The sequence below is a fragment of the Eleutherodactylus coqui genome, chromosome 11 (genome assembly GCF_035609145.1).
Source record: "Eleutherodactylus coqui strain aEleCoq1 chromosome 11, aEleCoq1.hap1, whole genome shotgun sequence".
Taxonomy (NCBI): Eukaryota; Metazoa; Chordata; class Amphibia; order Anura; family Eleutherodactylidae; genus Eleutherodactylus; species Eleutherodactylus coqui.
The window spans coordinates 141,744,183-141,888,361 of NC_089847.1; the positions used below are offsets into that span (position 1 = coordinate 141,744,183).

At 50.6% G+C, this 144,179-nt stretch overlaps 2 protein-coding genes across 6 annotated transcripts; both read left to right on the forward strand.

The window, feature by feature from the left end:
* The first annotated feature begins 6,851 nt into the window (after positions 1-6,851).
* NUCB2 (nucleobindin 2) lies at positions 6,852-26,661 on the forward strand. 4 transcript variants are annotated; one of them, XM_066583712.1, is made up of 13 exons: positions 6,852-6,978; positions 10,122-10,238; positions 10,310-10,420; positions 10,497-10,623; positions 10,700-10,803; positions 21,243-21,428; positions 21,611-21,701; positions 21,857-21,915; positions 24,526-24,618; positions 24,775-24,864; positions 25,567-25,737; positions 25,810-25,888; positions 26,426-26,661. In XM_066583712.1, the coding sequence occupies exons 1-13, from the start codon at positions 6,940-6,942 to the stop codon at positions 26,533-26,535; spliced, it is 1,377 nt and encodes a 458-aa protein (XP_066439809.1). In that variant the 5' UTR covers positions 6,852-6,939; the 3' UTR covers positions 26,536-26,661. The 4 variants fall into 4 exon arrangements, with proteins under 4 accessions (XP_066439809.1, XP_066439810.1, XP_066439806.1 ...); XM_066583713.1 differs by having other exon boundaries at positions 10,313-10,420; XM_066583709.1 differs by having other exon boundaries at positions 6,925-6,978; positions 10,068-10,238.
* An 11,266-nt stretch (positions 26,662-37,927) lies between these two features.
* NCR3LG1 (natural killer cell cytotoxicity receptor 3 ligand 1) lies at positions 37,928-105,714 on the forward strand. 2 transcript variants are annotated; one of them, XM_066583714.1, is made up of 12 exons: positions 37,928-38,062; positions 51,773-52,108; positions 67,259-67,588; positions 67,823-67,930; positions 68,645-69,151; positions 72,014-72,370; positions 91,229-91,558; positions 95,323-95,634; positions 95,861-96,166; positions 97,666-97,980; positions 103,248-103,295; positions 104,082-105,714. In XM_066583714.1, exons 1-12 carry the CDS (start codon positions 38,020-38,022, stop codon positions 104,387-104,389), a joined length of 3,300 nt encoding a protein of 1,099 aa, XP_066439811.1. In that variant the 5' UTR covers positions 37,928-38,019; the 3' UTR covers positions 104,390-105,714. The 2 variants fall into 2 exon arrangements, with proteins under 2 accessions (XP_066439811.1, XP_066439812.1); XM_066583715.1 differs by lacking the exon at positions 72,014-72,370.
* Positions 105,715-144,179: the final 38,465 nt, after the last annotated feature.

Genomic DNA, 144,179 nt, shown 5'->3' on the forward strand with positions numbered 1-144,179 from the left:
ATCAGCACTTTAATGATATTTTGCCCCCTTAGTACTCCAGGATGTACAGCGTCGCCATGCAAATTGGACATTGGGGGTCGGTGGCGCTCCATACAACGTGGTGCCGGCTCCACCACCAGGCTTTACTGTAGGGATGGTATTGGGCTGGTGATGAGCGGCGGCTGGTTTCCATCAGCCCTGACCGGTCTCCCCTTCCCCCCATGATGTTCCACCACCAGGCTTCACTGTAGGGCTGGTATTAGGCAGGTGATAAGAGACACCTGGTTTCCTCCTGACAGAACACTTCGAGGCCAGAAAGTTCCATATTTCTGTGTCATCAGAGCAGAGAATCTTCGTAACTCCAGAGGGCTTTCATGTGTCTTACTGAGGAGGCTTATTTCTGTCCTCTCCGTCATAAAGCCCAAATTGGTGGAGGCTGCAGTGATGGTTGACCTTCTAGAAGTTTCTCACTGGGTTCTTGGTAACCTCTCTTACCAAGACTCTTCTACCCCTTAGTCTGGTGGGTCAGCGGCTCTAGGAAGAGTCCTGGTTGTCCTTCCATGTAAGTATTATGGAGGCCACTGGGTTCTTGGTCACCTCTCTACCAAGACCATTCTCCTCCTTAGTTTGGGGTGGGGGTGGTGGCCCTAGGAAGAGTCCTGGTTGTTCTTCCATGTAAGTATTATGGGGGCCACTTCGTTCTTGGTCACCTCTCTTACCAAGACCCTTCTCCTCCTTTGTTTGGGGGGGGGGGGTCAGTGGCTCTAGGAAGAGTCCTGGTTGTTCTCCCATGTAAATATTATGGGGGCCGCTGGGTTCTTGGTCACCTCTCTTACAAAACCCTTCTCTCCCTTAGTTTGGGGGGTCTACCTAGAGCCATCGACCCACCAAACTAAGAGGGAGAAGGGTCTTATAAGAATGGAGACCAAGAGCCCAGTGTCCACCAAAATAGTTATATGGAGGAACAACCAGGACTCTTCCTAGAGCCGCCACCCCTATAACTAAGGGGAAGAATGGACTTGTAAAAGAGGTGACCAAGAATCCAGCGGCCCCCATAATACTTACATGGAAGACCAACAACCAGGACTCCTCCTAGAGCTACTGACCCACCAAACTAAGGAGAAGGGTCTTGTAAGCGAAGAGACCAAGAGCCCAGCATCCCCCATAATAGTTACATGAAAGAACAACTAGGACTCTTCCTAGATCCGCCGACCCACCAAACTAAGGGGGAAAAGGGTCTTGTAAGAGAGGTGACCAAGGGCCCAGCAGCCTCCATAATACTTATATGGAAGAACCACCAAGACATTTCCTAGAGCCGCCAACCCCCCCCCCCCCCAAACTAAGGGGGGGAGAAGGGTCTGGTAAGAGAGGTGACCAAGAGCCCAGTGACCCCTATAATACTTATATGGATGAGGAACAAAAGGGACCCTTCCTAGAGCCGCCGCCCCCCCCCCCCTCCTTATCCCAAACTAAGAGGGAGAACGGTCTTGGTAAGAGAGGTGACCAAGTGCCCAGCGGCACCATAATACTAACATGGAAGAACAACCCGGATTCTTCCTAGAGCCACTGACCCCCAAACTAAGGGGGAGAAGGGTCTTGTAAGAGAGGTGACCAAGAACCCAACGGCCCCCATAATACTTACATGGAAAAGGAACCAAAACTCTTCCCAGATCCGCCCACCCCTCAAGCTAAAGGGGAGAAGGGTCGTGTAGGAGAGGAGACCAAGACCCCAGTGGCACCCATAATACTTACATGGAAGAGCTCTGGTTCCTCTTCCATGTTAGTATTTTGAGGGCCGCTGAGTTCTTGGTCACCTCTCTTACAAGGCTTCCCCCTTCTCCTTAGTTTGGGGGTGGGCGGCACTAGGAGGAGTCCTGGTTGTTGGTCTTCCATGTAAGTATTATGGGGGCCGCTGGGCTCGTGGGAACTTTCAGTGCAGTAGAAATGTTTTGTAGCTTCTCCAGATCTGCGCCTCCACACAATCCAGTCTCTGAGCTCTGCAGGCAGTTCTGTCCTCCTCATGGCACGGTTTTGGCTCTGATCTGTATTGTGAGTGGTGAGCCGCGGTGGTGTTGTTCTGCGGGACAGTAGGATTATGCTGACACCACAATTTATAGGGTCACAATTCTAATTGCCAAAGGCAGAACTCCCCACAGGTCCTGCCCCCTGAAATATCAGCCAAATACTTGATTGTTCAAAAGGGACAAAGACAACATATGATGATATTTAAATAAAGGGGCGAATGGTGGTTGTTGCTCCCCTGAGGACGCCGCGAGGTGAAACATGTCGGGGGGCTACAGGTTAGAGGTAATAGGGTCTTCGTGGTGCCGATTTACTAATCTCTACATACTGTAGGGTCTTGGAAGTGGCCATCCAGGCGTTCTAGTGGATCTGCACGATTACACACATGATACTGACTGATGACTGCCGCCCACATCCCTCCGCCATCCACATCCCTCCGCCATCCACGCCACTCCATCACCCACATCCCTCCGCCGCCCACGTCCCTCCGCTGCCCACATCTTGCCGCCACCCATATCCCGCTGCCACTCACATCCCTCCGCCGCCCATGTCCTGCTGCCGCTCACATCCTTCCACCGCTCACGTCCCTCCACCGCCCATGTCCCTCCGTCGCCCACATCTCGCCGCCACCCATTTCCTGCTGCCGATCACATCCCTCCGCCGCCCACATCTCGCTGCCACCCATGTCCTGCTGCCCTCAGCTCGCTGTCTGATGTTCGCCTTATTGGGTGGGTCAAGAGATCCTTAAAGGGGCAGATAGGGTTAAACCCTTTATAAGGGGGTCTGTGGCCACATGGGACCTTAATATCGGACTGTCTGTGTGATTCACCTTTTGAGCCGATTCAGGATCTCTCATTATAGAACGCCTTGGTAATAGCGCTAACATCTAGAAGAGCGGGGGTGCAGGCGCGTCCTGGGAGGAGCCTGGCCGCAGAATACGAGAAGATCGGGTAGGATTTAACACAAGCCCGGGATGTTTCCGGAGGCGCTTCTTCCTTCCATAGAGGACAGGAGGTCATTTTGCCCTCTTTTTGCCAGAATTTTTAAAACAAAAAGAGCAGCCCTCCCCCCACCTGGGAGTCGTCGGCGCCGTACGCTACCTGCGGGGCGCAACAAAAGCAGATCAGTATCAAAGGACACCAAAGCAAGCTGGATGAAGTGAGCGACCAAGAGGGCGATAGAAGCAAGGATCTGGCAGGGCCAGAAGGAATGGCAGCCGCTCCGCCAGGGCTCTTGCTTCTTCTTGGGCCGAATGTGGGGAGCGGCAGTGGCGGCACAAATCTGCAGCGTGGCAACTTGGTCAAATACCCAAAGCATTATAGGTTAGCCCTCCATGTGGGCAGCGATCTGGCCTTGGGGCGGAGGGTCCTCCAGGCAGTAGCCCCCCCTTGTGGTGATTTGGTATCCCTCCAAGTCTGCCGTTGGGATGGACTCATCGAAAAGGAATTAACACCAAACAGAATTCTACTCCTTTTCCATTAATTTCCTTCTTTTTGTACCATTTTTTGGTGCAGATCAGTTTTTTGTTGCTTTTTATCGTGTTTTTAGGACTTTAGCTATAAAGCGACTCTGCTGGGTTTTCCTTCCCCGTTCGCCGTGCGGTGGAAATGTTTGGTCGGCGCGGCCGCAGCAGCACTACATGTACAAGAAAATATTGCTTCTTTTGCATTTGCGCAGCAAGCTGCTTTGTCATGACATCAGCAGACTTCCCTTTGTGTTCCTCCGTCGCGCAGCTGTGGGTGGGGCCTGCTGCTGTGGGCGGGGCCTGCTGCCGTGAGTTCGCGTCTTTTTGATCTTTTCTTGTTGCTCTCGGGCGCGGAGGGATCAAACACGACAATTCTGGCATTTTTAATTCTCCTGCGGCGTACAAGCGGCGGCTGCGTTCCCTCTGGATGGCGTTACGGTAAAACCTCGCTTACGTTTTACTCCCTTTGTGTCTCCCTATTCCGGAGCGCCGCGGCTTGTTTTGTGGGGTGCCAGCAGCATTTTGGGGTACAGATAACTTTTCGAGTGCTTCCTGTAATTGCGTGTTTTGAGGGTCCACCATTGCTGTTAGCCGGTTGTACACCGATTCTGGGGTCAATAACACCAAATTGATGGTTTTGTAGATTTTACAGCTTTCACACAATACAAGCAGTCTCTTTGCATCGCCGTAACTTTTACACTGCGGGCGGCTTTTATTGGGGGCGCGGGACGCCTTCCACTATTATCGGGGGCGCGGGACGCCTTCCACTATTATCGGGGGCGCGGGACGCCTTCCACTATTATCGGGGACGCCTTCCACTATTATCGGGGACGCCTTCCACTATTATCGGGGGCGCGGGACGCCTTCCACTATTATCGGGGGTGCAGGACGCCTTCCGCTTTTGTCGGGGGGCGCGGGACATCTGTTACGATCGTGTGGGCAAACAAAGCACAGGGCCCACACGATTATGCCCAAAGGAGTACTGGAAGGGAGTGGTATGGGATGAACGCACACAGGTTTCACGCGGGTTTCAGGCAACTGACGCTGTTCTATATGGGAGGATGGCATGGCCCTACCTAAGCGAAGGATTCGCCCCAATAAAGGGCAGCCCAGCAGTTTTCGGATCTGGGCCCGAGCTGATCCTAGGAGCCACGCACCAGAACAGGACGCATTCACATGCCACATGACAGGGACAGAACCACAGGACACACAGAGCCAGAATACACAGCATACAGCATATAAAATACAACCACTAATAGTAGGTGATGAGCTGAATATAATTACCAGGTATTAGTTGACATGTTGTACAAAACATGGAAGCTAGCGGGCCACTTCACGGCTCCTGGTTATACCGCTAGTCCCTACACTAACCAGGAGTCCAGCAGAACCGGACAGAGTTCACACAGAACGCTGCAACAGGACAGGACACAGATAGCAGGTCATACAGCAAGCTGACACCAAGCTGACAGGAAATAAACATACAAACGGACATGAACCAGCAAGACACAGATCACACAGCAAGCTGCAACAGGACAGACAACCAGGGCACAGACTCTACCGGCACGGACTCTACCCAGAGCTCACATGAACACAGATGAAACTCACAGCAAGTCTATGTGTCCTCATTCCAGGGGGGATAGACAGTCAGCCACAGAGCTGACATAGGGAGCTGTGTCAGGGATCCACCAACTGACACACTGGAAGCAGAGAGACACAACAGACCTACTTACAAACACAGATCAGAGTGGGAACAAGCTGAACATGACTGATAAGTTACAGAAGTAACATGACTACTCACCCTGGGACCCAGCCAGAGACTGACCAGGAGCTGGCTTTATATGTGAGCACAGACCCAGGAGATTGGCTAGCAGGAAGTACCACACCCAGCCAGGTCAATTAACCCTCAACCACCTGTAGCTGTGCTGCTAGGAGTACATAGTACAACAGAACCCAGCAGCACATGTAACACCTGTCTTCAGCTTTTATCGGGGGCACATGACGTCTTCATCTTTTATCAGCAGCCGTGGGACGTCTTTCACTTTTATTGGACAGAAAGATCAGATCTGGGATGATTTAGTGATCCTGCACTGAGCAGGGGGTTGGACCCAATGCCCCGGGAGGTCCCGATGACCCCGAAGGAGCCGATGACCCCAGGGCACCCGATGACCCTGGAGGACCCGATGACCCTGAAGGACCTGATGACCCCGAAGGAGCCAATGACCCTGGATGTCCCAATGACCCCAGGGGATCCGATGACCCTGAAGGAGCCAATGACCCTGGAGGACCTGATGACTCCGAAGGAGCCGATGACCCCAGGGGAAACGATGACCATGGAGGACCCGAGGACCCCAAAGGAACCGATGACCCCATGGGAACTGATGACCCTGGAGGACCTGATGACCCCGGAGAAGCCGATGACCCTGAAGGACCTGATGACTCCGAAGGAGCCGATGACCCCAGGGGAACCGATGACCCTGGAGGTCCCGATGACCCTAAAGGAGCCGATGACCCTGGAGGTCCCTTCCAACTCTACCAGTCTAGGATTCTATGACCCTCATGAGACGGACGATGGAACCCTCCGGTTCTTCTGCGCTACGAATCTGTTGACCACAAACTGCTGCAGGTTTTTTTATTTGTATTTTTCGAATAATAAATGGAGTTTTATCGGAAAAATTGGGATTTTGGGGGCTTTTTTTAGGCACATTAGTCCCACAAAGACGTGGCGGTCCGACGGCGGAGATGTCGCTCCTCTGTAATCGCCCCCTCTTAATGATGAACTGACCCCCGCAGGCCCCGGCGATCATGGGCGCGCTGCGGTTGTGGACCAGGGGCCCCCAACGTCCACAGACCCGTCTGCATTGACATCTATGGGCTCCAGATGTCCGTCCCACTGCGGAGCCCCCGCGCCGTACGTGTCAGGGATAGTCGCTGGCCGGGCGGATACAGACCGCATTCACATCCGCGTTATAGTCGGGGGTCCGTGCGCTGGAGCGTTCGGCTGCGGGATTCCTCCAACGCAAGCCTCAGCGCAAAGGTAGCAAAACAGGGGAATCCCTGCGGCGGACGGAGCGGTATAACGGAATATAATAAACAGAGACCTGAAGGAAACAAACTGAAGGCCAGCGCCGAAAACGGATGCGTTTTATTTCAGTTTCTCTTTTCTAAACCCGCAGCGCTCTGTTGCCAGGTGACTGCTCGTTGCTAGGTAACGGCGCTCTGTTGCCGGGTGACATGGAGGCTGCTGGTTGCTAGGTAACCGCAGTCTCCTTCTCGCAGCGCCACGTTCTCCGAGCTCTCACATAAACTTGGCTCGGCTTCCAGTGTGAGCCAATCAAATTTCACCGCATCCATTAACATTCGGCAATAAGAACCAATCAGAATGCGGCTGGCGGAGCTTGTTTCCACAGCAACTCGGCTTGTTCCTGTAGAGGGCGTGTCAGTGGGGCGAGCGGTGAGTCGGCCGCGCGTCCAGGATGTGGGAGAAGAGCAGAGGAGTCCGGAGGATGGACGAGGTGAGAGCGGCGGCTGGAGGACTACAAGTATCAGCAGAGGGGCGCTGCTTCCGGTGATGAGAGACCCGGAGCAGAGGCTTCTCTCTCCGCCATGCTTTACCCTGCAGCTGTGCTCGGTCTTCGTCCCTCCTGCTTTACCCTGCAGCTGTGCTCGGTCCCTCCTGCTTTACCCTGCAGCTGTGCTGGTGGCCCCCGGCCCTCCTGCTTTACCCTGCAGCTGTGCTCTGTCTTCGGCCCCCGCCCCCCCCTCCCCCCTCCCCCCTCCCCCCTGCAGCTGTGCTGGTGGCCCCCGTCCCTCCTGCTTTACCCTGCAGCTGTGCTCGGTCCCTCCTGCTTTACCCTGCAGCTGTGCTGGTGGCCCCCGGCCCTCCTGCTTTACCCTGCAACTGTGCTCTGTCTTCGGCCCCCCCCCCTCCCCCCTGCAGCTGTGCTGGTGGCCCCCGGCCCTCCTGCTTTACCCTGCAGCTGTGCTCGGTCCCTCCTGCTTTACCCTGCAGCTGTGCTGGTGGCCCCCGGCCCTCCTGCTTTACCCTGCAGCTGTGCTCGGTCCCTCCTGCTTTACCCTGCTTTGTGCTGGTGGCCCCCGTGTCGGCCGTTGCTCACCCCCCTGCAGCTGTGCTGGTGGCCCCCGGCCCCCCCCCCCCCCCGCTGCTTTGTGCTGGTGGCCCCCGGCCCCCCGGCTCTGTGCTGGTGGCCCCCGTGTCGGCCGTTGCTCACCCCCCTGCTGCTGCTAGAACCGGTTTTGCTGCCTGCAGGTGATGAAAGCGACTGAGAAGTGCTGACTGTCCTTGTGACTCACAGAGCACCGCCGGGGGCAGGAGAGGGCCGGACCACCCCTGCGAGGGCGCCTGCCAGCCGGCCTGCCCTCCTCTTTGTTGCCCCTTCTCTTCGGCTCGCCTCCTTTGGTGGCCCTCCTGTCTCTCTGGTGCCCCTGTTGGTGGCATCCTTTGGTCTCTGGTGCCCCTGCTGGTGGCCCCCTCTGGCCTCTCTGGTGGCCCCCTCTGGCCTCTCTGGTGGCCCCCTGTTGGTGGCCCCCTCTGGCCTCTCTGGTGGCCCCCTGTTGGTGGGCCTCTCTGGTGGCCCCCTCTGGCCGGGCCTCTCTGGTGGCCCCCTCTGGCCTCTCTGGTGGCCCCCTCTGGCCTCTCTGGTGGCCCCCTGTTGGTGGCCCCCTCTGGCCTCTCTGGTGGCCCCCTCTGGCCTCTCTGGTGGCCCCCTGTTGGTGGCCCCCTCTGGCCTCTCTGGTGGCCCCCTGTTGGTGGGCCTCTCTGGTGGCCCCCTCTGGCCTCTCTGGTGGCCCCCTGTTGGTGGCCCCCTCTGGCCTCTCTGGTGGCCCCCTGTTGGTGGCCCCCTCTGGCCTCTCTGGTGGCCCCCTCTGGCCTCTCTGGTGGCCCCCTGTTGGTGGCCCCCTCTGGCCTCTCTGGTGGCCCCCTGTTGGTGGCCCCCTCTGGCCTCTCTGGTGGCCCCCTGTTGGTGGCCCCCTCTGGCCTCTCTGGTGGCCCCCTCTGGCCTCTCTGGTGGCCCCCTCTGGCCTCTCTGGTGGCCCCCTGTTGGTGGCCCCCTCTGGCCTCTCTGGTGGCCCCCTGTTGGTGGCCCCCTCTGGCCTCTCTGGTGGCCCCCTGTTGGTGGCCCCCTCTGGCCTCTCTGGTGGCCCCCTGTTGGTGGCCCCCTCTGGCCTCTCTGGTGGCCCCCTGTTGGTGGGCCTCTCTGGTGGCCCCCTGTTGGTGGCCCCCTCTGGCCTCTCTGGTGGCCCCCTCTGGCCTCTCTGGTGGCCCCCTGTTGGTGGCCCCCTCTGGCCTCTCTGGTGGCCCCCTCTGGCCTCTCTGGTGGCCCCCTGTTGGTGGCCCCCTCTGGCCTCTCTGGTGGCCCCCTGTTGGTGGCCCCCTCTGGCCTCTCTGGTGGCCCCCTCTGGCCTCTCTGGTGGCCCCCTGTTGGTGGCCCCCTCTGGCCTCTCTGGTGGCCCCCTGTTGGTGGCCCCCTCTGGCCTCTCTGGTGGCCCCCTCTGGCCTCTCTGGTGGCCCCCTGTTGGTGGCCCCCTCTGGTCTCTCTGGTGGCCCCTCTGGTGCCCCTCCGCTGCCGGCTGTTATGTTTACAAGGTTTGGCCGTCCCCTGGCGAGGGTCTGCCCCGGCCGCTGTCGCATGTTCTGTCGCGCAGCAGATTTCGGCCGCCCTTTTCACGCACGGATACGGCCGCAGCTTCTCAGACCTCGCTGACCGCGCCGCCCCGGCCTGTGGGTGTGGCCAGCGTCTGTGGGTGTGGCCAGCGTCTGCGGGAGACTGAACATGTCTAATAAGGCGTCTATTAGAGGGCGGGGCTGCAGGTGGCGCTCACACCCCGACGGGGGCCACGCTGCTGGCTGATGCCAGGTCTCAGAGAAGGATTTAAAGGGCCGCCGACTGCTGAGGTCTTCATGATCTCTGCTGGTTGAGCCCCTCCTGACTGACTTCTGCACTCACAGCTGAGGGTTTGTTGCAGTGTGTCGGTGCAGGGACCAGAGAGGGGCGGACCCGGTCCCTGCTGGAGTACACAAGGTTTCCATTCACTGGCAGCAAGCAGAGATCTTCAGACGGTGAGGACGCTGCATCTCCTGCGCTCTGCTAGAAGTCCCCCCCTCCCTCCGGCCGGGGTGACCGGGGGTCCTGGATCTGGCGGCGGGGGGGCTTTGTGCACCCTTTTGTAAATGCACCAAAAATGTGTGAAAGCGTTTGTCAGTGCAGCCCGTATGGTGCCCCCTGCGGTCCGCCCTCAGCGCTGCCATCTCCTTGCAGATACGATGGTGGTGCCCCCTGCGGTCTGCACCAGCGCTGCCATCTCCTTGCAGATAGGATGGTGGCGCCCCCTGCGGTCCGCCCACAGCGCTGCCATCTCCTTGCAGATAGGATGGTGGCGCCCCCTGCGGTCCGCCTACAGCGCTGCCATCTCCTTGCAGATAGGATGGTGGCGCCCCATGCGGTCCGCCCTTAGCGCTGCCATCTCCTTGCAGATAGGATGGTGGCGCCCCATGCGGTCCGCCCTTAGCGCTGCCATCTCCTTGCAGATACGATGGTGGCGCCCCCTGCGGTCCGCCCTTAGCGCTGCCATCTCCTTGCAGATACGATGGTGGAGCCCCCTGCGGTCCGCCCTCAGCGCTGCCATCTCCTTGCAGATACGATGGTGGAGCCTCATGCTGGTCTGCACCCTGGTGGCAGCCGTGCCCATCGACACAGATAAAACCAAGGCGACCGTGGAGGCGGCAGACGACGGGCAGAAGCCTCAGTCCACTGTGAGTATTGGTTGGCACCGTTGGGGCGCGGGGTGTGGGTGGTTGACACGTGGGTGACTTGTTTGTGGCAGCAGGACACCGGGCTCTACTACGACCGCTATCTGCGCGAGGTGGTGGAAGTCCTGGAGACCGACCCGCACTTCCGAGAGAAGATCCAGGCCGCCGACACCGAGGACATCAAGGTAAGCCGGGGGGTCACATACTTGGCAGCCGTGCAGCGGCGGTGGTGTCATACATGTAACGTGTCGCCCTCCTCAGAGCGGCAGGATCAGTCAGGAGCTGGACTTCGTCAGCCATCACATCCGGACCCGGCTGGACGAGCTGAAGCGGCAGGAGGTGGCACGGCTGCGGGTGTTGATCAAGGCCAAGCTCAGCGCCCCGGAGAGTGAGGGTCTTCTGTAATGTGGCGCCCTCCGCTGGTAGGAGAGGGCGCTCACCTCATTCTGCTGCTTGTCCCGCAGGTGCCGGCATCGACCGCCGTCTGTTCCTCCAGAAGTTCAACCACCTCAATCACATGAACCCCGACTCGTTCGAACCCCGAGACCTGGACATGCTGATCAAAGCGGTGAGTGCGGCGGACCTCAAACCTCCCACCCCTTCCCCGTACGTGTGATCCATTGACAACATGGCAAGCAGTTTGCTGCTCACCGAGCCCTCGCTGGGGTAGAGGCGGGGGCAGATGGTTGTACGGAAGAGCAGGGGGAGCAGGCAGTAAGCTGGGTGACAGGAGGAGGGATAGAGGGAAGAGAACCAGGGAGGCTAGCCCTGAACTGGCACAACCCAACAAGTCTGTACAGTTGGCAGATGAGGGCGATGCCATTACAGAGCCAGCACCGCTGCAGCACGACATGCCCTCTGACCACCAGGGGGATGACTGCTCCAGTGAGACGGGGACGGGGAGCGCAGGGCAGGCTAGACAGGTCCTAGTGGTGGGGGACTCAATTATTAGAGGGACAGATAGGGCAATCTGCCATAAAGACCGGGATCGTTGAACCGTGTGTTGTCTTCCTGACTCTTCAGTTTAACACGTCGCTGCGGATTGACAGATTACTGGCAGGGGCTGGTGAGGATCCAGCAGGCATGGTGCACATTGGCACCAATGGCAGAGTTAGAGGTAGGTGGAAGGTCCTTAAAGATGATTTCAGGGGCCGAGGATGAGACTAATGCTAGAAGTCTGACCCATATACTAAATGAACTGGAAGTAAGAATGTCTGAGGAAAACTGCAACATAGTGGGAATGACTGAGACCTGGCCGGTGAACCTAAAGGGTTACAGTCTGTTCAGAAGGGATCGTAAAAATGGAAAAGGAGGAAACCTAGAATGGTAGAGTTGGAAGGGTCCTCCGGGGTCATCGGGTCCAACCCCCTGCTCAGTGCAGGATCATTAAATCATCCCAGACAGATGTCTGTCCAGCCTCTGAAGACTTCCATTGAAGGAGAACTCCCCACCTCTTGTGGCAACCTGTTCCACTCATTGATCCCCCTCACTGTCTAATATCTAATCTGTGTCTCCTCCCTTTCAGTTTCATCCCATCCCTTCTAGTCTTTCCTTGTACAGATGAGAATAGGGCTGATCCCTCTGCACTGTGACAGCCCTTCAGGTATTTGTAGACCGCTATTAAAGGGGTTGTCCCGTGGCAGCAAGTGGGGTTATACACTTCTGTATGGCCATATTAATGCACTTTGTAATGTACATCGTGCATTAATTATGAGCCATACAGAAGTTATTCACTTACCTGTTCCGTTGCTGGCGTCCCCGTCTCCATGGTTCCGTCTAATTTGGGTGTCTTCTTGCTTTTTTAGACGCGCTTGCGCAGGTGGATCTTCTCCCTTCGGCTGGTCTCGGAAGCATCGGCGTTTTGGCTCCGCCCCCTTGTACGCGTCATCGCGTAGCTCCGCCCCCGTCACGTGCCGATTCCAGCCAATCAGGAGGCTGGAACCGGCACACGTCACGGGGCGGAGCTACGCGATGACGCTACAAGGGGGCGGAGCCAAAACGCCGATGCTGCCGAGCGGAGCCGAAGGGAGAAGACCGCACAGCGCAAGCGCGTCTAAAAAAGCAAGAAGACACCCAAATTAGACGGAACCATGGCAACGGGGACGCCAGCAACGGAACAGGTAAGTGAATAACTTCTGTATGGCTCATAATTAATGCACGATGTACATTACAAAGTGCATTAATATGGCCATACAGAAGTGTATAGACCCACTTGCTCCCGCGGGACAACCCCTTTAATATGGCCATACAGAAGTGTATAGACCCACTTGCTGCCGCGAGACAACTCCTTTAAGTCTCCTCTCAGCCTTCTCTTCTGCTAAACATTCCCCGATCCTTTAACTGTTCCTCATAGGACATGATTTGCAGACCGCTCACCATCTTGGTAACTCTTCTCTGAACTTGCTCCAGTTTGTCTATGTCTTGTATAAAGTGGGGTGCCCAGAACTGGACCCAGTATTCCAGATGAGGTCTGACTAAGGAAGAGTAGAGGGGATAATGACCTCACATGATCTAGACTCTATGCTTCTCTTAATACATCCCCGAATTGTGTTTGCCTTTTTGGCTGCTGCATCACATTGTTGACTCATGTTCAGTGTATGATCTATTAGTATACCCAAGTCTTTCTCACATGTGCTGCTGCTTAGCCCAATTCCTCCCATTCTGTATATGCTTTCTTCATTTTTCTTGCCCAGATGTAGGACTTGCATTTCTCCTTGTTAAGCACTAGGGGGGGCTTGTGTTAATGTAACATGCTGTATAAAGCCTGCATTACGGGGGATATATGGGAGGGAGATGAACATGTGGAGAGTGTATGGGCGGAAACACATGGAGGGAAAACAATGAGATCCTCCTAGGGGTTCTCCATAGGCACCAAATACAACAGCAAATCACAATGAGGTAATTATTATGGGGGACTTTACCCATCCGGATATAAAGTGGGGAGCCCAACCCTAACGATCTCATGAAGGTAACGACTTTCTAACAATTAGTCGCGGACAGACAATAAATGGGAAATGCTTAAAAACCTCCTCATTACTTGCTGCAAGCGGCTCCTACCTTACAGGGATAAAAGGGTTAATGATGGGGGCAGCAATGGGGCAAGAAACGGAACAAAGAAAGCGTTTAAACTAACAGCAAGAAGCGGGGAGGGGGGGGGGGGGGTCCGTGAGAAGACACGCAAACATGAACCCCGTTCTTCTGAATGTCAAACAAACATACGTGGTGCAGGAAGCAGCCGCAGCGCGGTCTAGCGTTCTGCGGGATCTCGCAGCGGAGCCTCACTGTTCTCACTGGGGCCGCCGGATGGGCGCGCACAGGGGGTCTCCAACTGCGAAGGGAGAAGCTTCACAGTCAACAGCCGCGCCCGGAGGATCCCTGGGGCATGCACATGGTGGGGGCGACATTCACGGTTCCATATCGCACTCACTCATGTGAAGTTAGCCCAACTAAATAACCTATGTAACAGTCAGATAAAAGCCGCAAAAATGGAGACTTATTGCCAAAAAGAGTGAAACGAACCCGAAACTGTTCAACTATATAAATAGTAAGATTAATACTGACAGTGCCGGCCCTTTAATAAATAATGTAGGAGGAACTGCAGAGGCTGATGAGGAGAAAGCAAACCCACTAAATATCCTCCTCCCCAGTCCCTCCACAGTCAGATGAGATGCAGAGTGAGGAAGTAAACTCTCCACAATGTCACCAGTCTAACCCAGGAAGAGGCGCAGAGCAGCCTTAAAAAGATAGACAAATGGGCGGGTCCCGATGGCATACACCCCCGGGATCTAGGGGAATTGGGTAATGTGACAGGCCAACCCTTCCTTCTTATATGTAAGGACTCTATAGTGACGGGTCTGTTCCACTGGATTGGCACATAGCCATTGTGGTGCCAATTTTCAAAAAGTTGTCCAATAGTGAACCTAGAAAATACAAGCCAGTAAGTCTGACTTCTACTGTGGGTAAAATGTTTGAAGGGTCTCTAAGAGACGCCATCCTGGAGGACCGCAAGGAAAACAGCTGTGCAACCCCGTATCAGCGGGTTTATGAGAGATCGCTGCTGTCACACCAACCTGATCAGCTGCTACCAGGAGGTAAGTACTAGACTGGAGCGGGAGTCACCGCATCTTGTGGATCTCTTCCAAAGCGTTTGATACTGCGCCACATAATGGGTTGGTATAGCAGATGGGAATGCTCGGTCCGGGCGTGTCTCAGTGTGACATGTTATACGGGGGGTCTGATGAGTCTTCGGCTTTACCCAGATAGAAGATGACACTTTCCATTTCTCCCACATCCTCTCCACTGAGGCCAACACACTTCTTACATCGGGGTTCCAAGTTCTGTAAGCCTTGCAAAAAGAAGGATTTGGGTTGTGCCTCAAACCAGTCATCCGTAGCAGCCATGGCATCAGGAATGGGGGGACATGCCATCCCCTTGGGGTGTTTCTTCTGGAAACAGATGATAGTCGGAGGGAGCTAGATCTGGTGAATACGGTGGGTGGTCAACCAGCGGGAAGCCGAGCTCCACCAGTTTTGCCGCGGTCTCTTGTGCCGTGTGAGCGGAGGCGTCGTCTTGCAGGAACAAGATTCCTTTGGACAGCTTGCTGCACCTTTTAGCCTTCAGAGCTGCCTTTAATTGGTCCAAAAGTTCAATGTAATCCCTTGCATGGATGGTGGAACCATTGTGAAGGTCGTCCACTAGCAGCAGGCCCTCCTCATCCCAGAACACAGACGCCATCACCTTAGTGGCTGAGAACCACTGGGCCTTCACTTTCTGACTGCTCCCCCTAGTGGTGGCTGTATATATCTGTATGTAGTGAGCTCCCCCTAGTGGTGGTTGTACATATCTGCATGTAGTGAGCTCCCCCTAGTGGTGGCTGTATATATCTGTATGTAGTGAGCTCCCCCTAGTGGTGGCTGTATATATCTGTATGTAGTGAGCTCCCCCTAGTGGTGGCTGTATATATCTGTACACAGACGCCATCACCTTAGTGGCTGAGGACCACTGGGCCTCCACTCTGACTGCTCCCCCTAGTGGTGGCTGTATATATCTGTATGTAGTGAGCTCCCCCTAGTGGTGGCTGTATATATCTGTATGTAGTGAGCTCCCCCTAGTGGTGGCTGTGTATATCTGTATGTAGTGAGCTCCCCCTAGTGGTGGCTGTGTATATCTGTATGTAGTGAGCTCCCCCTAGTGGTGGCTGTATATATCTGTACACAGACGCCATCACCTTATTGGCTGAGAACCACTGGGCCTCCACTCTGACTGCTCCCCCTAGTGGTGGCTGTATATATCTGTCTGTAGTGAGCTCCCCCTAGTGGTGGCTGTATATATCTGTCTGTAGTGAGCTCCCCCTAGTGGTGGCTGTATATATCTGTCTGTAGTGAGCTCCCCCTAGTGGTGGCTGTATATATCTGTATGTAGTGAGCTCCCCCTAGTGGTGGCTGTATATATCTGTATGTAGTGAGCTCCCCCTAGTGGTGGCTGTATATATCTGTATGTAGTGAGCTCCCCCTAGTGGTGGCTGTATATATCTGTATGTAGTGAGCTCCCCCTAGTGGTGGCTGTATATATCTTTATGTAGTGAGCTCTCCCTACTGGTGGCTGTATATATCTATACACAGACGTCATCACCTTAGTGGCTGAGGATCACTGGGCCTCCACTCTTCTGACTGCTTCCCCTAGTGGTGGCTGTATATATCTGTATGTAGTGAGCTCCCCCTAGTGGTGGCTGTATATATCTGTATGCAGTGAGCTCCCCCTAGTGGTGGCTGTATATATCTGTATGTAGTGAGCTCCCCCTGGTGCTGGCTGTATGTCTGTATGTATGTAGTGAGCTCCCCCTAGTGGTGACTGTACATATCTGTATGTAGTGAGCTCCCCTGGTGCTGGCTGTTTATATCTGTATGTAGTGAGCTCCCCCTGGTGCTGGCTGTATATGTCTGTATGTATGTAGTGAGCTCCCCTAGTGGTGGCTGTATGTCTGTATGTAGTGAGCTCCCCCTAGTGGTGGCTGTATATGTCTGTATGTAGTGAGCTCCCCCTAGTGGTGGCTGTATATGTCTGTATGTAGTGAGCTCCCCCTGGTGGTGGCTGTATATGTCTGTATGTAGTGAGCTCCCCCTGGTGGTGGCTGTATATGTCTGTATGTAGTGAGCTCCCCCTGGTGGTGGCTGTATATATCTGTATGTAGTGAGCTCCCCCTGGTGGTGGCTGTATATATCTGTATGTAGTGAGCTCCCCCTGGTGGTGGCTGTATATATCTGTATGTAGTGAGCTCCCCCTGGTGGTGGCTGTATATATCTGTATGTAGTGAGCTCCCCTTGGTGGTGGCTGTATATATCTGTATGTAGTGAGCTCCCCTTGGTGGTGGCTGTATATGTCTGTATGTAGTGAGCTCCCCTTGGTGGTGGCTGTATATGTCTGTATGTAGTGAGCTCCCCCTGGTGGTGGCTGTATATATCTGTATGTAGTGAGCTCCCCCTGGTGGTGGCTGTATATATCTGTATGTAGTGAGCTCCCCCTGGTGGTGGCTGTATATATCTGTATGTAGTGAGCTCCCCCTGGTGGTGGCTGTATATATCTGTATGTAGTGAGCTCCCCCTGGTGGTGGCTGTATATATCTGTATGTAGTGAGCTCCCCCTAGTGGTGGCTCTATATATCTGTATGTAGTGAGCGCCCCCTAGTGGTGGCTCTATATATCTGTATGTAGTGAGCGCCCCCTAGTGGTGGCTCTATATATCTGTATGTAGTGAGCGCCCCCTAGTGGTGGCTCTATATATCTGTATGTAGTGAGCGCCCCCTAGTGGTGGCTCTATATATCTGTATGTAGTGAGCGCCCCCTAGTGGTGGCTCTATATATCTGTATGTAGTGAGCGCCCCCTAGTGGTGGCTCTATATATCTGTATGTAGTGAGCGCCCCCTAGTGGTGGCTCTATATATCTGTATGTAGTGAGCGCCCCCTAGTGGTGGCTCTATATATCTGTATGTAGTGAGCGCCCCCTAGTGGTGGCTCTATATATCTGTATGTAGTGAGCGCCCCCTAGTGGTGGCTCTATATATCTGTATGTAGTGAGCGCCCCCTAGTGGTGGCTCTATATATCTGTATGTAGTGAGCGCCCCCTAGTGGTGGCTCTATATATCTGTATGTAGTGAGCTCCCCCTAGTGGTGGCTCTATATATCTGTATGTAGTGAGCTCCCCCTAGTGGTGGCTCTATATATCTGTATGTAGTGAGCTCCCCCTAGTGGTGGCTCTATATATCTGTATGTAGTGAGCTCCCCCTAGTGGTGGCTCTATATATCTGTATGTAGTGAGCTCCCCCTAGTGGTGGCTCTATATATCTGTATGTAGTGAGCTCCCCCTAGTGGTGGCTCTATATATCTGTATGTAGTGAGCTCCCCCTAGTGGTGGCTCTATATATCTGTATGTAGTGAGCTCCCCCTAGTGGTGGCTCTATATATCTGTATGTAGTGAGCTCCCCCTAGTGGTGGCTCTATATATCTGTATGTAGTGAGCTCCCCCTAGTGGTGGCTCTATATATCTGTATGTAGTGAGCTCCCCCTAGTGGTGGCTCTATATATCTGTATGTAGTGAGCTCCCCCTAGTGGTGGCTCTATATATCTGTATGTAGTGAGCTCCCCCTAGTGGTGGCTCTATATATCTGTATGTAGTGAGCTCCCCCTAGTGGTGGCTCTATATATCTGTATGTAGTGAGCTCTCCCTACTGGTGGCTGTATATATCTATACACAGACGTCATCACCTTAGTGGCTGAGGATCACTGGGCCTCCACTCTTCTGACTGCTTCCCCTAGTGGTGGCTGTATATATCTGTATGCAGTGAGCTCCCCCTAGTGGTGGCTGTATATATCTGTATGTAGTGAGCTCCCCCTGGTGCTGGCTGTATGTCTGTATGTATGTAGTGAGCTCCCCCTAGTGGTGACTGTACATATCTGTATGTAGTGAGCTCCCCTGGTGCTGGCTGTTTATATCTGTATGTAGTGAGCTCCCCCTGGTGCTGGCTGTATATGTCTGTATGTATGTAGTGAGCTCCCCTAGTGGTGGCTGTATGTCTGTATGTAGTGAGCTCCCCCTAGTGGTGGCTGTATATGTCTGTATGTAGTGAGCTCCCCCTAGTGGTGGCTGTATATGTCTGTATGTAGTGAGCTCCCCCTAGTGGTGGCTGTATATGTCTGTATGTAGTGAGCTCCCCCTGGTGGTGGCTGTACATATCTGTATGTAGTGAGCTCCCCTGGTGCTGGCTGTTTATATCTGTATGTAGTGAGCTCCCCCTAGTGGTGACTGTACATATCTGTATGTAGTGAGCTCCCCTGGTGCTGGCTGTTTATATCTGTATGTAGTGAGCTCCCCTTGGTGCTGGCTGTATATGTCTGTATGTATGTAGTGAGCTCCCCTAGTGGTGGCTGTATATATCTGTATGTAGTGAGCTCCCCGTAGTGGTGGCTGTATATGTCTGTATGTAGTGAGCTCCCCCTGGTGGTGGCTGTATATGTCTGTATGTAGTGAGCTCCCCCTGGTGGTGGCTGTATATGTCTGTATGTAGTGAGCTCCCCCTGGTGGTGGCTGTATATATCTGTATGTAGTGAGCTCCCCCTGGTGGTGGCTGTATATATCTGTATGTAGTGAGCTCCCCCTGGTGGTGGCTGTATATATCTGTATGTAGTGAGCTCCCCCTGGTGGTGGCTGTATATATCTGTATGTAGTGAGCTCCCCCTGGTGGTGGCTGTATATATCTGTATGTAGTGAGCTCCCCCTGGTGGTGGCTGTATATATCTGTATGTAGTGAGCTCCCCCTGGTGGTGGCTCTATATATCTGTATGTAGTGAGCTCCCCCTAGTGGTGGCTCTATATATCTGTATGTAGTGAGCTCCCCCTAGTGGTGGCTCTATATATCTGTATGTAGTGAGCTCCCCCTAGTGGTGGCTCTATATATCTGTATGTAGTGAGCTCCCCCTAGTGGTGGCTGTATATATCTGTATGCAGTGAGCTCCCCCTAGTGGTGGTTGTATATATCTGTATGCAGTGAGCTCCTCCTAGTGGTGGCTGTATATATCTGTATGTAGTGAGCTCCCCCTAGTGGTGGCTGTATATATCTGTATGTAGTGAGCTCCCCCTAGGTGTGGCTGTATATATCTGTATGTAGTGAGCTCCCCCTTGTGGTGGCTGTATATATCTGTATGTAGTGAGCTCCCCCTAGTGGTGGCTGTATATATCTGTATGTAGTGAGCTCCCCCTAGTGGTGGCTGTATATATCTGTATGTAGTGAGCTCCCCCTAGTGGTGGCTGTATATATCTGTATGTAGTGAGCTCCCCCTAGTGGTGGCTGTATATATCTGTACACAGACGCCATCACCTTAGTGGCTGAGGACCACTGGGCCTCCACTCTCTGACCGCTCCCCCTAGTGGTGGCTGTATATATCTGTATGTAGTGAGCTCCCCCTAGTGGTGGCTGTATATATCTGTATGTAGTGAGCTCCCCCTAGTGGTGGCTGTATATATCTGTATGTAGTGAGCTCCCCCTAGTGGTGGCTGTATATATCTGTATGTAGTGAGCTCCCCCTAGTGTTGGCTGTATATATCTGTATGTAGTGAGCTCCCCCTAGTGGTGGCTGTATATATCTGTACACAGACGCCATCACCTTAGTGGCTGAGGACCACTGGGCCTCCACTCTCTGACCGCTCCTTGGGTTCAGGGTCATACACATAAATCCAGGTCTCATCCATGGTGACCGGTCGGTCCAGGAAGTTCTTATCAGTCCGTAAACGCTGACAGATGGACCGGGGAGGTTGTCACTCGATGCTTTTCTGATCTGTTGTCAGACATTTGGGGACCCGCTGTGCAGATAGCTTCTCCATGGATGATGACACAAACCCGTTCACCAGAAACCCCCATGATGGCGGCTATTCCTGCCGCCGGCCGATTCTCCAGTATGAGGTTGTGCGCAGCATCGGCGATCTCCGGAACAACAACCCCTCTCGGTCGTCCGGGATGTTCCCCATCATTGGGGCTGAAGTGGCCCCCAGTCCATAACTATAGAGTATGAAGGGCATTGATCCCCCGATGTCTGCCACAGATCACCAGGAGTATCCTCCCCCGACTTCATCACTCCTCTGCTCTCATTGGCTGTGAATATCGCCTTAGACTCCACCATGTTGTTTTTCCCGCGTGCCGAGATCACTGTGGCCATAAGCTACAAACACATATTAGACACAGAAGGCTTCATGGGATATAACATCCGTTACCATAGAAACAAGAACACAAAGCCTTCTCGGCCCCTCGTATCATCAGCAGCCCCCCGTATCATCAGCAGCCCCCCGTATCATCAGCAGCCCCCCGTATCATCAGCAGCCCCCCGTATCATCAGCATTACTCCGGAGGGCCGGCGATCCGGGATTATTGCGATCGGCAGATCGGAGGCAGGAGGAATGTGTCCCCTTGCGGTCGCTCTGACGTGTCTTCGGGCCGTTGGGTCTGGCGTGACATGAAGCGGCCTCCTGCATGCAGTCATGTAATGAGTTGTCCTATAGTTCGCCTTCCTCGGGTGCCGCGGGTACGATGCCGATCCTCTGACGTGCCGGAGGCCGCGCCTGCACAGCAGTTACGGGGGGCGGTCCGCGTTTCTACCCTCCATATGACGTTCGCCCGTGTAGGAAGCCTGAATGGAGAAATGATCTACCACATTGGGGTTTTGCCTTCCTCTGGATGAACACTGGGGGGCAGCAGCGCCTTGGATGGGGGGGGGGGGGGCGGCGGCTGCGCTGTCAGTGTATGATGCGGTGACCTCTCTGTATACACGCGTGTATTACGTATCCGTGTTTTGGCGCCCGCTGTCTTATATCAGAAGGTGCCGTGTGTGACTAACAGGAGCCACGACGTGTCGCTGCGCGATGACCGCCGCCGGTGGAGCGTGGCCCATGTGGCCCCAGCATGATGGTGAGGACGTTGCCATCTGCTGGCCGCTCTGCTGAGTTACACTTTGCTGTTTTCAGGCCACCAAGGACTTGGAGAACTACGACAAGGAGCATCACGAGGAGTTCAAACGCTACGAGATGATGAAGGAACATGAACGGCGGGAATATCTGAAGGGTCTGGATGAGGAGACGCGGCAGCGGGAGGAGGCGCGCTACGAGGAGATGAAGAGGAAGCACAAAGAGCACCCCAAGATTAACCACCCTGTGAGTAGCGCTGCTTCTTGGGGTCACGTGACCATGGTAGAGGCGCGCCCGTCCCTCCATGGGTCATTACTCGTGTCTCCGCCGCTGATGCCGCCCCATAATCCTCCACTGCTGAGCCGGGCGGCCATTCCGTCATGTCCAGTCATGTGACCCATCACTAATGCTGCCGTTGGCCTCCGCAGGGCAGCAAGGACCAGCTCAGGGAGGTCTGGCAGGAGACCGACGGCCTGGATCCCGCAGATTTTGACCCCAGGACTTTCTTTATGCTGCACGGTAAGTGAAGAGCCCCTGGGGGGCTGCGGCACGGCTGACCGCTACGGAGCAGACTGGGGACTCACTGATTGCTGGGTCATGTGACTGGTCTGTGTGCGGCACGCCATGGCGGGCGGGAGCGTCACGGTCCCTCACTGGTCTGTCTCTTCTTGCAGATACCAACAGCGACGGTTTCATTGATGAGCAGGAGATGGAGGCGCTCTTCACGAAGGAGGTAAGGGGGCGCCGCAGTGCGTCTGTTGTATGTCTCCCCCCACCCCCCGCAGCGGCGGTGTAACACTCTTCACGAAGGAGGTAAGGGGGCGCCGCAGTGCGTCCGTTGTCTGTCTCACCCCCCGCAGCAGCGGTGTAACACTCTTCATTAAGAGGGTAAGGGGGCGCCGCAGCGTGTCCGTCGTTCTGTCTCGGAGCGCTCTTCATTAAGGAGGTACGGGGGCGCCGCAGCGTGTCCGTCGTTCTGTCTCGGAGCGCTCTTCATTCAGAGGGTACGGGGGCGCCGCAGCGTGTCCGTCGGTCTGTCTCGGAGCGCTCTTCATTAAGGAGGTACGGGGGCGCCGCAGCGTGTCCGTCGTTCTGTCTCGGAGCGCTTTTCATTCAGAGGGTACGGGGGCGCCGCAGTGTGTCCGTCGTTCTGTCTCGGAGCGCTCTTCATTAAGGAGGTACGGGGGCGCCGCAGCGTGTCCGTCGGTCTGTCTCGGAGCGCTCTTCATTAAGGAGGTACGGGGGGCGCCGCAGCGTGTCCGTCGTTCTGTCTCGGAGCGCTCTTCATTAAGGAGGTACGGGGGCGCCGCAGCGTGTCCGTCGTTCTGTCTCGGAGCGCTCTTCATTAAGAGGGTACGGGGGCGCCGCAGCGTGTCCGTCGGTCTGTCTCGGAGCGCTCTTCATTAAGGAGGTACGGGGGGCGCCGCAGCGTGTCCGTCGTTCTGTCTCGGAGCGCTCTCCATTAGGGAGGTACGGGGGCGCCGCAGCGTGTCCGTCGTTCTGTCTCGGAGCGCTCTTCATTCAGAGGGTACGGGGGCGCCGCAGCGTGTCCGTCGTTCTGTCTCGGAGCGCTCTCCATTAAGGAGGTACGGGGGCGCCGCAGCGTGTCCGTCGTTCTGTCTCGGAGCGCTCTTCATTCAGAGGGTACGGGGGCGCCGCAGCGTGTCCGTCGGTCTGTCTCGGAGCGCTCTTCATTAAGGAGGTACGGGGGCGCTGCAGCGTGTCCGTCGGTCTGTCTCGGAGCGCTCTTCATTCAGAGGGTACGGGGGCGCCGCAGCGTGTCCGTCGTTCTGTCTCGGAGCGCTCTTCGTTCAGAGGGTACGGGGGCGCCGCAGCGTGTCCGTCCTGTCTCGGAGCGCTCTTCATTCAGAGGGTACCGGGGCGCCGCAGCGTGTCCGTCGTTCTGTCTCGGAGCGCTCTTCATTAAGGAGGTACGGGGGCGCCGCAGCGTGTCCGTCGGTCTGTCTCGGAGCGCTCTTCATTAAGGAGGTACGGGGGGCGCCGCAGCGTGTCCGTCGTTCTGTCTCGGAGCGCTCTTCATTAAGGAGGTACAGGGGGCGCCGCAGCGTGTCCGTCGTTCGTCTCGGAGCGCTCTCCATTAAGAGGGTACGGGGGTGCCGCAGCGTGTCCGTCCTGTCTCGGAGCGCTCTTCATTCAGAGGGTACGGGGGCGCCGCAGCGTGTCCGTCGGTCTGTCTCGGAGCGCTCTTCATTAAGGAGGTACGGGGGGCGCCGCAGCGTGTCCGTCGTTCTGTCTCGGAGCGCTCTTCATTAAGGAGGTACGGGGGCGCCGCAGCGTGTCCGTCGTTCTGTCTCGGAGCGCTCTTCATTAAGAGGGTACGGGGGCGCCGCAGCGTGTCCGTCGGTCTGTCTCGGAGCGCTCTTCATTAAGGAGGTACGGGGGGCGCCGCAGCGTGTCCGTCGTTCTGTCTCGGAGCGCTCTCCATTAGGGAGGTACGGGGGCGCCGCAGCGTGTCCGTCGTTCTGTCTCGGAGCGCTCTCCATTAAGGAGGAACGGGGGCGCCGCAGCGTGTCCGTCGTTTGTCTCGGAGCGCTCTTCATTAAGGAGGTACGGGGGCGCCGCAGCGTGTCCGTCGTTCTGTCTCGGAGCGCTCTCCATTAAGGAGGTAAGGGGGCGCCGCAGCGTGTCCGTCGGTCTGTCTCGGAGCGCTCTTCATTAAGGAGGTACGGGGGCGCCGCAGCGTGTCCGTCGGTCTGTCTCGGAGCGCTCTTCATTCAGAGGGTACGGGGGCGCCGCAGCGTGTCCGTCGTTCTGTCTCGGAGCGCTCTTCATTCAGAGGGTACGGGGGCGCCGCAGCGTGTCCGTCGGTCTGTCTCGGAGCGCTCTTCATTAAGGAGGTAAGGGGGCGCCGCAGCGTGTCCGTCGGTCTGTCTCGGAGCGCTCTTCATTAAGGAGGTACGGGGGCGCCGCAGCGTGTCCGTCGGTCTGTCTCGGAGCGCTCTTCATTCAGAGGGTACGGGGGTGCCGCAGCGTGTCCGTCGTTCTGTCTCGGAGCGCTCTTCATTCAGAGGGTACGGGGGCGCCGCAGCGTGTCCGTCGGTCTGTCTCGGAGCGCTCTTCATTCAGAGGGTACGGGGGCGCCGCAGCGTGTCCGTCGGTCTGTCTCGGAGCGCTCTTCATTAAGGAGGTACGGGGGCGCCGCAGCGTTTCCGTCGTTTGTCTCGGAGCGCTCTTCATTAAGAGGGTACGGGGGCGCCGCAGCGTGTCCGTCGGTCTGTCTCGGAGCGCTCTTCATTAAGGAGGTACGGGGGCGCCGCAGCGTGTCCGTCGGTCTGTCTCGGAGCGCTCTTCCGTTACGGCGCTGTCTGCTCTCTACTTGTAGCTGGAGAAGGCTTACAGCCCCCAGAACGAGGAGGACGACATGGTGGAGATGGAGGAGGAGCGGCTGCGGATGAGGGAGCACGTGATGAATGAGGTGAGGGGTCCCAGTGCATGGTGATGGGGGCGGGGATTAGTAATGTGACATCCGAGCCCCCCGGACTTGTCGCTCGGCGCGGGGGTCGGGGATTCCTGCCGCCTGCACTATTGGTGTCGCCGCTGTTAATCGTCCGTCTGTCCTTCCGTCCTGCAGGTAGACGTCAACCAAGATCGGCTGATAAATCTAGCGGAGTTCCTGCGAGCGACGGAGAAGCAGGAGTTCCTGGAGCCGGACGGCTGGGAGGTAATGGCGCGGCGTGAAGCCCCTCCCCCGGCCCTGATGTCCTAGGCTAATTCCCACGGACGGATTCTGCCGCGTTTCGCTGCAGCTATTGGGTTCTATGTCCACACGGCAGGATGCCATCGCATGCCCTCTTTGCCCGCCGGTATACTCGCGGACAGCTCCCATTGTAGTCAATGGAAGCCGTCCGTCACGCTATACTTCTGCGAAGTATAGCGTGAATACGCGCCCCGCCCACCGCCTCATATGACACTGCCGGAGCTCCGCCCCCTGCGCCGATGGTTTTCTAGAAGTCTATTAATCCTTCTGTATTCCGGTGACCTCTGTCCTGTAATGTCCGCGTGGCCGAGTGCCTGAAGCACAGAGTCCGTCCATCTAGGGGGCGCCCTCCTCTGTCAGCCTCGGACCTCTGAGCTCCGCCAACAGGAGCCTTCCTCCTCCTCCTCCTCCAGGCCGGTGGTCCCGCATTAATGAGCTGCTCTGCAGCCCCCTGAGGGCCACCTCTGGTATTACACTTCTACATCACGAAGGGCTGGTGGGAAGGGCAGTAGAAGGTGAGCGCCATCTCCAGGCCCCTCCCACCAGTGGTCACATGTTCTGGTATATGGGGGGGGTCGCTGACCCTGAATCCCTTGAGTCAGCCGGGGGCCCCCGGGAGCCCGCAGCACCGGTACCCTCTGACGGTCTCCCGTTTGTGGTGGGCAGACGGTGGACGAGCAGCTGATCTACACGGAGGAGGAGCTGCAGGAATTTGAGAACCACATCTCTAAGACGGAAGAGGATCTGCAAAGGAAGAAGGAGGAGCTGCAGCGGCAGGAGGAGGAGCTAAACAAGCAGCAGCAGCACATCCAGGCGCAGCGGCAGGAGCTGCAGCAGGTGGGCGCCGGCGCACTGGAGGGGTCCGGGGGCTGGCAGTGGCTGCTACTAACACCGCTTGTGCTTCTCCAGGTCGTCCAGCAGATGGAGCAGAAGAAGCTGCCGCCACCACCGCCGGCCCTCCCCGATCCTGCGGCTCACTTCCAACCAGGTATATTCTGCTTGCAGCGCCCCCTCCTCTATTTGGCCCCGTGGTAGAATCTGCCCCAAACGCTACACATACTGTATATTATATACCAGGCAGCACAAGGACACTTCTAGCGTGACGGCTCTAGTCAGCACATAATAGAGGCCACCCAGTGATAGTGATTACAGTGCAGTTACCTCCACTCCATGTGAACACACATGGGGCCTCATGCCCTAGTTGTTGCCCCTTGTGTGCCCCTACACCCCGATAGTGCCCCCATATCTACCTGTTACTACTAACACCCCCCCCCATTTTTAGTTTCTTCCCCACACTTCGGTGGACGCAGTGCGTCTCACGGTATAACAGCGGCTTGGCTCCTCCTCCAGCACTTACTGTACCGAGGCAGGAGGGGAGGAGCTAAGCCGCTGTTCTCTGGTGTCTGCCCATGTGAGTGGAAGAGTACAGCATAGCTGAACGGCGCCCCTGTACGTGCGCTGAGGAGGATGAGGGTGGTAGTAGAGGTCATCGCACCGGTTGACGTCTCCTCTTCTCCTCTTACAGTTGGCGAACAGATCAGCCACTTGGCATCTCCACAAGTTGGGAATTCCCAGCCGCTGCCGCCTGGACACCTGCCAGATGCCGCCGTTGTACGCAGCCAGCAGACGCCATAAGTGCCGGCCGCCCACGACTGACAGTACCTGAACACTACTGACCAAGCTGCCCACAAACTGCTCTCGGCCCCCTTAGACCCCGTGTCCACCGCACCGTCCAGGAGAATAAAGTGTCACTATTTTGTGTGTCGTGTGCAGAGAGGGGTTATTACATCAGGCTGCGCCGCCACTATGGCTCCTCCTCCCTGTAGAAGGTCCCGCACGGAGGGGCTTCACTTGTCTCATGCTGCTCAATGCTGATGAGCGTTTGGTACTGCAGCACCTGCTGTGGGGAGGGAGCACCCCCCCCCCCCTTCCCGGAGGACGGCCCCCGCGATCCGTTGCAGCTTCTCTAGTTGTCATATTCGTTCTTATATAATGTTGTGGAAAATGCTGCAGCGTCTCTTCCTCGGCAGCAGGACCCCCTGCGGCGGCTGCATCTCATTATTGTACCGCTCTCCACCGTGCTTCACTGCTGCCTGCAGACACTCATCATTGTACCGCTCTCCACCGTGCTTCACTGCTGCCTGCAGACACTCATCATTGTACCGCTCTCTACCATGCTACACTGCTGCCTGCAGACACTCATCATTGTACCGCTCTCTACCATGCTTCACTGCTGCCTGCAGACACTCATTATTGTACCGCTCTCCACCATGCTACACTGCTGCCTGCAGACACTCATTATTGTACTGCTCTTCCCCATGCTTCACTGCAGCCTTCAGACACTCATTATTGTACCGCTCTCCACCATGCTACACTGCTGCCTGCAGACACTCATTATTGTACCGCTCTCCATCATGCTTCACTGCGGCCTGCAGACACTCATTATTGTACCTCTCTCCACCATGCTTCACTGCGGCCTGCAGACACTCATTATTGTACCTCTCTCCACCATGCTTCACTGCTGCCTGGAGACACTCATTATTGTACCGCTCTCCACCATGCTTCACTGCTGCCTGCAGACACTCATTATTGTACCGCTCTCCATGCTTCACTGCTGCCTGCAGACACTCATTATTGTACCGCTCTCCATGCTTCACTGCTGCCTGGAGACACTCATTATTGTACCACTCTCCACCATGCTTCACTGCTGCCTGCAGACACTCATTATTGTACCGCTCTCCATGCTTCACTGCTGCCTGGAGACACTCATTATTGTACCACTCTCCACCATGCTTCACTGCTTCCTGCAGACACTCATTATTGTACAGCTCTCCACCATGCTTCACTGCTGCCTGCAGACACTCATTATTGTACCGCTCTCCATGCTTCACTGCTGCCTGGAGACACTCATTATTGTACCGCTCTCCACTATGCTTCACTGCTGCCTGCAGACAACCCTCTACCTCTTTAAACTGCCCTCTGTCACAGGCATCTATTTCACATTGTGACTTCTCAGTCCGGAGCGCCTGGTTCCATTTTTCTGCACCCTAACTCCTAGGTTTTCCTGCACAGTTGAGTCACTTTGCCTTGTTTGTCCATTGGCTTTTGGGCCACAGTTCTTTCATAAAGGTGACTTCTGGCCGGACCTCTCTGAACAGTAGATGGGTGTACCTGGGTCCCACTGGTTCCTGCCAGTCCTTAGCTGATGCCACTGCAGGACAACTTACAATTCGAAGAGAAATCGGCCCGGTTTATCTTTCATCGGCTGCATCTACGGTCCTCGTCTCTTTGTGCTCCTTCAGAAGACCTTGAACAGCACATCTTGAAACCGCAGTCGTTGTGAAATGTTCGCCTCGGAGAAGCCTTGCTGATTCAGTATAACTACCTTGTTGCTTCGCTCCGTCTTGCCATGGTGTACGGCTTGTGACATGACACTGTCTTCCACAACCTCTCCTTTGCAGCAGGGTTTGGCTGTTCCTCCTACACAGCTGTTTCAGGTACAGACTGTATTTCAACCCACATATGAAAATGATGTTCTTATCAGCGGTCCGATATAATTGTTACTCACACACCTGACTATAATCCTACAACATCCCTGACTCTGTGTATCAAGAACGGATGATGGGGTTACATAACCAAATACTATTAACCCTTCTACTTCTGGAAGCCTTCCTACTCTGCAGCATTTCTGCCACTCCTGACTGGATCTAGCAATCACTTTACATATCCGACAGAGCGGGTACGGCTAAAATCAGACATTACAGGAACAAGGTTATTAGCAATGGGTTTGAGGGACCTGTGGTATATACAGGGTGTGCAGTGTTAGGATATAGTATATACAGGGTGTGCAGTGTTAGGATATAGTATAGTATATAGAGGGTGTGCAGTGTTAGTATATAGTGGGGTGTGGTAGATGTGGGGTGTGTAGTGTCAGCATGGAGTACGGTGTGGTATATAGTATACGGGGTGGTATATACAGGTGCAGTAGATTATATACATGGTGGTATATTTTGGGTATGCAGGGTATAGTTTATGGGGTGAGGTATACAATATATAGTAGACGTGGTGTTATACGGGTTGTAGTGTACAGGGGTGTGGTATACAGGTGAAGGCAGCTAATAATATTGTGAAGTTTTGGCTGCCTTCACCTGGTCGTGCCCACCTGGTGCCCATTTACCTTCTGCCCCTCCTACTGGACCATATGAGTGGTATCCTACCTCCCTGGTTTATTTGTAGGCTTAGTCCCGAGAGAGGAGCATTCTGAGAGGTAGGAACTCAGCTTTCCCAGGGTGAGATTTACCACCTGGTATCAGCGTTAGGACCCATCTGGGCTCGGTCACCTGGACGTTGGCAGATGGGCCGATGTGATGCGATCGAATTATATACCAAGAAGCTTGCATTATTAATGTGGTTAGAGGATTGATTATAGGCATGTAGACCTCTGATAGTACATGTGGTGGTATATATGGGTTGGAGTGTGGTATATGGGGTGGTATAAACCGGGCGTGGTATATGCGGGCTGTAGTATATAGTATACTGGGTGATATGTGTTATAGTATTTAGTATCCTGTGTGGTAAATAGGCTATACAGTATACGGGGTGGTGTATATGGGGTGAGGTATATAATATACAGGGCGTGTAGTATATATTATAAGGTGTGGCATATACAGGGTTTAGTTTACAGTCTATAATATACTGGGTGGTATACAGTATATGGGGTGTAGTATATAGTATACAGGGTGTAATAAACAGTACATTGTATATGGTGGTATAAAATACATAGTATACAGGGTGGTATATACGAGGTATAGAGTATATGGGGTGACATATACAGGGTGTGGTGTATATAGAGTATATACGGGAAGTAGTATACAGGGTAGAGTATTTGGGGTGGTATATACAGGATGTTTACAGCCGATAGAATACAGGGTGGCATGTACGGGCAGTATAGTCTCAGTATATAGTATATGGGGTGGTGTGTGTGTATATATACGGGGTCTAGTATATACAGGGTGTAGTATATATGTGTTTATAGTATTTTTAGTATCCTGTGTGGTATATAGTATTTGGGGTGGTATATACAGGATGTTTACAGCCGATAGAATACAGGGTGGCATGTACGGGCAGTATAGTCTCAGTATATAGTATATGGGGTGGTGTGTGTGTATATATACGGGGTCTAGTATATACAGGGTGTAGTATATATGTGTTTATAGTATTTTTAGTATCCTGTGTGGTATATAGTATTTGGGGTGGTATATACAGGATGTTTACAGCCGATAGAATACAGGGTGGCATGTACGGGCAGTATAGTCTCAGTATATAGTATATGGGGTGGTGTGTGTGTATATATACGGGGTCTAGTATATACAGGGTGTAGTATATATGTGTTTATAGTATTTTTAGTATCCTGTGTGGTATATAGTATATGGGGTGGTATATATGTGTGGTGGTATACAGTATACCACGGGGTGTGTAGTCTTGGTATATAATATACAAGGTGATATATAAACTGGGTATAGTAGATGTGGTGGTATATGCAGACTCTTGTATATGGGGTGGTATAAAGTATATAGTTTATAGGGTGGTATATACAGGCTGTTTTATATAATATAAAGCATATCAGGTGGCATATACGGAATGTAGTATATAGTATAAAGAGTATGGTATATGGACTGGAATATACAGAGTGGTATACCATATATATTGTACGGAGTGTAGGGTACAAGGTGTAGTATACAAAATATAGTATATAGAGCAGGATATATGCTTTATTGGGTGTAGTATGCAGATGATATATATGGGTTGTGGTATGCAGTATATTGTATACAGTTGTAAACTGAGTGGGGTATACTGTACTTAGTGTATGGGGTAGTATATAGTATACGGAGTAGTGTATATGGGTTGTAATATATAGTATATGGGGTGTATAGTCTCAGTATATAGTATATGAGGTGGTATAAACTGGATGTGGTATATAGTATTCAGGATGGTATATATGGGGTGTGGTATATAGTATACAGGGTTGTACATTCAGGGTGTGGTATATACCAGGTGTGGTCTGTAGTATATGACTGGGTATGGTATATATGGGGCGGTATGTATGGCTATTGGTATATAGTATATGGGGGTTCTGGTATATAGGGTATGGTTTAAAGTTTATGGGGTGGTTTATGCAGGGTGTGGTCTATAGAATATGGTGGTACATACAAAGTATATTAGTGGTGTATATAGTATACAGGGTGGTATATACTGGGTGTGGTATATAGAATATGGAGAGGTAAATACTGGGTGGGGTATATAGTATTATGAGGTGTGGTGTATTTAGTGTGTGGTATATTGGTATAACATACAGATATTGTATATAGGGTTGTATATTTGGGGTGGGGTATATACTGGGTGTGTAGTATATGGGGTGGTATGTAATATACGGGGTTGTATATATGGGGTGTGGTCTACAGTATACAACGTGGCATATACTGGGTGTGTGATATATAGCTTATAGTATACAGGTTGCATATACTGGGTGTGGTATATAGTAGTATATGTGGGTGGTATATAATGGGCGTAGTATATACAGGGTATGGTGTATATACTATACAGGTGGTATATACAGGATGCTGTATATATGTGAAGTTCTATACAGGGTTCTTGTGTAGCAGGGGTGTATATACAGGGCGTAGTATATAGTATACAGGGTTTGGTATATAGTATATGGGGTTGCGTATTTGGGATGCAGTATATGGTATACATGGCAGTATATTGAGGGTGTGGTATGTAGTATATGGGGTAGTATATACGGGGCATAGTATACAGGATGTTATATTCGAGGTATGGTATATAGTATATAAAATTGTATAATCGGGTGCGGTATATACTGGGTCGGGTATATACGGTTGTGGTGGTATATAATATATGGGGGTGCTATATTCAGGTTGTTGTATATAAGGTGTGTGGTTTATAGTATACAGGGTGTGATATATGCGATGTGGTATATAGTATATTTGGTTGTATATTCGGGGGTGTGGTATATAGTATATGGGGTGGTATATACAGGGCTTAGCATATAGCATACCGGGTGCTATATATGAGGTATACTAATATATATAAAATTAGTATAAGGGAAGGTATATACAGGATGTCATTTAGAATATATGGGTTGGTATACACAAGGTGAAGTTTATAGTATACAGGGTGATATGTGCAGGGGCATAATCTGTAGTACACTGTTATATACAGGGTGTTGTATATAGGGTGTGTAGTATATAATTATCGTGGTGGGGTATGAAGTATATGAGGTGGCATACATGTTATATATTGGGTGGTATATGCAGGGCAGAGAATATAATATACAGGATGTTATATTTGGTGTGTTATTCACAGTATAGTAACTGTATAATTGTGGTGTATATACAGGTTGTGGTGGTATAAAGGGTGCTAGTTTCAGATTATACGGGGTGGTATATAGTATATGGGGTGGTATATTCGGTGTGTGGCATATAGTATACGGGTTGGTGTATAGACTGGTATATTCAGGATGTGATGTATAGTATACAGGGTGGTATATACTGGGTGGTATATAGTACACGGGGTGTTGTATACTCCGTGTTGTATGCTGGGTGGTATATATGGCATACTCGGGGTGTGGTATATAGTACACGGGGTGCGGTATATAGTACACGGGGTGTTGTATACTCGGTGTGGTATATAGTACACGGGGTGTTGTATACTTGGGGTGTGGTATATAGTACACGGGGTGCTGTATACTCGGGGTGTGGTATATAGTACACGGGGTGCTGTATACTCGGGGTGTGGTATATAGTATACGGGGTGCTGTATACGCGGGGTGTGGTATATAGTACTCGGGGTGTGGTATATAGTACACGGGGTGCTGTATACTCGGGGTGTGGTATATAGTACACGGGGTGCTGTATACTCGGGGTGTGGTGTGTATAGTACACGGGGTGCTGTATACTCGGGGTGTGGTGTGTATAGTACACGGGGTGCTGTATACTCGGGGTGTGGTATATAGTATACGGGGTGCTGTATACTCGGGGTGTGGTATATAGTATACGGGGTGCTGTATACTCAGGGTGTGGTATATAGTACACGGGGTGCTGTATACGCGGGGTGTGGTATATAGTACACGGGGTGCTGTATACGCGGGGTGTGGTATATAGTACACGGGGTGCTGTATTCTCGGGGTGTGGTATATAGTACACGGGGTGTTGTATACTCGGGGTGTGGTATATAGTACACGGGGTGCTGTATACTCGGGGTGTGGTATATAGTACACGGGGTGCTGTATACTCGGGGTGTGGTATATAGTACACGGGGTGCTGTATACGCGGAGTGTGGTATATAGTACACGGGGTGCTGTATACGCGGAGTGTGGTATATAGTACACGGGGTGCTGTATACTCGGGGTGTGGTGTATAGTACACGGGGTGCTGTATACTCGGGGTGTGGTATATAGTATACGGGGTGCTGTATACTCGGGGTGTGGTATATAGTATACGGGGTGCTGTATACTCGGGGTGTGGTATATAGTACACGGGGTGCTGTATACTCGGGGTGTGGTGTATATAGTACACGGGGTGCTGTATACTCGGGGTGTGGTGTATAGTATACGGGGTGCTGTATACTCGGGGTGTGGTGTATAGTATACGGGGTGCTGTATACTCGGGGTGTGGTGTATAGTACACGGGGTGCTGTATACTCGGGGTGTGGTGTATATAGTACACGGGGTGCTGTATACTCGGGGTGTGGTGTATATAGTACACGGGGTGCTGTATACTCGGGGTGTGGTGTATATAGTACACGGGGTGCTGTATACTCGGGGTGTGGTGTATATAGTACACGGGGTGCTGTATACTCGGGGTGTGGTGTATATAGTACACGGGGTGCTGTATACTCGGGGTGTGGTGTATATAGTACACGGGGTGCTGTATACTCGGGGTGTGGTATATAGTACACGGGGTGCTGTATACTCGGGGTGTGGTATATAGTACACGGGGTGCTGTATACTCGGGGTGTGGTATATAGTATATATCCGCACTGCTCTGAGTTATTTCCTCCTCTGAAGTGAAAGTGATACGGCGTGTTGCTCGGGGAGGAGCCGTGGCCATTACTGCGGGGTGTGGTATATAGTATACGGGGTGCTGTATACGCGGGGTGTGGTGTATATAGTATACGGGGTGCTGTATACGCGGGGTGTGGTATATAGTACACGGGGTGCTGTATACGCGGGGTGTGGTATATAGTACACGGGGTGCTGTATTCTCGGGGTGTGGTATATAGTACACGGGGTGCTGTATACTCGGGGTGTGGTATATAGTATACGGGGTGCTGTATACGCGGGGTGTGGTATATAGTACACGGGGTGCTGTATACTCGGGGTGTGGTATATAGTACACGGGGTGTTGTATACTCGGGGTGTGGTATATAGTACACGGGGTGTTGTATACTCGGGGTGTGGTATATAGTACACGGGGTGCTGTATACTCGGGGTGTGGTATATAGTACACGGGGTGCTGTATACTCGGGGTGTGGTATATAGTACACGGGGTGCTGTATACTCGGGGTGTGGTGTATATAGTACACGGGGTGCTGTATACTCGGGGTGTGGTGTATATAGTACACGGGGTGCTGTATACTCGGGGTGTGGTGTATATAGTACACGGGGTGCTGTATACTCGGGGTGTGGTGTATATAGTACACGGGGTGCTGTATACTCGGGGTGTGGTGTATATAGTACACGGGGTGCTGTATACTCGGGGTGTGGTGTATATAGTACACGGGGTGCTGTATACTCGGGGTGTGGTATATAGTATACGGGGTGCTGTATACTCGGGGTGTGGTATATAGTATACGGGGTGCTGTATACTCGGGGTGTGGTGTATATAGTACACGGGGTGCTGTATTCTCGGGGTGTGGTATATAGTACACGGGGTGCTGTATACGCGGGGTGTGGTATATAGTACACGGGGTGCTGTATACGCGGGGTGTGGTGTATATAGTACACGGGGTGCTGTATACTCGGGGTGTGGTATATAGTACACGGGGTGTTGTATACTCGGGGTGTGGTATATAGTACACGGGGTGTTGTATACTCGGGGTGTGGTATATAGTACACGGGGTGTTGTATACTCGGGGTGTGGTATATAGTACACGGGGTGCTGTATACTCGGGGTGTGGTATATAGTACACGGGGTGCTGTATACTCGGGGTGTGGTGTATATAGTACACGGGGTGCTGTATACTCGGGGTGTGGTGTATATAGTACACGGGGTGCTGTATACTCGGGGTGTGGTATATAGTACACGGGGTGCTGTATACTCGGGGTGTGGTGTATATAGTACACGGGGTGCTGTATACTCGGGGTGTGGTATATAGTATACGGGGTGCTGTATACTCGGGGTGTGGTGTATATAGTACACGGGGTGCTGTATTCTCGGGGTGTGGTATATAGTACACAGGGTGCTGTATTCTCGGGGTGTGGTATATAGTACACGGGGTGCTGTATACTCGGGGTGTGGTATATAGTACACGGGGTGCTGTATACTCGGGGTGTGGTATATAGTACACGGGGTGCTGTATACTCGGGGTGTGGTATATAGTATACGGGGTGCTGTATACTCGGGGTGTGGTGTATATAGTACACGGGGTGCTGTATTCTCGGGGTGTGGTGTATATAGTACACGGGGTGCTGTATACTCGGGGTGTGTATATAGTATCCGCACTGCTCTGAGTTATTTCCTCCTCTGAAGTGAAAGTGATACGGCGTGTTGCTCGGGGAGGAGCCGTGGCCATTACTGCGGGGTGTGGTATATAGTATACGGGGTGCTGTATACGCGGGGTGTGGTATATAGTATACGGGGTGCTGTATACGCGGGGTGTGGTATATAGTACACGGGGTGTTGTATACTCGGGGTGTGGTATATAGTACACGGGGTGCTGTATACTCGGGGTGTGTATATAGTATACGGGGTGCTGTATACTCGGGGTGTGGTGTATATAGTACACGGGGTGCTGTATTCTCGGGGTGTGGTATATAGTACACGGGGTGCTGTATACTCGGGGTGTGGTGTATATAGTACACGGGGTGCTGTATACGCGGGGTGTGGTATATAGTATACGGGGTGCTGTATACGCGGGGTGTGGTATATAGTACACGGGGTGCTGTATACTCGGGGTGTGGTGTATATAGTACACGGGGTGCTGTATTCTCGGGGTGTGGTATATAGTACACGGGGTGCTGTATACTCGGGGTGTGGTGTATATAGTACACGGGGTGCTGTATACTCGGGGTGTGGTATATAGTACACGGGGTGCTGTATACTCGGGGTGTGGTGTATATAGTACACGGGGTGCTGTATACGCGGGGTGTGGTATATAGTACACGGGGTGCTGTATTCTCGGGGTGTGGTATATAGTACACGGGGTGCTGTATACTCGGGGTGTGGTGTATATAGTACACGGGGTGCTGTATACTCGGGGTGTGGTATATAGTATACGGGGTGCTGTATACGCGGGGTGTGGTATATAGTACACGGGGTGCTGTATACTCGGGGTGTGGTGTATATAGTACACGGGGTGCTGTATTCTCGGGGTGTGGTATATAGTACACGGGGTGCTGTATACTCGGGGTGTGGTGTATATAGTACACGGGGTGCTGTATACGCGGGGTGTGGTGTATATAGTACACGGGGTGCTGTATACGCGGGGTGTGGTATATAGTACACGGGGTGCTGTATACTCGGGGTGTGGTGTATATAGTACACGGGGTGCTGTATACTCGGGGTGTGGTATATAGTACACGGGGTGCTGTATACGCGGGGTGTGGTATATAGTACACGGGGTGCTGTATACGCGGGGTGTGGTGTATATAGTACACGGGGTGCTGTATTCTCGGGGTGTGGTATATAGTACACGGGGTGCTGTATACTCGGGGTGTGGTGTATATAGTACACGGGGTGCTGTATACTCGGGGTGTGGTATATAGTACACGGGGTGCTGTATACTCGGGGTGTGGTGTATATAGTACACGGGGTGCTGTATACTCGGGGTGTGGTATATAGTACACGGGGTGCTGTATACTCGGGGTGTGGTGTATATAGTACACGGGGTGCTGTATACGCGGGGTGTGGTATATAGTACACGCACTGCTCTGAGTTATTTCCTCCTCTGAAGTGAAAGTGATAGCGCCGTGTTGCTCGGGGAGGAGCCGTGGCCATTACTGCGGGGTGTGGTATATAGTACACGGGGTGCTGTATACTCGGGGTGTGGTGTATATAGTACACGGGGTGCTGTATACTCGGGGTGTGGTATATAGTATACGGGGTGCTGTATACTCGGGGTGTGGTATATAGTATACGGGGTGCTGTATACTCGGGGTGTGGTATATAGTATACGGGGTGCTGTATACTCGGGGTGTGGTGTATATAGTACACGGGGTGCTGTATACTCGGGGTGTGGTATATAGTACACGGGGTGCTGTATACTCGGGGTGTGGTATATAGTACACGGGGTGCTGTATACTCGGGGTGTGGTATATAGTATATATCAGCACTGGTCGGAGTTATTTCCTCCTCTGAAGTGAAAGTGATAGCGCCGTGTTGCTCGGGGAGGAGCCGTGGCCATTACTGCGGGGTGTGGTATATAGTATACGGGGTGCTGTATACGCGGGGTGTGGTGTATAGTACACGGGGTGCTGTATACTCGGGGTGTGGTATATAGTATCCGCACTGCTCTGCGTTATTTCCTCCTCTGAAGTGAAAGTGATAGTGCCGTGTTGCTCGGGGAGGAGCCGTGGCCATTACTGCGGGGTGTGGTGTATAGTACACGGGGTGCTGTATACTCGGGGTGTGGTGTATATAGTACACGGGGTGCTGTATACTCGGGGTGTGGTATATAGTATATATCCGCACTGCTCGGAGTTATTTCCTCCTCTGAAGTGAAAGTGATAGTGCCGCCGTGTTGCTCGGGGAGGAGCCGTGGCCATTACTGCGGGGTGTGGTGTATATAGTACACGGGGTGCTGTATACTCGGGGAGGAGCCGTGGCCATTACTGCGGGGGGGTGAAGGTCTCCTGGATCTGACAGGCAGAGAACAGAAGCCATGGAGGCCGTCTACTTACTGCTGGTGTGTCTGGTGACTGCAGGTAAGTGTCAGTGTGCGGGGAAGGCGGCTGGGGTGTCAGCGTGTGGGGGATGGGTGTCAGCGACCGCAGTTAACCCTTAGTGCTCTGACTGGAGATGATTCCTGCTGCTGATGCAGCAGAGCTGAGCTAGTGTCTGGTGATGTAGCAGAGCTGAGCAGGTTGTGGCCATGCGGCGCTGGACATCACATGGCGGCTTGCTTTGGCGGTTACAGCGATTCTCCAGCTGGACGTTCTGCGTTAAAAGCGGAGACCTAGGGGCTCATCCACCGTGGCAAGGGGTACTGGTGGGCCGACAGAGCGCCGCTGCAGTTCCTGGTGGGCTTCCCCGGTACTACCTGTAAACCGCGACCTGTGAGGTTCTCTTCACACCTGCGGCACCTTCATCACTGATGCCTCACCGGATAATGTCGTCGTCGTCGGATCTCTGCGCAGGAAACGGTCTTATGCTGAACGTTCGACAAAGCGGCGGCAGAGCCACGCAGACGTCTTCTCAGCTGCAGAGGCGCAGCCGGGGCGTCCCTCGGTAAGACGGCGCCCCCCATGCAGCGAACGAGTGTTGGGTGTCAGCTGACATCGTGACTTCCACCCGCTACAAGGGAAAGCGGGGAAAATAGGGGATGATGGTGGTTGTAGTTCGTGTTGTCAGTCCGCAGCAAGCCAGAGGGGGGGCCGCTGCGTAGTTGAATTCCCCCTCGGTCCTACGACCGCTATGCGGGGGTGGGGCTTGTCTGTGTGTCGGCAGCCTCACCGTGTCCTTCCACCTTAAACTATTCAGAAATGCGACACCAGAACAACCATAAGGCCGTAGATACAGCGGCTCACCTCCAAGCAGAGATAGTGATTACAGTGCAGTTACCTCCAGTCATCACACCTGATCTCTCTGGGTCCAGATCCACCATTGAGTACTTCCAGCCACAACTCGCCTCTCCCCCTGCGGCTGCTCAGCCTGTAATAAAAGTTTCAGTGCCCCATAATAATAATGTGCCCGCTTCAGTCCCACTTATTAATAATGCAGCGTCCGAGGAGCGGGCCATGGCCTAGAAGACAGTGGGTAGAGTTTGGGGCCTTGTCACGGGGCTCTACCGTCTCCCACCCTGAGTGTAGCTCGGGACCTGGCCAAGGAACAGAGGACGAGCTATTAAATAGGGGGGTAACCCAACTGCGGTTTACCTTCAGCCCTTGTCACGGGTGACGCCACTGCTCCGTCCTCTGCGGTGGATGCAGCAGCTGTAATGAAGAGGCGGCGTTACAAGGCTGAACCGGGACAGGCCGTAAAGCCGTTCACTTGAAGAATGACCTTGAACTAGAATACAGTCTGATACAATTGACATCCCCCATCAGGACTGGTGTCGGAGGACTGGTGGTTTGCAGGGTGGACAGAGGAGTCCACAGTCCCAGTTATCTGCGGGGTTCTACTCCCGGACGCTCTTCTTTCTTGCGCTCCAGGATAGGCCCTCAGTGGTGCACAGTGGCTCTCGCAGTTCTCCAGGTCTTTAGCATAGAGGTTGGGGTAGATGGGGCAATCTCCCTGCCTCTTCCATCTTCACTATACACAGAGTGAAGGTGTCCGTATGCAGGGAGGCTCTCCTACAAATGCAAAAAGCCCTCTCATGCACCATGCAACCACACATATATATATATATATATATATATATATATATATAACAAGGTCACATGACCTACAAGAAGACACATTTTCCAACCATAACCCAGAGAGTAACCCATTCACTGCTGCAGAGGTTCAATACACATCAAATGCACTCACATAGACACTGATAATACAAAGCTCATCCAGAAACTTATGTACACTACAATAGGACCCCCTCTGTGATCCCAAATAGCAATAATTACCCCCTCTGTGCCACCACTTAATAGTTAATCCTGTGGCGCCCCCTTCCAGCCTAGAGCTGCGAGCGGGGGATGCAGAAGACAAACGGGGCCCCTTGTCTTCTGCATCCAGCTGTTCTCTGCTTGGAGCGACTGTCTGTTATACAGCCGAGCGCTTGGAGCGGGGTATGGAGAATGCAGCTGGACCGCTCTGTTCTTCATACCCGCCTGTGATCAGGGAGCTGGATACAGCTGATACCATAGTATGAGCTGTACCCCGCTGTGACGTCCTGATAACTGCCCGCAGGATGTCCGCGCAGGTACACACGATTGTCGCCCGAAAGATGGCTTTGAGCGATAATCGTTGGGTCTATAAGAGCCTTTACTAAGAACCCCTCTTGGCGGCTCGGCTACTCTGGGACGGTTTTAGACAAAGTGGAGCCCCAAGTTCTGGAATCATGACTTCTCCAAAGCCCGCACTGTGCATGTCTGGAAGGTGGTATGAGCCTGGGTGAGGCTGGCATCCTGGATGAGCACTGCTCTACTGTGCCCTGTTGCTGCTCGGCGTCAGGACCTAGAGGCACATTGCTGACCCTTGATGGGGCTCGTCGAGAGGAGCGGCCCCCACAGACCAACAGATTTATGTCTAATATACCCCAGCCACGGGCGTAAACCATACCAGGAATGTAACGCGGGTCGGACGTGGCGCACAGTTCTGTCTAGTCGCATGCAGTTGGCGGTGGAGGAGCTGCATTCAGTGCATCGTACTGAGCTCGGCGCAGGCAATGCCAGACTTAGTAAATCTCCACCATTGTGTGCGCCACAGCTCCCAGGACCACGGCCAGAGCTTCCTGCTGCGCCACGGGGTCTCTTAAAGGGGCACACCGAGACTGAAAATCCCCTTATAGACAAGGGTGTAAAATAAAATCTTAGCTGTACTCTCTTAATTCCCCCAGTCTAATGCAAGCGCCCGATTCCCAAAGCACCAGTATTAGAAGCCGCTGTAGAGGTCACATGACTGCTCCAACCAATGACAGGCTTCAGTGATCATATGGCATTAATAGCATTATCACTGTGGAAGCCTGTGATTGGCTGCAGCAGTCACATAAACAACCAGTGAGACAGCACCCTGTGTGCCAGGTGACCTGCAGTGATCACTGGGGAAGTCTTCTCTGATTGGTGTTTTTCTTCTCTATCTTGGCCCAGAGCACCATGAAGACTTCTTCCAGCCACGCTTTGTCTTTGCCCAATCTCTCAGTCCTGCCGTTACTCTCTGCCCCTCGTAGTGCCTCACAAAGTAAGAATTCCCAACGATAATCACAAGAGCAATAGTGCCCCCAGACAGTAATATTACCCTCTGTGCCCCCGCAAAGTAAAAACACCCCATCTGTGTCCCCACAAACGGACAATGCCCCCCTGTAGACCCTTCCCTGCTGCAGCTCTTGCCCCTGGCCCTTACCACAGGCCTGCCGTTTCTAACCCCATCCAGCCCGCATCCTGACAGTGCAACAGTAAAGCGGAGATGGAGAGGCGGCATGGGTTGTGCGGACCCCGCTGCGTGGTGGCAGTAGATGACCGGCTCCATCCATCAGTCAGCTGTTCACCTGCTAGTTTCCATAAAGAGGCAGCTGAATGGCAGCACTGAGGCAGGGGCCACCATTGGGGATGGGGGCCCTGGGCAACTGCTCATTTTCACCCCCATCTCCTATGCCGGTCCTGCAGATACCTTTTAATAACAGTAAGGTTCTACCCAGTAGGAGTAGTTCGGGCTCCGTAATTTAGTGCACCCGGTCATGTGACCACAGGTCCTCCGACTCATCCGCAATGTGGGAAGTATAAATGTACGACTACAACACACAAAGCAGACCCAAGACAGGGCACGTATACAGGGATGTGCCAAAAGTCATGGGACGGGAGCCAATATCCTGTATGAACCGTCTGTATAGGGACCGGCATATTGGGGACACATCCTTCCTGTAGAGTCTATATAAGGGCGGCGTATAACTAAATTTCACCCCACCTCCACACCATTAGCAACCTGATTGGTTGTTTGGATTAACTTATTCACGGTGATTGGTTGGTTATTTAGGTTTGCTCCTGCAGTAGTGGTGTGGAATAGGGATATATGCATAAGGGCGGCCATATAGGGGACACCTCCTTCCTGTAGTGTCTGCATAGGGACGGCCATATGGGACACACCTCCTTCCTGTAGTGTCTGTATAGGGGTGGCCATATTGGACACACCTCCTTCCTGTAGTGTCTGTATAGGGGCGGCCATATTGGGGACACATCCTTCCTGTAGTGTCTGTATAGGGGTGGCCATATTGGACACACCTCCTTCCTGTAGTGTCTGTATAGGGGCGGCCATATTGGGGACACATCCTTCCTGTAGTGTCTGTATAGGGGTGGCCATATTGGACACACCTCCTTCCTGTAGTGTCTGTATAGGGGCGGCCATATTGGGGACACATCCTTCCTGTAGTGTCTGTATAGGGGTGGCCATATTGGACACACCTCCTTCCTGTAGTGTCTGTATAGGGGCGGCCATATTGGGGACACATCCTTCCTGTAGTGTCTGTATAGGGACGGCCGTATTGGACACACCTCCTTCCTGTAGTGTCTGTATAGGGGCGGCCATATTGGGGACACATCCTTCCTGTAGTGTCTGTATAGGGGTGGCCATATTGGACACACCTCCTTCCTGTAGTGTCTGTATAGGGGCGGCCATATTGGGGACACATCCTTCCTGTAGTGTCTGTATAGGGGTGGCCATATTGGGGACACCTCCTTCCTGTAGTGTCTGTATAGGGGCGGCCATATTGGGGACACCTCCTTCCTGTAGTGTCTGTATAGGGGTGGCCATATTGGACACACCTCCTTCCTGTAGTGTCTGTATAGGGGCGGCCATATTGGGGACACATCCTTCCTGTAGTGTCTGTATAGGGGCGGCCGTATAGGGAACACCTCCTTCCTGTAGTGTCTGTATAGGGGTGGCCATATTGGACACACCTCCTTCCTGTAGTGTCTGTATAGGGGCGGCCATATTGGGGACACATCCTTCCTGTAGTGTCTGTATAGGGGCGGCCGTATTGGGGACACCTCCTTCCTGTAGTGTCTGTATAGGGACGGCCATATTGGACACACCTCCTTCCTGTAGTGTCTGGATAGGGACGGCCATATGGGACACACCTCCTTCCTGTAGTGTCTGGATAGGGACGGCTATATGGGACACACCTCCTTCCTGTAGTGTCTGGATAGGGACGGACATATTGGAGACACCTCCTTCCTGTAGTGTCTGTATAGGGGTGGCCATGTTGGACACACCTCCTTTCTGTAGTGTCTGTATAGGGACGGCCATGTTGGACACACCTCCTTCCTTTAGTGTCTGTATAGGGGTGGCCATGTTGGACACACCTCCTTCCTGTAGTGTCTGTATAGGGGTGGCCATGTTGGACACACCTCCTTTCTGTAGTGTCTGTATAGGGGTGGCCATGTTGGACACACCTCCTTCCTGTAGTGTCTGTATTGGGACGGCCATATTGGGCACACATCCTTCCTGTAGTGTCTGTATAGGGGCGGCCATATTGGACACACCTCCTTCCTGTAGTGTTTGTATAGGGACGGCCATATGGGACACACCTCCTTCCTGTAGTGTCTGTATAGGGGCGGCCGTATGGAGGACACATCCATCCTGTAGTGTCGGTATAGGGGCGGCCGTATGGAGGACACCTCCTTCCTGTAGTGTCTGGATAGGGACGGCCATATGGGACACACCTCCTTCCTGTAGTGTCTGGATAGGGACGGCTATATGGGACACACCTCCTTCCTGTAGTGTCTGGATAGGGACGGCCATATTGGACACACCTCCTTCCTGTAGTGTCTGTATAGGGGCGGCCATATTGGACACACCTCCTTCCTGTAGTGTTTGTATAGGGGTGGCCATGTTGGACACACCTCCTTCCTGTAGTGTCTGTATAGGGGTGGCCATGTTGGACACACCTCCTTGCTGTAGTGTCTGTATAGGGACGGCCATGTTGGACACACCTCCTTTCTGTAGTGTCTGTATAGGGACGGCCATGTTGGACACACCTCCTTCCTGTAGTGCCTGTATAGGGACGGCCATATGGGACACACCTCCTTCCTGTAGTGTCTGTATAGGGGTGGCCATATGGGACACACCTCCTTCCTGTAGTGTCTGTATTGGGACGGCCATATTGGGGACACATCCTTCCTGTAGTGTCTGTATAGGGGCGGCCATATTGGACACACCTCCTTCCTGTAGTGTTTGTATAGGGACGGCCATATGGGACACACCTCTTTCCTGTAGTGTCGGTATAGGGACGGCCGTATTGGGGACACCTCCTTCCTGTAGTGTCTGTATAGGGACGGCCATATTGGACACACCTCCTTCCTATAGTGTCTGTATAGGGACGGCCGTATTGGGGACACCTCCTTCCTGTAGTGTCTGTATAGGGACGGCCGTATTGGGGACACCTCCTTCCTGTAGTGTCTGTATAGGGGCGGCCGTATGGAGGACACCTCCTTCCTGTAGTGTCGGTATAGGGACGGCCATATTGGAGACACCTCCTTCCTGTAGTGTCTGTATAGGAGTGGCCATGTAGGACACACCTCCTTCCTGTAGTGTCTGTATAGGGGTGGCCATGTTGGACACACCTCCTTTCTGTAGTGTCTGTATAGGGGTGGCCATGTTGGACACACCTCCTTCCTGTAGTGTCTGTATAGGGGTGGCCATGTTGGACACACCTCCTTCCTGTAGTGCCTGTATAGGGACGGCCATATGGGACACACCTCCTTCCTGTAGTGTCTGTATAGGGGTGGCCATATGGGACACACCTCCTTCCTGTAGTGTCTGTATTGGGACGGCCATATTGGGGACACATCCTTCCTGTAGTGTCTGTATAGGGGCGGCCATATTGGACACACCTCCTTCCTGTAGTGTTTGTATAGGGACGGCCATATGGGACACACCTCCTTCCTGTAGTGTCTGTATAGGGGCGGCCATATTGGGGACACCTCCTTCCTGTAGTGTCTGTATAGGGGCGGCCGTATGGAGGACACATCCTTCCTGTAGTGTCTGTATAGGGACGGCCGTATTGGGGACACCTCCTTCCTGTAGTGTCTGTATAGGGACGGCCGTATTGGACACACCTCCTTCCTATAGTGTCTGTATAGGGACGGCCGTATTGGGGACACATCCTTCCTGTAGTGTCTGTATAGGGGCAGCCGTATTGGGGACACCTCCTTCCTGTAGTGTCTGTATAGGGGCGGCCCTATTGGGGACACCTTCTTCCTGTAGTGTCTGTATAGGGACGGCCGTATTGGGGACACCTCCTTCCTGTAGTGTCTGTATAGGGACGGCCGTATTGGGGACACCTCCTTCCTGTAGTGTCTGTATAGGGACGGCCGTATGGGGGACACCTCCTTCCTGTAGTGTCTGTATAGGGACGGCCGTATGGGGGACACCTCCTTCCTGTAGTGTCTGTATAGGGACGGCCGTATGGGGGACACCTCCTTCCTGTAGTGTCTGTATAGGGACGGCCGTATGGGGGACACCTCCTTCCTGTATTGTCTGTATAGGGGTGGCCATATTGGACACACCTCCTTCCTGTAGTGTCTGGATAGGGACGGCCATATTGGGGTCACCTCCTTCCTGTAGTGTCTGTATAGGGACGGCCATATTGGGGACACCTCCTTCCTGTAGTGTCTGTATAGGGACGGCCATATTGGGGACACCTTCTTCCTGTAGTGTCTGTATGGGGGCGGCCGTATTGGGGACACCTTCTTCCTCTAGTGTCTGTATGGGGGCGGCCGTATTGGGGACACATCCTTCCTGTAGTGTCTGTATAGGGGTGGCTATATTGGACACACCTCCTTCCTGTAGTGTCTGTATAGGGGTGGCCATATTGGACACACCTCCTTCCTGTAGTGTCTGGATAGGGACGGCCATATTAGACACACCTCTTTCCTGTAGTGTCTGTATAGGGGCGGCCCTATTGGGGACACCTTCTTCCTGTAGTGTCTGTATAGGGGCAGCCATATTGGGGACACCTTCTTCCTGTAGTGTCTGTATGGGGGTGGCCATATTGGACACACCTCCTTCCTGTAGTGTCTGTATGGGGACGGCCATATGGGACACACCTCTTTCCTGTAGTGTCTGTATAGGGGCGGCCCTATTGGGGACTCCTTCTTCCTGTAGTGTCTGTATAGGGACAGCCATATTGGGGACACCTTCTTCCTGTAGTGTCTGTATAGGGGTGGCTATATTGGACACACCTCCTTCCTGTAGTGTCTGTATAGGGGCGGCCATATTGGACACACCTCTTTCCTGTAGTGTCTGTATAGGGGCGGCCCTATTGGGGACTCCTTCTTCCTGTAGTGTCTGTATAGGGGCGGCCATATTGGGGACACCTCCTTCCTGTATTGTCTGTATAGGGACGGCCATATTGGACACACCTCCTTCCTGTAGTGTCTGGATAGGGACGGCCATATGGGACACACCTCTTTCCTGTAGTGTCTGTATAGGGGCGGCCCTATTGGGGACACCTTCTTCCTGTAGTGTCTGTATAGGGGCAGCCATATTGGGGACACCTTCTTCCTGTAGTGTCTGTATGGGGGGGGGGCCATATTGGACACACCTCCTTCCTGTAGTGTCTGTATAGGGACGGCCATATGGGACACACCTCTTTCCTGTAGTGTCTGTATAGGGGCGGCCCTATTGGGGACACCTTCTTCCTGTAGTGTCTGTATAGGGCAGCCATATTGGGGACACCTTCTTCCTGTAGTGTCTGTATGGGAGTGGCCATATTGGACACACCTCCTTCTTGTAGTGTCTGGATAGGGACGGCCATATGGGACACACCTCTTTCCTGTAGTGTCTGTATAGGGGCGGCCCTATTGGGGACACCTTCTTCCTGTAGTGTCTGTATAGGGGCAGCCATATTGGGGACACCTTCTTCCTGTAGTGTCTGTATGGGGGCGGCCATATTGGGGACACCTCCTTCCTGTATTGTCTGTATAGGGGTGGCCATATTGGACACACCTTCTTCCTGTATTGTCTGTTTAGGGACAGCCATATTGGGGACACCTTCTTCCTGTAGTGTCTGTATAGGGACAGCCATATTGGGGACACCTTCTTCCTGTAGTGTCTGTATGGGGGCGGCCATATTGGGGACACCTCCTTCCTGTATTGTCTGTATAGGGGTGGCCATATTGGGGACACCTCCTTCCTGTATTGTCTGTATAGGGGCGGCCATATTGGACACACCTCCTTCCTGTAGTGTCTGGATAGGGGCGGCCGTATTGGGGACACCTCTTTCCTGTAGTGTCTGGATAGGGGCGGCCGTATTGGGGACACCTCCTTCCTGTAGTGTCTGGATAGGGGCGACCGTATTGGGGACACGTTTTTCCTGTAGTGTCTGGATAGGGACGGCCGTATTGGGGACACCTCCTTCCTGTAGTGTCTGTATAGGGGTGGCCATATTGGACACACCTCCTTCCTGTAGTGTCTGTATAGGGGCGGCCGCATTGGGGACACCTCCTTCCTGTAGTGTCGGTATAGGGACGGCCGTATTGGACACACCTCCTTCCTGTAGTGTCTGTACAGGGGCGGCCGTATTGGGGACACCTCCTTCCTGTAGTGTCTGTATAGGGGCGGCCGTATTGGGGACACATCCTTCCTGTAGTGTCTGGATAGGGGAGGCCGTATTGGGGACACATCCTTCCTGCAGTGTCTGTATAGGGGCGGCCGCATTGGGGACACCTCCTTCCTGTAGTGTCTGTATAGGGGCGGCCGTATTGGGGACACATCCTTCCTGTAGTGTCTGGATAGGGACGGCCGTATTGGGGACACCTCCTTCCTGTAGTGTCTGGATAGGGACGGCCGCATTGGGGACACCTCCTTCCTGTAGTGTCTGGATAGGGGCGGCCGCATTGGGGACACCTCCTTCCTGTAGTGTCTGGATAGGGACGGCCGTATTGGGGACACCTCCTGCCTGTAGTGTCTGGATAGGGGCGGCCGTATTGGGGACACATCCTTCCTGTAGTGTCTGGATAGGGACGGCCGTATTGGGGACACCTCCTTCCTGTAGTGTCTGGATAGGGGCGGCCGTATTGGTGATACCTCCTTCCTTTACAGTCTGTGTAGGGGTGGCCGCATTGGTGATACCTCCTTCCTGTAGTGTCTGGATAGGGACGGCCGTATTGGGGACACCTCCTTCCTGTAGTGTCTGGATAGGGGAGGCTGTATTGGGGACACCTCCTTCCTGTAGTGTCTGGATAGGGACGGCCGTATTGGGGACACCTCCTTCCTGTAGTGTCTGGATAGGGGCGGCCGCATTGGGGACACCTCCTTCCTGTAGTGTCTGTATAGGGGCGGCCGCATTGGTGATACCTCCTTCCTGTAGTGTCTGGATAGGGACGGCCGTATTGGGGACACATCCTTCCTGTAGTGTCTGGATAGGGGAGGCTGTATTGGGGACACATCCTTCCTGTAGTGTCTGTATAGGGGCGGCCGCATTGGGGACACCTCCTTCCTGTAGTGTCTGGATAGGGACGGCCGTATTGGGGACACCTCCTTCCTGTAGTGTCTGGATAGGGGCGGCCGCATTGGGGACACCTCCTTCCTGTAGTGTCTGTATAGGGGCGGCCGCATTGGGGACACCTCCTTCCTGTAGTGTCTGTATAGGGGCGGCCGTATTGGTGATACCTCCTTCCTTTACAGTCTGTGTAGGGGCGGCCGCATTGGGGACACCACCTTCCTGTAGTGTCTGGATAGGGGCGGCCGCATTGGGGACACCTCCTTCCTGTAGTGTCTGGATAGGGACGGCCATATTGGGGACACCTCCTTCCTGTAGTGTCTGTATAGGGGCGGCCGCATTGGGGACACCTCCTTCCTGTAGTGTCTGTATAGGGGCGGCCGTATTGGTGATACCTCCTTCCTTTACAGTCTGTGTAGGGGCGGCCGCATTGGGGACACCACCTTCCTGTAGTGTCTGGATAGGGGCGGCCGCATTGGGGACACCTCCTTCCTGTAGTGTCTGGATAGGGACGGCCGTATTGGGGACACCTCCTTCCTTTACAGTCTGTGTAGGGGCGGCCGCATTGGGGACACCACCTTCCTGTAGTGTCTGGATAGGGGCGGCCGCATTGGGGACACCTCCTTCCTGTAGTGTCTGGATAGGGACGGCCATATTGGGGACACCTCCTTCCTGTAGTGTCTGTATAGGGGCGGCCGCATTGGGGACACCTCCTTCCTGTAGTGTCTGTATAGGGGCGGCCGTATTGGTGATACCTCCTTCCTTTACAGTCTGTGTAGGGGCGGCCGCATTGGGGACACCACCTTCCTGTAGTGTCTGGATAGGGGCGGCCGCATTGGGGACACCTCCTTCCTGTAGTGTCTGGATAGGGACGGCCATATTGGGGACACATCCTTCCTGTAGTGTCTGGATAGGGGCGGCTGCATTGGGGACACCTCCTTCCTGTAGTGTCTGTATAGGGACGGCCGTATTGGGGACACATCCTTCCTGTAGTGTCTGTATAGGGGCGGCCGTATTGGTGATACCTCCTTCCTGTAGTGTCTGTATAGGAGCGGCCGTATTGGTGATACCTCCTTCCTGTAGTGTCTGTATAGGGACGGCCGTATTGGGGACACATCCTTCCTGTAGTGTCTATACAGGGGCGGCCGTATTGGGGACACCTCCTTCCTGTAGTGTCTGGATAGGGGCGGCCGTATTGGTGATACCTCCTTCCTGTAGTGTCTGTATAGGGGCGGCCGCATTGGGGACACCTCCTTCCTGTAGTGTCTGGATAGGGGCGGCCGCATTGGGGACACCTCCTTCCTGTAGTGTCTGGATAGGGACGGCCATATTGGGGACACATCCTTCCTGTAGTGTCGGTATAGGGACGGCCGTATTGGGGACACATCCTTCCTGTAGTGTCTGGATAGGGGCGGCCGTATTGGTGATACCTCCTTCCTGTAGTGTCTGGATAGGGGTGGCCGCATTGGGGACACCTCCTTCCTGTAGTGTCTGTATAGGGACGGCCGTATTGGGGACACATCCTTCCTGTAGTGTCTATACAGGGGCGGCCGTATTGGGGACACCTCCTTCCTGTAGTGTCTGTATAGGGGCGGCCGTATTGGGGACACATCCTTCCTGTAGTGTCTGGATAGGGGCGGCCGTATTGGTGATACCTCCTTCCTGTAGTGTCTGGATAGGGGCGGCCGCATTGGGGACACCTCCTTCCTGTAGTGTCTGTATAGGGACGGCCGTATTGGGGACACCACCTTCCTGTAGTGTCTGGATAGGGGCGGCCGCATTGGGGACACCTCCTTCCTGTAGTGTCTGGATAGGGACGGCCATATTGGGGACACATCCTTCCTGTAGTGTCTATACAGGGGCGGCCGTATTGGGGACACCTCCTTCCTGTAGTGTCTGGATAGGGGCGGCCGCATTGGGGACACCACCTTCCTGTAGTGTCTGGATAGGGGCGGCCGTATTGGGGACACCTCCTTCCTGTAGTGTCTGTATAGGGGCGGCCATATTGGGGACACATCCTTCCTGTAGTGTCTATACAGGGGCGGCCGTATTGGGGACACCTCCTTCCTGTAGTGTCTGTATAGGGGCGGCCGTATTGGTGATACCTCCTTCCTTTACAGTCTGTGTAGGGGTGGCTGTATTAGAGGCATATATATATTAAAGGGATACTTATCTGATGTTTGAGGGTCCAACTACTGAGACTCCCACCAATCCGGAGAACAGAACCTCAAAGGTGCCAACATGAATGGAGGATGTACGTGCGCATCTCTGTTCCATCCATTTCAATGGGGGAGATGTAGAGGGTTAGTTTAGTGGCTAGGCTATCAAAATACGAATAAATAGTGTTAAATACAAAATGTGTTTTGGTTAGGGAAACAGGTGGATGAGAGGACTTCACAGAAGTCTTCAAGGTCTCTCTCTGTCTTATCTAATGAACTAGAACATCCTGTGTTCCAAAAACTAACAAACTGTACTGTCCCAAACTCCTTCTTTTACTTTCTCACTAATAAGGAATGTATCCTTGCAGTTATTTGCTGACCACAAGCCCCTCCTGTCTGGGCAGTGGTCTATGGTCCATTTAATTTGATGTTTTTGCTTCAATAAAGCAGAAGCCATTTTGATAGCACTATGCTTGGTCAGCGTGACTTCTCCGAGCTCGTTAATTGCTTATACTAATTTGGACCCAGGCGACATCAGCACTTTGGTCTCCTTTGCAAGGCCACCCCTAACAGGAGCATCAGAGATTATCGAGTAAGGGTGCCATTCATGTGGGGATCTTCGGTGGGGATACACGCTGTCGGACCCCCGAAGCTCAGATACTTATCCCCTAACCTGTGCATAGCTTTATAGCTTGGGACAGTCCATTTAACTGCCCTGCACTCCAGTGATGAGATGACTCTGCTCTTTCTCCCCCAGTCTACACAGTAAACCGGGCTAGTTAGCTGCAGGATGCCGCAGTCGTCCTTCAGGGTTTGTTCACACAGTTTCTCCACCTGGATTTGACATGGAATCTGCATCCAACTGACTCGTATTATTTCTTTCCCTCCTTGATATAGCGCTCACATACTCCGCAGCGCTGTACGCGGGTCGCCGCTGCTCGCTTAGTGCGCCTGTGTCCGAGCTCCTCAGACCCTGCACATTCTGTCTTATTCAGTGATTTTCCCATGCTGCCCCTGTGACGTCATGAGCGGTTATACGTGGAGGACCCAGCGCACGCTCCGAGGATCCGGCCAAGTCAATGAGCCCTACACAGAGTGTATATATCAGGGGGAAACGCTAAAGGACACTTGTGCAACCTCTAATGTGCTCCCTGTTATTTCATCCTTAGATGGTCTGAGAGTCACCATGAGGGCGCCGCTTATCTCTGTGCTGAGAGAGGAAAATGTGACGATCCCCTGCCAATTCTCAGAGTTTTCAGCTGGCCAAAATATAAATGTGCACTGGAGCAAAACCCAGAACGGAAGCAGCACGGTCGTCTACAACTTCATACCTGGGCGGCCGCAAAACCGCTCACGAATGTACATGGGGGGCGAGAGTGAAATACAGAGAGGAAACGCCACTCTTCACATCCCATGGGTGCAGTTCAGTGATGAGGGAGAATATACCTGCACCGTCATAGTGACCCCGGAGTTCAAGGAGGGGAGGAGCTCTCTGGAGGTGTCAGGTGAGTCGCAGGTGTAACACTACACATCCACGGTGTCCTTACTAGTAGCAGAACACGTAAGTCTGACACATCCAAAACAGTGAGTGCAGCTCTGGGGGGTGATACAGGATAAGTAATGTATGTACACAGTGACTCCACCAGCAGAATAGTGAGTGCAGCTCTGGGGTATAATACAGGATGTAACTCAGGATCAGTACACGATAAGTAATGTATGTACACAGTGACTCCACCAGCAGAATAGTGAGTGCAGCTCTGGAGTATAATACAGGATGTAACTCAGGGTCAGTACAGGATCAGTAATGTATGTACACAGTGACCCCACCAGCAGAATAGTGAGTGCAGCTCTGGAGTATAATACAGGATGTAACTCAGGAGCAGTACAGGATAAGTAATGTATGTACACAGTGACTCCACCAGCAGAATAGTGAGTGCAGCTCTGCAGTATAATACTGGATGTAACTCAGGAGCAGTACAGGATAAGTAATGTATGTACACAGTGACTCCACCAGCAGAATAGTGAGTGCAGCTCTGGGGTATAATACAGGATGTAACTCAGGATCAGTACAGGATAAGTAGTGTATGTACACAGTGACTCCACCAGCAGAATAGTGAGTGCAGCTCTGGAGTATAATACAGGATGTAACTCTGGGTCAGTACAGGATAAGTAATGTATGTACACAGTGACTCCACCAGCAGAATAGTGAGTGCAGCTCTGGAGTATAATATAAGATGTAACTCAGGATCAGTACAGGATAAGTAATGTATGTACACAGTGACTCCACCAGCAGAATAGTGAGTGCAGCTCTGGGGTATAATACAGGATGTAACTCAGGAGCAGTACAGGATAAGTAATGTATGTACACAGTGACTCCACCAGCAGCAGAATAGTGAGTGCAGCTCTGGGGTATAATACAGGATGTAACTCAGGAGCAGTACAGGATAAGTAATGTATGTACACAGTGACTCCACCAGCAGAATAGTGAGTGCAGCTCTGGGGTACAATACAGGATGTAACTCAGGGTCAGTACAGGATAAGTAATGTATGTACACAGTGACTCCAGCAGCAGAATAGTGAGTGCAGCTCTGGAGTATAATACAGGATGTAACTCAGGATCAGTACAGGATAAGTAATGTATGTACACAGGGACTCCACCAGCAGAATAGTGAGTGCAGCTTCTGGAGTTGGGTGTGTGCTGGTGAAGCTCTGCAAGTTCCAGGGTGTGGTCAGAGAAGGAAGTTTTGCTGAGTTTGGATCCCAGAGTAGGTGCACTTTTCTGGGCTTCTCTGGAGATGGAGTCACGCACCTCCTCCCCCCGGGGCCACTCGGGGGGGGGGAGGGAAGTGATGGCAGTGGCGACATCAGAAAAAACTTTGCCGCGGGTGCCAGAAATGCCAGCAGCCCGCAAGAAGACAGGAGCTGCTGGAGGTAAGAAGAGACTGGGTCCGGGCCGTGGCTGCAGCAGCGTGGCTCCGTTTGTCAGCACGGCAGCTTCTGACAGCACCGGGAGTGAGATGGTTACGCGCAGCCAGACCCGCAGGAGAGCAGGTGAGCCGCAGATACCGGTAAGCACGGGAATGTGGAGTGACAAAAAGAAGGAGGAATCCGTGATTGAGCTGGCCTCCCGGCTGGCAAAGAACATCACCGACTACAACTTTGCAGGGAAAATGTTGGTGGTACAAAAAGGGAAGCTCCGTGACGCCAAAATGTTACTGGAGCAAAAAGCTTCTAAAGACAAACAGGCAGAAGCCAGGTCAGCGATAAAAAAGTGCAAGGACTGCATAAAGATGTGGGAAGCGGTGAGGGCAAAGATCCTGGAGGAGAGCGGGCCCTTTAAAGAAAAAATTCTGAACGACGACCGGTTTGCTAAGATGGCGGCAAGGTGCAGTGACCGCGAGCAGACCGAGACAAGCGACGGTGAAGCCTCAGGTGAAGAGTTGTTTGAGGATGTGCAGGAGACCCTGGAGCAGCCTGTGTGCTCTCAAGACTTAGCACCAACGCCCAGAGGCACTACAAGTCCCAGAGACAAGCTACCTGAAGAGATTGCGCTGCCTTCTACCTCAGGGGAATCTGAGGTGGAGGAAAGAACAGGGAAGTTGCAGCTACAGAAGACCCCGCAGCCGGAAGCCTCTGTACATATGGAGGGCTTCATCTTTGGCGACGAGTTGCCAGAGCAAGGCACAAAGATAAAGAAAAAGAAAAAGAAACCAGAGAAGCTGCAGGAAAAGCTTGTGTTCGTTCCTGGGAGCTCTGGTCTGGCTGCGAAGTCGGATCAGAGTTCTGACCCCAAAAACCCCCCTGGCTCGGGCTCTGTGGTGGGCCTGGAGCGGGAAGTTGGGGAGAAAAGGGCCCAGCTGGTCAGACCCCCTGTCCCTGTGTTAGTTGGTAACAAGGGCAAGGAGGTCAGTAAGAAAGGCACAGTAAAGGCCAGTACAGATGCAGGTCGCGGTACCGGCAAGGAGGGTGGCAGCGGTGCCACTAATGCAGCAAGTGCTGCCTGTGATGCGGAGGGGGCTGCGGACCTAAAATCTGGGGTCTCCCATAATCTGGGAGCAAGTCAGGCCGGATCCCGCGCCTCCAGTGATGCGGAGGCAAAAAAGAAAAAAGGAAAAAGTAAAAACGCAAGCAAAAATCCGGAGGCTTTACCATCTACCTCCGGAGAGGCCAGGACCCACGGACCACATGATCCGAGAAAAAAAGTGGTAGATCCGGGTATGGATGTGCGAGAGCGTGTGGTGGATGTGAGGGACACCGCCAAGAGTACACATTTCTCTGCAGTTTCTGGGCCTTCGGGCACCTCGGGTCCCCCTGGCAGCCAGGGATCTGGAGGCCCAGGGGATAAGGTGGTTAGGCCAGAGGGGGCACAGGTTCCAGTCGCCCCTCCAGCGGCGACAACAACTGGCAGGAGTTATGCCAGTGTCGCCGCTGGAGGGGAAGGGTCCTCCTTGTCTCCGGGCTCTAGGGAGGGCGTTTTGCAACAGCGTCTCCTGGAGGCTTTACGGAAGGGGGAGAGTACAATCACAGTTGGAGGAAGAGAGGTGAACCTATCTCTCTGGAAAGAGAGACATGGCTTGGGTGCCTTCCGAGAGCAAAGGGGGGAGACCATATGGTCCCTACCGACAGCCGGGCAGGACGCAGGTCGTAGGAATGTGGTCCGTCTTCGTTGGAGACTCAATGATACATGCCCCCCAAGGGCAAGGGTAGTGGAGCTTCTGCTGAAGATGGGCTTCAGGGCGGTTGACATCTTTGCCCTGATCCATCCCTACGGTACGTCTGAGTTTGACATCAGTTTCGTTCGCCCAGAGGGCCTGGAAATCTTCTGGGGGAATTACGAGCTGGTGAAAAACGAGCCCGGCTGGCGAGACTTTGCCATCCAGGTGGTGTCTCGCCAGAACGGTATCAAGAAGGTGACCGTTTTGACTCGTAACGAGTCACTTTCTTGCTTTGACATCATGACGTGGCTCAGTAGGTACGGAGAGGTGACGGAGATGCCCCAAAAGAACAGGGATGAGCACGGCATATGGTCTGGGGCCTGGACGTTCATGGTCAAGCTGAAGCGTTCAGGAAACTCGGTGGCTCACATACCTTCTGCAGCCTTCCTCGGCAGGGATCGTATCTTGGCCTTTTACCAGGGGCAGCCGAAGCTCTGCCACAGGTGTGGCGACCCCTCACACTTGAGCGCCGCTTGTAAGACCTTGAAGTGCGCTCTGTGTGGGGGTCTGGGTCATCTAGCCGCCTCCTGTGCGGAGATTAGGTGTAACCTGTGTGGTGACCTCGGTCACCCATTTAGTCGCTGTCCGCGCTCCTTTGCCAATGCAGTCTCCGCCCCTACGGATGGGGGTCATGATGTGGCCTCCGGGGGTGAGGGGACCAGCAGAGGTGGAGGAGCTCAGGAGCCAGGGAAGAACCGGCAAAAGACGCCTGCGGAGCAGAGGCGTCAGGAGAAACGCAGACGGAGCAGGGAGCTGACAGGAGCACCTACAGCAGGTGGGTCGATGGTGGCCCCTGTTCCAGAAGCAAATCTCGCGGCTGAGGCTTTGAGGGACAGCGATTTAGATGAGGAGGACAGGAGGATCCAGAGGGAGGAGACCAACTCTGCAGATTCCTCTCACTGTGAAAGTGTGGATGGGGAAGGCAAGAGATGGCTAGAGAAACGGCGTAAGCTAGGTGCCACGAGGAGGAAACGAAGGGGGGATTCAAGATCTTCTCCCACCCCGGGCCAAGTACTGGAAGGAAAAGCCTGCTAACCTCCAGTTGGACTCTCCAATAGGTTCCGAGCCCTCCAAGACATCTCCCTCCTCTTCTGAGGGGGAGGCGGGGAGGGCAAGGTTCCTAGGGCAAAGGAAGGGTCAACAGGGGGCGCTGAGTCTCCACCTCGTGAAGGCATAGTTCCTTCCGGGGTGGAGGCTACTCTGGAGCCTGGAAACAAGGACGACGGGGTCGGGGGATCCCCTGCTATGGACACATCTGTGTCCAAAAAAAAGAAGCAAGGGGCTTTCCTCTGACCCCGAGGAAGCGGGTGTGAGGAAGAAAGCCGTCTAATTTAATCACTCATGATGGCGGCACCCACTCCGCTGACTCTGGCATCAATTAACGTTGCCAGCATTAAGTCGGATACGGCTAGATTTGCGGCCTTTGATTTTCTCGGCCGCGTTGAAGCCGACATTTTATTTTTGCAGGAGACCAGGCTGTCTGACTTGGCAGCCATACATAAGGCAAAAAGGGAGTGGAGGTCAGGCCCTTCCTACTGGTCTCTTGCGGCCGAGCCGTATAGCGGAGTGGCGGTACTTTTTACCGCAGCGGTTGAATGCCGACGAGTTATTGAATTAGAAATGGGAAGGTGCCTGATCTTAGATGTCCTCACAAAGGGACAAGAATTAAGACTTGTCAACATCTACGGTCCCCAGTCAAAAAAGGACAGGAAGAGTCTCTTTATGAGGATCAAGCCCTACCTTTTTACCAGCCGCCAAGTTGTCTTTGGAGGTGACTTTAATGCAGTCACAAGAGCCCGCGATAGGGGAGGCTCTGGAGACAGGCGGTTGACTTTTGACAGCATCGCACTTAATAGCATAGCTAACGAGGCTCGCCTGGTGGATGTCCACATCCGGCACACCCCAGGCCACGAGGGGTTCACCTATTATAGAGGTCAGAGCAGGTCTAGAATAGACAGGTTTTATTTGAAGGAGGAAGCCATCTCTTCACCAGTGTCCGTTGTTGAGGTGGAATTCTCTGACCACTGTCTAATATTGTTTTCTCTGAATGTTGCAGAGACCCCCCGGATGGGCAGAGGTTTTTGGAGACTGAATTCATCACTCCTGGAGGAAGCAGAGATAAGACAGTCCTTTGAGGATTTTCTGCAGAGCCAGGTACCATTACTGGATCTCTGTAGCAGTAAGTCAGAGTGGTGGGAGATGTTCAAGAGGAGGGCAGCGAGGTTCTTCCGAGAGCCCTCCAACCTCAGATGCCTGGACAGGTACCGCCTGTACAACGGCCTGAGGAGGAAACTCGAACATCTCGTTTCGACTGGAGGTAGCCGCGAGGAGATCTCCAGAGTGAAATCTTTGCTCAAGAAGTGCCAGTACGATAGACACGCATCCTTGGTTTTTGAGAGGGATTTCGGGAAGTACCGCTCGCCCGACCCTTACAGAAACTGTAGGATGTCAGTGAATAGTAAAGTGGTCACTGGACTGATCGATAGTACAGGATCCCTGAATCGATCCAGATCAGGGATTCTGGAGGTCGTCAGATCCTACTACTCGCAACTCTTGGGAAAGAGGGATCTAGATTCGGAAGTGATGTCGGCTTTCCTGGCTGAAACTGTCTCTGAGCCGGGGGTAGACACCTCTCTTGATGTTTTGACAGGAGAGATCAGAATAGAGGAAGTTAGACTGGCGATTGATGGGCTCCGGCTCAAAAAATCGCCAGGACCGGACGGACTAAGATCCGAGTATTATAAGACCTTCAAGGACCTCTTGAGTCCCCTCTTGACGGAGGTATTAAATGAGTGTCTTTCCTCGGGCACTCTGCCAAAGTCAATGAGGAGGTCAACTTTGATCCTTCTGTCAAAGGGTAAAGACTCGAGCCGTATTGAGAACTGGCGTCCCATAGCACTTCTCAATACGGACAGGAAGGTTCTGGCAAAAGTGCTGTTTAATCGGTTGGTCAAATTTGCACCCTGGCTCCTCTCGGGCGCCCAGCATTGCTCTGTTCCAGGCCGTAGCACCTTTAGCGCTGTTCTTGGTGTCCGGGAGGCAGTGGAGCAGGGTAGGGCTGGTCACTGGGAGGGGTACTTGCTGTCCTTGGATCAGGCCAAAGCGTTTGATCGGGTTAACCACGAGTACCTCTGGTCAGTCCTTCTGAGATACGGCCTGCCAGTGGGGTTTGTTGATTGGCTGCGAACATTGTATGCAGGGGCTGAGACTTTCCCGCTGGTGAACGGTTGGCTTGGCCGCCCTTTCGAGGTGGGGTCCGGTGTCCGTCAGGGCTGTCCTCTAAGTCCCTTGTTGTATGTGTTTGCGATAGATCCCTTCCTTAGGAGGGTTGATCGTGGACCTATAGCAGGGGTCTGGATGGACCGGGCGGTGCCGGAGGCTACCCTGAGGGCAGTGGCATACGCTGATGATGTCACGCTCTTCGTATCCTCAAGGGAGGAGGCGGAGTTTGTGGTGTCAGAGGTAGATGGCTACTCAGAGGCATCTGGGTCCAGGGTCAACTGGGATAAGTGCGAAAGTCTCTGGTTAGGAAGGGGGATCTTGTGTTTGATCTCCCGGACACTCTTCCGGTGCCCCAGACTTCAGCAAAAGTTCTTGGCATCAAATTTGGCCAGGGGGATTACCCCATGCAAAATTGGGTAGACAGGCTGGACGGTGCCACTCACAAGGTCAATCAGTGGAAGGGTTGGTCTTTAACCCTTCGGGAAAGAGTTAGCTTGATCAAAACATACCTGCTCCCTTTATTCATCTACCTGGGCAGCGTATGCATTTTGCCAGAGCCTCTCTGGACCCGGGTCTACAACCTGTTCTTCCTAATGTTGTGGGGGAACAGGTTGAACCTGATCAGGAGAGATGTTACATACCGCACGAGGAGACTAGGGGGGTTATCTATGGTCAACCCTGTGGTGTTTCTTGTAGACACCTTTTTTAAGATCAACATAGGCAACCTCTGGCAAGACAGGGCTCTTCCGTGGGTCTCCTCCTGCCGGGGATGGTTTCGGCCCTTCTTCCAGGAATGGGAGACAGGAGGGCGAGTGAAGGACCTTCGCACGCAGCACGGATATCTCCCGGCTTACGCTACCTTGGTTCTGAAGGTGATACGCCGGTGGGGTCTGGGGATGTGGGAGATCAGGACTCTGACGAGGAGGCTCCTCGACGAAAGAGTCCTGTTGACCCATTTCCAGAAGCCCCTGGCGCTCAAGGACTGCCCAAGTCGGGACCTGGAGGGAGGGTTACGTTTACTGAATTCAACCCGGGTCCCCGTGAAGTTTTGGGACTTGGCTTGGCGCTGCTTTCACGGGAGACTGTATGTAAGGGGTAACTTGAAGAGCAGGCCTCTGATTGACAGGGGTTGCCCCCGTCAGGAGTGCAGCGACGTGTTGGAAAGCATGGAGCATTTCCTGCTTCAGTGCCCCTTTAATACAGAGGTATACCAACGGGTAGGGGTCTCCATAGGCTGGCGTCAGCTGGCACACCTCTCCTATGCGGAGTGGGCTTATGGAGCCTTCAGAGGTCTTGGTGGCAGGGTCCGCTGCACTTTATTTCTAGTTAGCCTAGTGGTCAGGTTCCACATCTGGAGTGCACGGTGCCTGATCTCGACGGAGCTGAAAATCCTCCCCGTGGATACGGTATGTAGGAACATCCTGGGTGACCTGGTGAAGGTGCGTTCTTTGGAGTATGAGAGGCTGGGCACATCCAAGGCTTCTCTCCTATGGAGAGGGCTTGTATTTCGTTAGGGACAGTCTTTTCTTAATCTTCTAGGGGCAGAGTAGGGAGAGAGGAGGGACAGGATAGGGAGAGAGGAGGGATAGGGCAGGGACAGTTTTCCATGAAGGGTCAGACTGAGGGGCAGACTAAGGACAGTCTAGGGCAAATTAGGGAGAGAATAGGGAGAAAATGTAAGGGATAGTACATTGTGATGTCTGTGTCCGGCTTATCACCTCCAATCCCGGTGGGGGGCTGTGAGTGCACCATGAAGGTTTTTGTTTTGATTTGGGCAAAATGGAGTGAAGTAGGGCTGCAGGAGAGCCGACCTTAGGCTTTCGGGTTATGTTAATATATATCGTGTATGTCATGTATATTGGTTATTGTATGTTTATATGTATATATTCACGTTCTGGGTGGTAGTTAGGTTGGGTGGGGGGTTGGGGGGAGTGGTTTCACGCCTTGAGCCGTAGCCTGGCACGTCCCGAACATTGAACTCTGGGCACGGACTGGTGGAGCGGGCATGGCCCCCAGGCTGCGGCAGGCAGAGTGTTGTACAGTTTATATATTACAAAAAACAAAACCCTGGTGTGGCTGGGCACGTCCTGAACTTTAGAACTCTGGGCACGGACTGATGGAGCAGGCATGGCCCCCGAGCTGCACTGGGGACCCAAAAAAAAAATAAAAAAAAATTGAAAAACAATTTCTTTAGTTATTTTTGTATGCCGGTTGGCTTGGTCTTTATTTTCATATTTAGTTAATTATTGGTATATATATATATGTTATGTTTACGTTATTGCCTAATTTTGTTTATGATGGGGTCTCAGTGCGGTACGGCTGGACCTGGAGCTTTAGTTTTAGTTTTATCTTCTGGATAGCTGGATGCTCTTCTTTTAGGTATATTGTGTTGAGTGTGTGTGCGAGTGTGCGGCAGGGGGGAGGGGAGTCCAGACATGGGGTTTCTTTTGTTTGTGGACCATGGACTCTGGGTGAAGGGCCTTATCTCTGTATACGGTTGTATTATTATTATTTACTATTGTTACAGTTTGCTTTTATTGTTATGTTTTATACTTTTATAATAAAAGATCTACAGGATGTAACTCAGGAGCAGTACAGGATAAGTAATGTATGTACACAGTGACTCCACCAGCAGAATAGTGAGTGCAGCTCTGGAGTATAATACAGGATGTAACTCAGGATCAGTACAGGATAAGTAATGTACACAGTGACCCCCACCAGCAGAATAGTGAGTGCAGCTCTGGAGTATAATACAGGATGTAACTCAGGATCAGTACAGGATAAGTAATGTATGTACACAGTGACTCCACCAGCAGAATAGTGAGTGCAGCTCTGCAGTATAATACTGGATGTAACTCAGGAGCAGTACAGGATAAGTAATGTATGTACACAGTGACTCCACCAGCAGAATAGTGAGTGCAGCTCTGGAGTATAATACAGGATGTAACTCAGGATCAGTACAGGATAAGTAATGTACACAGTGACCCCCACCAGCAGAATAGTGAGTGCAGCTCTGGAGTATAATACAGGATGTAACTCAGGATCAGTACAGGATAAGTAATGTATGTACACAGTGACTCCACCAGCAGAATAGTGAGTGCAGCTCTGGGGTATAATACAGGATGTAACTCAGGAGCAGTACAGGATAAGTAATGTATATACACAGTGACTCCACCAGCAGAATAGTGAGTGCAGCTCTGGAGTATAATACAGGATGTAACTCAGGGTCAGTACAGGATAAGTAATGTATGTACACAGTGACTCCACCAGCAGAATAGTGAGTGCAGCTCTGGAGTATAATACAGGATGTAACTCAGGAGCAGTACAGGATAAGTAATGTATGTACACAGTGACTCCACCAGCAGAATAGTGAGTGCAGCTCTGGGGTATAATACAGGATGTAACTCAGGAGCAGTACAGGATAAGTAATGTATGTACACAGTGACTCCACCAGCAGAATAGTGAGTGCAGCTCTGGAGGATAATACAGCATGTAACTCAGGATCAGTACAGGATAAGTAATGTATGTACACAGTGACTCCACCAGCAGAATAGTGAGTGCAGCTCTGGAGTATAATACAGGATGTAACTCAGGATCAGTACAGGATAAGTAATGTATGTACACAGTGACTCCACCAGCAGAATAGTGAGTGCAGCTCTGGGGTATAATACAGGATGTAACTCAGGATCAGTACAGGATAAGTAATGTATGTACACAGTGACTCCACCAGCAGAATAGTGAGTGCAGCTCTGGGGTATAATACAGGATGTAACTCAGGAGCAGTACAGGATAAGTAATGTATGTACACAGTGACTCCACCAGCAGAATAGTGAGTGCAGCTCTGGGGTATAATACAGGATGTAACTCAGGATCAGTACAGGATAAGTAATGTATGTACACAGTGACTCCACCAGCAGAATAGTGAGTGCAGCTCTGGAGTATAATACAGGATGTAACTCAGGAGCAGTACAGGATAAGTAATGTATGTACACAGTGACTCCACCAGCAGAATAGTGAGTGCAGCTCTGGAGTATAATACAGGATGTAACTCAGGAGCAGTACAGGATAAGTAATGTATGTACACAGTGACTCCACCAGCAGAATAGTGAGTGCAGCTCTGGAGTATAATACAGGATGTAACTCAGGAGCAGTACAGGATAAGTAATGTATGTACACAGTGACTCCACCAGCAGAATAGTGAGTGTAGCTCTGGAGTATAATACAGCATGTAACTCAGGGTCAGTACAGGATAAGTAATGTATGTACACAGTGACTCCACCAGCAGAATAGTGAGTGCAGCTCTGGAGTATAATACAGGATGTAACTCAGGAGCAGTACAGGATAAGTAATGTATGTACACAGTGACTCCACCAGCAGAATAGTGAGTGCAGCTCTGGAGTATAATACAGGATGTAACTCAGGAGCAGTACAGGATAAGTAATGTATGTACACAGTGACTCCACCAGCAGAATAGTGAGTGCAGCTCTGGGGTATAATACAGGATGTAACTCAGGGTCAGTACAGGATAAGTAATGTATGTACACAGTGACTCCACCAGCAGAATAGTGAGTGCAGCTCTGGGGTATAATACAGGATGTAACTCAGGAGCAGTACAGGATAAGTAATGTATGTACACAGTGACTCCACCAGCAGAATAGTGAGTGCAGCTCTGCAGTATAATACAGGATGTAAATCAGGAGCAGTACAGGATAAGTAATGTATGTACACAGTGACTCCACCAGCAGAATAGTGAGTGCAGCTCTGGAGTATAATACAGCATGTAACTCAGGATTAGTGCAGGATAAGTAATGTATGTACACAGTGACTCCAGCAGCAGAATAGTGAGTGCAGCTCTAGGGTATAATACAGGATGTAACTCAGGGCCAGTACAGGATAAGTAATGTATGTACACAGTGACTCCACCAGCAGAATAGTGAGCGCAGCTCTGGAGTATAATACAGGATGTAACTCAGGAGCAGTACAGGATAAGTAATGTATGTACACAGTGACTCCACCAGCAGAATAGTGAGTGCAGCTCTGCAGTATAATGCAGGATGTAACTCAGGATCAGTACAGGATAAGTAATGTATGTACACGGTGACTCCACCAGCAGAATAGTGAGTGCAGCTCTGGAGTATAATACAGGATGTAACTCAGGAGCAGTACAGGATAAGTAATGTATGTACACAGTGACTCCACCAGCAGAATAGTGAGTGTAGCTCTGGAGTATAATACAGCATGTAACTCAGGGTCAGTACAGGATAAGTAATGTATGTACACAGTGACTCCACCAGCAGAATAGTGAGTGCAGCTCTGGAGTATAATACAGGATGTAACTCAGGAGCAGTACAGGATAAGTAATGTATGTACACAGTGACTCCACCAGCAGAATAGTGAGTGTAGCTCTGGAGTATAATACAGCATGTAACTCAGGGTCAGTACAGGATAAGTAATGTATGTACACAGTGACTCCACCAGCAGAATAGTGAGTGCAGCTCTGGAGTATAATACAGGATGTAACTCAGGAGCAGTACAGGATAAGTAATGTATGTACACAGTGACTCCACCAGCAGAATAGTGAGTGCAGCTCTGGAGTATAATACAGGATGTAACTCAGGAGCAGTACAGGATAAGTAATGTATGTACACAGTGACTCCACCAGCAGAATAGTGAGTGCAGCTCTGGGGTATAATACAGGATGTAACTCAGGGTCAGTACAGGATAAGTAATGTATGTACACAGTGACTCCACCAGCAGAATAGTGAGTGCAGCTCTGGGGTATAATACAGGATGTAACTCAGGAGCAGTACAAGATAAGTAATGTATGTACACAGTGACTCCACCAGCAGAATAGTGAGTGCAGCTCTGCAGTATAATACAGGATGTAACTCAGGATCAGTACAGGATAAGTAATGTATGTACACAGTGACTCCACCAGCAGAATAGTGAGTGCAGCTCTGCAGTATAATACAGGATGTAACTCAGGAGCAGTACAGGATAAGTAATGTATGTACACAGTGACTCCACCAGCAGAATAGTGAGTGCAGCTCTGGAGTATAATACAGCATGTAACTCAGGATTAGTGCAGGATAAGTAATGTATGTACACAGTGACTCCAGCAGCAGAATAGTGAGTGCAGCTCTAGGGTATAATACAGGATGTAACTCAGGGCCAGTACAGGATAAGTAATGTATGTACACAGTGACTCCACCAGCAGAATAGTGAGCGCAGCTCTGGAGTATAATACAGGATGTAACTCAGGAGCAGTACAGGATAAGTAATGTATGTACACAGTGACTCCACCAGCAGAATAGTGAGTGCAGCTCTGCAGTATAATGCAGGATGTAACTCAGGATCAGTACAGGATAAGTAATGTATGTACACAGTGACTCCACCAGCAGAATAGTGAGTGCAGCTCTGCAGTATAATACAGGATGTAACTCAGGATCAGTACAGGATAAGTAATGTATGTACACAGTGACTCCACCAGCAGAATAGTGAGTGCAGCTCTGGAGTATAATACAGGATGTAACTCAGGGTCAGTACAGGATAAGTAATGTATGTACACAGTGACTCCACCAGCAGAATAGTGAGCGCAGCTCTGCAGTATAATACAGGATGTAACTCAGGATCAGTACAGGATAAGTAATGTATGTACACAGTGACCCCACCAGCAGAATAGTGAGTGCAGCTCTGTAGTATAATACAGGATGTAACTCAGGAGCAGTACAGGATAAGTAATGTATGTACACAGTGACTCCACCAGCAGAATAGTGAGTGCAGCTCTAGGGTATAATACAGGATGTAAATCAGGATCAGTACAGGATAAGTAATGTATGTACACAGTGACTCCACCAGCAGAATAGTGAGTGCAGCTCTGTAGTATAATACAGGATGTAACTCAGGAGCAGTACAGGATACGTAATGTATGTACACAGTGACTCCACCAGCAGAATAGTGAGTGCAGCTCTGGAGTATAATACAGGATGTAACTCAGGGTCAGTACAGGATAAGTAATGAATGTACACAGTGACTCCACCAGCAGAATAGTGAGTGCAGCTCTGGGGTATAATACAGGATGTAACTCAGGGTCAGTACAGGATAAGTAATGAATGTACACAGTGACTCCACCAGCAGAATAGTGAGTGCAGCTCTGGAGTATAATACAGGATGTAACTCAGGAGCAGTACAGGATAAGTAATGTATGTACACAGTGACTCCACCAGCAGAATAGTGAGTGCAGCTCTGGAGTATAATACAGGATGTAACTCAGGATCAGTACAGGATAAGTAATATATGTACACAGTGACTCCACCAGCAGAATAGTGAGTGCAGCTCTGGGGTATAATACAGGATGTAACTCAGGAGCAGTACAGGATAAGTAATGTATGTACACAGTGACTTCACCAGCAGAATAGTGAGTGCAGCTCTGGAGTATAATACAGGATGTAACTCAGGAGCAGTACAGGATAAATAATGTATGTACACAGTGACTCCACCAGCAGAATAGTGAGTACAGCTCTGGAGTATAATACAGGATGTAACTCGGGAGCAGTACAGGATAAGTAATGTATGTACACAGTGACTCCACCAGCAGAATAGTGAGTGCAGCTCTGGAGTATAATACAGGATGTAACTCAGGGTCAGTACAGGATAAGTAATGTATGTACACAGTGATTCCACCACCAGCAGAATAGTGAGTGCAGTTCTGGAGTATAATACAGGATGTAACTCAGGGTCAGTACAGGATAAGTAATGTATGTACACAGTGACTCCACCAGCAGAATAGTGAGTGCAGCTCTGCAGTATAATACAGGAATGTACTCAGGATCAGTACAGGATAAGTAATGTATGTACACAGTGACTCCACCAGCAGAATAGTGAGTGCAGCTCTGGAGTATAATACAGGATGTAACTCAGGATCAGTACAGGATAGGTAATGTATGTACACAGTGACTCCACCAGCAGAATGGTGAGTGCAGCTCTGGGGTATAATACAGGATGTAACTCAGGAGCAGTACAGGATAAGTAATGTATGTACACAGTGACTCCACCAGCAGAATAGTGAGTGCAGCTCTGGAGTATAATACAGGATGTAACTCAGGATCAGTACAGGATAAGTAATGTATGTACACAGTGACTCCACCAGCAGAATAGTGAGTGCAGCTCTGGGGTATAATACAGGATGTAACTCAGGATCAGTACAGGATAAGTAATGTATGTACACAGTGACTGTACCAGCAGAATAGTGAGTGCAGCTCTGGAGTATAATGCAGGATGTAACTCAGGAGCAGTACAGGATAAGTAATGTATGTACACAGTGACTCCACCAGCAGAATAGTGAGTGCAGCTCTGGAGTATAATACAGGATGTAACTCAGGATCAGTACAGGATAAGTAATGTATGTACACAGTGACTCCACCAGCAGCAGAATAGTGAGTGCAGCTCTGGAGTATAATACAGGATGTAACTTAGGATCAGTACAGGATAAGTAATGTATGTACACAGTGACTCCACCAGCAGAATAGTGAGTGCAGCTCTGGGGTATAATACAGGATAAGTAATGTATGTACACAATGACTCCACCAGCAGAATAGTGAGTGGTATATCCACTAGTGTATGTGTATGTATGTTTGTGTGTGTGTGTGTGTGTGTGTGCATGTATGTGTATGTATGTTTGTGTGTGTGTGTATATATCGCTTTCCCTTTATCGTGCAGCGCCGCCCGTCGTGGTCCTGACCCCCGCAGACGCCATCACTGTGGAGCTGGGAAGCGAGAGGTCGGTGGGGTGTGAAGTCAGCAGCTTTTACCCTAAAGATATTAATATTTTTTGGGCGCGGCACGAGAGAAATTCTTCGGACTGTAAGGTCCTGCAGCGCGGAACCTGCACCGGGGGCGCCGACGCTAACGCAGACGCGACGTTCAATGTCACCAGTCACCTGACCTTGTACCCCACCATGGAGGATGACGGCTACCAGTATTCGTGTGTGGTGAACCACCGATCGCTGCGGCAGGACCTGAGGAAGGACTTCACCCTGACTGTAACAGGTGAATGGTACAGGGTGTAATATAAGGGATGTGGGCGGAGCCTAAGCCGCTCTCGCCGGCCGGCAGCGATCTGTGTCTTATCCAAGTGTCACTGCAAAATGAGCAGAGGGGGAGATAATCTGGTTATACGCTCCCAAATCCCACTCTTATATGGGGTATCCCCCCCCCCCCCCCGGGGCGGACCCCTGACTGTAGGCTCACGTCTGCATCTTTATGTGTTCCTTGTGATTGCAGAGCGAGAGAATAACTCCGCAAGGGTCACGGCTGCTGTGATCTGCACATTCGTCGCTGCGGCGCTTCTTTTCGCTGCTGGTGCGGTTTCCTATCAAGCGTTCAAAAAAGGTAAGGAAGGGGCCAGGTGGTCCGTAAGACATCTCGTCCAGAGCTGTTGGGTGGTCCGTGATGCCCACATGATCTCTCAGTCATCCGCTGCCCAGTTGGGGCTTACTATCTAAATTCACCTATTAGAATGTTTAGGGTGAGAAAGAAGACAATGCAGACATTGAACCCAAAACCCCAGTGCTGCAAGGTGCTAACCACTGAGCCAGCGGGTCGTTCACAGATTTACCCTCAGGTGCTAACCCCTGAGCCAGCTGGTCCGGTCAGTTTTACCCTCAGTATGTGCTAACCACTGAGCCAGCAGGTCGTTCACAGATTTACCCTCAGGTGCTAACCACTAAGCCAGCTGGACCGGTCAGATTTACCCTCAGTAGGCGCTAACCACTGAGCCAGTGGGTTGGTCACAGATTTACCCTCAGTGGGTGCTAACCACTGAGCCAGTGGGTTGGTCACAGATTTACCCTCAGTAGGTGCTAACCACTGAGCCAGTGGGTTGGTCACAGATTTACCCTCAGTGGGTGCTAACCACTGAGCCAGTGGGTTGGTCACAGATTTACCCTCAGTAGGTGCTAACCACTGAGCCAGCAGGTCATTCACAGATTTACCCTCAGTAGGTGCTAACCCCTGAGCCAGCTGGTCCGGTCAGATTTACCCTCAGTAGGTGCTTCCTAGTTGTGATGGCTCCTGGTCTCTTTGTTGTGCCTCCTCTTCCTACAGATCCCCCCACTATGTCTGAAATCACCGGGAACGATCAGCTCATTGACATGACCCGGACAACTCTGACTTGTTGCATCCTGAACTACAAGCGTAAAGACCTGGAGATCTCAGTTACACTGAAGAGACATGGAGTGGAGATGATCATCGGCACCTTGAGGCTCGGAGACCATCATGTTTCCTCAGACGAAGGCAATGATGGAGGTGGTAGTGTAGAGCGGCAGAGTCTGATGAACAGGGATGTCAGTCCCACAGAGGGACCCCTCCAGCTGACCATTAAGCCAAATGTGACCAAAATCAAACCCCGTCTTCTGCGCTGCGTTCCGTGGCGGAGACTTTCCTCTTACAACTGTCAGTGTTCTCTTCACATCACTCCCAGCTTCTCTGAAGACGACGGAGCGGAGTTATCTGTACACGTGACGCACTCGACCCTGGTGAAACCGGACCCTAAGAATAAAACGACCCTGAAGGATCCGGTCAGTAAGAAGAAAACCTTGCGTGTTGTCGGAGGTAAGACCAGGAACGGTGGGTCATGTCTGTATACTGTAACATCCACCTTACAAGAGCCGTTCGGCACACGTTACTCTTCTAGAAGCTGGTGTGACGGGGAGGATTGTCGGGGTGTTCCGGACGATCCACAGTCCCAGTTATCTGTGTGATCCCGCTCCCGGCCGCTCTCTACCAGTCAACACTCTCTCCTCTGGTGCCTTTCTCTCTCCAGCAGCGGTCCTTCTCTCTCCCTCAGTCCTTACTGTTAGCATCGGCACATCCTGGGTAGACGGTCCCGGACGAGCAGAAGGGAATCGCTCAGCTTCCTCCATTCTCTCCTCACATGGACGATCAATATCTGTGGGGTTTACTCGCTAACTGGCTTAGACTAGACTGCAGATAGTTCTGTCTTGCAGAGACTACCAAGCATAGCATCCTTGCAAACACATATATAAGACACCGTCACATGACACACAACATGATACATAACCCGGACATTAACCCTTTCAGTGCTGCAGAGGTGCAATACACATACCAAATGCACACTACATGTGTAGTCTACACCATAACATGATGTAGGGGCCCTGCTAACTCTGGGCCACCACACTGCCTGAACACTAGACCTGGGGTCTGCTGGAAGGCACAGGGCCTCTGCAGCAGCAGCACTACGTCGTTAGCATCTTGGGGGTTTTCCGGCGCCGCGCAGAACAACTTGTCACGTCAGATACGCCTGTTAGTAAACAGCTGTGATATCTCAGACCTTTTCTGCACTTTGCTCTAAACGCTCGTTGTGCCCTTTTGACATTTTGTCCACATTCATCAATTCGACGTGACTTAGAGGAGCCGCGCGGTTATAACTTTGGCGCCGCGTTGTGCTGCGTTAAGACTGAACAATTATGGGTCAAAAAATAGCAAAACCAAATGAAAGTGACCGATAATAATCAGTCATCTGAAACACGAGCCGATGCAGGCGGACCAGGGAGAAGTGCGCACTTCTCGTTCGTCGTTCAGTTTAGCAGGACTACCAATCATCGTTGGCGCGTTTTACTTCTGGTTACGTTTAATGACCAGAATGTGAAGCACTGAGTGAGAAGTCGGCGATCGCAGGCGTCGCACCGCTTAGTGGCGTCACACGCTCGTTCGCTCACACGAGAATCGTCTCATCTGGCCAGTAGTGTAGAAAGGTAAGCCGAGTAATCCCGCAGATAGGAGACCTGGTAATGACTAACAAGAAAGAATGGCGTTACGGGAGCCTCCAATCTGACGAGGATCCTTCATCAGGCCTCTAACGAGACGCATCCGAAGAATCGTATAGGTTGACGCACATAAAGGGGCAGACAGTGTGATACAGAACACTTCAACCACAGCGTTTACTCAACAGCTCCTCTTGTGTAAATGAATCATTAGTTTGTGACCTGGGCGGGATTTCAGTTTTGATCAGTGCTGTTGGTGGGGCTTCTGTCTTGATTGGTCACCTGGGTGGGGCTTCTGTCTTGATTGGTCACCTGGGCGGGGCTTCTGTCTGGATTGGTCACCTGGGCGGGGCTTCTGTCTCGATCGGTGACCCGGCCCCCGGGCTTCTGTCTCGATCGGCGACCCGGCCCCCGGGCTTCTGTCTCGATCGGCGACCCGGCCCCCGGGCTTCTGTCTGGATCGGCGACCCGGCCCCCGGGCTTCTGTCTGGATCGGCGACCCGGCCCCCGGGCTTCTGTCTGGATCGGCGACCCGGCCCCCGGGCTTCTGTCTGGATCGGCGACCCGGCCCCCGGGCTTCTGTCTGGATCGGCGACCCGGCCCCCGGGCTTCTGTCTGGATCGGCGACCCGGCCCCCGGGCTTCTGTCTGGATCGGCGACCCGGCCCCCGGGCTTCTGTCTGGATCGGCGACCCGGCCCCCGGGCTTCTGTCTGGATCGGCGACCCGGCCCCCGGGCTTCTGTCTGGATCGGCGACCCGGCCCCCGGGCTTCTGTCTGGATCGGCGACCCGGCCCCCGGGCTTCTGTCTGGATCGGCGACCCGGCCCCCGGGCTTCTGACTGGATCGGCGACCCGGCCCCCGGGCTTCTGTCTGGATCGGCGACCCGGCCCCCGGGCTTCTGTCTGGATCGGCGACCCGGCCCCCGGGCTTCTGTCTGGATCGGCGACCCGGCCCCCGGGCTTCTGTCTGGATCGGCGACCCGGCCCCCGGGCTTCTGTCTGGATCGGCGACCCGGCCCCCGGGCTTCTGTCTGGATCGGCGACCCGGCCCCCGGGCTTCTGTCTGGATCGGCGACCCGGCCCCCGGGCTTCTGTCTGGATCGGCGACCCGGCCCCCGGGCTTCTGTCTGGATCGGCGACCCGGCCCCCGGGCTTCTGTCTGGATCGGCGACCCGGCCCCCGGGCTTCTGTCTGGATCGGCGACCCGGCCCCCGGGCTTCTGACTGGATCGGCGACCCGGCCCCCGGGCTTCTGTCTGGATCGGCGACCCGGCCCCCGGGCTTCTGTCTGGATCGGCGACCCGGCCCCCGGGCTTCTGTCTGGATCGGCGACCCGGCCCCCGGGCTTCTGTCTCGATCGGCGACCCGGCCTTCTGTCTGGATCGGCGACCCGGCCCCCGGGCTTCTGTCTGGATCGGCGACCCGGCCCCCGGGCTTCTGTCTGGATCGGCGACCCGGCTCCCGGCCTCTGTCTCGATCCATGATCTGAGTGAGACCTCGGCAGGCTACTAATGGGTCGCTCCTCCTAGGTGTTGCCCACGGCTGCATTTAACACATAACAACACATCAGACTGAATTCTTTTTCGGGGTCAAACACGTCAGAAAAGACCACAGCTGGTGGCGATAAGTGGAGAATGTGCCGCTGGGAGAGCCGCAGGAATGTTCACCCCATTCATGTTCTCTTCTTTTAGTTCCTCCAACTCTATTGAAGATTGTCAGTCCGGCGTACGTGAGGCATGGCGAGCTGACCACGCTGACCTGTCCCATCATTGGGTTTAAGCCCAGGTCTTTGCAGATAACATGGCTAAGAACAGATCGGGACGGCTGCGAGACAGAAGTCCTAACCTGGGAGTCTGACAAGGGGAGCGACATGAAGAGTGAAAACCACAAAGTCATAGAGAACGAGAATGAAGACCATTCCTACAGCTTCCAGAGTGCCTTAACCATGAGGCCAAGTGTGGCGGAAGATGGCGTCCAGTACACCTGTAGGACCTTTCACCGCGCAACCGGAAAAGAGGCAAAACAAGCACTGAACATGACGGTTACAGGTGAGAGGGATAAGGGGTATAAGGCCATCACAGGTGAGAGGTACGGCGGAACATAAGGGCATTAAAGGTGACTTGTATGGAGGGCGGGGTCTAAGGGCATTACTGGTGAGAGGTGAATGGGGTATAAGGGTGTTACAGGTGAGAGGGACAGTGGTATAAGGGCATTACATCTATTATACCCAGGACTGTAACAAGGGGGCGCTCTAATAACTATGTACAGATATATATGGGGTCAGTACAGAGATCTCTCCCATCATTTATTATACCCAGGACTGTAACAAGGGGGCGCTCTAATAACTATGTATAATATATCAGGGGTCAGTACAGAGATCTCTTCCATCATCTATTATACCCAGGACTGTATACATAGTTATTAGAGCGCCCCCTTGTTAGATATATCAGGGGTCAGTACAGAGATCTCTTCCATCATCTATTATACCCAGGACTGTAACAAGGGGGCGCTCTAATAACTATATATAGATATCAGGGGTCAGTACAGAGATCTCTTCCATCATCTATTATACCCAGGACTGTAACATGGGGGCGCTCTAATAACTATGTATAGATATATCAGGGGTCAGTACAGAGATCTCTTCCATCATCTATTATACCCAGGACTGTAACAAGGGGGCGCTCTAATAACTATGTACAGATATATATGGGGTCAGTACAGAGATCTCTCCCATCATCTATTATACCCAGGACTATAACAAGGGGGTGCTCTAATAACTATGTATAATATATCAGGGGTCAGTACAGAGATCTCTCCTATCATCTATTATATGTAGGGCTGTAACAAGGGGGCGCTCTAATAACTATGTACAGATATATATGGGGTCAGTACAGAGATCTCTCCCATCGTCTATTATACCCAGGACTGTAACAAGGGGGCGCTCTAATAACTGTGTATAGATATATCAGGGGTCAGTACAGAGATCTCTCCCATCATCTATTATACCCAGGACTGTAACAAGGGAGCGCTCTAATAACTATGTATAAATATACCAGGGGTCAGTACAGAGATCTCTCCATCTATTATATCCAGGACTGTAACAAGGGGGCGCTCTAATAACTATATATAGATATATCAGGGGTCAGTACAGAGATCTCTCCCATCATCTATTATACCCAGGACTGTAACAGGGGGGCGCTCTAATAACTATGTATAATATATCAGGGGTCAGTACAGAGATCACTCCCATCATCTATTATACCCAGGACTGTAACAAGGGGGCACTCTAATAACTATGTATAATATATCGGGTCAGTACAGAGATCTCTCCCATCATCTATTATACCCAGGACTGTAACAAGGGGACGCTCTAATAACTATATATAGATATATCAGGGGTCAGTACAGAGATCTCTCCCATCATCTATTATACCCAGGACTGTAACAAGGGGACGCTCTAATAACTATATATATATACAAAAGGGATCAGTACAGAGATCTCTCCCATCATCTATTATACCCAGGACTGTAACAAGGGGGCGCTCTAATAACTATGTATATATACAAAAGGGATCAGTACAGAGATCTCTCCCATCATCTATTATACCCAGGACTGTAACAAGGGGACGCTCTAATAACTATATATAATATATCAGGGATCAGTACAGAGATCTCTGCCATCATCTATTATAACCAGGACTGTAACAAGGGGACGCTCTAATAACTATGTATAATATATCAGGGATCAGTACAGAGATCTCTCCCATCATCTATTATACCCAGGACTGTAACAAGGGGGCGCTCTAATAACTATGTATAGATATATCAGGGGTCAGTACAGAGATCTCTCCGATCATCTATTATACCCGGGACTGTAACAAGGGGGCGCTCTAATAACTATGTATAGATATATCAGGGGTCAGTACAGAGATCTCTCCCATCATCTATTATACCCAGGACTGTAACAAGCGGGTGCTCTAATAACTATGTATAATATATCAGGGGTCAGTATAGAGATCTCTGCCATCATCTATTATATGTAGGGCTGTAACAAGGGGGCGCTCTAATAACTATGTATAGATATATCAGGGGTCAGTACAGAGATCTCTCCCATCATCTATTATACCCAGGACTGTAACAAGCGGGTGCTCTAATAACTATGTATAATATATCAGGGGTCAGTATAGAGATCTCTGCAATCATCTATTATATGTAGGGCTGTAACAAGGGGGTGCTCTCTACATCTAGAGGATAGAAGGTTTCTACAACATAGAAGGGGTTCTTTACTGTAAGAGCAGTGAGACTGTGGAACTCTCTCCTGAGGATGCGGTGACGGTGATACGATATAAGAGGTTCTGGGTGCCTTTCTTTAGGGTTACAATGTTACGTTATATCACTAATTACTGAGGAGGGTCGTGATCTGGAGATTAATCTGATTGCCCTTAAATTAGGAAAATTGGGGGGGCGTGGCTAGCAAGCAAGATGGCCGGACGCAACTGAGCTGAGCTCCCACAAGGACACTCCAAATCCTGGCAAAATCCTGCAATAAAAGACACCACAGGACCGCAAACACCGCTGGAGGACAGTAAAGACCTCCCTGCTAGCTCCGGGGACCAGCGACGCCGGAACACAAAGACCCCGCTCCCAGAGACAGCCCGATCTGCAAGCTGGCGGAGATGGACCTGAGCCGCGGCGAGGAATCAGCCAGGACCGAGCAGACCTGCACACCCACCTCCTGAGCGCCCGCGTGGAGGGAGACCGGCGAGACGAGCAGCAGAAGCAGCACCCGACAGCAGCAGCGGGGAGCAGAGACACATCTGAAGCCCCGGAGCCCGAGTGCCAGTGGGGGTGAGGAGAAGGAAGGTACACGGGGAGGGGGTAGCCGGCGACATAGAGGTCGTCCTACTGCAGCCCAAATACCTGCATGAAGGCAGATAGAAGGGGTGAAAGCCGGAATCCCTCCCAGCGGACACCCTCATAGCTAACACCCTGTAACAGGAGACGAGCGCCATTAGCAGGGCAGAGAGAAAACGCGGGGAAAAGGAGACGGGCACCAAAACAAGAACCCCCTGCCTAACTATACCGCCAGTCATACATTGCCTGCCTGTGAGATTCCCCAGTGTTTACAAGACGCAGAAGGTACCCCTCCCCATATATATATATATATATATATATATATATATATATACCACAAAGACCAACATAACAAAAGAAATACCGTCTGCAAGAGGCAACATCAAAGCAGGGATACAGAGGAGCTACTCTAGAGGGAGACACTACCCTATAAAACAAGCTGCAAGGCATAATATAGTGTAACCCAGTGCACATACCGGCTGACCACAGAGAGCAATAGCTTCTAAAGAAATATAGCATCTGCAGATACAAGATAAGCAACTCTGCCACATAAACTGGCTGATCACAGAGAGCAACAGCTTTAAAAGAAATATAGCATCTGCAGATGCAAGACAAGTAACTCTGCCACATATCCTATAATATATAAACGGACTGTATGGGCTCTTTCAGATATCCATTATAATAAAGCTCAGAGGGTATAACTCCACCAACAGATACAAGATACCAGCTGTCAGCAGTCATGAGCGCACGCAAAAAACAATCCTGCACTGGATAAACTAAAAGAGGACCGATAACTCTGGAATACCGCATAAAATGGCTAAATCTACGCCCGCTAAAGTCAGAAATACTGATACAGAGCAAGAGCCTGCGCCAACACTGCGCCAACACTGCGCCAACTACCAGAGGCCATTAATGCCTGCAAAACATCCCTGACGGGGAAAGTAGGCGTTAATCTGATCCATCAGGACCTACAAAATGTGAGAGGACGTCTGAGGTGGAGGAGAGGGTACAGCCGCTCACAGCCAAAGTGCAAACAGCAACCCAAAAAGCCCATCTATGCCACTCCAAAACGGACGATTCGGAAAATCGTCTACGACGAAACAACATCTGCATTATCGGCCTCCCGGAGAGCGGAGGGCTCATCCCCTGAAACCTTCCTACCACAATGGCTGAGGGCCACACTGGGAGAGGATGCATTTACAGCCAGGTTCACAGTGGAAAGGGCCCATAGAGTACCTACAAAACCACCTGCACCAGGCGCACCCCAAGACCACTACTGGCACGTCTCCTGAACTGTCGGGACGGAGACACCGCTCTGAGACAAGCGAGACTGAAGAGCCCCATCACACAACAATGCAGCGGGGTCAGTACTGAACTGCAGAAACAGCGAGCCGCGTTCATAGAAATTCAAACAACGAGACATTCCATATTCCATGGCGGATCCGGCAAGACTGCGGATTGTCTCAGAGGGGAAAGTAGGATTCCCGCACACGCCTGAAGAGGCGGAGGAATGGCTACAAAAACAAATGGAAGGCTACCAGAGGGAGAGTACCGATACAAGCAGGAGAAGAAGAGGGGAAACGGGAGACCCCAACAGAGACAGCATTGTGTTATCCTGTAGGAGAAGAAAGCTGTCACTGGATGCTGAATTATGATAGGAGGTGGAGGGGGGAATGACATGTCTATACTCATGCGGTCTAGGGGGGGGGGGGGGGAACAGCGGGCGACCACAAATAGAATACGTACGTAATAACTGATAAGTAAATACATAAGCTTAAATGGATGCTCGCCTGGACCTCGCCTGGACCTCGGCTGGACCTCGGCTGGACCTCGCCTGGACCTCGCCTGGACCTCGGCTGGACCTCGCCTGGACCTTGCCTGGACCTCGGCCGGGGTTCCCCCTTCATCTATTGAATGTTAGAGCGTCTATAACAAATGTTTAGTAGTATGGAGCAGGAGGGAGGAAGGAGGAATAGAATCGCCGTCTGGTAATCTGCGGATTTTCTGGTATAAGCTGTTTGTGTTAATTCAGGTTATGTTCACTCTAGATGTTTTGGTATTTATATTCCTGGACTGACACCAGATATCCGTTATTACACTTAACAAACGATAACAATACAAAGATGTATTATCCTACTATACAAACCGGTGACCATAAATGTCATTGGATGTATGACTTGGAATGTGCGAGGTCTGGGTACCCCAGCCAAAAGACCGGCGGTACTCTCCCACATCAGACAATACAACCCCCACATCAGACAATACAGCCCCCACATCAGACAATACAACCCCCACATCAGACAATACAACCCCCACATCAGACAATACAGCCCCCACATCAGACAATACAACCCCCACATCAGACAATACAACCCCCACATCAGACAATACAACCCCCACATCAGACAATACAGCCCCCACATCAGACAATACAGCCCCCACATCAGACAATACAGCCCCCACATCAGACAATACAACCCCCACATCAGACAATACAGCCCCCACATCAGACAATACAACCCCCACATCAGACAATACAACCCCCACATCAGACAATACAACCCCCACATCAGACAATACAGCCCCCACATCAGACAATACAGCCCCCACATCAGACAATACAACCCCCACATCAGACAATACAGCCCCCACATCAGACAATACAGCCCCCACATCAGACAATACAGCCCCCACATCAGACAATACAGCCCCCACATCAGACAATACAACCCCCACATCAGACAATACAGCCCCCACATCAGACAATACAACCCCCACATCAGACAATACAGCCCCCATATCAGACAATACAGCCCCCACATCAGACAATACAGCCCCCACATCAGACAATACAGCCCCCACATCAGACAATACAGCCCCCACATCAGACAATACAGCCCCCACATCAGACAATACAACCCCCACATCAGACAATACAGCCCCCACATCAGACAATACAACCCCCACATCAGACAATACAGCCCCCACATCAGACAATACAACCCCCACATCAGACAATACAACCCCCACATCAGACAATACAGCCCCCACATCAGACAATACAGCCCCCACATCAGACAATACAGCCCCCACATCAGACAATACAGCCCCCACATCAGACAATACAACCCCCACATCAGACAATACAGCCCCCACATCAGACAATACAACCCCCACATCAGACAATACAACCCCCACATCAGACAATACAGCCCCCACATCAGACAATACAGCCCCCACATCAGACAATACAACCCCCACATCAGACAATACAACCCCCACATCAGACAATACAACCCCCACATCAGACAATACAGCCCCCACATCAGACAATACAGCCCCCACATCAGACAATACAGCCCCCACATCAGACAATACAGCCCCCACATCAGACAATACAACCCCCACATCAGACAATACAGCCCCCACATCAGACAATACAGCCCCCACATCAGACAATACAGCCCCCACATCATTGGTTTACAGGAGACGCACCTAAATCCAGACAAGACAGACTATCTCAAGAGGTCCTGGACCCAGTGGTCCTGCCATTCTCTGCACACCTCCTACTCTAGGGGCGTTTCTCTTTTGGTCCATCGTACTTTACGATGGAACCCGATAAACACCCGTAGAGACCCAGAGGGCCGATTTGTTTTCGTGTACGCCGAGATCAACGCCAAACAATACGTTCTCTTATGCATCTATCACCCTCTGCGTGATAACATACATGTACTACAAGCGGCGGTCATGTTCGCACACCAATACCCGCCAGCGGAAATCATATGCATGGGAGACTTTAATCAAGTTATGGACCCAGTAAAAGATAGATTCACCATACAACAAGCATCCCCGGCCACGCGTGAATCCCCAATGAAACAGATGTACGATGGGGGAGGATGGATTGACTTATGGCGCTTTAAACACCCCGAAGCCTACGAACACACATGCCACTCCCCGGGTAGAGGATCCCTCTCCCGGATAGATTACATATTCGGATCACCAACACTTACTCCACACCTAACATCAATAATACACGGTCCCAGAGGAACATCGGATCACAACCCGGTCCTGCTCACACTACAAGTCCCAGGACAATATTTCCCTCCCACTTGGAGGCTCCATCCCTTCTGGTTGAAGCTGCTGGGAACACAAGAATCCCAGACCAAATAAATGCATTTCATCAAATACATGAAGAAGAAATGCGAGAAACACTAAAGTGGGACACGATGAAGGCATATGTTAGAGGCGGCTTTAGATCAGCAATAACAGACATTAAGAGAACAACTTCACAAGCCGATCTTCTGATAGAACAGCAAGTAGCTGAGGCTGAAAAGCAATATACTACAAACCCCACAGACACCAACAAAACCCAATGGCTAGGACTGGTCCGCCACTACGAACACCAGCTACACGGAAAACCAAAAGGAAACTCTTTACTAAACAATATTTCAGTCCGGCCAACTATTGGCCAATCTAGTCAAACAGAACGGACAATCTAACTCCGTACCTAAAATCCAAACGACGGATGGCCGGCTGCTGACGGAGGCCCAATCCATTGTAACAAGACTCAGAGTACTACACCAATCTGTACACCTCCTCAAATAGCAAGTCAGTGACTGAGAATGTAGAATACCTGGGAAATACAACCTTCCCAGCCCTCACGACGGAACAGGTGGAGCTGCTGGAGGCCCCGATAGACATAGAGGAAGGTCAACAAGCTATAGAAGAAATGTCATTAAATCCCCCGGCCCGGATGGCATCCCGTTAGAGGCGTACCGGAAGTATGCAGGCCAATTAACACCAATCTTACACGATGTTCTGCGGTGGGGATATAATGAAAACTCTTCCGCCCTCATTTTATGAGGCATCAATAATAGTGCTGATAAAACCGGGCAAAGACCGACTCATATGGACCCAACTGAATGCGACTCATATAGACCCAACTGAATGCGACTCATATAGACCCAACTGAATGCGACTCATGTAGACCCAACTGAATGCGACTCATATAGACCCAACTGAATGCGACTCATATAGACCCAACTGAGTGCGACTCATATAGACCCAACTGAATGCGACTCATATAGACCCAACTGAATGCGACTCATATAGACCCAACTGAATGCGACTCATATAGACCCAACTGAATGCGACTCATATAGACCCAACTGAATGCGACTCATGTAGACCCAACTGAATGCGACTCATATAGACCCAACTGAATGCGACTCATATAGACCCAACTGAGTGCGACTCATATAGACCCAACTGAATGCGACTCATATAGACCCAACTGAATGCGACTCATATAGACCCAACTGAATGCGACTCATATAGACCCAACTGAGTGCGACTCATATAGACCCAACTGAATGCGACTCATATAGACCCAACTGAATGCGACTCATATAGACCCAACTGAGTGCGACTCATATAGACCCAACTGAATGCGACTCATATAGACCCAACTGAATGCGACTCATATAGACCCAACTGAGTGCGATTCATATAGACCCAACTGAATGCGACTCATATAGACCCAACTGAATGCGACTCATATAGACCCAACTGAATGCGACTCATATAGACCCAACTGAATGTGACTCATATAGACCCAACTGAATGCGACTCATATAGACCCAACTGAATGCGACTCATATAGACCCAACTGAATGCGACTCATGTAGACCCAACTGAATGCGACTCATATAGACCCAACTGAATGCGACTCATATAGACCCAACTGAGTGCGACTCATATAGACCCAACTGAATGCGACTCATATAGACCCAACTGAATGCGACTCATATAGACCCAACTGAATGCGACTCATATAGACCCAACTGAGTGCGACTCATATAGACCCAACTGAGTGCGACTCATATAGACCCAACTGAATGCGACTCATATAGACCCAACTGAGTGCGATTCATATAGACCCAACTGAATGCGACTCATATAGACCCAACTGAATGCGACTCATATAGACCCAACTGAATGCGACTCATATAGACCCAACTGAATGCGACTCATATAGACCCAACTGAATGCGACTCATATAGACCCAACTGAATGCGACTCATGTAGACCCAACTGAATGCGACTCATGTAGACCCAACTGAATGCGACTTATATAGACCCAACTGAATGCGACTCATATAGACCCAACTGAATGCGACTCATATAGACCCAACTGAATGCGACTTATATAGACCCAACTGAATGCGACTCATATAGACCCAACTGAATGCGACTCATATAGACCCAACTGAATGCGACTCATGTAGACCCAACTGAATGCGACTTATATAGACCCAACTGAATGCGACTCATATAGACCCAACTGAATGCGACTCATATAGACCCAACTGAATGCGACTCATATAGACCCAACTGAATGCGACTCATATAGACCCAACTGAATGCGATTCATATAGACCCAACTGAATGCGACTCATATAGACCCAACTGAATGCGACTCATATAGACCCAACTGAATGCGACTCATATAGACCCAACTGAGTGCGACTCATATAGACCCAACTGAATGCGACTCATATAGACCCAACTGAGTGCGACTCATATAGACCCAACTGAATGCGATTCATATAGACCCAACTGAGTGCGACTCATATAGACCCAACTGAATGCGACTCATATAGACCCAACTGAATGCGACTCATATAGACCCAACTGAATGCGACTCATATAGACCCAACTGAATGCGACTCATATAGACCCAACTGAATGCGACTCATATAGACCCAACTGAGTGCGATTCATATAGACCCAACTGAATGCGACTCATATAGACCCAACTGAATGCGACTCATATAGACCCAACTGAATGCGACTCATATAGACCCAACTGAATGCGACTCATATAGACCCAACTGAATGCGACTCATATAGACCCAACTGAATGCGACTCATATAGACCCAACTGAATGCGACTCATATAGACCCAACTGAATGCGACTCATATAGACCCAACTGAATGCGACTCATATAGACCCAACTGAATGCGACTCATATAGACCCAACTGAGTGCGACTCATATAGACCCAACTGAATGCGACTCATATAGACCCAACTGAATGCGACTCATATGGACCCAACTGAATGCGACTCATATGGACCCAACTGAATGCGACTCATATGGACCCAACTGAATGCGACTCATATAGACCCAACTGAGTGCGATTCATATAGACCCAACTGAATACGACTCATGTAGAGCCAACTGAATGCGACTTATATAGACCCAACTGAATGCGATTCATATAGACCCAACTGAATGCGACTCATATAGACCCAACTGAATACGACTCATATAGACCCAACTGAGTGCGACTCATATGGACCCAACTGAATGCGACTCATATAGACCCAACTGAGTGCGACTCATATAGACCCAACTGAATGCGACTCATATAGACCCAACTGAATGCGACTCATATAGACCCAACTGAGTGCGACTCATATAGACCCAACTGAATGCGACTCATATAGACCCAACTGAATGCGACTCATATAGACCCAACTGAGTGCGACTCATATAGACCCAACTGAGTGCGACTCATATAGACCCAACTGAATGCGACTCATATAGACCCAACTGAATGCGACTCATATAGACCCAACTGAATGCGACTCATATAGACCCAACTGAATGCGACTCATATAGACCCAACTGAATGCGACTCATATAGACCCAACTGAATGCGACTCATATAGACCCAACTGAATGCGATTCATATGGACCCAACTGAATGCGACTCATATAGACCCAACTGAATGCGACTCATATAGACCCAACTGAATGCGACTCATATGGACCCAACTGAATGCGACTCATATAGACCCAACTGAATGCGACTCATATAGACCCAACTGAATGCGACTCATATGGACCCAACTGAATGCGACTCATATAGACCCAACTGAGTGCGACTCATATAGACCCAACTGAATGCGACTCATATAGACCCAACTGAATGCGACTCATATAGACCCAACTGAATGCGACTCATATGGACCCAACTGAATGCGATTCATATAGACCCAACTGAATGCGACTCATATAGACCCAACTGAGTGCGACTCATATAGACCCAACTGAGTGCGACTCATATAGACCCAACTGAGTGCGACTCATATAGACCCAACTGAATGCGACTCATATAGACCCAACTGAATGCGACTCATATAGACCCAACTGAGTGCGACTCATATAGACCCAACTGAATGCGACTCATATAGACCCAACTGAATGCGACTCATATAGACCCAACTGAGTGCGATTCATATAGACCCAACTGAATGCGACTCATATAGACCCAACTGAATGCGACTCATATAGACCCAACTGAATGCGACTCATATAGACCCAACTGAATGTGACTCATATAGACCCAACTGAATGCGACTCATATAGACCCAACTGAATGCGACTCATATAGACCCAACTGAATGCGACTCATGTAGACCCAACTGAATGCGACTCATATAGACCCAACTGAATGCGACTCATATAGACCCAACTGAGTGCGACTCATATAGACCCAACTGAATGCGACTCATATAGACCCAACTGAATGCGACTCATATAGACCCAACTGAATGCGACTCATATAGACCCAACTGAGTGCGACTCATATAGACCCAACTGAGTGCGACTCATATAGACCCAACTGAATGCGACTCATATAGACCCAACTGAGTGCGATTCATATAGACCCAACTGAATGCGACTCATATAGACCCAACTGAATGCGACTCATATAGACCCAACTGAATGCGACTCATATAGACCCAACTGAATGCGACTCATATAGACCCAACTGAATGCGACTCATATAGACCCAACTGAATGCGACTCATGTAGACCCAACTGAATGCGACTCATGTAGACCCAACTGAATGCGACTTATATAGACCCAACTGAATGCGACTCATATAGACCCAACTGAATGCGACTCATATAGACCCAACTGAATGCGACTCATATAGACCCAACTGAATGCGACTCATGTAGACCCAACTGAATGCGACTTATATAGACCCAACTGAATGCGACTCATATAGACCCAACTGAATGCGACTCATATAGACCCAACTGAATGCGACTCATATAGACCCAACTGAATGCGACTCATATAGACCCAACTGAATGCGATTCATATAGACCCAACTGAATGCGACTCATATAGACCCAACTGAATGCGACTCATATAGACCCAACTGAATGCGACTCATATAGACCCAACTGAGTGCGACTCATATAGACCCAACTGAATGCGACTCATATAGACCCAACTGAGTGCGACTCATATAGACCCAACTGAATGCGATTCATATAGACCCAACTGAGTGCGACTCATATAGACCCAACTGAATGCGACTCATATAGACCCAACTGAATGCGACTCATATAGACCCAACTGAATGCGACTCATATAGACCCAACTGAATGCGACTCATATAGACCCAACTGAATGCGACTCATATAGACCCAACTGAGTGCGATTCATATAGACCCAACTGAATGCGACTCATATAGACCCAACTGAATGCGACTCATATAGACCCAACTGAATGCGACTCATATAGACCCAACTGAATGCGACTCATATAGACCCAACTGAATGCGACTCATATGGACCCAACTGAATGCGACTCATATGGACCCAACTGAATGCGACTCATATGGACCCAACTGAATGCGACTCATATAGACCCAACTGAGTGCGATTCATATAGACCCAACTGAATGCGACTCATATAGACCCAACTGAATGCGACTCATATAGACCCAACTGAATGCGACTCATATAGACCCAACTGAGTGCGATTCATATAGACCCAACTGAATACGACTCATGTAGAGCCAACTGAATGCGACTTATATAGACCCAACTGAATGCGATTCATATAGACCCAACTGAATGCGACTCATATAGACCCAACTGAATACGACTCATATAGACCCAACTGAGTGCGACTCATATGGACCCAACTGAATGCGACTCATATAGACCCAACTGAGTGCGACTCATATAGACCCAACTGAATGCGACTCATATAGACCCAACTGAATGCGACTCATATAGACCCAACTGAGTGCGACTCATATAGACCCAACTGAATGCGACTCATATAGACCCAACTGAATGCGACTCATATAGACCCAACTGAGTGCGACTCATATAGACCCAACTGAGTGCGACTCATATAGACCCAACTGAATGCGACTCATATAGACCCAACTGAATGCGACTCATATAGACCCAACTGAATGCGACTCATATAGACCCAACTGAATGCGACTCATATAGACCCAACTGAATGCGACTCATATAGACCCAACTGAATGCGACTCATATAGACCCAACTGAATGCGATTCATATGGACCCAACTGAATGCGACTCATATAGACCCAACTGAATGCGACTCATATAGACCCAACTGAATGCGACTCATATGGACCCAACTGAATGCGATTCATATGGACCCAACTGAGTGCGACTCATATAGACCCAACTGAATGCGACTCATATAGACCCAACTGAATGCGACTCATATAGACCCAACTGAGTGCGACTCATATAGACCCAACTGAATGCGACTCATATAGACCCAACTGAATGCGACTCATATAGACCCAACTGAGTGCGACTCATATAGACCCAACTGAGTGCGACTCATATAGACCCAACTGAGTGCGACTCATATAGACCCAACTGAATGCGACTCATATAGACCCAACTGAATGCGACTCATATAGACCCAACTGAATGCGACTCATATAGACCCAACTGAATGCGACTCATATAGACCCAACTGAATGCGACTCATATAGACCCAACTGAATGCGACTCATATAGACCCAACTGAATGCGACTCATATAGACCCAACTGAATGCGACTCATATGGACCCAACTGAATGCGATTCATATGGACCCAACTGAATGCGACTCATATAGACCCAACTGAATGCGACTCATATAGACCCAACTGAATGCGACTCATATGGACCCAACTGAATGCGACTCATATAGACCCAACTGAGTGCGACTCATATAGACCCAACTGAATGCGACTCATATAGACCCAACTGAATGCGACTCATATAGACCCAACTGAATGCGACTCATATGGACCCAACTGAATGCGATTCATATAGACCCAACTGAATGCGACTCATATAGACCCAACTGAATGCGACTCATATAGACCCAACTGAATGCGACTCATATAGACCCAACTGAATGCGACTCATATAGACCCAACTGAATGCGACTCATATAGACCCAACTGAATGCGACTCATATAGACCCAACTGAATGCGACTCATATAGACCCAACTGAATGCGACTCATATAGACCCAACTGAATGCGACTCATGTAGACCCAACTGAATGCGACTCATATAGACCCAACTGAATGCGACTCATATAGACCCAACTGAATGCGACTCATATAGACCCAACTGAATGCGACTCATATAGACCCAACTGAATGCGACTCATATAGACCCAACTGAATGCGACTCATGTAGACCCAACTGAATGCGACTCATATGGACCCAACTGAATGCGACTCATGTAGACCCAACTGAATGCGACTCATGTAGACCCAACTGAGTGCGACTCATATAGACCCAACTGAATGCGACTCATATAGACCCAACTGAATGCGATTCATATAGACCCAACTGAGTGCGACACATATAGACCCAACTGAATGCGACTCATATAGACCCAACTGAATGCGACTCATATAGACCCAACTGAGTGCGACTCATATGGACCCAACTGAATGCGACTCATATAGACCCAACTGAATGCGACTCATATAGACCCAACTGAATGCGATTCATATAGACCCAACTGAATGCGACTCATGTAGACCCAACTGAATGCGACTCATGTAGACCCAACTGAATGCGACTCATATGGACCCAACTGAATGCGACTCATATGGACCCAACTGAATGCGACTCATATGGACCCAACTGAATGCGACTCATATGGACCCAACTGAGTGCGACTCATATGGACCCAACTGAATGCGACTCATATAGACCCAACTGAATGCGACTCATATAGACCCAACTGAGTGCGATTCATATAGACCCAACTGAATGCGACTCATATAGACCCAACTGAATGCGACTCATATAGACCCAACTGAATGCGACTCATATAGACCCAACTGAATGCGACTCATATGGACCCAACTGAATGCGACTCATATGGACCCAACTGAATGCGACTCATATTGACCCAACTGAATGCGACTCATATGGACCCAACTGAATGCGACTCATGTAGACCCAACTGAATGTGACTCATGTAGACCCAACTGAGTGCGATTCATATGGACCCAACTGAATGCGACTCATATAGACCCAACTGAATGCGACTCATATAGACCCAACTGAATGCGACTCATATAGACCCAACTGAATGCGACTCATATGGACCCAACTGAATGCGACTCATATTGACCCAACTGAATGCGACTCATATGGACCCAACTGAATGCGACTCATATAGACCCAACTGAATGCGACTCATATAGACCCAACTGAGTGTGACTCATGTAGACCCAACTGAATGCGACTCATATAGACCCAACTGAGTGCGACTCATATAGACCCAACTGAATGCGACTCATATAGACCCAACTGAATGCGACTCATATAGACCCAACTGAATGCGACTCATATAGACCCAACTGAGTGCGACTCATATAGACCCAACTGAGTGCGACTCATATAGACCCAACTGAGTGCGACTCATATAGACCCAACTGAATGCGACTCATATGGACCCAACTGAATGCGACTCATATAGACCCAACTGAATGCGACTCATGTAGACCCAACTGAATGCGACTCATGTAGACCCAACTGAGTGCGATTCATATGGACCCAACTGAGTGCGACTCATATAGACCCAACTGAGTGCGACTCATATAGACCCAACTGAGTGCGATTCATATAGACCCAACTGAATGCGACTCATATAGACCCAACTGAATGCGACTCATATAGACCCAACTGAATGCGACTCATATAGACCCAACTGAATGCGATTCATATAGACCCAACTGAATGCGACTCATATAGACCCAACTGAATGCGACTCATATAGACCCAACTGAATGCGACTCATATAGACCCAACTGAATGCGACTCATATGGACCCAACTGAATGTGATTCATATAGACCCAACTGAATGCGACTCATATAGACCCAACTGAATGCGACTCATGTAGACCCAACTGAATGCGACTCATATAGACCCAACTGAATGCGACTCATATAGACCCAACTGAATGCGACTCATATAGACCCAACTGAATGCGACTCATATAGACCCAACTGAATGCGACTCATATAGACCCAACTGAATGCGACTCATATAGACCCAACTGAATGCGACTCATATAGACCCAACTGAATGCGACTCATGTAGACCCAACTGAATGCGACTTATATAGACCCAACTGAATGCGACTCATATAGACCCAACTGAATGCGACTCATATAGACCCAACTGAATGCGACTCATATAGACCCAACTGAATGCGACTCATGTAGACCCAACTGAATGCGACTTATATAGACCCAACTGAATGCGACTCATATAGACCCAACTGAATGCGACTCATATAGACCCAACTGAATGCGACTCATATAGACCCAACTGAATGCGACTCATATAGACCCAACTGAATGCGATTCATATAGACCCAACTGAATGCGACTCATATAGACCCAACTGAATGCGACTCATATAGACCCAACTGAATGCGACTCATATAGACCCAACTGAGTGCGACTCATATAGACCCAACTGAATGCGACTCATATAGACCCAACTGAATGCGACTCATATAGACCCAACTGAATGCGACTCATATAGACCCAACTGAATGCGAGACATATAGACCCAACTGAATGCGACTCATATAGACCCAACTGAATGCGACTCATGTAGACCCATATCATTGCTCAACGTGGATTATAAAATCCTGACTAAAATATTAGCTACTAGGCTAAATAGAGTAATATTATCCATAATCCACGAGGATCAAACGGGGTTCATGCCCGGGAAATCGACCACGATCAACATATGCAGGACGCAGACAATAGTACAATTAGGCAGAAAATATAATGAACCCGGGGCAATAGCGTCTTTAGACACAAAGAAGGCATTCGATTCACTGGAATGGAATTTTCTAGAAGCCTGCCTGACCCGTTTTGGCTTCGGGCCGCGATTCCTAAAATGGATCAAGCTATTACATAAGTCACCCATGGCAAACGTAATAGTTAACGGTATACCATCAATGACATTCCCGCCATCACGGGGAACACGCCAGGGATGCCCACTATCCCCAGCTCTAATAGCAATAGAGGCACTAGCCATCCGCCTACGTAACACCCCCACAGTAACAGGGGTGCAATGGGAGGGCAGAGAAAGTAAAATCGGACTGTATGCAGACGATATGATCTTGTATCTCTGCAACCCTGAACACTCATTCCCACAAGCCCTAGAATTAATAATCTGCTTCTCCAAGTACTCCGGATTATACATAAACTGGACCAAGTCAGCCATAAGGCATACAGCCAAAGACCCCGTCATGATCCCATGTGTACGCTTCAGTGGACTACTGGAGGTAACAACATTCAAATACCTAGGAGTCAATATATACAGGATCATGAGAACACCCTAGGGGAAAATATAGACCCGCTATATGACTCAGTAAGCACTAACGGTTTGGTCCAGGCTTCCTCTCTCGGTGGCCGGGCGAGTAAATCTGATAACAATGGTGATCCAGCCCAAGTGCCTGTACTCCCTACAACATATACCGGGTAAAGGACCAGAAACATTCCTTCAAACCTTAAACTCCCTGATTATCCGCTTTATCTGGGGCCAGGCCAGATCTAAACTGGGACTCGCTAAACTGCAAAGATCTAAGAAGCAGGCGGGAATGGCGTTACCTAATATCAAATTATATTACCTATCGAGCCAACGACGAACCCTCCGTTCCTGGTTCACCAGGGGGGAGTTACCACTCCCGGACCAGCAGAATTTCCGCTCGTGCCCGCTGCCATAGGATTGCATTCAAAAACGCCATTCCAGGCAGACGGACGCGATTTGTCCGCGTGAAATCACACACGGAAACCAATCCGCAGCATGCTCTATTTCTGTGCGTGTCTCGCAGAGGCCTGCACAGAAATGTCACTCCTGGCCCGCCGGCTCCGGTCTGCGCATGCGCCAGCTGAACGCCAGCTGGCACATCAGAGAGGCAGAGCCATGGGAGAAGGTGAGAGCAGCACTGGTCTCTGCATGGGCGGGGTCGGGTCCCGCTGCGAGAATTCTTGCAGCAGGATCCGACTCGGCCATCTGTAGGCGGCCTTATACACTACTAGCTGATGTACCCGGCCTTGCCCGAGTTAATTTAATGCAGGTGTTTGTTCGCATGGAAGATTTTATGAAGTGGTGGTTACTTCAGAGGAACTGAGGAATCAAATCTGTATACACATAGAGGAGCGTTAGATTCTCCTCAGGCTGCATGTACCCATGTCCCTCTGCAGAATGCCCCCCCCTCCCACTCTCCGCATTCAGGACCTAAAAAATGGTCGTGTCACATATCACGCTTTAACGACACCAAGAAGTTACATTACATAGGGGTGCACTTACTTTAAGCTTAGCATTGAATAATCGAGTTGTGACCCCTTTACTTTTCCTATATAGAACCTAAAGCATGATCATCCCAAATTCCATGTTTGTACGACATCGGGAAGTTAGAGACTAGTGGCCAGTCAGTCAGGGTTTTCACATGTATGTATGTATGTATGTATATAGATGTTACTATGTCACATTAGTTGGGGAAGGACTCGATGTAACCTTCGCAGAGGCTCCAGTAGATAACATGTTGCAGACAGTACTTCGAGTCGGCCTCGCGTTCTAGAAATAGGCCTGATGTCATTGACTAAAACCAGATGACTGTTTTCTGCTCTGATGTCCCCTCAGCTGTTCCTGAGTTGGCTTCCATAAAGCAGACCCAGGACGAGGTCCACAGCGGGGGCAAGGTCTACGTGGGGAAGACGATGAAGCTGTCTTGTAAGATCTGTTCATTTTTCCCGGCGGCACCTATAGAGGTTACCTGGCACACAAGGGATGGCCAGATACTGCCCTCTGACACCAACGATGCCCTCCCTGACCCGTCCGGCCGGTACCATGTTACCAGCACAATGACTCACTGCCCAACCCTGCAAGATCTGAGAAAGACCTTCATATGTGAAGTGAAACATCCAAGCAGCGGGGCCCCGAGGACCGCAGTGTGGACCCTGGACGATCTGGGTGAGTGCCAGACACATCAACATTCTACAAGTACAGGGCGATTCACAAGTCAGGGCCACCCCGAATATCTTCTAAATGACAACAGATAAAGTAGAACACTTGGAGCTTTGGCACTCTGGTAGGGCCTGGCGGCCATATTGGGGGCAGGCGTCTTGGATCTAACCTAGGACGCTTTACTGGAAGGGAGTGACTGGATGCATGATTTAGCAGCACAATTTAATCACAGTGGTTGGGGCGGTCATTTTTGCAACAACTGCAACTGTTTTCAACTTAATAACTTTATTAATACTTAACATGTCATCATTGCTATGTGAAATGGAAAACCCTAATCGAGTCTTGTCGGAGGATGCCATTAATAATCCAGAAGAACTGAAGTCCTCCTGATGACCGATGAGAGACGTTCACGTAAGGTGGCCCAGGCCTAAAATCAAGAACACACAGGAAGACGGCCGGTGAACGCAAGAACGGCCAGGAAACCGATCCAGAAGGGAAACTGGTCAGGGACTAACCGAGAACTGCTGGGTCCCCAGGTGTGTCAGTCCTCTTCATGAAGAGCCCACCGGAAGGGCCACTGGAGCCGCCCAACTGCCCTCAAGGCACACGAGTGGTGGCCATACAAACTGCAGCTACAACAGAAGATGACCCTGAAGGCCCTTTTACACTTGCGAATGGCTCGTTAGATTGAGTGATCTGTATGATAATTACCCGTTTAGACAGGTGCAGTGACACAATAATTGGCATCTTTCACGCAGACCTGAAAATCCTTCTTGGTCGGCTGCTGCGTCATTCATCTATAAAGGCCTGCCTGATGACTGCAGGCGGGCTGGAATAATCCCCGGCTGCCCCCCCTCCATTCACTGACTGATGACCAGCGGAGGAGTGTCATCGCTGGGACTGCCGATGCTCTAGCACCATTGTCCTATGTATAAGGACCTTTACCTGCGCTTGGAATTCTATCAGTGGGCATTACAAATGTGAACAGGATGCACAATTCACAAACGCCACGCAGACCACCAGTTCTAGGTTTCTCCTGTACCAGTTTCCCTTCTGGATCGGTTTCCTGACCGTTTGTGCGCTCACTGGCCGTCTTTCTGGGTGTTCTTGATTGGAAGCCTCAGCCACTTTACACAGTGAAGCATGGGGAGAGCGGTACAATAATGAGTGTCTGCAGGCAGCAGTGAAGCATGGTGGAGAGAGCAGTACAATAGTGAGTGTCTGAGGGAAGCAGTGAAGCATGGTGGAGAGCGGTACAATAATGAGTGTCTGCAGGCAGCAGTGAAGCATCGTGGAGAGCAGTACAATAATGAGTGTCTGCAGGCCGCAGTGAAGCATGGTGGAGAGAGCAGTACAATAGTGAGTGTCTGAGGGAAGCAGTGAAGCATGGTGGAGAGCGGTACAATAATGAGTGTCTGCAGGCAGCAGTGAAGCATCGTGGAGAGCAGTACAATAGTGAGTGTCTGAGGGAAGCAGTGAAGCATGGTGGAGAGCGGTACAATAATGAGTGTCTACAGGTAGCAGTGAAGCATCGTGGAGAGCAGTACAATAATGAGTGTCTGCAGGCAGCAGTGAAGCATGGTGGAGAGCAGTACAATGAGTGTCTGCAGGCAGCAGTGAAGCATGGTGGAGAGCAGTACAATGAGTGTCTGCAGGCAGCAGTGAAGCATGGTGGAGAGCAGTACAATGAGTGTCTGCAGGCAGCAGTGAAGCATGGTGGAGAGCAGTACAATGAGTGTCTGCAGGCAGCAGTGAAGCATGGTGGAGAGCAGTACAATGAGTGTCTGCAGGCCGCAGTGAAGCATGGTGGAGAGCAGTACAATGAGTGTCTGCAGGTAGCAGTGAAGCATGGTGGAGAGCAGTACAATGAGTGTCTGCAGGTAGCAGTGAAGCATGGTGGAGAGCAGTACAATGAGTGTCTGCAGGCAGCAGTGAAGCATGGTGGAGAGCAGTACAATGAGTGTCTGCAGGCAGCAGTGTAGCATGGTGGAGAGCAGTACAATGAGTGTCTGCAGGCAGCAGTGAAGCATGGTGGAGAGCGTACAATGAGTGTCTGCAGGCAGCAGTGAAGCATGGTGGAGAGCGTACAATGAGTGTCTGCAGGCATCAGTGAAGCATGGTGGAGAGCGGTACAATGAGTGTCTGCAGGCAGCAGTGAAGCATGGTGGAGAGCGGTACAATGAGTGTCTGCAGGCAGCAGTGAAGCATGGTGGAGAGCGGTACAATGAGTGTCTGCAAGCAGCAGTGAAGCATGGTGGAGAGCGGTACAATAATGAGTGTCTGCAGGCAGTAGCGAGGCGTGGAGAAGAGCAGTACAATAATGAGTGTCTGCAGGCAGCAGTGAAGCATGGTGGAGAGCAGTACAATAATGAGTGTCTGTAGTCAGCAGTGAAGCATCGTGGAGAGCGGTACAATAATGAGTGTCTGCAGGCAGCAGTGTAGCATGGTGGAGAGTGGTACAACAATGAGTGTCTGCAGGTTGTAGTGAAGCATGGTGAACAGAGGTACAATAATGAGTGGCTGCAGGAAGCAGGAAAACATGGGGGAGAGCGGTACAATAATGAGTGTCTGCGGGCAGTAGTGAGGCGTGGAGGAGAGTGGTACAATGAGTGTCTGCAGGCAGCAGTGAAGCATGGTGGAGAGCCGTACAATGAGTGTCTGCAGGTAGCAGTGAAGCATGGTGGAGAGCGTACAATTAGTGTCTGCAGGCAGCAGTGAAGCATGGTGGAGAGCGGTACAATAATGAGTGTCTGCAGGCAGTAGTGAGGCGTGGAGAAGAGCAGTACAATAATGAGTGTCTGAGGGAAGCAGTGAAGCATGGTGGGGAGCAGTACAGTAATGAGTGTCTGCAGGCAGCAGTGAAGCATGGCGGAGAGCGGTACAACAATGAGTGTCTGCAGGTTTTAGTGAAGCATGGTGAACAGAGGTACAATAATGAGTGGCTGCAGGAAGCAGGAAAGCATGGGGGAGAGCGGTACAATAATGAGTGTCTGTAGTCAGCAGTGAAGCATCGTGGAGAGCGGTACAATAATGAGTGTCTGCAGGCAGTAGCGAGGCGTGGAGAAGAGCAGTACAGTAATGAGTGTCTGAGGGAAGCAGTGAAGCATGGTGGGGAGCAGTACAGTAATGAGTGTCTGCAGGCAGCAGTGAAGCATGGCGGAGAGCGGTACAACAATGAGTGTCTGCAGGTTTTAGTGAAGCATGGTGAACAGAGGTACAATAATGAGTGGCTGCAGGAAGCAGGAAAGCATGGGGGAGAGTGGTACAATAATGAGTGTCTGCGGGCAGTAGTGAGGCGTGGAGGAGAGTGGTACAATGAGTGTCTGCAGGCAGCAGTGAAGCATGGTGGAGAGCGGTACAATAAGGAGTGCTGAAGGCAGCAGTGAAGCATGGTGGAGAGCGGTACAATAATGAGTGCCTGCAGGCAGCAGTGAAGCATGGAGAGCGGTACAATACTGAGTGTCTGCAGGCCGCAGTGAAGCATGGGGGAGAGTGGTACAATAATGAGTGTCTGCAGGCAGCGCAGCAGTGAAGCATGGTGGAGAGAGGTACAACAATGAGTGTCTGCAGGCAGCAGTGAAGCATGGTGGAGAGCGGTACAATGAGTGTTTGTGCCGTACATCTTGACTGTAGAGCCAATCACAATCAGAAGCCGCACTCCATAGTGTAGTATGACGTTCCTGTATGTCAGAGGTCACTGCCCCTATACAACATGTGCCGCGCGTCGCTGACCCCACACTGTATATGTAATGGTATCTTCTGTCTTGCAGTTTCTGAGCCGGCCGTGTCGGATATTCGTTCCGCCGCTCCGACTTGTCACAGCGGTGACTTGGTGGCCTTGTCCTGTGACGTCAGCCGGTTGTACCCCAACACTTTGGTTGTCCATTGGTATAAGGGTACAAGTCTGATGCCAGGAAGCATGTGCGGGGAGAGCTTAGAGGAAGACGCAGCGTCCGGGATGTTTGGCGGAAGCGTGCAGCTGAGCTTTGTGGCGGACGCCGGACACCACGAGGAGGAGTTCCGTATGGAGATGCTGCACTGCGGAAAGACTATTGATAGAAGGTTCCGGTTGCTGCTGGAAGGTGATTACCGAGCGTTCAGAGGGCTTTCCTGCTGGGGCCACTGATAGTAACCCTTTACACAATGGGGGTTGTAGTCCTGGGGGTGTCATGTGCAACAGCTGTAACGTGCGTGGTGTGCTTGTGGGGGAGTCAGTGGGACCCCGGCAGCCTGATCAGACCCCCAAGGCATCACAGGTGAGTGCAACGTAGATTTCCATCAGTCACTTGACCTGAAATGTCTCCGCAGGGTTCCCAGTCCTTGGTGACATCATCAGCGAGCCGCGTGAGCCCAGCTATGGCCGGCCGGTCACTCTGCACTGCAAGGTGACCACCTCCAATCCTCAAGATGTGGTGGTCAGGTGGCTGAAGGGCGAGAAACCTCTGGAGGAGGGGCAAGGAGCCGAGCCGCGAATCACGAAGAAGGACGGCGCACTATACTGCTCGCTACGGATCACGCCTACAGCGCTGGACTACGCCAAAGCCTATGCCTGCTCTGTGAAGCACAACGACATGGCATCGCCCATCAAGAAAAACCATTACTTGGCGCTCCTGGGTAAGAAACGGTTGTGAGGGGGTAAAGAGGCGCCGGCGCATACCAACTGCATGATGGCATCAGGCTGCCAAACAAGACGGCCATTACCTGTTCAATGCAGTGTGGTAGATGAGAACACCAGAGGGTGGCGGCAGCATTCTGGTCGTGGCGTTCTCTGGGCGCTCATCCGTATGGAAGGCAATCTGAACCCATCCCTGTAGATCGCGTCCACCCATACATGCTGATTGTCTCCCCGCGGCAGGTGGGGGCTTCCAGCAGGACAATGCAACACATCATACAGCTAGAAATGTCCGAAAGGGGTAAAAGTGTGCGTCTGAGACCCCCAAGTACTCCGTGCCCCCTCATTACCAGACTTGGACCACCTTAATCATTGTGCACTACCTATGGATCCTCCAGCACTGCAGTCAGCACGGCCCCAGATACCTGAGACCACCTACCTGCACCTTCCTGAGTCACTCCCAACCAACCTACTGCCCCACAGTGGCCACCCTGGATGGTGGCTGGTGGTCATTGTAATGGGACTTCACTCCATGTGTAAATGGCGCTCCTGTCGGGGCAGTGAGATGAGTGTGAGCGCTGCGTGTAGCATCGCCCGGACTGCTGGATGACGTCTATGGCGCACGGACGCCTGAGGGTTACGGGGACGTCTCCTCGCTGCGTGTAGCATCGCCCGGACTGCTGGATCACGTCTATGGCGCACAGACGCCTGAGGGTTACAGGGACGTCTCCTCGCTGCGTGTAACATCATCCAGAGTGACGTCTTTGGCGCACGGACGCCTGAGGGTTACGGGGACGTCTCCTCGCTGCGTGTAGCATCATCCAGAGTGACGTCTTTGGCGCACGGACGCCTGAGGGTTACGGGGACGTCTCCTCGCTGCGTGTAGCATCATCCAGAGTGACGTCTTTGGCGCACGGACGCCTGAGGGTTACAGGGACGTCTCCTCGCTGCGTGTAGCATCGCCCGGACTGCTGGATGACGTCTTTGGCGCACAGACGCCTGAGGGTTACAGGGACGTCTCCTCGCTGCGTGTAGCATCATCCAGAGTGACGTCTTTGGCGCACGGACGCCTGAGGGTTACGGGGACGTCTCCTCGCTGCGTGTAGCATCATCCAGAGTGACGTCTTTGGCGCACGGACGCCTGAGGGTTACGGGGACGTCTCCTCGCTGCGTGTAGCATCATCCAGAGTGACGTCTTTGGCGCACGGACGCCTGAGGGTTACGGGGACGTCTCCTCGCTGCGTGTAGCATCGCCCGGACTGCTGGATGACGTCTTTGGCGCACAGACGCCTGAGGGTTACGGGGACGTCTCCTCGCTGCGTGTAGCATCGCCCGGACTGCTGGATCACGTCTATGGCGCACGGACGCCTGAGGGTTACAGGGACGTCTCCTCGCTGCGTGTTGCATCGCCCGGACTGCTGGATGATGTCTTTGGCGCACGGACGCCTGAGGGTTACGGGGACGTCTCCTCACTGTAGTAATCTTCTCTATCTTGTTACAGATCAAGCACCAAGGTTTTCGGTCATTACCGTGCAGCCGGAGAGAGCGGTCGCGGGGAAGGAAGCCAAGTTCACAGTCGCCATATCCGGATTCTCGACAGACATCCGAGTGAAGTGGTATAAAGGCTTCCAGCCGTTTCCCAGCGCCGCCGTCGTCACATCAGATCCGCAGCTTGGAAAGGACTTTCTGCTAACTTGCTCCAGCACCCTGAGGTTCACTCCCCAGCATGGGGACCATGAGGCGTCCGTCCGCTGCGAGGCGACACATTCCGTCACCAAGAAGGTGCACGGTCAGTCGTATACGCTGCGCCTCGCAGGTAGGTCGCTGCTCACAGGCTACAAATACACAAAGCTTTTTATGACCGTTTCTAGAGTACAAAAGTCACAGAGTTTGGGCAAGAGTTGCGCTACACTGCTGTCCGCGACTTTCACGAAGAGGAGCCACAGCTTGTGTGGGAGCGATCACGGATACCCCACAACGACACACTTGTATCAAATCCTGGTGTCATACAAGAAATGTACCCCAAATCTGACCTTCTGTGCAAACACAAGGGGGAGCTGAGATGTGAGGAGGTAGATAAGATTAAGACGTAGGGCTGTCATTTGAGATGCTGCTCTTCATATATTTCCCCCATGATCTAGAAGTGCGCTGTATGTTCAGATCGATGGTGCTCGCTCCATAGGCTCCTCCATAGATTATGGTCGCTGCTCACGCCATACGGCTCCCCTATAGATTATGGATGGTGCTCGCTCCATACGGCTCCTCCATAGATTATGGTCGCTGCTCACTCCATACGGCTCCTCTATAGGTTTCCTGTAGATTATGGATGGTGCTCCCTCCATAGGCTCCTCTATGGATTATGGATAGTGCTTTCTCCATACAGCTCCTCTATAGGTCCCCTGTAGACTATGGACAGTGCTCACTCTATTTGGCTCCTCTATAAATATGGATGGTGCTCGCTCCATACAGCTCCTCTATAGATTATGGATGGTGCTCTCTCCATAGGGCTCCTCTATAGATTATAGATGGTGCTCGCTCCATACGGCTCCTCTATAGATTATGGATGGTGCTCTCTCCATAGGGCTCCTCTATAGATTATAGATGGTGCTCGCTCCATACGGCTCCCCTATAGATTATGGATGGTGCTCTCTTCATACGGCTCCCCTATAGATTATAGATGGTGTTTTCTCCATACGGCTCCTCTATAGATTATGGATGGTGCTCTCTCCATACGGCTCCCCTATAGATTATGGATGGTGCTCGCTCCATACGGCTCCTCTATAGATTATGGATGGTGCTCTCTCCATAGGGCTCCTCTATAGATTATAGATGGTGCTCGCTCCATACGGCTCCCCTATAGATTATGGATGGTGCTCTCTTCATACGGCTCCTCTATAGATTATGGATGGTGCTCTCTCCATAGGGCTCCTCTATAGATTATAGATGGTGCTCGCTCCATACGGCTCCTCTATAGATTATGGATGGTGCTCTCTCCATAGGGCTCCTCTATAGATTATAGATGGTGCTCGCTCCATACAGCTCCTCTATAGATTATGGATGGTGTTCTCTCCATATGGCTCCCCTATAGATTATGGATGGTGCTCTCTCCATACGGCTCCTCTATAGATTATGGATGGTGCTCTCTCCATGCGGCTCCTCTATAGATTATGGATGGTGCTCTCTCCATACGGCTCCTCTATAGATTATGGATGGTGCTCTCTCCATACGGCTCCTCTATAGATTATGCATGGTGCTCTCTCCATAGGGCTCCTCTATAGATTATAGATGGTGTTCTCTCCATACGGCTCCTCTATAGATTATGGATGGTGCTCTCTCCATACGGCTCCTCAATAGATTATGGATGGTGCTCTCTCCATAGGGCTCCTCTATAGATTATGGATGGTGCTCTCTCCATAGGGCTCATCTATAGATTATGGATGGTGCTTGCTCCACACAGCTCCTCTATAGATTATGGATGGTGCTCTCTCCATACGGCTCCTCTATAGATTATGGATGGTGCTTGCTCCACACAGCTCCTCTATAGATTATGGATGGTGCTCTCTCCATACGGCTCCCCTATAGATTATGGATGGTGCTCTCTCCATACGGCTCCTCTATAGATTATGGATGGTGCTCTCTCCATACGGCTCCTCTATAGATCATGGATGGTGCTCTCTCCATACGGCTCCTCTATAGATTATGGATGGTCTTCTCTCCATACGGCTCCCCTATAGATTATGGATGGTGCTCTCTCCATACTGCTCCTCTATAGATTATGGATGGTGCTCTCTCCATACGGCTCCCCTATAGATTATGGATGGTGCTCTCTCCATACGGCTCCTCTATAGATTATGGATGGTGCTTGCTCCACACAGCTCCTCTATAGATTATGGATGGTGCTCTCTCCATACGGCTCCCCTATAGATTATGGATGGTGCTCTCTCGATACGGCTCCTCTATAGATTATGGATGGTGCTCTCTTCATACGGCTCCTCTATAGATTATGGATGGTGCTCTCTCCATACGGCTCCTCTGTAGATTATGAATGGTGTTCTCTCCATACGGCTCCTCTATAGATTATGGATGGTGCTCTCTCCATACGGCTCCGCTATAGATTATGGATGGTGCTCTCTCCATACGGCTCCTCTATAGATTATGGATGGTGCTGTCTCCATACGGCTCCTCTATAGATTATGGATGGTGCTGTCTCCATACGGCTCCTCTATAGATTATGGATGGTGCTCTCTCCATACGGCTCCCCTATAGATTATGGATGGTGCTCTCTCCATACGGCTTCCCTATAGATTATGGATGGTGCTCTCTCCATACGGCTCCTCTATAGATTATGGATGGTGCTGTCTCCATACGGCTCCTCTATAGATTATGGATGGTGCTGTCTCCATACGGCTCCTCTATAGATTATGGATGGTGCTCTCTCCATACGGCTCCCCTATAGATTATGGATGGTGCTCTCTCCATACGGCTTCCCTATAGATTATGGATGGTGCTCTCTCCATACGGCTCCTCTATAGATTATGGATGGTGCTCTCTCCATACGGCTCCCCTATAGATTATGGATGGTGCTCTCTCCATACGGCTCCCCTATAGATTATGGATGGTGCTCTCTCCATACGGCTCCCCTATAGATTATGGATGGTGCTCTCTCCATTCGGCTCCCCTATAGATTATAGATGGTGTTCTCTCCATACGGCTCCTCTATAGATTATGGATGGTGCTCTCTCCATACGGCTCCCCTATAGATTATGGATGGTGCTCTCCCCATACGGCTCCCCTATAGATTATGGATGGTGCTCTCTCCATTCGGCTCCCCTATAGATTATAGATGGTGTTCTCTCCATACGGCTCCTCTATAGATTATGGATGGTGCTCTCTCCATACGGATCCTCTATAGATTATGGATGGTGCTCTCTCCATACGGCTCCCCTATAGATTATGGATGGTGCTCTCTCCATTCGGCTCCCCTATAGATTATAGATGGTGTTCTCTCCATACGGCTCCTCTATAGATTATGGATGGTGCTCTCTCCATACGGATCCTCTATAGATTATGGATGGTGCTCTCTCCATACGGCTCCCCTATAGATTATGGATGGTGCTCTCTCCATTCGGCTCCTCTATAGATTATGGATGGTGCTCTCTCCATACGGCTCCTCTATAGATTATGGATGGTGCTCTCTCCATACGGCTCCTCTATAGATTATGGATGGTCTTCTCTCCATACGGCTCCCCTATAGATTATGGATGGTGCTCGCTCCATACGGCTCCTCTATAGATTATAGATGGTGTTCTCTCCATACGGCTCCTCTATAGATTATGGATGGTGCTCTCTCCATACGGCTCCCCTATAGATTATGGATGGTGCTCTCTCCATACGGCTCCTCTATAGATTATGGATGGTGTTCTCTCCATACGGCTCCCCTATAGATTATGGATGGTGCTCTCTCCATACGGCTCCCCTATAGATTATGGATGGTGCTCGCTCCATACGGCTCCTCTATAGATTATAGATGGTGTTCTCTCCATACGGCTCCTCTATAGATTATGGATGGTGCTCTCTCCATATGGATCCCCTATAGATTATGGATGGTGCTCTCTCCATACGGCTCCTCTATAGATTATGGATGGTGTTCTCTCCATACGGCTCCCCTATAGATTATGGATGGTGCTCTCTCCATACGGCTCCCCTATAGATTATGGATGGTGCTCGCTCCATACGGCTCCTCTATAGATTATAGATGGTGTTCTCTCCATACGGCTCCTATATAGATTATGGATGGTGCTCTCTCCATTCGGCTCCCCTATAGATTGTGGATGGTGCTCGCTCCATACGGCTCCTCTATAGATTATGGATGGTGCTCTCTCCATACGGCTCCTCTATAGATTATGGATGGTGCTCTCTCCATACGGCTCCTCTATAGATTATGGATGGTGCTCTCTCCATACGGCTCCCCTATAGATTATGGATGGTGCTCTCTCCATACGGCTCCCCTATAGATTATGGATGGTGCTCTCTCCATACGGCTCCCCTATAGATTATGGATGGTGCTCTCTCCATACGGCTCCTCTATAGATTATGGATGGTGCTCACTCCATACGGCTCCTCTATAGATTATGGATGGTGCTCGCTCCATACGGCTCCCCTATAGATTATGGATGGTGCTCTCTCCATACGGCTCCCCTATAGAATATGGATGTTGCTCGCTCCATACGGCTCCTCTATAGATTATGGATGGTGCTCTCTCCATACGGCTCCCCTATAGAATATGGATGGTGCTCTCTCCATACGGCTCCCCTATAGATTATGGATGGTGCTCTCTCCATTCGGCTCCCCTATAGATTATAGATGGTGTTCTCTCCATACGGCTCCTCTATAGATTATGGATGGTGCTCTCTCCATACGGCTCCTCTATAGATTATGGATGGTGCTCTCTCCATACGGCTCCCCTATAGATTATGGATGGTGCTCTCTCCATTCGGCTCCCCTATAGATTATAGATGGTGTTCTCTCCATACGGCTCCCCTATAGATTATGGATGGTGCTCTCTCCATTCGGCTCCCCTATAGATTATAGATGGTGTTCTCTCCATACGGCTCCTCTATAGATTATGGATGGTGCTCTCTCCATACGGCTCCCCTATAGATTATGGATGGTGCTCGCTCCATACGGCTCCTCTATAGATTATGGATGGTGCTCGCTCCATACGGCTCCCCTATAGATTATGGATGGTGCTCTCTCCATACGGCTCCCCTATAGATTATGGATGGTGCTCGCTCCATACGGCTCCTCTATAGATTATGGATGGTGCTCGCTCCATACGGCTCCTCTATAGATTATGGATGGTGCTCTCTCCATTCGGCTCCCCTATAGATTATAGATGGTGTTCTCTCCCTACGGCTCCTCTATAGATTATGGATGGTGCTCTCTCCATATGGCTCCTCTATAGATTATGGATGGTGCTCTCTCCATACGGCTCCCCTATAGATAGGTCTCATGTGGATCAGTTGACTGTGACTATTCACTCATGTACATTAGCACTTCTTACACTTTGCTCTCTGTTATTAGGAAGGCCCTCAGATGAACCTGAACAATGTATCTCCAGACCAGACTCCGGTAAGTCATGGTTGTGTTGAGTCAATGATTCCGGTGTCAGCGGTCGGTAAGCACCATCAGACTTCCTGAACTCGATGTATGGACAGGAGTCTGGAGTGACAGGATCGTAAGCTCTTGTTGTGTAGGCAGATATGAGGGTCTAGAAGTGGGCACACAATGGACAGTTACAGATTTCACCATTTCCACATACTCAGTCTAGTATGTATGAAGAAGGAGATGGGGATGAAGGTGGAAGCCAAGAGTCTGTTACAGGGAAGATCGACTAAGTGAAGTATCCTATTGGAGGACGGCATTGGTGGTCTGTGTAGCCGCATGTCCTTCAGAGGGTCATGTCTAGCTTTGTGTAGGATTTGGCATGGATCTGAGATCACCTGCCCATGCTGTGTCTTGTCACCTCACTAGATGGTGGGGGGTTTTGTTCTCCATTGATGGGTTTACCAGAACAATCCGCCATCACACTGAGAAGCGCCGGGCGCGGTGTAGATCAGTCACTGTATGGCGGTAGATCACATACAGTGGAGAACACAAAACATCTGGGTTACATTCTGGAGACGTCTGGCCACGTCTCTCTGTAATGGAGATATCAGTCTGCTGTAAATGGAAGTCCCTCCGTCCTCCTTACCTAATTATGGCCCCACAGGGGGATCGCCCAGATGTCCTATAGGCTAACGCGGGCGTACTGCCCAAGTATCTGGAATCCTCTGATCCTGCGGAGAAGGCTGTGTAATAATACCATGTAATGTTGACTCCCCAGAATTTACTGTCCGCCATCTTCTTTCCCCGCAGGACGTTGTCGGCTACCAGTGAAAACAAGAGGCATTCAGTGCCTGACAGAGGGTCCGCGGGTGGGAGGCAACGTCACCCTTACGTGTTATGTCGATGGATGTGATGCAGAACGCTTGGACTTCTCCTGGAGGAAAGGACTGTTTGCTATGGACAGTGGCCTAGTGAACAAGACTCTGGAGGACGGATCTGGCAGCTCCTCCACCGTCACCTTCAAAGCGGAGGAGGCGGACAGAGATTGTATGATCACCTGCGAGGTGACTTATAACTTACAGACACAAGAAGAGCATTTCACTCTGAAGCTTCAATAAGGCCCAACTGGAATCAATAGAAGCGAGACTCATCAGCGTCTACAGTCCTAGGGCCAGAGAGGGCGAGCACCGATTCATTACTGTAGTCCTGGAGTCAGTGGGAGCGAGCGTAGAGTCATCGCTGTCTATGGTTCTAGGGTCAGTGGGAGCGAGCGCAGAGTCATCGCCCTCTATGGTGCTGGGTCAGTGGGAGCGAGCGCAGAGTCATCGCTGTCTATGGTGCTGGGTCAGTGGTAGCGAGCGCAGAGTCATCGCCCTCTATGGTGCTGGGTCAGTGGTAGCGAGCGCAGAGTCATCGCCCTCTATGGTGCTGGGTCAGTGGTAGCGAGCGCAGAGTCATCGCCGTCTATGGTTCTGGGGTCAGTGGTAGCGAGCGCAGAGTCAACGCTGTCTATGGTTCTGGGTCAGTGGGAGCGAGCGCAGAGTCATCGCTGTCTATGGTTCTAGGGTCAGCGGGAGCGAGCGCAGAGTCATCGCTGTCTATGGTTCTAGGGTCAGTGGGAACGAGCGCAGAGTCATCACCGTCTACGGTTCTGGGTCAGTGGGAGCGAGCGCAGAGTCATCACCGTCTATGGTGCTGGGTCAGTGGGAGCGAGCGCAGAGTCATCGCCCTCTATGGTGCTGTGTCAGTGGGAGCGCGCGCAGAGTCATCGCCCTCTATGGTGCTGTGTCAGTGGGAGCGCGCGCAGAGTCATCGCCCTCTATGGTGCTGTGTCAGTGGGAGCGCGCGCAGAGTCATCGCCCTTTATGGTGCTGGGTCAGTGGGAGCGAGCGCAGAGTCATCGCCCTCTATGGTGCTGGGTCAGTGGGAGCGCGCGCAGAGTCATCGCCCTCTATGGCGCTGGGTCAGTGGGAGCGAGCGCAGAGTCATCGCCCTCTATGGCGCTGGGTCAGTGGGAGCGAGCGCAGAGTCATCGCCCTCTATGGCGCTGGGTCAGTGGGAGCGAGCGCAGAGTCATCGCCCTCTATGGCGCTGGGTCAGTGGGAGCGCGCGCAGAGTCATCGCCCTCTATGGCGCTGGGTCAGTGGGAGCGCGCGCAGAGTCATCGCCCTCTATGGTGCTGGGTCAGTGGGAGCGAGCGCAGAGTCATCGCCCTCTATGGCGCTGGGTCAGTGGGAGCGCGCGCAGAGTCATCGCCCTCTATGGCGCTGGGTCAGTGGGAGCGCGCGCAGAGTCATCGCCCTCTATGGTGCTGGGTCAGTGGGAGCGCGCGCAGAGTCATCGCCCTCTATGGCGCTGCTGTTGTGTGGCTTTCATGGGTCAGGTTGTTATGCTCTGATAATACTAATTATCTGCAGTTTTAAATTAAACATTTGTAATTATTTTTTAGAATCTCATATTTTTTCCATGTTGATGCATTCTCGTTGGGCTCTACTTACCCCAGCCACCTGCTGAGGGCGCCACCTCCTGCACCATCACTGAGACGTACAATGGCGTATGGTCAGGATGTGACGGGGTCACTGGCTCCAGCCCCCATGAGAGATGATGAATGAGGGGGGGCGGGGGGGGGGGGGTGTGAAGCACAGATGGGGGGCCGACAACCAAGAGCTGCAAACTAATGACAACCCTGCGTCATGTCAGGAAGACCTTACCAGAAGCTACAACCGTCCTGCACTGAGGACCCTCACCCATCCCCTTACCCCGTTCTCTTACACAACGTTACCCTGCTGGGACCTGTAGTTCTCCTGCAGAGTCTGACTAAGGCTGGGTTCACACGGGCGCGTATTTTCGTCGGAAATCTCGCGGTTTGGCCGCATGCTTTTCCGTTGCGGCCGGCTCTTCCATAGAGGAGAGCGCGGCCGTAACATAAATAAACAAAAAAACGAAAGTAAACAGACATGCTGCTTCTTTCGCAGCTGCGGCGGCCGCAGCCGCGGTTTCAACCGGATTTACCGCAGCGGATTAGCCGTCCCGTGTGGACGAGGTTTCTGAGTAATCTCATCCACATGGCTGGCTAATCCCGAGATTAGCGGCCGCGGGCGGATCTGCTGCGGCAAAACCGCGGCAAATCCGCCCTGTGTGAATGCAGCCTAAGGCCTCATGTCCACGAGCAAAATAGGATTTAAAATCTGCAGCGGATCACCCGCATGCGGATCCGCATCCCAGGAATGCATTGACCACCCGCGGGTAGATAAATACCTGCGGGTGGTCAATAAAAGGGAATTAAAGAAAACGGAGCATGAAAAAAAACGTGCCAAGCTCCATTTTTGTGCGGGTGGGGGAGACCTAAAATAAGAATAACTTACCCGCAGCGGACCGGGCACCTCTTCTCTTCCTCACGGCCGGATCTTCTTGCTTCAGGCCGGCGGATGTGCCCGGCACGCCGCCGACGGGCCGAGTACATCCGCCGGCCGAAGAAAGAAGATCCGGCCGTGATGAAGAAGAGAGGAGGTGCCCGGTCCGCTGCGGGTAAGTTATTCTTATTAATTCTTCTTTTCAGCGCCCATGTCCGCGGGGCAGGAGGGACCCGCTGCGGTGTCTCCATGGAGAATCCGTAGTGGGCCTGATTTTCCCCGTGGACATGAGGCCTAAGAGTCTATTTCTAGAGTCCTGAGTATATATGACGCCATCAGCTACATCCGTGTCTGACAGCCGCAACGTCCGAAGAGCAGGCTCACAGCCAAGAAAATGGCGGGATAGAGAAGGCCTTGACACGGGGCTGTACCGTCTCCTCCCCTGGGGGTATTACAGGACCAGAACACGTTATTGCTGGGTCAGGTCAGAGGCAGTAATCAGGGCTTACCTTAAGTCCAGTTGTCACTCGTGACGCCATTGTTCCGTCTTCTGCGGTGGATCCTTCAGACATAATAAAGTAGTCCACACACAGGGCAACTTTCTGAGCAAGAACCGGGAACAGTCGGTTCAGTCTGTTTACTGCAAACTCTTGAACACAAATCCAAACAAAGAGTCTTAGTCCAGAAACTACAAGTCGGCGCGGTGCAACAGGAAGGGTTCTGGGGCCTCTGGATGATCCACAGTCCCAGTTATCTGTTGAACCGCTCTCCCGTCACACTTCTCTAACGGTCCACACTCACTCTCGTTTTCTGCTGGCCACGAAGTGGTTTGTCCTTCTCTCCACACCCAGTAGAAGCCCCAAGGTCTCCTGGGTAGAATGAGGCCAGGCTAAGCGTAAAGAAGTCGCTCGGCTTCCTCCATATTTCTCTACACAGCCGTCAATCTCATGGACTCTCTGCAGACTTCTTCCACGGACTTACTGTCTTCTGGACTGGACTGGACTGACTTGCATTGCATTCTATTCTTGCAAAAACGTATACAGAACACTCATGTGACCACAAGTTAGACACATAACAATCCATTACCAGCCATTAACCCTCTCATGCCTGCAACCATACAACGCATCAAATGCATGCCACAGACAGAGAACATTACGGAGGGGCCCCACCATGTTGCATCTCTATCTATAAGTATGTATGATGGCACCAGCTACATCCGTGTCCAACACCCCGCAGCATCCGCCACGTCCCATCTCTATGTGAGTATGTATGACGGCACCAGCTACATCCGTGTCCGACACCCTGCAGCGTCCGCCACGTCCCATCTCTATCTATAAGTATGTATGACACACGACACCCCCCCCCCCCCCCCGTCACCATTAAAGCTGGGGCCGCTCTGGGGGGGGGGGGGGGACTCACCATTACAGCTGGGGCCGCTCTAGGGGGGGTGGGGGTCACCATTACAGCTGGGGCCGCTCTGGGGGGGGGGGGGGTCACCATTACTGCTGGGGCCGCTCTGGGGGGGTCACCATTATAACTGGGGCCGCTATAGAGCCAGGGTCACCATTATAGCTGGGGCCGCTCTAGGGCCGGGGTCACCATTACAGCTGGGGCCGCTCTGGGGAGGGGGTCACCATTATAGCTGGGGCCGCTCTGGGGGGGGGGTCACCATTATAGCTGGGGCCGCTCTGGGGAGGGGGTCACCATTATAGCTGGGGCCGCTCTGGGGGGTCACCGTTATAGCTGGGGCCGCTCTGGGAGGGGGGGGGGGTCACCATTATGGCTGGGGCCGCTCTGGGGTGGGGGTCACCATTACGGCTGGGGCCGCTCTACGGGGGGGGGGGGGGTCTCCATTACGGCTGGGGACGCTCTAGGGGGGGGGTCACCATTAAAGCTTGGGCCGCTCGGGGGGGGGGGCTCACCATTACAGCTGGGGCCGCTCTAGGGGGGGTGGGGGTCACCATTACAGCTGGGGCCGCTCACCATTACTGCTGGGGCCGCTCTAGGGGGTGTCACCATTATAACTGGGGCCGCTATAGGGCCGGGGTCACCATTATAGCTGGGGCCGCTCTAGGGCCGGGGTCACCATTACAGCTGGGGCCGCTCTGGGGAGGGGGTCACCATTATAGCTGGGGCCGCTCTGGGGGGTCACCGTTATAGCTGGGGCCACTCTGGGAGGGGGGGGGTCACCATTATGGCTGGGGCCGCTCTGGGGTGGGGGTCACCATTACGGCTGGGACCGCTCTAGGGGGGGGGGGTCTCAATTACGGCTGGGGACGCTCTAGGGGGGGTCACCATTACGGCTGGGGCCGCTCTAGGGGGGGGGTCACCATTACGGCTGGGGCCACTCTGGGGGGGTCACCATTATAGCTGGCGCCACTCTGGGGGGGGGTCACCATTATAGCTGGGGCCGCTCTGGGAAGGGGGTCACCATTATAGCTGGGGCCGCTCTAGGGGGGGGGTCACCATTACGGCTGGGGCCGCTCTAGGGGGGGGGTCTCCATTACGGCTGGGGCCGCTCTAGGGGGGGGGGGTCTCCATTACGGCTGGGGACGCTCTAGGGGGGGGGTGTCTCCATTACGGCTGGGGCCGCTCTAGGGGGGGGGGGGGTGTCTCCATTACGGCTGGGGCCGCTCTAGGGGGGGGGGTGTCTCCATTACGGCTGGGGCCGCTCTAGGGGGGGGGGGGGTGTCTCCATTACGGCTGGGGCCGCTCTAGGGGGGGGGTCACCATTACGGCTGGGGCCGCTCTAGGGGGGGGGGTCACCATTACGGCTGGGGCCGCTCTAGGGGGGGTCACCATTACGGCTGGGGCCGCTCTAGGGGGGGGGTCTCCATTACGGCTGGGGCCGCTCTAGGGGGGGGGGTCACCATTACAGCTGGGATATGTTTACACATGATGTAAATACTGCAGAATGTCCTCAGCGGACATTTCCATTATAGCTGGGGCCGCTCTGGGGGGTCACCATTATAGCTGGGGCCGCTCTGGGGTGAGGGTCACCATTACGGCTGGGGCCGCTCTAGGGGGGGGGGGGTCTCCATTACGGCTGGGGATGCTCTAGGGGGGGGTCACCATTACGGCTGGGGACGCTCTAGGGAGGGGGTCACCATTATGGCTGGGGCCGCTCTAGGGGGGGTCACCATTATGGCTGGGGCCGCTCTGGGGGGTCACCATTATAGCTGGGGCCGCTCTGGGGGGGGGGGGGGTCACCATTATAGCTGGGGCCGCTCTGGGGGGGGGGGGGTCACCATTACGGCTGGGGCCGCTCTAGGGGGGGGTCTCCATTACGGCTGGGGCCGCTCTAGGGGGGGGGGGTCTCCATTACGGCTGGGGCCGCTCTAGGGGGGGGGTCACCATTACGGCTGGGGCCGCTCTAGGGGGGGGTCACCATTACGGCTGGGGCCGCTCTAGGGGGGGGGGTCACCATTACGGCTGGGGCCGCTCTAGGGGGGGGGGTCACCATTACGGCTGGGGCCGCTCTAGGGGGGGGGGGTCACCATTACGGCTGGGGCCGCTCTAGGGGGGGGGGTCACCATTACGGCTGGGGCCGCTCTGGGGGGGGGGGTCACCATTACGGCTGGGGCCGCTCTAGGGGGGGGGGTCACCATTACGGCTGGGGCCGCTCTAGGGGGGGGGGTCACCAGTACGGCTGGGGCCGCTCTAGGGGGGGGTCACCATTACGGCTGGGGCCGCTCTAGGGGGGGGGGTCACCATTACGGCTGGGGCCGCTCTAGGGGGGGGTCACCATTACGGCTGGGGCCGCTCTAGGGGGGGTCACCATTACAGCTGGGATATGTTTACACATGATGTAAATACTGCAGAATGTCCTCAGCGGACATTTCCAGGGCAAACTCTGCAGTATCTCCGCACCAGCAGTCCCAATCTGCCCCCCATCTATTGTGAAGTGGCCCGCTCCTTTTTAGAACGACGGGGGTAAAATCACATGCGGTGATAAGCCCCGCCCCCTGACGTGTTGGCTCTTTGCTATTAATAAGTGGGTGTTGGGTGGCAGTTTGGGCACTCGGTCTCTAAAAGGTCACTGCCCTAGTGTGACCCTCTGTATATATCACTACATTATAACAAATACATAGAATATGTTTGCCCCTCCCCCTCTGCCTCCTAATGTGCACTTTATAGCCTGCACGTCCCCCCCTAGGCTGATCACGTAATTTATTAAATCAAAGGAGAAATTTTCCACCCCTTTGGTCACTTCCAACCCCATATAGACTGGGGGGAGGGGGGCACCCACATTATAGACTGGGGGGGGAGAGGGGGGGCACCCACATTATAGACTGGGGAGAGGGGGGCACCCACATTATAGACTGGGGGGGATGGGGGGCACCCACATTATAGACTGGGGGGAGGGGGGGCACCCACATTATAGACTGGGGGGGGAGAGGGGGGGCACCCACATTATAGACTGGGGGGGGGCACCCACATTATAGACTGGGGGGGGAGAGGGGGGCACCCACATTATAGACTGGGGGGGATGGGGGGGGCATCTACATTATAGACTGGGGGGGATGGGGGGGCACCTACATTATAGACTGGGGGGATGGGGGGGGCACCCACATTATAGACTGGGGGGGGGGAGGGGGGCACCCACATTATAGACTGGGGGGGAGAGGGGGGCACCCACATTATAGACTGGGGGGGAGAGGGGGGCAGCCACATTATAGACTGGGGGGAGGCGGGGGGGCAGCCACATTATAGACTGGGGGGAGGCGGGGGGGCAGCCACATTATAGACTGGGGGGAGGCGGGGGCGCCCACATTATAGACTGGGCAGTTGCAACTGATGGCGCAGTATCCCCTAATCTTGTAATTTTGTTATTGCGGTCCGGTTCAGCCGCCGCCCATCTGGAGGGTCCGATGTAACCCCCCGGTGTGCAGGAGGCCCGCGGCACATCAGGTAGGGTCACACGGGTGGCTCAGGCGGGCGCTGCAGCTCCTCCGTCCGCTCTGGAATGTGCGGGACGGCCAGAGACCAGAATAGCCAAGCGTCTGTGTTATCTGCTGTCAGCGCCCGGCGGCGTCGCTCCTGGCAGGGATGTCAGCGCTGGCCAGGGTCGGTATCGCGGCTGCCACCATCGTCTACCTCAGACTATAGTTACACTGGGCGACCATCAGCCGAATAATCGCTTGAGAGAACGAATCCAAAGGACAGTCGCCCTCGTACCCCCCCCCCCCCCCCGACCCGCCATCGGCCGCTGGTCGTTCAGCTGGTTGTAGTCGCTGCTTGATGAACAGTCATCTGGCATTCATATTTCCATAATCACTCATTACTGCCGCTAAGAGCAACTGAGGGCTCCTGCCCGATGGAGAACAGCAGATTGCTGTGGCGTCCTGGAGGGCCTGGCATGTATGATATGAGTGATGAGAGTCGGCTGCCAGTTCCTCAGAGCCTCCTTGGCCCTTGATGATGACGAGTGTGTGGGAAGACGAAGGCCTTCTACAACAGCTGCTGCTTCTGCCTTCCGCAATGTTTCCCTCCATGATCCAATGAAAACTTCCACTGCGCTACCAGGGTGCGACATCATATGTGATCCCCAGGGCGCACCGGGCGTGGGTGCAGACGCTGCCACCTCCAGCCGGTCCACACATGGCAGCGAGCTCCATCCATATTGGTCATCCATGCACAGCCTGTTCTGCCCGCCCGTCTCCATGTTCTGGAACAATCTACGCTTGGACCTGCTGCAGCCATTGGCTCATCCTTGCCATCATGGTGGCTTACCACCTCTTCCAGGCGGCTCGGTGGTTACCGCAACCATTTCCCCCGTTTTCCATCCCAGCAGAAGTAATATAGCGGGATTCAATGTAGCTTCTTCTATGGCCGGCCTGCAGGAAGCCATGACTGTTACTGCAATGGCTGCCTGTGCTGCGGCGCTCACGGGGTACGGAGGCGAGCGAGGAAGCACAACCCCTTCTTCAAGACAGGTGGGACCGGAAGCTTCCATATATCTGTGTTGCTGGCCGTACCACAGGGGTTGTCCATGACGGTGCAGTGACTGTGTAATGGCGGTATGGTGACGGTGCAGTGACGGTGTAATGGCGGTATGGTGACGGTGTAATGGCGGTATGGTGACAGTGTAATGGCGGTATGGTGACGGTGCAGTGAGGGTGTGATGATGGCGTAGTTGTAGTGACGGTGCAGTGACTGTGTAATGGCGGTATGGTGACGGTGCAGTGACGGTGTAATGGCGGTATGGTGACGGTGCAGTGACTGTGTAATAGCGGTATGGTGACGGTGCAGTGACGGTGTGATGATGGCGTAGTTGTAGTAACGGTGCATTGACGGTGTAATGGCGGTATGGTGACGGTGCAGTGACGGTGTGATGATGGCGTAGTTGTAGTAACGGTGCAGTGACGGTGTAATGGCGATATGGTGACGGTGCAGTGACGGTGTAATGGCGGTATGGAGACGGTGCAGTGACGGTGTAATGGCGGTATGGTGACGGTGCAGTGACGGTGTAATGGCGGTATGGAGACGGTGCAGTGACGGTGTAATGGCGGTGTAGTGACGGTGCAGTGATGGTGTAATGGCGGTGTGGTGACAGTGCAGTGACGGTGTAATGGCGGTATGGTGACGGTGCAGTGACGGTGTAATGGCGGTATGGTGACGGTGCAGTGACGGTGTAATGGCGGTATGGTGACGGTGTAATGGCGGTATGGAGACGGTGCAGTGGCGGTATGGAGACGGTGCAGTGACGGTGTAATGGCGGTATGGAGACGGTGCAGTGACGGTGTAATGGCGGTATGGAGACGGTGCAGTGACAGTGTAATGGCGGTATGGTGACGGTGCAGTGGCGGTGTAATGGCGGTGTAGTGACGGTGCAGTGATGGTGTAATGGCGGTGTGGTGACAGTGCAGTGGGTGTAATGGCGTAGGTGAGCGGTGAGTGAGGGTGGGTTGACGGTGTAATGGTGACGGTGTGAAGTGGCGGTATGGATGGAGTGACGGTGTATGACGGTGTGACGGTGAATGGCGGTATGGAGACGGTGCAGTGGCGGTATGGAGACGGTGCAGTGACGGTGTAATGGCGGTATGGAGACGGTGCAGTGACGGTGTAATGGCGGTATGGAGACGGTGCAGTGACAGTGTAATGGCGGTATGGTGACGGTGCAGTGGCGGTGTAATGGCGGTGTAGTGACGGTGCAGTGATGGTGTAATGGCGGTGTGGTGACAGTGCAGTGACGGTGTAATGGCGGTATGGTGACGGTGCAGTGACGGTGTAATGGCGGTATGGTGACGGTGCAGTGACGGTGTAATGGCGGTATGGTGACAGTGTAATGGCGGTATGGTGACAGTGTAATGGCGGTATGGTGACGGTGCAGTGAGGGTGTGATGACGGTGGAGTGACGGTGTGATGATGGCGTAGTTGTAGTGACGGTGCAGTGACTGTGTAATGGCGGTATGGTGACGGTGCAGTGACGGTGTAATGGCGGTATGGTGACGGTGCAGTGACTGTGTAATAGCGGTATGGTGACGGTGCAGTGACGGTGTGATGATGGCGTAGTTGTAGTAACGGTGCATTGACGGTGTAATGGCAGTATGGTGACAGTGCAGTGACGGTGTAATGGCGGTATGGTGACAGTGCAGTGACGGTGTAATGGCGGTATGGTGACGGTGCAGTGACGGTGTAATGGCGGTATGGAGACGGTGCAGTGACGGTGTAATGGCGGTATGGAGACGGTGCAGTGACGGTGTAATGGCGGTATGGAGACGGTGCAGTGACGGTGTAATGGCGGTATGGAGACGGTGCAGTGACGGTGTAATGGCGGTATGGAGACGGTGCAGTGACGGTGTAATGGCGGTATGGAGACGGTGCAGTGACAGTGTAATGGCGGTATGGTGACTGTGCAGTGACAGTGTAATGGCGGTATGGTGACGGTGCAGTGGCGGTGTAATGGCGGTGTAATGGCGGTGTAGTGACGGTGCAGTGACGGTGTAATGGCGGTGTGGTGACGGTGCAGTGACGGTGTAATGGCGGTATGGTGACGGTGCAGTGACAGTATGGTGACGGTGTAATGGCGGTATGGTGACGGTGCAGTGATGGTGTGATGATGGCGTAGTTGTAGTGACAGTGTGGTGGTGTAATGAAAACAAAGATCTGGTACCGTGTCGCCAGTAGAGCAAAATGTGATTGTTCTCAGCAAGAGAAACGACGTAATCTTGTAGATATGAGACCTTTTAATGGCTAACAAAAACACATGATGTAATAATAGCGAGCTTTCGTACCAACGCAGGGGTACTTCTTCCGGCTTAAATGGATTGGATCTGAAGAGGCATGCATATTTATACACACTTATAACATACATACTTATGACACGGCACAGATATGGATGTGATTGGTTCGCACTTAAAAGGAATTCTGCAACTAGACACTGATAGCGGAGTGAAAGTTTTATGGTCCCTAAATTACTGTTGGAGGGGGGGGAAAAGGTCAGCAGGCTTGAATTGTTATAAGAGATACACAAACATTTTTAGCTAAATACTGATAAGGGAGTGAAAGTTTATGGTCCCTGAATTACTGCTGATGGGGGTCTTATCTGTGCAATCAAGTCTCACACTTCCCATTCACGCATAAATCCTGGGGAATAATTTAACCCCGTATTCAGCGTGTCAAAGGTTGTTATCAATTTATATTCCCAAATTCTTCTGTGGTTTTGTGACTTGAAACCCCCCTTCAATATCAAAACTCTCATATCTCCTATGTTATGTCCATGGTTAGAGAAGTGCTCGGCCACAGGTAATTCTCTTCTTCTGTGTTCAATTGTATGGCGATGAGATCTCATCCTGGCTTTCAGTTTCTGTCCTGTTTCTCCAACATAAAGACCCCCAACAGTACATTTACTGCACATGATTAGGTACACAACATTGGACGTGGAACATGTGAATGTCCCCTGGATCTTATAGTCCTGCTGTGTGTTGGGGATCCGTATCCTGTCCGCAGTCAGTATATGTGAGCAGGTCTTACAGCTCCTTACATTACAGGGATCTTATAGTCCTGCTGTGTGTTGGGGTTATGTATCCTGTCTGCGGTCCGTACATGTCAGCAGGTCTTACAGCTCCTTACATTACAGGGATCTTATAGTCCTGCTGTGTGTTGGGGTTATGTATCCTGTCGGCGGTCCGTACATGTCAGAAGGTCTTACAGCTCCTTACATTACAGGGATCTTATAGTCCTGCTGTGTGTTGGGGTTATGTATCCTGTCGGCGGTCCGTACATGTCAGAAGGTCTTACAGCTCCTTACATTACAGGGATCTTATAGTCCTGCTGTGTGTTGGGAATCCGTGTCCTGTCCGTAGTCAGTATATGTGAGCAGGTCTTACAGCTCCTTACATTACAGGGATAAGTTCCTTTTTGTGTGTCAGAGGGTAATGCACTCCTGATTATAAAGTTCCTCAAGTTAGGAGGTTGCCTGTAACACAGAAGCGGAGGGTCCGGGAATATGGTTTTCAGACGGTCATCCTTGTGCAGGGTATGGTGGAGTTTTCTTGCGGTTTTCCTTAGTACCTCTAGTTGCGGATTGTAGGTCACTACTAGAGGCACACGATTGTTTCTTTCCTTCTCCTTGTATTGGAGTAGTTGACTTCTGGGTATCCTGGTGGCTCTGGTGATTTGGTCATCAGTTGAGGTGGGATGGTCGCCCTGATTTATAAATGTCCTTTTAAGATGGTACAAATGTTCCTCTCTGTCTGTTGGGTTGGAGCAGATCCGGTTGTATCTGATGGCCTGGCTGTAGACAATGGACTTTTTGATGTGTTTAGGATGGAAACTGTCCCATCTGAGGTATGTGGGCCGATCAATCGGTTTTCGGTACAGGGATGTCTCTAGTAGTGACCTACAATCCGCAACTAGAGGTACTAAGGAAAACCGCAAGAAAACTCCACCATACCCTGCACAAGGATGACCGTCTGAAAACCATATTCCCGGACCCTCCGCTTCTGTGTTACAGGCAACCTCCTAACTTGAGGAACTTTATAATCAGGAGTGCATTACCCTCTGACACACAAAAAGGAACTTATCCCTGTAATGTAAGGAGCTGTAAGACCTGCTCACATATACTGACTGCAGACAGGATACGGATCCCCAACACACAGCAGGACTATAAGATCCAGGGGACATTCACATGTTCCTCGTCCAATGTGGTGTACCTAATCATGTGCAGTAAATGTACTGTTGGGGGTCTTTATGTTGGAGAAACAGGACAGAAACTGAAAGCCAGGATGAGATCTCATCGCCACACGATTGAACACAGAAGAAGAGAATTACCTGTGGCCGAGCACTTCTCTAACCACGGACATGACATAGGAGATATGAGAGTTTTGATATTGAAGGGTGGTTTCAAGTCACAAAACCACAGAAGAATTTGGGAATATAAATTGATAACAACCTTTGACACGCTGAATACGGGGTTAAATTATTCCCCAGGATTTATGCGTGAATGGGAAGTGTGAGACTTGATTGCACAGATAAGACCCCCATCAGCAGTAATTCAGGGACCATAAACTTTCACTCCCTTATCAGTATTTAGCTAAAAATGTTTGTGTATCTCTTATAACAATTCAAGCCTGCTGACCTTTTCCCCCCTCCAACAGTAATTTAGGGACCATAAAACTTTCACTCCGCTATCAGTGCCTAGTTGCAGAATTCCTTTTAAGTGCGAACCAATCACATCCATATCTGTGCCGTGTCATAAGTATGTATGTTATAAGTGTGTATAAATATGCATGCCTCTTCAGATCCAATCCATTTAAGCCGGAAGAAGTACCCCTGCGTTGGTTCGAAAGCTCGCTATTATTACATCATGTGTTTTTGTTAGCCATTAAAAGGTATCATATCTACAAGATTACGTCGTTTCTCTTGCTGAGAACAATCACATTTTGTGGTGGTGTAGTGACGGTGCTACACTAGATGTGTCACATATGGCTCGTCTGCAGTATAGGGCAACAGTAGCCGCTCGCCCGGCTGCCTCATGCCAACATCCTGCCAGATTGCAAGCCAAGTCCCATTAACAGAAAGCTATGGCTCATCAGTTTCTAATTGCGTCCCCAGCGGTCGGTAACATGACATCACTGGGGGGTCAGCTGATTGAACAGCTCTGAAGTCTGATTGCTACTGCAGTATATATAGATGTCTGTATCATACGGGTTCAACAAGACTCAGGCTTCTTGCTACAAATAAGTGGACTGCGACCCTCCCGCTCCTCTCCTAGACAAGACTATAGCACTTCTTATCTGGAACTGCATTGTGTGTGTGTCTGTGTGTATATGTATGTATGTGTATACATATATATATACCTGGCTTCTCCCGAGTTAATTTGGCACCGGTGTTAACGTGTCGTTCGCAGAGAAGATCTTATGAAGTCGTGGTTACTTCTGAGGAACTGAGGAATAAAATGTGTATACACATAGAGGAGCGTTAGATTCTCCTCAGGCTGCATGTACCCATGTCCCTCTGCAGAATGTGTCACTCCTACCATTCTACTCCCTTTAGGCCTCATGTCCAGTAGCTAAATGGAATTGCGGAATCAGCAGTGGATTTTGCCCATAGGGAATCGTTGGCCATCCGCGGTCCATTAACCCTTTCCAATCCAATTTGTATCCTGGTTTTCCTAGGGGGCTTACTCTTTTTCTGCCGTTATACAACGGCACCATCTGCTGGCTAAAGCCAGTACTGCATGAGGTGACACATTGGATAGGCTCTGACAGCAGAGAGGCTGGCAATATACAGTAAGAGAACCCCGACGGACGTCTTCCAACATCAGAGCTGTACAGCCTTAAATCATAATGTCTTCAGAGGTCAGACAGTGGATTGGAAAGGGTTAAATTGATTATTGCACCCGCGGATGGCATTTTAAAAGAATTGCGTTTTTCATGCGCGGGAGAAAAAACGTGGCATGCTCCATTCTGCCGCGGATCGGCAACATTGCTATCACATTGATAGCGATGTGTGTGGATGTCTGCATGCAAAAAGAATACCATTTAAAGCAAATCTGTGTGTAAATCCGCAGCAGATTCTGCGCGGATTGTATTTTTCTAGTAGACATGAGGCCTTATAACCCTAAGGGCTCATGTCCACGGGCAAAAGGAGAATTAAAATCCGCAGCGGATTTTAACTCTTCCCCCGCCCGCGGATCCGCACCCCATAGGGATGCATTGACCGCCCGCGGGGTAGATAAATACCCGCGGATCGTCAATAAAAGGGATTTAAAAAAAATGTAGCATAAAAAAATCTGGACCATGCTCCATTTTCGTGCGGGTCTCCTGCGGGCTGCTATTAAAGCCTATGGAAGCCGTCCGGATCCGCGGGAGACAAAAATCGGAATTTACTCACCCGCTCCGGTTCTTCCCTTCACCGCGGCTCCATCTTCTCTCCGTCTCGGCCGGATCTTTTTTCTTCGGGCCGGCGCATGCGCGAGGCACGCTACCGACGTGCCCTGCGCATCTGCTGGGCCGAAGAAAGAAGATCCGGCCGCGACGCAGAGAAGATGACGCCGCGGCGAAGGGAAGATCCGGAGCGGGTGAGAGGTGAATTTATTCTTATTTTCAACCCACATGTCCGCGGGGCAGGAGGGACCCATGGAGAATCCGGAGCGGGCCTGATTTTCCCCGTGGACATGAGGCCTAAAGGTAATTCCCCTCATTCAAATTTACTACCAGACAAGAGTTTGCTACCTGTTATTAGCCTTAAAGGTTCCATCCCTGCAATCCGTGGCCGCGCCATAATGTACTTTACAGTCTTTCAGTATATACACACAAAGGTGAGGTAGATTCTCCTCAGTATATACACATAGAGGTGAGGTAGATTCTCCTCTGCATATACACATAGAGGTGAGGTAGATTCTCCTCAGTATATACACATAGAGGTGAGGTAGATTCTCCTCAGTATATACACATAGAGGTGAGGTAGATTCTCCTCAGTATATACACATAGAGGTGAGGTAGATTCTCCTCAGTATATACACAGAGGTGAGGTAGATTCTCCTCAGTATATACACAGAGGTGAGGTAGATTCTCCTCAGTATATATACATAGAGGTGAGGTAGATTCTCCACAGTATATACACATAGAGGTGAGGTATATTCTCCTCAGTATATACACATAGAGGAGAGGTAGATTCTCCTCAGTATATACACATAGAGGTGAGGTAGATTCTCCTCAGTATATACACATAGAGGTGAGGTAGATTCTCCTCAGTATACACACAAAGGTGAGGTAGATTCTCCTCAGTATATACACATAGAGGTGAGGTAGATTCTCCTCAGTATATACACAGAGAGGTGAGGTAGATTCTCCTCAGTATACACACATAGAGGTGAGGTAGATTCTCCTCAGTATACACACATAGAGGTGAGGTAGATTCTCCTCAGTATATACACACAGAGGCGAGGTAGATTCTCCTCAGTATATACACATAGAGGTGGGGTAGATTCTCCTCAGTATATACATATAGAGGTGGGGTAGATTCTCCTCAGTATATACACATAGAGGTGAGGTAGATTCTCCTCAGTATATACACATAGAGGTGAGGTAGATTCTCCTCAGTATATACACATAGAGGTGGGGTAGATTCTCCTCAGTATATACATATAGAGGTGGGGTAGATTCTCCTCAGTATATACACATAGAGGTGAGGTAGATTCTCCTCAGTATATACACATAGAGGTGAGGTAGATTCTCCTCAGTATATACACATAGAGGGGAGATAGATTCTCCTCAGTATATACACACAGAGGTGAGGTAGATTCTGCTCAGTATATACACATAGAGGGGAGGTAGATTCTCCTCAGTATATACACATAGAGGTGAGGTAGATTCTCCGCAGTATATACACATAGAGGTGAGGTAGATTACCCGCAGTATATACACATAGAGGTGAGGTAGATTCCCCTCATTATATACACATAGAGGTGAAGTCGATTCTCCTCAGTATATACACATAGAGGTGAGGTAGATTCCCCTCATTATATACACATAGAGGTGAAGTCGATTCTCCTCAGTATATACACATAGAGGTGAGGTAGATTCTCCTCTGTATATACACATAGGGGAGGTAGATTCTCCTCAGTATATACACATAGAGGGGAGGTAGATTCTCCTCAGTATACACACAGAGGCGAGGTAGATTCTCCTCAGTATATACACATAGAGGTGAGGTAGATTCTCCTCAGTATATACACATAGAGGTGAGGTAGATTCTCCTCAGTATATACACATAGAGGCGAGGTAGATTCTCCTCAGTATACACACAAAGGTGAGGTAGATTCTCCTCAGTATATACACATAGAGGTGAGGTAGATTCTCCTCAGTATACACACATAGAGGTGAGGTAGATTCTCCTCAGTATATACACACAGAGGCGAGGTAGATTCTCCTCAGTATATACACATAGAGGTGGGGTAGATTCTCCTCAGTATATACATATAGAGGTGGGGTAGATTCTCCTCAGTATATACACATAGAGGTGAGGTAGATTCTCCTCAGTATATACACATAGAGGTGAGGTAGATTCTCCTCAGTATATACACATAGAGGTGGGGTAGATTCTCCTCAGTATATACATATAGAGGTGGGGTAGATTCTCCTCAGTATATACACATAGAGGTGAGGTAGATTCTCCTCAGTATATACACATAGAGGTGAGGTAGATTCTCCTCAGTATATACACATAGAGGGGAGATAGATTCTCCTCAGTATATACACACAGAGGTGAGGTAGATTCTGCTCAGTATATACACATAGAGGGGAGGTAGATTCTCCTCAGTATATACACATAGAGGTGAGGTAGATTCTCCGCAGTATATACACATAGAGGTGAGGTAGATTACCCGCAGTATATACACATAGAGGTGAGGTAGATTCCCCTCATTATATACACATAGAGGTGAAGTCGATTCTCCTCAGTATATACACATAGAGGTGAGGTAGATTCTCCTCTGTATATACACATAGGGGAGGTAGATTCTCCTCAGTATATACACATAGAGGGGAGGTAGATTCTCCTCAGTATACACACAGAGGCGAGGTAGATTCTCCTCAGTATATACACATAGAGGTGAGGTAGATTCTCTTCAGTATATACACATAGAGGTCGGGTAGATTCTCTTCAGTATATACACATAGAGGTCGGGTAGATTCTCCTCAGTATATACACATAGAGGTAAGGTAGATTCTCCTCAGTATCTACACATAGAGGTGCGGTAGATTCTCCTCAGTATACACACATAGAGGAGAGGTAGATTCTCCTCAGTATATACACAGAGGTGAGGTAGATTCTCCTCAGTATATACACAGAGGTGAGGTAGATTCTCCTAAGTATATACACAGAGGTGAGGTAGATTCTCCTCAGTATATACACATAGAGGTGAGGTAGAGTCCACTCAGTATATACACATAGAGGTGAGGTAGATTCCCCTCAGTATATACACATAGAGGGGAGGTAGATTCCCTTCAGTATATACACATAGAGGGGAGGTAGATTCTCCTCAGTATACACATAGCGGTGAGGTAGATTCTCCTCAGTATAGACACATAGAGGTGAGGTAGATTCCCCTCAGTATAGACACATAGAGGTGAGGTAGATTCCCCTCAGTATATACACATAGAGGGGAGGTAGAGTCTCCTCAGTATATACACATAGAGGTGAGGTAGATTCCCCTCAGTATATACACATAGAGGGGAGGTAGATTCTCCTCACTATATACACACAGAGGCGAGGTAGATTCTCCTCACTATATACACATAGAGGTGAGGTACATTCTCCTCAGTATATACACATAGAGGGGAGGTAGACTCTCCTCAGTATATACACATAGAGGTCGGGTAGATTCTCCTCCGTATATACACATAGAGGGGAGGTAGATTCTCCTCAGTATACACACATAGAGGGGAGGTAGATTCTCCTCAGTATATACACATAGCGGTGAGGTAGATTCTCCTCAGTATATACACATAGCGGTGAGGTAGATTCTCCTCAGTATATACACATAGAGGTAAGGTAGATTCTCCTCAGTATATACACATAGATGTAAGGTAGATTCTCCTCAGTATATACACATAGAGGTAAGGTAGATTCTCCTTAGTATATACACATACAGGGGAGGTAGATTCCCCTCAGTATATACACATAGAGGTAAGGTAGATTCTCCTTAGTATATACACATACAGGTGAGGTAGATTCTGCTCAGTATATACACATAGAGGTGAGGTAGATTCTCCTCAGTATATACACAGAGGTGAGGTAGATTCTCCTCAGTATATACACAGAGGGGAGGTAGATTCTCCTCAGTATATACACAGAGGTGAGGTAGATTCTCTTCAGTATATACACATAGTGGTGAGGTAGATTCTCCTCAGTATATACACATAGAGGTGAGGTAGATTCATCTCAGTATATACACAGAGAGGGGAGGTAGATTGTCCTCAGGATATACACATAGAGGGGAGGTAGATTCTCCTCAGTATATACACATACATACTGTGGATGATGGGCGGTACAGCTATGTGTTATTAGTTACATTACATAGGGGGTCACTTACTTTCCTCCTGCACTGTGGATGATGGGCCGTACAGCTGTGTGTTATTAGTTACATTACATAGGGGGTCACTTACTTTCCTCCTGTACTGTGGATGATGGGCGGTACAGCTGTGTGTTATTAGTTACATTACATAGGGGGTCACTTACTTTCCTCCTGTACTGTGGGGGATGATGGGCGGTACAGCTGTGTGTTATTAGTTACATTACATAGAGGGTCACTTACTTTCCCCCTGCACTGTGGATGATGGGTGGTACAGCTGTGTGTTATTAGTTACATTACATAGGGGGTCACTTACTTTCCTCCTGTACTGTGGATGATGGGTGGTACAGCTGTGTGTTATTAGTTACATAGGGGGTCACTTACTTTCCCCCTGCACTGTGGATGATGGGTGGTACAGCTGTGTGTTATTAGTTACATTACATAGGGGGTCACTTACTTTCCTCCTGTACTGTGGGGGATGGGTGGTACAGCTGTGTATTATTAGTTACATTACATAGGGGGTCACTTACTTTCCTCCTGTACTGTGGATGATGGGCAGTACAGCTGTGTTATTAGTTACATTACATAGGGGGTCACTTACTTTCCTCCTGTACTGTGGATGATGGGCGGTACAGCTGTGTTATTAGTTACATTACATAGGGGGTCACTTACTTTCCTCCTGTACTGTGGATGATGGGCAGTACAGCTGTGTTATTAGTTACATTACATAGGGGGTCACTTACTTTCCTCCTGTACTGTGGGGGATGGGTGGTACAGCTGTGTGTTATTAGTTACATTACATAGGGGGTCACTTACTTGCCTCCTGTACTGTGGATGATGGGCGGTACAGCTGTGTGTTATTAGTTACATTACATAGGGGGTCACTTACTTTCCTCCTGTACTGTGGATGATGGGTGGTACAGCTGTGTGTTATTAGTTACATTACATAGGGGGTCACTTACTTTCCTCCTGTACTGTGGGGGATGGGTGGTACAGCTGTGTGTTATTAGTTACATTACATAGGGGGTCACTTACTTTCCTCCTGTACTGTGGGGGATGGGTGGTACAGCTGTGTATTATTAGTTACATTACATAGGGGGTCACTTACTTTCCTCCTGTACTGTGGATGATGGGCAGTACAGCTGTGTTATTAGTTACATTACATAGGGGGTCACTTACTTTCCTCCTGTACTGTGGATGATGGGTGGTACAGCTGTGTGTTATTAGTTACATTACATAGGGGGTCACTTACTTTCCTCCTGTAGTATGGGGGATGGGTGGTACAGCTGTGTGTTATTAGTTACATTACATAGGGGGTCACTTACTTTCCTCCTGTACTGTGGATGATGGGCAGTACAGCTGTGTGTTATTAGTTACATTACATAGGGGGTCACTTACTTTCCTCCACTACTGTGGATGATGGGCGGTACAGCTGTGTGTTATTAGTTACATTACATAGGGGGTCACTTACTTTCCTCCTGTACTGTGGATGATGGGCGGTACAGCTGTGTGCTATTAGTTACATTACATAGGGGGTCACTTACTTTCCTCCTGTACTGTGGATGATGGGCGGTACAGCTGTGTGTTATTAGTTACATTACATAGGGGGTCACTTACTTTCCTCCTGTACTGTGGATGATGGGCGGTACAGCTGTATGTTATTAGTTACATTACATAGGGGGTCACTTACTTTCCTCCTGTTCTGTGGATGATGGGCGGTACAGCTGTGTGTGATATTAGTTACATTACATAGGGGGTCACTTACTTTCCTCCTGTACTGTGGATGATGGGTGGTACAGCTGTGTTATTAGTTACATTACATAGGGGGTCACTTACTTTCCTCCTGTTCTGTGGATGATGGGCGGTACAGCTGTGTGTTATTAGTTATATTACATAGGGGGTCACTTACTTTCCTCCTGTACTGTGGATGATGGGCAGTACAGCTGTGTGTTATTAGTTACATTACATAGGGGGTCACTTACTTTCCTCCTGCACTGTGGATGATGGGCGGTACAGCTGTGTGTTATTAGTTACATTACATAGGGGGTCACTTACTTTCCTCCTGCACTGTAGATGATGGGCGGTACAGCGGTGTGTTATTAGTTACATTACATAGGGGGTCACTTACTTTCCTCCTGTACTGTGGATGATGGGCAGTACAGCTGTGTGTTATTAGTTACATTACATAGGGGGTCACTTACTTTCCTCCTGCACTGTGGATGATGGGCGGTACAGCTGTGTGTTATTAGTTACATTACATAGGGGGTCACTTACTTTCCTCCTGCACTGTAGATGATGGGTGGTACAGCTGTGTGTTATTAGTTACATTACATAGGGGGTCACTTACTTTCCTCCTGTACTGTGGATGATGGGCGGTACAGCTGTGTGTTATTAGTTACATTACATAGGGGGTCACTTACTTTCCTCCTGTACTGTGGGGGATGGGCGGTACAGTTGTGTGTTATTAGTTACATTACATAGGGGGTCACTTACTTTCCTCCTGTTCTGTGGATGATGGGCGGTACAGCTGTGTGTTATTAGTTACATTACATAGGGGGTCACTTACTTTCCTCCTGTACTGTGGATGATGGGTGGTACAGCTGTGTTATTAGTTACATTACATAGGGGGTCACTTACTTTCCTCCTGTACTGTGGGGGATGGGTGGTACAGCTGTGTGTTATTAGTTACATTACATAGGGGGTCACTTACTTTCCTCCTGTACTGTGGATGATGGGTAGTACAGCTGTGTGTTATTAGTTACATTACATAGGGGGTCACTTACTTTCCTCCTGTACTGTGGATGATGGGTGGTACAGCTGTGTTATTAGTTACATTACATAGGGGGTCACTTACTTTCCTCCTGTACTGTGGATGATGGGTAGTACAGCTGTGTGTCATTAGTTACATTACATAGGGGGTCACTTACTTTCCTCCTGTACTGTGGATGATGGGCGGTACAGCTGTGTGTTATTAGTTACATTACATAGGGGGTCACTTACTTTCCTCCTGTACCGTGGATGATGGGTGGTACAGCTGTGTTATTAGTTACATTACATAGGGGGTCACTTACTTTCCTCCTGTACTGTGGATGATGGGTAGTACAGCTGTGTGTCATTAGTTACATTACATAGGGGGTCACTTACTTTCCTCCTGTACTGTGGATGATGGGTGGTACAGCTGGGTGTTATTAGTTACATTACATAGGGGGTCACTTACTTTCCCCCTGTACTTTGGATGATGGGTGGTACAGCTGTGTGTTATTAGTTACATTACATAGGGGGTCACTTACTTTCCTCCTGCACTGTGGGGGATGATGGGCGGTACAGCTGTGTTATTAGTTACATTACATAGGGGGTCACTTACTTTCCCCCTGCACTGTGGATGATGGGTGGTACAGCTGTGTGTTATTAGTTACATTACATAGGGGGTCACTTACTTTCCTCTTGTACTGTGGATGATGGGTGGTACAGCTGTGTGTTATTACATTACATAGGGGGTCACTTACTTTCCCCCTGCACTGTGGATGATGGGTGGTACAGCTGTGTGTTATTAGTTACATTACATAGGGGGTCACTTACTTTCCTCCTGTACTGTGGGGGATGGGTGGTACAGCTGTGTATTATTAGTTACATTACATAGGGGGTCACTTACTTTCCTCCTGTACTGTGGATGATGGGCAGTACAGCTGTGTTATTAGTTACATTACATAGGGGGTCACTTACTTTCCTCCTGTACTGTGGATGATGGGCAGTACAGCTGTGTGTTATTAGTTACATTACATAGGGGGTCACTTACTTTCCTCCTGTACTGTGGATGATGGGCGGTACAGCTGTGTGTTATTAGTTACATTACATAGGGGGTCACTTACTTTCCTCCTGCACTGTGGGGGATGGGCGGTACAGCTGTGTGTTATTGGTTACATTACACAGGGGGTCACTTACTTTCCTCCTGTACTGTGGATGATGGGCGGTACAGCTGTGTATTATTAGTTACATTACATAGGGGGTCACTTACTTTCCTCCTGTACTGTGGATGATGGGCGGTACAGCTGTGTTATTAGTTACATTACATAGGGGGTCACTTACTTTCCTCCTGTACTGTGGGGGATGGGTGGTACAGCTGTGTGTTATTAGTTACATTACATAGGGGGTCACTTACTTTCCTCCTGTACTGTGGGGGATGGGTGGTACAGCTGTGTATTATTAGTTACATTACATAGGGGGTCACTTACTTTCCTCCTGTACTGTGGATGATGGGCAGTACAGCTGTGTGTTATTAGTTACATTACATAGGGGGTCACTTACTTTCCTCCTGTACTGTGGATGATGGGTGGTACAGCTGTGTGTTATTAGTTACATTACATAGGGGGTCACTTACTTTCCTCCTGTAGTATGGGGGATGGGTGGTACAGCTGTGTGTTATTAGTTACATTACATAGGGGGTCACTTACTTTCCTCCTGTACTGTGGATGATGGGCAGTACAGCTGTGTGTTATTAGTTACATTACATAGGGGGTCACTTACTTTCCTCCACTACTGTGGATGATGGGCGGTACAGCTGTGTGTTATTAGTTACATTACATAGGGGGTCACTTACTTTCCTCCTGTACTGTGGATGATGGGTGGTACAGCTGTGTGCTATTAGTTACATTACATAGGGGGTCACTTACTTTCCTCCTGTACTGTGGATGATGGGCGGTACAGCTGTGTGTTATTAGTTACATTACATAGGGGGTCACTTACTTTCCTCCTGTACTGTGGATGATGGGCGGTACAGCTGTATGTTATTGGTTACATTACATAGGGGGTCACTTACTTTCCTCCTGTACTGTGGATGATGGGTGGTACAGCTGTGTGTTATTAGTTACATTACATAGGGGGTCACTTACTTTCCTCCTGTACTGTGGGGGATGGGTGGTACAGCTGTGTGTTATTAGTTACATTACATAGGGGGTCACTTACTTTCCTCCTGTACTGTGGGGGATGGGTGGTACAGCTGTGTATTATTAGTTACATTACATAGGGGGTCACTTACTTTCCTCCTGTACTGTGGATGATGGGCAGTACAGCTGTGTTATTAGTTACATTACATAGGGGGTCACTTACTTTCCTCCTGTACTGTGGATGATGGGCAGTATAGCTGTGTGTTATTAGTTACATTACATAGGGGGTCACTTACTTTCCTCCTGTACTGTGGATGATGGGTGGTACAGCTGTGTGTTATTAGTTACATTACATAGGGGGTCACTTACTTTCCTCCTGTACTGTGGATGATGGGCGGTACAGCTGTGTGTTATTAGTTACATTACATAGGGGGTCACTTACTTTCCTCCTGTACTGTGGATGATGGGTGGTACAGCAGTGTGTTATTAGTTACATTACATAGGGGGTCACTTACTTTCCTCCTGTACTGTGGATGATGGGCGGTACAGCTGTGTGTTATTAGTTACATTACATAGGGGGTCACTTACTTTCCTCCTGTACTGTGGGGGATGGGTGGTACAGCTGTGTGTTATTAGTTACATTACATAGGGGGTCACTTACTTTCCTCCTGTACTGTGGGGGATGGGTGGTACAGCTGTGTATTATTAGTTACATTACATAAGGGGTCACTTACTTTCCTCCTGTACTGTGGATGATGGGCAGTACAGCTGTGTTATTAGTTACATTACATAGGGGGTCACTTACTTTCCCCCTGTACTGTGGATGATGGGTGGTACAGCTGTGTGTTATTAGTTACATAGGGGGTCACTTACTTTCCTCCTGTACTGTGGATGATGGGCGGTACAGCTGTGTGTTATTAGTTATATTACATAGGGGGTCACTTACTTTCCTCCTGTACTGTGGATGATGGGTGGTACAGCTGTGTGTTATTAGTTACATTACATAGGGGGTCACTTACTTTCCCCCTGTACTGTGGATGATGGGCGGTACAGCTGTGTGTTATTAGTTACATTACATAGGGGGTCACTTACTTTCCTCCTGTACTGTGGATGATGGGTGGTACAGCTGTGTTATTAGTTACATTACATAGGGGGTCACTTACTTTCCTCCTGTACTGTGGATGATGGGCGGTACAGCTGTGTGTTATTAGTTACATTACATAGGGGGTCACTTACTTTCCTCCTGTACTGTGGGGGATGGGTGGTACAGCTGTGTGTTATTAGTTACATTACATAGGGGGTCACTTACTTTCCTCCTGTACTGTGGATGATGGGTGGTACAGCTGTGTTATTAGTTACATTACATAGGGGGTCACTTACTTTCCTCCTGTTCTGTGGATGATGGGCGGTACAGCTGTGTGTTATTAGTTATATTACATAGGGGGTCACTTACTTTCCTCCTGTACTGTGGATGATGGGCAGTACAGCTGTGTGTTATTAGTTACATTACATAGGGGGTCACTTACTTTCCTCCTGCACTGTGGATGATGGGTGGTACAGCTGTGTGTTATTAGTTACATTACATAGGGGGTCACTTACTTTCCTCCTGCACTGTAGATGATGGGCGGTACAGCGGTGTGTTATTAGTTACATTACATAGGGGGTCACTTACTTTCCTCCTGTACTGTGGATGATGGGCGGTACAGCTGTGTGTTATTAGTTACATTACATAGGGGGTCACTTACTTTCCTCCTGTACTGTGGGGGATGGGCGGTACAGTTGTGTGTTATTAGTTACATTACATAGGGGGTCACTTACTTTCCTCCTGTTCTGTGGATGATGGGCGGTACAGCTGTGTGTTATTAGTTACATTACATAGGGGGTCACTTACTTTCCTCCTGTACTGTGGATGATGGGTGGTACAGCTGTGTTATTAGTTACATTACATAGGGGGTCACTTACTTTCCTCCTGTACTGTGGGGGATGGGTGGTACAGCTGTGTGTTATTAGTTACATTACATAGGGGGTCACTTACTTTCCTCCTGTACTGTGGATGATGGGTAGTACAGCTGTGTGTCATTAGTTACATTACATAGGGGGTCACTTACTTTCCTCCTGTACTGTGGATGATGGGCGGTACAGCTGTGTGTTATTAGTTACATTACATAGGGGGTCACTTACTTTCCTCCTGTACTGTGGATGATGGGCGGTACAGCTGTGTGTTATTAGTTACATTACATAGGGGGTCACTTACTTTCCTCCTGTACTGTGGATGATGGGCGGTACAGCTATGTGTTATTAGTTACATTACATAGGGGGTCACTTACTTTCCTCCTGTACTGTGGATGATGGGCGGTACAGCTGAGTGTTATTAGTTACATTACATAGGGGGTCACTTACTTTCCTCCTGTACTATGGATGATGGGCGGTACGGCTGTGTGTTATTAGTTACATTACATAGGGGGTCACTTACTTTCCCCCTGCACTGTGGATGGGTGGTACAGCTGTGTGATATTAGTTACATTACATAGGGGGTCACTTACTTTCCCCCTGTACTGTGGATGATGGGCGGTACAGCTGTGTTATTAGTTACATTACATAGGGGGTCACTTACTTTCCCCCTGTACTGTGGATGATGGGCGGTACAGCTGTGTTATTAGTTACATTACATAGGGGGTCACTTACTTTCCTCCTGTACTGTGGATGATGGGTAGTACAGCTGTGTGTTATTAGTTACATTACATAGGGGGTCACTTACTTTCCTCCCGTACTGTGGATGATGGGCGGTACAGCTGTGTGTTATTAGTTACATTACATAGGGGGTCACTTACTTTCCTCCTGTACTGTGGATGATGGGCGGTACAGCTGTGTGTTATCAGTTACATTACATAGGGGGTCACTTACTTTCCTCCTGTACTGTGGATGATGGGCGGTACAGCTGTGTGTCATTAGTTACATTACATAGGGGGTCACTTACTTTCCTCCTGTACTGTGGATGATGGGTAGTACAGCTGTGTGTCATTAGTTACATTACATAGGGGGTCACTTACTTTCCTCCTGTACTGTGGATGATGGGTGGTACAGCTGTGTGTTATTAGTTACATTACATAGGGGGTCACTTACTTTCCTCCTGTACTGTGGATGATGGGTGGTACAGCTGTGTTATTAGTTACATTACATAGGGGGTCACTTACTTTCCTCCTGTACTGTGGATGATGGGTAGTACAGCTGTGTGTCATTAGTTACATTACATAGGGGGTCACTTACTTTCCTCCTGTACTGTGGATGATGGGTGGTACAGCTGGGTGTTATTAGTTACATTACATAGGGGGTCACTTACTTTCCCCCTGTACTTTGGATGATGGGTGGTACAGCTGTGTGTTATTAGTTACATTACATAGGGGGTCACTTACTTTCCTCCTGCACTGTGGGGGATGATGGGCGGTACAGCTGTGTGTTATTAGTTACATTACATAGGGGGTCACTTACTTTCCTCCTGTACTGTGGATGATGGGTAGTACAGCTGTGTGTTATTAGTTACATTACATAGGGGGTCACTTACTTTCCTCCCGTACTGTGGATGATGGGCGGTACAGCTGTGTGTTATTAGTTACATTACATAGGGGGTCACTTACTTTCCTCCTGTACTGTGGATGATGGGCGGTACAGCTGTGTGTTATCAGTTACATTACATAGGGGGTCACTTACTTTCCTCCTGTACTGTGGATGATGGGCGGTACAGCTGTGTGTCATTAGTTACATTACATAGGGGGTCACTTACTTTCCTCCTGTACTGTGGATGATGGGTAGTACAGCTGTGTGTCATTAGTTACATTACATAGGGGGTCACTTACTTTCCTCCTGTACTGTGGATGATGGGTGGTACAGCTGTGTGTTATTAGTTACATTACATAGGGGGTCACTTACTTTCCTCCTGTACTGTGGATGATGGGTGGTACAGCTGTGTTATTAGTTACATTACATAGGGGGTCACTTACTTTCCTCCTGTACTGTGGATGATGGGTAGTACAGCTGTGTGTCATTAGTTACATTACATAGGGGGTCACTTACTTTCCTCCTGTACTGTGGATGATGGGTGGTACAGCTGGGTGTTATTAGTTACATTACATAGGGGGTCACTTACTTTCCCCCTGTACTTTGGATGATGGGTGGTACAGCTGTGTGTTATTAGTTACATTACATAGGGGGTCACTTACTTTCCTCCTGCACTGTGGGGGATGATGGGCGGTACAGCTGTGTGTTATTAGTTACATTACATAGGGGGTCACTTACTTTCCCCCTGCACTGTGGATGATGGGTGGTACAGCTGTGTGTTATTAGTTACATTACATAGGGGGTCACTTACTTTCCTCCTGTACTGTGGATGATGGGTGGTACAGCTGTGTGTTATTAGTTACATAGGGGGTCACTTACTTTCCCCCTGCACTGTGGATGATGGGTGGTACAGCTGTGTGTTATTAGTTACATTACATAGGGGGTCACTTACTTTCCTCCTGTACTGTGGATGATGGGTGGTACAGCTGTGTGTTATTAGTTACATTACATAGGGGGTCACTTACTTTCCTCCTGTACTGTGGATGATGGGCGGTACAGCTGTGTGTTATTAGTTACATTACATAGGGGGTCACTTACTTTCCCCCTGCACTGTGGATGATGGGCGGTACAGCTGTGTGTTATTAGGTAAATTACATAGGGGGTCACTTACTTTCCTCCTGTACTGTGGATGATGGGCGGTACAGCTGTGTGTTATTAGTTACATTACATAGGGGGTCACTTACTTTCCTCCTGTACTGTGGATGATGGGTAGTACAGCTGTGTGTTATTAGTTACATTACATAGGGGGTCACTTACTTTCCTCCTGTACTGTGGATGATGGGCAGTACAGCTGTGTGTTATTGGTTACATTACATAGGGGTTCACTTACTTTCCCCCTGTACTGTGGATGATGGGTGGTACAGCTCTGTATTATTAGTTACATTACATAGGGGGTCACTTACTTTCCCCCTGTACTGTGGATGATGGGCGGTACAGCTGTGTGTTATTAGTTACATTACATAGGGGGTCACTTACTTTCCTCCTGTACTGTGGATGATGGGCGGTACAGCTGTGTGTTATTAGTTACATTACATAGGGGGTCACTTACTTTCCCCCTGTACTGTGGATGATGGGCGGTACAGCTGTGTGTTATTAGTTACATTACATAGGGGGTCACTTACTTTCCTCCTGTACTGTGGATGATGGGCGGTACAGCTGCGTGTTATTAGTTACATTACATAGGGGGTCACTTACTTTCCTCCTGTACTGTGGATGATGGGCGGTACAGCTGCGTGTTATTAGTTACATTACATAGGGGGTCACTTACTTTCCTCCTGTACTGTGGATGATGGGCGGTACAGCTGTGTGTTATTAGTTACATTACATAGGGGGTCACTTACTTTCCTCCTGTACTGTGGATGATGGGCAGTACAGCTGTGTGTTATTAGTTACATTACATAGGGGGTCACTTACTTGCCTCCTGTACTGTGGATGATGGGCGGTACAGCTGTGTGTTATTAGTTACATTACATAGGGGGTCACTTACTTTCCTCCTGTACTGTGGATGATGGGCGGTACAGCTGTGTGTTATTAGTTACATTACATAGGGGGTCACTTACTTTCCCCCTGTACTGTGGATGATGGGTGGTACAGCTCTGTATTATTAGTTACATTACATAGGGGGTCACTTACTTTCCCCCTGTACTGTGGATGATGGGCGGTACAGCTGTGTGTTATTAGTTACATTACATAGGGGGTCACTTACTTTCCTCCTGTACTGTGGATGATGGGCGGTACAGCTGTGTGTTATTAGTTACATTACATAGGGGGTCACTTACTTTCCCCCTGTACTGTGGATGATGGGTGGTACAGCTCTGTATTATTAGTTACATTACATAGGGGGTCACTTACTTTCCCCCTGTACTGTGGATGATGGGCGGTACAGCTGTGTGTTATTAGTTACATTACATAGGGGGTCACTTACTTTCCTCCTGTACTGTGGATGATGGGCAGTACAGCTGTGTGTTATTAGTTACATTACATAGGGGGTCACTTACTTTCCTCCTGTACTGTGGATGATGGGCAGTACAGCTGTGTGTTATTAGTTACATTACATAGGGGGTCACTTACTTTCCTCCTGTACTGTGGATGATGGGCGGTACAGCGGTGTGTTATTAGTTACATTACATAGGGGGTCACTTACTTTCCTCCTGTACTGTGGGGGATGGGTGGTACAGCTGTGTGTTATTAGTTACATTACATAGGGGGTCACTTACTTTCCTCCTGTACTGTGGATGATGGGCGGTACAGCGGTGTGTTATTAGTTACATTTCATAGGGGGTCACTTACTTTCCTCCTGTACTGTGGGGGATGGGTGGTACAGCTGTGTGTTATTAGTTACATTACATAGGGGGTCACTTACTTTCCTCCTGTACTGTGGATGATGGGCGGTACAGCGGTGTGTTATTAGTTACATTACATAGGGGGTCACTTACTTTCCTCCTGTACTGTGGGGGATGGGTGGTACAGCTGTGTGTTATTAGTTACATTACATAGGGGGTCACTTACTTTCCTCCTGTACTGTGGATGATGGGCGGTACAGCTGTGTGTTATTAGTTACATTACATAGGGGGTCACTTACTTTCCTCCTGTACTGTGGATGATGGGTGGTACAGCTGTGTGTTATTAGTTACATTACATAGGGGGTCACTTACTTTCCTCCTGTACTGTGGGGGATGGGTGGTACAGCTGTGTATTATTAGTTACATTACATAGGGGGTCACTTACTTTCCTCCTGTACTGTGGATGATGGGCAGTACAGCTGTGTTATTAGTTACATTACATAGGGGGTCACTTACTTTCCTCCTGTACTGTGGATGATGGGTGGTACAGCTGTGTGTTATTAGTTACATTACATAGGGGGTCACTTACTTTCCTCCTGTACTGTGGGGGATGGGTGGTACAGCTGTGTGTTATTAGTTACATTACATAGGGGGTCACTTACTTTTCTCCTGTACTGTGGGGGATGGGTGGTACAGCTGTGCGTTATTAGTTACATTACATAGGGGGTCACTTACTTTCCTCCTGTACTGTGGGGGATGGGTGGTACAGCTGTGTGTTATTAGTTACATTACATAGGGGGTCACTTACTTTCCTCCTGTACTGTGGATGATGGGTGGTACAGCTGTGTGTTATTAGTTACATAGGGGGTCACTTACTTTCCTCCTGTACTGTGGATGATGGGCGGTACAGCTGTGTGTTATTAGTTATATTACATAGGGGGTCACTTACTTTCCTCCTGTACTGTGGATGATGGGTGGTACAGCTGTGTGTTATTAGTTACATTACATAGGGGGTCACTTACTTTCCCCCTGCACTGTGGATGATGGGCGGTACAGCTGTGTGTTATTAGTTACATTACATAGGGGGTCACTTACTTTCCTCCTGTACTGTGGATGATGGGTGGTACAGCTGTGTTATTAGTTACATTACATAGGGGGTCACTTACTTGCCTCCTGTACTGTGGATGATGGGCGGTACAGCTGTGTGTTATTAGTTACATTACATAGGGGGTCACTTACTTTCCTCCTGTACTGTGGATGATGGGTGGTACAGCTGTGTGTTATTAGTTATATTACATAGGGGGTCACTTACTTTCCTCCTGTACTGTGGATGATGGGCGGTACAGCTGTGTGTTATTAGTTACATTACATAGGGGGTCACTTACTTTCCTCCTGTACTGTGGGGGATGGGTGGTACAGCTGTGTGTTATTAGTTACATTACATAGGGGGTCACTTACTTTCCTCCTGTACTGTGGATGATGGGCGGTACAGCTGTGTGTTATTAGTTACATTACATAGGGGGTCACTTACTTTCCTCCTGCACTGTGGATGATGGGTGGTACAGCTGTGTGTTATTAGTTACATTACATAGGGGGTCACTTACTTTCCTCCTGTACTGGGGATGATGGGCGGTACAGCTGTGTGTTATTAGTTACATTACATAGGGGGTCACTTACTTTCCTCCTGTACTGTGGATGATGGGTGGTACAGCTGTGTGTTATTAGTTACATTACATAGGGGGTCACTTACTTTCCTCCTGCACTGTGGATGATGGGTGGTACAGCTGTGTGTTATTAGTTACATTACATAGGGGGTCACTTACTTTCCTCCTGTACTGTGGATGATGGGCGGTACAGCTGTGTGTTATTAGTTACATTACATAGGGGGTCACTTACTTTCCTCCTGTACTGTGGATGATGGGCGGTACAGCTGTGTGTTATTAGTTACATTACATAGGGGGTCACTTACTTTCCTCCTGTACTGTGGGGGATGGGTGGTACAGCTGTGTGTTATTAGTTACATTACATAGGGGGTCACTTACTTTCCTCCTGTACTGTGGATGATGGGCGGTACAGCTGTGTGTTATTAGTTACATTACATAGGGGGTCACTTACTTTCCTTCTGTACTGTGGATGATGGGCGATACAGCTGTGTGTTATTAGTTACATTACATAGGGGGTCACTTACTTTCCTCCTGTACTGTGGATGATGGGTGGTACAGCTGTGTGTTATTAGTTACATTACATAGGGGGTCACTTACTTTCCTCCTGCACTGTGGATGATGGGCGGTACAGCTGTGTGTTATTAGTTACATTACATAGGGGGTCACTTACTTTCCTCCTGCACTGTGGATGATGGGTGGTACAGCTGTGTGTTATTAGTTACATTACATAGGGGGTCACTTACTTTCCTCCTGTACTGTGGATGATGGGCGGTACAGCTGTGTGTTATTAGTTACATTACATAGGGGGTCACTTACTTTCCTCCTGTACTGTGGATGATGGGTGGCACAGCTGTGTGTTGTTAGTTACATTACATAGGGGGTCACTTACTTTCCTCCTGTACTGTGGATGATGGGCGGTACAGCTGTGTGTTATTAGTTACATTACATAGGGGGTCACTTACTTTCCTCCTGTACTGTGGATGATGGGCAGTACAGCTGTGTGTTATTAGTTACATTACATAGGGGGTCACTTACTTTCCCCCTGCACTGTGGATGATGGGCGGTACAGCTGTGTGTTATTAGTTACATTACATAGGGGGTCACTTACTTTCCCCCTGCACTGTGGATGATGGGCGGTACAGCTGTGTGTTATTAGTTACATTACATAGGGGGTCACTTACTTTCCTCCTGCACTGTGGATGATGGGCGGTACAGCTGTGTTATTAGTTGCATTACATAGGGGGTCACTTACTTTCCCCCTGTACTGTGGATGATGGGCGGTACAGCTGTGTGTTATTAGTTACATTACATAGGGGGTCACTTACTTTCCTCCTGTACTGTGGATGATGGGCGGTACAGCTGTCTGTTATTAGTTACATTACATAGGGGGTTACTTACTTTCCTCCTGTACTGTGGATGATGGGTAGTACAGCTGTGTGTTATTAGTTACATTACATAGGGGGTCACTTACTTTCCTCCTGTACTGTGGATGATGGGCGGTACAGCTGTGTGTTATTAGTTACATTACATAGGGGGTCACTTACTTTCCTCCTGTACTGTGGATGATGGGTGGTACAGCTGGGTGTTATTAGTTACATTACATAGGGGGTCACTTACTTTCCCCCTGTACTTTGGATGATGGGTGGTACAGCTGTGTGTTATTAGTTACATTACATAGGGGGTCACTTACTTTCCTCCTGCACTGTGGGGGATGATGGGCGGTACAGCTGTGTGTTATTAGTTACATTACATAGGGGGTCACTTACTTTCCCCCTGCACTGTGGATGATGGGTGGTACAGCTGTGTGTTATTAGTTACATTACATAGGGGGTCACTTACTTTCCTCCTGTACTGTGGATGATGGGTGGTACAGCTGTGTGTTATTAGTTCCATAGGGGGTCACTTACTTTCCCCCTGCACTGTGGATGATGGGTGGTACAGCTGTGTGTTATTAGTTACATTACATAGGGGGTCACTTACTTTCCTCCTGTACTGTGGATGATGGGCGGTACAGCTGTGTGTTATTAGTTACATTACATAGGGGGTCACTTACTTTCCCCCTGCACTGTGGATGATGGGCGGTACAGCTGTGTGTTATTAGGTAAATTACATAGGGGGTCACTTACTTTCCTCCTGTACTGGGGATGATGGGCGGTACAGCTGTGTATTATTAGTTACATTACATAGGGGGTCACTTACTTTCCTCCTGTACTGTGGATGATGGGTGGTACAGCTGTGTGTTATTAGTTACATTACATAGGGGGTCACTTACTTTCCTCCTGTACTGTGGATGATGGGCGGTACAGCTGTGTGTTATTGGTTACATTACATAGGGGGTCACTTACTTTCCCCCTGTACTGTGGATGATGGGTGGTACAGCTCTGTATTATTAGTTACATTACATAGGGGGTCACTTACTTTCCCCCTGTACTGTGGATGATGGGCGGTACAGCTGTGTGTTATTAGTTACATTACATAGGGGGTCACTTACTTTCCTCCTGTACTGTGGATGATGGGCGGTACAGCTGTGTGTTATTAGTTACATTACATAGGGGGTCACTTACTTTCCCCCTGTACTGTGGATGATGGGCGGTACAGCTGTGTGTTATTAGTTACATTACATAGGGGGTCACTTACTTTCCTCCTGTACTGTGGATGATGGGCGGTACAGCTGCGTGTTATTAGTTACATTACATAGGGGGTCACTTACTTTCCTCCTGTACTGTGGATGATGGGCGGTACAGCTGCGTGTTATTAGTTACATTACATAGGGGGTCACTTACTTTCCCCCTGTACTGTGGATGATGGGCGGTACAGCCGTGTGTTATTAGTTACATTACATAGGGGGTCACTTACTTTCCTCCTGTACTGTGGATGATGGGCTGTACAGCTGTGTGTTATTAGTTACATTACATAGGGGGTCACTTACTTTCCTCCTGTACTGTGGATGATGGGCAGTACAGCTGTGTGTTATTAGTTACATTACATAGGGGGTCACTTACTTTCCTCCTGTACTGTGGATGATGGGCTGTACAGCTGTGTGTTATTAGTTACATTACATAGGGGGTCACTTACTTTCCTCCTGTACTGTGGATGATGGGTGGTACAGCTGTGTGTTATTAGTTACATTACATAGGGGGTCACTTACTTTCCTCCTGTACTGTGGATGATGGGCGGTACAGCTGTGTGTTATTAGTTACATTACATAGGGGGTCACTTACTTTCCTCCTGCACTGTGGATGATGGGTGGTACAGCTGTGTGTTATTAGTTACATTACATAGGGGGTCACTTACTTTCCCCCTGTACTGTGGATGATGGGTGGTACAGCTGTGTTATTAGTTACATTACATAGGGGGTCACTTACTTTCCTCCTGTACTGTGGATGATGGGCAGTACAGCTGTGTGTTATTAGTTACATTACATAGGGGGTCACTTACTTGCCTCCTGTACTGTGGATGATGGGCGGTACAGCTGTGTGTTATTAGTTACATTACATAGGGGGTCACTTACTTTCCTCCTGTACTGTGGATGATGGGCGGTACAGCTGTGTGTTATTAGTTACATTACATAGGGGGTCACTTACTTTCCCCCTGTACTGTGGATGATGGGTGGTACAGCTCTGTATTATTAGTTACATTACATAGGGGGTCACTTACTTTCCCCCTGTACTGTGGATGATGGGCGGTACAGCTGTGTGTTATTAGTTACATTACATAGGGGGTCACTTACTTTCCTCCTGTACTGTGGATGATGGGCGGTACAGCTGTGTGTTATTAGTTACATTACATAGGGGGTCACTTACTTTCCTCCTGTACTGTGGATGATGGGCGGTACAGCTGTGTGTTATTAGTTACATTACATAGGGGGTCACTTACTTTCCCCCTGTACTGTGGATGATGGGTGGTACAGCTCTGTATTATTAGTTACATTACATAGGGGGTCACTTACTTTCCCCCTGTACTGTGGATGATGGGCGGTACAGCTGTGTGTTATTAGTTACATTACATAGGGGGTCACTTACTTTCCTCCTGTACTGTGGATGATGGGCAGTACAGCTGTGTGTTATTAGTTACATTACATAGGGGGTCACTTACTTTCCTCCTGTACTGTGGATGATGGGCAGTACAGCTGTGTGTTATTAGTTACATTACATAGGGGGTCACTTACTTTCCTCCTGTACTGTGGATGATGGGCGGTACAGCGGTGTGTTATTAGTTACATTACATAGGGGGTCACTTACTTTCCTCCTGTACTGTGGGGGATGGGTGGTACAGCTGTGTGTTATTAGTTACATTACATAGGGGGTCACTTACTTTCCTCCTGTACTGTGGATGATGGGCGGTACAGCGGTGTGTTATTAGTTACATTACATAGGGGGTCACTTACTTTCCTCCTGTACTGTGGGGGATGGGTGGTACAGCTGTGTGTTATTAGTTACATTACATAGGGGGTCACTTACTTTCCTCCTGTACTGTGGATGATGGGCGGTACAGCGGTGTGTTATTAGTTACATTACATAGGGGGTCACTTACTTTCCTCCTGTACTGTGGGGGATGGGTGGTACAGCTGTGTGTTATTAGTTACATTACATAGGGGGTCACTTACTTTCCTCCTGTACTGTGGATGATGGGCGGTACAGCTGTATGTTATTAGTTACATTACATAGGGGGTCACTTACTTTCCTCCTGCACTGTGGATGATGGGCGGTACAGCTGTGTGTTATCAGTTATATTACATAGGGGGTCACTTACTTTCCCCCTGCACTGTGGATGATGGGCGGTACAGCTGTGTATTATTAGTTACATTACATAGGGGGTCACTTACTTTCCTCCTGCACTGTGTATGATGGGCGGTACAGCTGTGTGTTATTAGTTACATTACATAGGGGGTCACTTACTTTCCCCCTGTCCTATGGATGATGGGCGGTACAGCTGTGTGTTATTAGTTACATTACATAGGGGGTCACTTACTTTCCTCCCGTACTGTGGATGATGGGCGGTACAGCTGTGTGTTATTAGTTACATTACATAGGGGGTCACTTACTTTCCTCCTGTACTGTGGATGATCGGCGGTACAGCTGTGTGTTATTAGTTACATTACATAGGGGGTCACTTACTTTCCCCCTGTACTGTGGATGATGGGTGGTACAGCTGTGTTATTAGTTACATTACATAGGGGGGTCACTTACTTTCCTCCTGTACTGTGGATGATGGGCGGTACAGCTGTGTTATTAGTTACATTACATAGGGGGTCACTTACTTTCCTCCTGCACTGTGGATGATGGGTTGTACAGCTGTGTGTTATTAGTTACATTACATAGGGGGTCACTTACTTTCCTCCTGTACTGTGGATGATGGGCGGTACAGCTGTGTGTTATTAGTTACATTACATAGGGGGTCACTTACTTTCCTCCTGTACTGTGGATGATGGGTGGTACAGCTGTATGTTATTAGTTACATTACATAGGGGGTCACTTACTTTCCCCCTGCACTGTGGATGATGGGCGGTACAGCTGTGTGTTATTAGTTACATTACATAGGGGGTCACTTACTTTCCTCCTGTGCTGTGGATGATGGGTGGTACAGCTGTGTGTTATTAGTTACATTACATAGGGGGTCACTTACTTTCCTCCTGTACTGTGGGGGATGGGTGGTACAGCTGTGTGTTATTAGTTACATTACATAGGGGGTCACTTACTTTCCTCCTGTACTGTGGGGGATGGGTGGTACAGCTGTGTATTATTAGTTACATTACATAGGGGGTCACTTACTTTCCTCCTGTACTGTGGGGGATGGGTGGTACAGCTGTGTTATTAGTTACATTACATAGGGGGTCACTTACTTTCCTCCTGTACTGTGGATGATGGGCAGTACAGCTGTGTGTTATTAGTTACATTACATAGGGGGTCACTTACTTGCCTCCTGTACTGTGGATGATGGGCGGTACAGCTGTGTGTTATTAGTTACATTACATAGGGGGTCACTTACTTTCCTCCTGCACTGTGGATGATGGGCGGTACAGCTGTGTGTTATTAGTTACATTACATAGGGGGTCACTTACTTTCCTCCTGTACTGTGGATGATGGGTGGTACAGCTGTGTGTTATTAGTTACATTACATAGGGGGTCACTTACTTGCCTCCTGTACTGTAGATGATGGGCGGTACAGCTGTGTGTTATTAGTTACATTACATAGGGGGTCACTTACTTTCCTCCTGCACTGTGGATGATGGGCGGTACAGCTGTGTGTTATTAGTTACATTACATAGGGGGTCACTTACTTTCCTCCTGTACTGTGGATGATGGGTGGTACAGCTGTGTGTTATTAGTTACATTACATAGGGGGTCACTTACTTTCCTCCTGTACTGTGGGGGATGGGTGGTACAGCTGTGTGTTATTAGTTACATTACATAGGGGGTCACTTACTTTCCTCCTGTACTGTGGGGGATGGGTGGTACAGCTGTGTATTATTAGTTACATTACATAGGGGGTCACTTACTTTCCTCCTGTACTGTGGATGATGGGCAGTACAGCTGTGTTATTAGTTACATTACATAGGGGGTCACTTACTTTCCTCCTGTACTGTGGATGATGGGCGGTACAGCTGTATGTTATTGGTTACATTACATAGGGGGTCACTTACTTTCCTCCTGTACTGTGGATGATGGGTGGTACAGCTGTGTGTTATTAGTTACATTACATAGGGGGTCACTTACTTTCCTCCTGTACTGTGGGGGATGGGTGGTACAGCTGTGTGTTATTAGTTACATTACATAGGGGGTCACTTACTTTCCTCCTGTACTGTGGGGGATGGGTGGTACAGCTGTGTGTTATTAGTTACATTACATAGGGGGTCACTTACTTTCCTCCTGTACTGTGGGGGATGGGTGGTACAGCTGTGTATTATTAGTTACATTACATAGGGGGTCACTTACTTTCCTCCTGTACTGTGGATGATGGGCAGTACAGCTGTGTTATTAGTTACATTACATAGGGGGTCACTTACTTTCCTCCTGTACTGTGGATGATGGGCAGTATAGCTGTGTGTTATTAGTTACATTACATAGGGGGTCACTTACTTTCCTCCTGTACTGTGGATGATGGGTGGTACAGCTGTGTGTTATTAGTTACATTACATAGGGGGTCACTTACTTTCCTCCTGTACTGTGGATGATGGGCGGTACAGCTGTGTGTTATTAGTTACATTACATAGGGGGTCACTTACTTTCCTCCTGTACTGTGGATGATGGGCGGTACAGCTGTGTGTTATTAGTTACATTACATAGGGGGTCACTTACTTTCCTCCTGTACTGTGGGGGATGGGTGGTACAGCTGTGTGTTATTAGTTACATTACATAGGGGGTCACTTACTTTCCTCCTGTACTGTGGGGGATGGGTGGTACAGCTGTGTATTATTAGTTACATTACATAGGGGGTCACTTACTTTCCTCCTGTACTGTGGATGATGGGCAGTACAGCTGTGTTATTAGTTACATTACATAGGGGGTCACTTACTTTCCCCCTGTACTGTGGATGATGGGTGGTACAGCTGTGTGTTATTAGTTACATAGGGGGTCACTTACTTTCCTCCTGTACTGTGGATGATGGGCGGTACAGCTGTGTGTTATTAGTTACATTACATAGGGGGTCACTTACTTTCCTCCTGTACTGTGGATGATGGGTGGTACAGCTGTGTGTTATTAGTTACATTACATAGGGGGTCACTTACTTTCCCCCTGTACTGTGGATGATGGGCGGTACAGCTGTGTGTTATTAGTTATATTACATAGGGGGTCACTTACTTTCCTCCTGTACTGTGGGGGATGGGTGGTACAGCTGTGTGTTATTAGTTACATTACATAGGGGGTCACTTACTTTCCTCCTGTACTGTGGATGATGGGTGGTACAGCTGTGTGTTATTAGTTATATTACATAGGGGGTCACTTACTTTCCTCCTGTACTGTGGATGATGGGCGGTACAGCTGTGTGTTAGTAGTTACATTACATAGGGGGTCACTTACTTTCCTCCTGTACTGTGGATGATGGGCGGTACAGCTGTGTGTTATTAGTTACATTACATAGGGGGTC

Excerpts from the sequence above, each read along its gene's own strand:
- NUCB2 (XM_066583709.1), top strand. The coding sequence starts at position 6,940 with ATGTGGGAGAAGAGCAGAGGAGTCCGGAGGATGGACGAG. Across the intron at positions 10,804-21,242 it reads TGGACATGCTGATCAAAGCG|GCCACCAAGGACTTGGAGAA; the intron begins GTGAGTGCGGCG and ends TGCTGTTTTCAG. Across the intron at positions 24,619-24,774 it reads GGGAGCACGTGATGAATGAG|GTAGACGTCAACCAAGATCG; the intron begins GTGAGGGGTCCC and ends TCCGTCCTGCAG.
- NCR3LG1 (XM_066583714.1), top strand. The coding sequence starts at position 38,020 with ATGGAGGCCGTCTACTTACTGCTGGTGTGTCTGGTGACTGCAG. Across the intron at positions 67,931-68,644 it reads CTATCAAGCGTTCAAAAAAG|ATCCCCCCACTATGTCTGAA; the intron begins GTAAGGAAGGGG and ends CTCTTCCTACAG. Across the intron at positions 72,371-91,228 it reads ACTGAACATGACGGTTACAG|CTGTTCCTGAGTTGGCTTCC; the intron begins GTGAGAGGGATA and ends ATGTCCCCTCAG.